Genomic DNA, 144,179 nt, shown 5'->3' with positions numbered 1-144,179 from the left:
CTTTCCCTGCAGCTGCCCGGGTACCATCCTTGGCTCCAGGAAATGTGGCCAAAAACCTGTCTCAATGCTTCCTGCTAGGCTTATGGTGTCCCTCATTGCTTTGGAAGACACGTATTTCATACCAGTCTGGATATCCTCCAAGGAAACGTTTAATAAAGGTAAGCTGAATCTTTTATTTTCAGAAATGTGTCCTACTTACAAATAACTGCAAGTGCTAAGAACTACTTGCAGCTCCGCTTTTCGCTTCCTAACTAGTTCAGCACATTAAACGAAACCCATGGTGACAAGATCTATCATCTTGCTGGGAAGGAAGGGGGTGGTGGATTTGTAAGAGGTTGTAATATCCTGCCCCTTTTAATAGATCTTCAAGTGTCAAAAAATTAATTGATCTGTGTTAGTGAACATGTGAACATTTTGTAGATAAATGACGCTCTGCTTTTCCCATCCTAGCAGCAAATTGAGTAGTGAATACATGCTGGAAAAGGTTGCTTTTAAGAATGCTGTGTGTCAAAAACCATAAATCTGATTACTTTTTATGAGATACTATACAAGCATCATTTATACAGGTCTGTTTAGTTTTAAACAACTGATGTGTACATTTAAAACCTATTGAACAAATCATCTCTCAATGCATTCTGAAGGACTCAATACAAATCCTTCTGTAGATTCAATTTACATACATCAAATGTGGTCTTTGGTGATCTGCTACTTAATACATTTGATCTTAACTCCTCCATGAGCTTATTAAAAATATAAATTTGTGATTTTAAGATAACTGTAATTGATCATGCATAATAACAGCTTACACAAATGCATTTAAAGACTGTCTCAAAATAAAAGAGATCAAGGAGAGGTAAAGACCCTGAAACATGGGCTCTAATGACCCTTTAGGATTGAACAGCTATAATAGTCAGTACTTGGTGAGCACTTGCTACAGTTATACTTAGACTTTAGTTCTATACATTACAGCACTGTTTCACAACTTTGTGAATCTTAAGACACTTAACATTACATTTTGTGTAGCACTTCAAACCCTCTTGCCTAAACACCTCTTTATAAAATTAAACTATACATTTAGTGAGAAACCTAGACTTGACCTGATGTACAAAACTGTAATTCTGGTAATACATTATTAATTTATTTGATATTTAATTTTTCTGATGCAAATCTTTTCCAAAATTCCATGGCACACACAAATTATAAAATTTGACAACGGTACATTTAAAATAGGGGCAGGTAACCAACTGTAATTCAGTGGTGTAGCATGCAAGGCCTCTTTGCTTTACACTTCAATGCAGGATCACAAGATTCTGAATATTATTGGGCTGGTTGCCTACTTAGTTGCTGTATCTGTATTAACTGAAGATTTGGATGTTTAATTTCACAAATTAAAGAAACCGGAAAATTTGAAATGAGAAAATTGGACTCAATTCAGAAAATTGTGTAGGTTTTTGGTTAATTAATTTCCATATGTATATGAATTAAATTTGTATGTTTAAGAAAAAAATCACATATATTAGAAAAATAGAACATTTGTAAATGATAAGTTTGATATATGCATAATCGTGAATGTAGGGATGGAATTTAGAAATGTAACTAATGATGTAATATAATTGTGTATTTCATTTCTCCATTCAATACTGGTATGAAGAATCACAGAGTTATGTCGGATTAAAATGTAGGTGCTTGGCTCATTTATTGATATCCCAGTATGAAGTGAAGATGCTGATAGTACTTGACTTGATTTTGAGGAACTACAAATGTTTGTTTGATTTTGTCAGTTATATGTTTATTTTTTTTTTCAAATATTTATTATTGTATGTTTCTTATATGGCACTGTTCATGCCTGATGGCATACCAATTTGCCACATAACACTGGTTGGGAAACACAGCCTTAACAGTCTCGCCACCATAAGCATACCTGGTTTGTGTCTTGCTATGCAATGTGTCTCTGTAAACCTCTATACTGAAGATTTCTAACTTCAAACAGCACACAAACGAAAACCTTCCCTCTGATGAAATAAAGAAAGAACAGTGATTCAGGTTTTCAGAGCCACCAGAACTGTGTTTTCCACCAGAGTAAGATTAAACCAGAAGAGAGCATAAGCGATCCCAACAAGACAACCCACCCTTTCAGTAAACAAATCTGACAGCTCTTCACATCAGGGAAGTGTACTACCTGCATGTTATACTGGGAAGCAAAATCCTGGACTCATGCTTGGATCTCTAGTGGTAACAAGCTGTTGAGAAGACCAGTGAACTGAAAACTCATCAGGTATAGGTTCAACCCCCCATAGAAAATACCATAGGGAATCACTCATTAGTTCAGCCTTTAGCAAGGAGGCACTGGAAAGAAAAAAAAAGACATGACTGACAAAGGAACATACTCAATTTACTGTTACTGTCACAAAACACAAGCCTGGGTCTACCTTTCTGTCAAGCCCATATCGTTGTGAGGCAATTACATGTCAAGAAAATTAAAAACAAGATGTGATGTATGTCCCAGACAAAGTATGTGGCATGGAGGACTGTCTCACACTCCCTCACATTGGGATAAACAACTAATTTTAAGATATTTTAAGAATGTCATTTGTCCTAAATATATAAAAACATCTACAGCAGTAAAAATGATAAAAACATACAATTCTAATTTGTAATATACCAGAACTGATATAGTGAATGATGGTGTTGCCATAGATGTGTGAAGTTACACAATTCATAGATATGAACAAAAGGAAAGAAACATTGTGACTGTTTGTTGTGATGTATATTTCATTTTTGGCTGTGATGACCAATTTACGGTGTAGATGAAATCAGCTGAAGACCTGGTTTTCACTTATTCAGTTGGATAGAGGAATTCTCCAAGAGATGCAGGTAATCTGAAATTGCATGCCAAACAAACCCTGCTTTTAATAGTTTATACTTGTTTCAACAAGTTATTGCTAATTAGCAGCTATACAATACATTTTATTTTCATTCTTTTTAAAATGTATTAACAGACATTGGGGTGACGTTTGTCACGAAATATACACATTTCAAGAAACAAGAAAAAAGAATGTATAGTTCTATCTGATGTTAAATTAACCCAGAGGAAGCATATTTTTAATTATTGCTTCTGCTTGCTTTATAATTAAAATAGAACAAACAATAAGTCTTGTTTATTGTTCTTCTTCTTATTATTATTATATTCCAAGTTATTGTAAAGGCTTAAGCAAATATCTGGAAATTGCAAACAACATCTACAGCTCAGCATGCTTCACTGGAAAAAATTACTTTGTTGATCACAACACATTTGAAGCTTGGGAGTTCAAGAGACCAAACTCTAAAACAATTAAATCCTTAGGGAGCTTAATTAAAAATAAAACAGCTGGTTTGAAACTATTTTAAATTACAGGTAATAACATGGTGCATTTAAATGTTCTTTAGCAATTTAGGTTTTAACAGATGATTTACCAACAGCTGTTGAGTTTTAAATGAACAACAGTTCTTAAATCAATACAGTAAGACCTACTTGTAGTTCACAACTAGGCCTCTGCAGTTTATTTTAAAACGTTTTTTTTTTATATATATTTGATTTAAATGCTGTTCATAATTCAGCATTAAAAACATTAATTTTAGTTTCTAGTAAACTGTATTTTAGCATAAAATAACACAAATTAATTTGTTATGTTAACAAATTCTGTATAATGCTTTTAATAGATTAAACTACATATACCTGTACAGTATAGATCTTGTTTCTTAAGGGAATTATTTATTTGAGTTAAAATGAGCTTGAAGTATATATATATATATATATATATATATATATATATATATATATATATATATATATACTTGCAGAAGAAAGTGAGATATTAGTGAGATATTAGTAAGTGACCTTTGAAAACTTTAAGATTAATTCACCTAGTCCTCATATTAAACCTCAGAGAACCAAAACTGGCATATTTCAACAGTTCAAGCCATGCAAAAATCCTCCAAAACTGCGGTTTTAATAAATCATATGTAAAAATATTTGTATTGAATTTCCCTATAGTTAATAATACCATAATGTTTTCATTGCCCAATATTCTGTCCATCGTTCTAAAGGTATTGAACATAAACCTAATTCGTTTTTTATACTTAGTTACTTCTTTTTATTGAAGACAGCACTGTTCTGTATTTGAAAATGCAATGTATTATTTTTCATTTTAACTGGTTCATTTTTAAGCTTTGGGATCATTTGAATGCTGAGAAGGTTCACTGAAGACTGGTTCAGTTCAGTGCCTCAACTCATGGTTCCCAGTGCATCGCATGGGAGCAGACCGGATCATTACCACACCCAAACATCCTATTTCCCTAAACACAGTACAGAAGGGTGGACATGTGTGATGGTCCACTAATCGCCTGAAGTAAAAAATGTCTATGTATCTATTGTTTCTTAATGTTTTCACCTTGAGATGTAGATCACGATAAAACAGTGAAGCCTGGCAGTGCTTCTGCTGCCCCAGTCTGCTGCAGATTGCTGTAGTGTTAGATTAACAGAAGCTGAAAATACGTGGTCGACTTCAATGTTTTTTCAGTGACTGTTTTCTTAAAGAAATTGAAAAAAATAAAAAAAGAGCAGGGAACAATCTAGGAAGAAGCAGCCTTGTGCTGGTTTGCTCTTTTTGAGGTTACACCTGCACTGACGCACATCGTATTGCATGATTTTCCCTTGATATGCAGGAAGAGGAGTGTGTGTGTGTGTGTGTGTGTGTGTGTGTATGTGTGCGCGTGTGCGTGCGTGTTTGTGAGTTGGGGGGGCATTGACTGATTTCCATTAATTCTTCTTGTCAGCTTCACTCCTGAGATCAGTGCCAAAGCAGAACAGATGAGAGGCACGACAGTTCCCTCAGTACCAAGCAAGCTGTCTGTCCGAATCTCTTTGCAGCTTTCATACTTTAATGCCCTTGACTGCTTTCGTAAAACAAATTTATACAATATTACCATCCTAAATAATAACTCTTTGGCTTCTACAAAACCTGTCAGACCTATTTTTGTTCCTTTTCTGCTGAAGGGACACTAATGTTTGCTTTGTCTAATCACATTCTAATGATTGTTCCCTATTCTCTGGGATCAGAAAAATTGCAAGACATTCCACAGGCAGGATCCAGAGGGAATATCAAATGAAAACAACATATAGGCTAGTTAAGCTAAGAAATGGTTTAAGATTCTACTCTTTACCTTTTCAATCTGTTGAAAAACACATAGTTGTTAATTCTTGCAAGATATGTTGAGATGTGGGATGCTGGCCCGTACATCAATAGAATGACAGCTGTTATCAAATACCATTCCAACCATAACAGCTACTTTCGTACCTAAATTGAACCCCCACTTTATAATTAAGAATTGAATTCAAACAATGACTAACACACGTTTCACTCTTTTTAGTAATACGTTGGTGTCTTGTCGTCATAAAGACAAACACACACTCCTGTTACTTACTGAATTATTTGTATTGGGAAAAACAAAGACATCTCGTCAAGCAAATCAAACAGACCCATAATAAGGTGAACGCAGCCTGAATGTTAAATAAGATTAATACATATGTAACTTTATTGATATATCTGTCTAATTTTCCAAAGTATTCATCAGGGATTTTTAGAGGCTATATATTATTTTGTTGGTGAGATTGATAGAATTAGGTACACAATTGTATTCCCTTTGCATTCCTGATTAACCCTTTCAAGGCTAGGTTATGAATTCTATGGTGGAATTCTGATCCGGATTTATTTTGAAAAGTTGAAATAAATTCTACACACCTGTTTAAGAGTTAAATGCTGCTTACATTTTATCAATTCACCATACATTATATATTATTTTTAATTATTTTTAAGATTATTAGATATAAAATTAAGATTATTATTTCATGGTTTTAAGTACAGTGGCTCTTGGGGCCACAACACAACATCATTAGTGAAGCAAACAAAAGCTGACAACACAACAACATTAACAGAAATGAAACATTTCTGAAAACACTGCATTTGTGAAGTGTGAATTTTGCTTAATGTGGTTCACTGTACTTAAAACAACCATTTTTAAGTAATGTATCCGATTATTTATCTTTTGTATCTTAAAGATACACATCTTATTAAATGTGTTACAGAAATATTGATAAATTAAGAAATGAGAACTTAAGATGAAGTTGGAGGACACTGTTGTGTTGTCACTTAATGTTGTGGTATTGCATGTATTTTTTAATTTTCTCAGCGTTTTCAAAAATGTTTCATTTCTGTTAATGTTGTTGTCAGCTTTTGTTTCCTTCAATAGTACTAGTATTGTTGTGTTGTGCCCCTGAGGGCCACTGTATTTAAGCATATCTGTACACAAAACAAAAATGTTTTTGGCAGCATTTAAAATAATGCAGTTTGAAGAAAACAGTGCTATGAAAAGGTGAGGCCTGAATATATCATATATATCAGCCCTGATGAAAAGATTCCTGAGCCTGGATATTTCGGTCTCGGCATTAAATGGGTTTTAAACATCATTACATTAATCAAACAAGAATTACTACCCAGTTACTGATTCTCATTGCACTTGATAGATATATTTATGTCAATATACAGATGGCTTACATAACACCCATTTTCACTTAGCAACAACAACATTTAATCAACATCTGTTAGCTGTCTATGTAAAGATTGTCAGGATTTCCGTCACATGTATATCAAGATCTGAACAAGTATGAAACTAAACAAGATGTCAATTAGGCCTAGCTCAATAAAAGAGCATCATCTAAAAACAACATTTAAATAATACATTAAAATTATATATATAATCATATTATTTGAAGAGATATATGCAAAACATAAACATTAATACACATGATCCCATTAACTAAATGACCTCACTAAACCCTGATCACCTTCTTCACCACAGAAACTTATTCCTAATATATACTAAACCATTACTGGAAGGATACTGTGATGTAGGCACCACTTCAACATTTTCATGTTTCAACCCTCAACCTGAATAAACTTTATATTTTTATTGTTATTTCATATTTTACGAAAATCTTTTTATTTTTAATAAGGCATCTGTCATCTTAATAATACTATTGATGCCAAAGATTGTAGATGTCAGCAAAGCATTTCCAATAGGAATGAAAATGAAAGGAAAATGAATGCCAGTCTGTTTCCTTCCTTCTAACAGCCAAACAACTGTTTATTAATACATTACACAAATTTATGATTGCTGCGAGCATTGAAGCACATTAAAAATTTAAAATTGCCATGGAAATAAATGATGCAATCAGTTTTGCGTACAAAATTATATCAATGTGAAGATGAACCATATCTCTGGGATGGTAAATTCATTGTATTATCTTACTGCTAATTGCAGATTCATAGCTTGTATTTGAAGTAAATTATCATCAAGAACAAACAAAAAAGCAAACAAATACACTCATACATAATAAATCAATCAATTCATCAATCAAAATATTTTTAAAAATAAGATCCAAATACAGCCTGTCCAGTGATACAAAATGCATAATGGACAGTAACAACAATAAAACAAATACAGCCAATACACCACAAATAAGCATTAGCGATCTATGTGTAAGTATAAATCAAGTTAACATAAGTGGAGAGACTTAATGAAGGCAGGTAACTGTTACTCTCTTACACTGAAGCAATACTTCACTTCATTGCGGTGACCTCCTTCAACCAGGAATCTCAGAAATACAATCAATAGATTTGTTATGCTTCACAAGACTTGCCGAACAAACACAACTCTAATTAACCTCAGTGGCTTGGCCCAGGCAGCATCCACCTTCAACTGTTAAGCTTTAATAACAGAAGAAACTTCTACTGGAATTAACTGTCACCACAATGTGGACCATTGTCCCAGCCATCTGATACTTCTGGAGAGCAAGGCAACATTACATATAGTGTATGATGTGATTAACACTTGCCTGACGTTATTCATACAGGTCTAAAAGAGTCAGTTTTCATAATCATTTAAGACCATTCAGTGTCAATAGGACGAACTGTCAAAGTGACAAAGTGTTGAGTTTCTCTCTCTCTCTGTATATATATATATATATATATATATATATATATATATATATATATATATATAAATATATGACAGGGGACTGTGTTTGCTCATTTTCTGCCATCCTTGGTAATGTCTAATATTGGGTCTATGACATTTTGGCTGCATTCTGGATAATACTTTCGATAGAAACCAAATGGAAACGGCAAAACCAATATTTCACATTTTGTAAAACTTAATCTGCTTGAAATATTACAAAATCAACTTCAAGGCTTGCGTTTCCATGCACCATGCACCCAGATAGACTCATGCTTTATTCAAATTGGTTTATTTTTAACATTCACAATGGTACTTTATTAGCATTAATCAATTTAGCAAAGTTTACATGCAATTACATTACATGAAATTAATTGAAGGAATAACAAGCTGTGTTTTTGACAGTAGATAATAAAGACTAATACATGCTCTATAGTTTCTGAAACACAACTAAGTTGTATGATCTTGTATATCTAAAATATACCTTATTTATCCTAATAGTTAAATGTACATGAATATGAATATTAATTTCAAAGGGAGTGAATAAAAAAATGATTAATCTGTAGCACGATGAATAATAAGCAGACCTTTATAACCCATTTGTCATACAATTTAGGTAATGAATAACCAAATTGTTGAAAGACATGTTTGCTTTGTTTCTTAAGATGCCATTTAAATCGTACTTGAAAGATCAATTGCACATGTCCAAGGAAACAATGCTACACAAAGTTTATGTGACACTGTAGTGAGCAGGTCAATCAATCAGGAAGTGTACATATTAACCACTGGCATTACTGGAAAAATCAGACACAGTGTTATCACTTTTTTCCAGGGATACAATTTAAAGCTGCTAACCTGGAGATCAAAGATTATTCTATAACCAAGAAAATGCTGAGCCGCATTTATTTAACTCAAGTTAATATGTTCTTGTGAACAGCAACTGAAGTTAATAAGGTACGCTCCACCAAATTAACTTGATTTGACCCACTATTGTGATATATGTAATAGACTGAAGTGGCATCCAAATCTCTGGGTGGGCATTTCTTTTTAATTTTGTTGCTTTTAAAGTTAACTCTTGCCATGTTACCTTGAAATTAAATTAACCTACTCAACACTTCTCACTTCAATCAAGAAAATATAATGCAGATCATGCAAAATAAATAGATAAACAAACATAGAATTATAGACTAATACTGTAAGATTTATATTTTCATATTTTTTTCTTATTTACTTATCAAAATAAGGGATACAATGAGAATCCATCTATGCAATGTCCTATGTAAACTGTATTTTTTGTATGAGAATAATAATAGAAGTATTACACTGAATACAAACTGAGTTTTTAAGGATTATTAATTCCGATATTCTCAGTCCCTCTGCTTCTATAATAAGAATGTTGTGCAATTCTGATTATCTTTCATGCCTGAAGCACTGCCCAAGGGGGAGGGGTTTCTGCACACTTCCGTAGGAACCCGATCGAAACGTCACTCTATCAAAGCTGCCATTGGCCCCTGTGCTCGTCACTCAGAACAGGTCCCTTCCCACTTCCTGTTCTATAAAACGTCACGTCTGCACAGGTTCGTCCTCTTTTGCCATTTTGCTGAACCCAAGAACATGAGCTTTCTGTGTCTGTGTGTTGCATTAGACCTTAAAAACTGCGTATTTCAGCTGGAGAGGTGCTCCTCCACCGGCTTGCGCACATAAGCGACAGGGAAGAGTGGTGGAGTGATGACCGAAGGACCCCCTTCCCCCTCTTCTGAGCCGTCGCTATCCCCCTCCCCGCCCTGCCATTGGTGACGGAGGTCCGGCTCCACGGACAGAGAGCAAGATGAGGCCATCCTTGCCCTGAATAGCAGGATGGACCACATCTGCGCTCTCCTGTCTGCACAGGCAGTGCAAACAGCAGCCCAGGCCCTACCCCCCCACATATTGAGTCTCCACCACTGGCCCATGTGCCACTGGACTCTGAGGGGAGCCTCTCTGCCCTGTCTATGGACAAGGGCAGCAGACAGTTAATCTGGGAGGAGGACCACCTATTACTCAGCCCGCACGCGGGATTGAAGTCGGAGGCAGAGCTCATGGAGGGAGAACTGGCCTCACAACCCCCCCCCCCCCCCCCCAACTCCATTGAGCAACAACGCTCCCCCTGCTCCTGTATGTCTGGACTGGGAGTTTTGGGCTGTGATCCAGAAAGCCGTGGACTGCTTGCAGATCCCCTGGCCCTTTGACCCCACCCCCCCACGCTCCAGGTTCAAGAGGGAGCACTGGCCACAGCAGCCCACAAGGGCCCTCCTGCTGCTGCCGGACCTCCTGGATGACCTGAGAGCCACCTGGGACCGTCCGGCAATTGCCCCCACCCAGGCTTGGGCAGGGGAGGCCTATGCCAGAACCCAGGGTGCGGCTGAAGCGGGCCTGGTAGACTTCCCCTGAGTGAACTCCACCATTGCGCAATCCCCAGGAGAGGGAACAGTCCCTGCAGCTCGCCAGGGTCTACTCTGTTATACTCACGGCCCAACCTCGCAGGCAGCCTTCAGGAGCTCAACGTCTCCCGACCTCAGCTCCCAGGCAGCAACCCAGGCAGCAGTCCTGCCCCCCTGCAAGCAGGCAGGCACCCCCTATGGTAGCCCAGCATCAGGCCTTATGCCCTGGCCCCCAGCATGGCATGTATCAGGAGGACAGCTGGTGGTCCTCCACCCCCTTCCCCTCCTGCGCTTTGGCCCTGTGACATTCCAGAGTCTCTGGCCCACCCATACACCTCCCAGCAACTCCAAACTGTAACAGTTGGCTACTCCCTATAGTTTCAGGCACATCCACCCCCCTGCTGAGGTGTGGTGTGGATGCGAGTGAGGGACCCGTTGCAATACGTGGCACTTCGTGTTGAAATCACCTCTCTCCTGGAGAAGCGAGGAATTTGCGAAGCGCCCCCACTGGGGCAGCACGGGGGATTCTAATCTCCACACTTCCTAGTGCCCAAGGAAAATGGTGGTTTCCGTCCCATCTTGGATTGGAGACACCTGAACCGCCACCTCAGGGTGTTATGCTTCAGCACGCTTAACCTGTGCACCATGTCCCAGGCCATCAAGCCCGATGACTGGTTCACCACGGTGGATCTGAAAGACGCTTACTTTCACATCCCTATTGTGCAGGTACACAGGAAGTTCCTCTGCTTCACCTACTAGGGCCAAGCATTCAAGTTTGATGTTCTCCCATTCGGCCTGTCGCTATCCCCACACACTTTTTCCAAGTGCATGGACGTCGTGTTCGCCCCCTTGCATTGCCAGTGGGTCCACATCTTCAATTATGTGTTGTCGCCTGAGAGAGTTGCCTCCATACACGCGTGTCTCTCCCTCTTCTGACTGAGAGCTCGAGTCAGGGTGTCCCCTTGCCAGAGGCTGCTGGGCCTCCCTTTCGGCCTCCTCCGATTGAGGACGCTGCAGATGCAGATGCATCCTCGCTGCCATCAAGCACAGTCACAGTCACTCCGGCGTGCTGGAAGGTACGACTCCTAGTAGGTTCGCCTCGGGGAAGGCTCTCTTACCAGCTCGCTGCCTCCTCCCTTGCAACGGTTTGGTTATACTGTAACCCCTCCCCCTTGGGCAGTGCTTCTAACTCGAAAGATAACAATAGGTTGCGTATGCAACAGTGGTTATCTGAGAAAATAAGCACAGCCCAAGGGTTGCAAGGTCGCGCAGGAGTTCTAGCTCCCAGCAAAAAGAGGAAGTCTTTGACGTCACCTTTTATACAAACAGGAAGTGGAAGGGTCCTGTTTGAGTGACAGGCACAAGGGCCAATGGCAGCTTTGATAGACAAAAGTCTTCAATGCGTTCCAGCAATGCGTGCTGAAAAACCCTCCCCCTTGGACAGTGCTTCTTTTCTCAGATAACCATGGTTGCATACGCAACCTATCGTTGCGAATGCAACCTCGGTTGTCTGAAAAAGGAAGCACTGCCCAAGGGTTGCAAGGTTGCTTGGGAGTCATAGCTCCCGGCAAAAGAGGACGAACCTGTGCTGACGTCACGTTTTATAGAACAGGAAGTGGGAAGGGACCTGTTCTGAGTGACGTGCACAGAGGCCAATTTCAGCTTTGATAGAGTGATGTTTCGAACGGGTTCCTACAGAAGTGTGCAGAAACCCCTCTCCATTGGGAAGTGCTTCCTTTTTCAGATAACCGGGGTCACAGCCTATCATTTTTGAACACATGTTGCTTTGAGCTAGTCATGTCATTTGAAGAGGGCGGTGGCTACACTATTTTTCTGGAAAGGGACAGGCGAAGACACACTTGGCTTTGCAATCAAGAACTTTCTCTTCAAACACTTGACTAAATGGCTGTATAAGAAAATACTTTATTTTTACAGTGTACATACGACCTGTTTTGAGGTAAAAGATGCATTTCAGAAAATAAAGAAATGTGACAAACAATTTTAATTTTAGCAACATAAAGACATGTTAATGTCTATCACTCATGTCATATCAATTCAAAGTAGCAATGGAAAATCTGCTTATTCTGACGACACTGTTTAAAGATTGAAAACAAACCAATCAAAATAATACAAATACACGATAAGCTGTGAGATGTATTGCCTGCTCGTGAACTGTGTTCTATTTCACTGTTGTTTTAGAACACTCTTTGTTGATCTCTGTCTGAGTGCCTGTTTGTGAGGAATTTCCAATTATTAGACTTAGATATAGAAGCTTGCAGTGGTTTTTGTTAGCAATTCAGTCTCTTTGGTGAACCAGAGACTGAAAGAACAAAGCATATTACAAAGCAAACCATCTGCACAAAGGCCTGCACTTCCACAAAATGCTGATGTAACTAATTTCAAAGAGTTGTCTTATTGTTGTTTGAAAAGGCATCCATTATTTTAGTGTGTGGTGCTGAGGAAAAAAATAGGTTTATTAAACTCAACTTTTTCTTCTATCTTTAAAAGCACTCAAATGGATGTTGACACTCTGTTTACAGAACTGGAGGAACAAGCATTCCTCCTGCTGGACTACCCTCATAAAAATCCCCCAAGAAGGTCCACTATACACATTGCAGGGTCTTATTTGAGTCCCCAAGAATCATTAGCACAGCTCCATTTTTCATGAAAGAAAGACTCCCTATTAAAATATAGATAAGGCACGTTGTTAAACTACTGCACTCAAAAATAGTCTGTCAGCACTATGTTTTGTAATGTGCATCATGTATCAGCAGTAAGTGCTGAGTAATTACGAGCTGAGGAGCTTTAGGGGGAATGGTCTGGGTGCACTTTCTTTCTCTGAAAATTCAGCAGAAAGGTGTAAAGAAAAAGAGAATGCAAAGCACTTCTGTGGTTCTGCAGAATTCCTGAGGCACTAACTCCGTTGCAACATAATCAGACACTATTTGTGAGACCACAGCATTTCAAGATATGCACACATTCAGCAATCCAAAAAGTGATCATACGCGGTAATAAATCATCAAGATGAAGACAGAGAAGGCACAAGAAACAGACTGGACAGTTATAAAAATAGTTCCCAAATAAACCAAAATTTTATTTCTCAAATAGGATTCTTTAAGAGACAGTTTTAGATTAGTACCCCTTTTGCCTTCTAGCCTTGACAGATATCATGGTGTTTGTGAGGTGTTTTTGCTTTCCATTACAAATGTGTAACCTTCAGGCAGTTTAGATCTTTTTAATGCATCACTTTGCATGCATAGCAAAATGTAGTGATTTTTACAATTGTACCTACACTTCTAAAATGGCCTAATTTGTTTGGCCAATATTTGACTATTTTTAATTTCCCAGTGTATCCTGCAATGCCTTGTAATGCCTTTATTATGTATGCAGTGCCTTGTTCTTGACTTCATCAACTTCTGTGTTTACCAAGATACAGATGGCAGAGATAACAGACACATTTGTATTGCTCAGCCCCTGATCATATGCCAGCTAGTTGAACAACACCATAAATCTTCCTTATCAGCACCTTAGTGGAGCTATATACAAAGTATTATATACTTTGTATCATACTTTTGTCATCTGTCTAGGTATATAATTTACCATAAGGTTGTAATGCATTGAATTTTGTTTCAACAGAACACAGAATACTTGAAAAACTTTCCCTTGTATGGTAAGACTTCAACATGAATAACTTTCGTAAGGACATTTTTTTTTCCATGCACTTCAACAAAGACTTTTACCATTTCCTCCACTTAGCCATTACAGCCGAGTCTTGACAATTCAGAGATCCATATTTTAATTATTTGATGAAAGCCTAATTAATTAATGGAAATCTCTTATCTGTGTTATGGCTTTCACTTATCTAACTAAAGCATGCCTTTACAATGCAATCCAGGGCATTATAATGTACATTCTTTACACTCAATACAGATACGAAAGTACCCAGACAAAACAATATGCATCATTATATTTGTGTGACTTTGAAAGAAAGTAACAATAACAAATGAAGAACCTAGCTTTGAAAACAATTATGTACATGCAATATATTCTGTCAGGGAGAAATGTTGCTGAATTTATCAATACCTCTTCTGATCACACTGAGAATTTAATCTAAAATGTTAAAATTTGATGAACAGTCAAGATCTGTGCAGGTGGGGGTTGAGAAGCACAAGGTATCTTACTGCAGTGTAGTACCAGTGTGCATACCAATAATACAGTAGCTTTTGAGTATGACGCTTACTGAATGAATGACAAACTTACACTGAATCTTTCTTCTTTCAGAAGAAAAGTTTTCATCTTATTAGAAACATACATGTTTTTTGTTTGTTTCAATGCCCACTTAAAAGTAATGGCATTTTCACAGCTACAACAATAGTACTGACAATACACCAGCATGCACAGAGTCCTGCAGACACAGGCAGTGGACAGTAATCTTCTCACTGAAGAAATCATATCCTACTCGTAACCTACTCTGTATAAACCTTCCACTCTAAGAGCAACCTACCAAGGAAGGATATTTTAGTTTAAAGTTTAACCAATGAAAAAACTGATGCCCATTGCCCTTCTTCTAAACCAAGTTATTAAAGGTAAATCATTAGTGTGCTATACAATTTCCATAATCATTGGTATTGGTAATGATTTAATGTAACTGCAGGCCTGGGCAAGCATATACTTGGGTTATGGTTGCGTGTGCTCTGTGCTATGGAAAATGTAGCCTATTTAGTATTCAAAAGAGAGGTTTGCTAACTCTCTCTATGGCATTAAAAAAATGGTAACAGCCTCAGAAAAGGCAATAAAGTGCATATTTTTCAGTCAATTAAACAGTAATTATTCAAAGTACACTTTATTGCTGGGCCTTGATTTATCGTCTAATAACAACCTGTTGCATTGCATTAAATATTTTTCCCTTTTATTTATTTTTGTTTCTAATCAAAAGGACTTGTAAGCTGTTAAACATTTTCTAGGTCAGTGCTATTGTGAGTTACGATGAAAGTTTTAATAATGATTCCCTTTATTAGTAGTAGTGTAGCTTGCCACTGCTTTATCCCTGAAATGGCTGAAGTACTGAAAGCAATAGAGCTGGAGGAGACCTTGTCAGCCCCGGAGAGGCCTTGTGAGGGCAGACTGTCCCCCTGCAAAACAGCTGGAGCAGCTTGGGGTTTTATGGGTGAAAATGCTACATGATAAAGGGCACTGTTCAGAGATCCCCAGGGAGCCTTGAGGCATTAATTTAGAGCATAAGCAACACAGCATTTGGTGGTATGTAGGGCAGGCTCTACAAGAACTGCAATCGGGTGTGAGTCAGTCAAACGGAGAAGAGGGAAAAAAAATATAAAAAATGTGACAAATTGCCTGACAATTAAAATTCATTAATAATAATTAATTATTTTGAGAAACGGTCAACCCACTGTCTGCTTTATTATTACTATTATTATTATTATTATTATTATTATTATTATTATTATTATTATTATTATTATTATTATTATTATTATTATTATCTTAAAATAATTTGTTTTCTACTTACCTTGTACACATTTTAAAAACACATTTTTTTTTCTTTGCTGTTAAACATTCTTACGTAACTTGTGTTTACAAATTCAATAATTGCTTTTGGAAATCATTGCCTTTCAAACCCAAATCCAATTGAAACGGAATTGCCAGCACTGACCAAACTAATAATTCCCTAGGTTCTCTATTCTTTAATAAAACATACAATCAAACAAACCATCTGCATTTTTCAGACAGTAGAAAAGGCAAACGACTTTATGTTTGAAAACCAAGGTGAAATGGAGTACATTTCTTTACTTTTTAAACAAATATTTGACGTATGACCAATGTAATGGGTAGTCCTTGCACCTTAAATAGAAGAGCTGATGTTATTAGATAGGATACATATTTTACCACTAATTTCAATAGCTAAGATATTTTGTGGAAACTGGTAAAATGTGTTAGATGTCTATCATTTAACAAGTAATTTTTTTTTCAGTGTTTATGCTTTGAGATGATGAAAGGTTTGTGATACCTCAGGCATCTAGCACTGCTCCAGCTTCAGTAACTCTGCAAGTTACAAAACTGAAATACAGAAAAGGACAACTTTAGACTTGTTAACCACAGACATGGGTTAAAAGTGCTTTTATAAATGGATGGTCATTGTGTTTGCATGAGGATATCAATGTTTGTGAGCCAGAAGACCACTATACAAATAAGAACACCAGTAACAATCCAGCATGTAAGACCAAAAACACATTTTGACAAAGAACTATAGCATTATCATATTGAACAGAAATAGCACATTACATATATAGGAAACAAAATTACCCTTTTAATCAGATCATGATTAAAATAATATTTAGAAAACCATGTCACTTTCCTTATCTTATTAAGCCAGACTCCATTTGCAAAGCTAACTGTATGCCTATCCTGCATTGTCATTTTAACTAGAATTTGTATTGGGGAGCTTTGCAATGTATACCTCATTACACAGATGATCATTTTTAGAATCCCTGTAAGGAGTTGAAATGCAGCATTAACATGTCACTGCTAATGCCAAAATTGACCTTAATAACACAATTATTAGTTCACTAAGAATGGTAAAATACTTTATTTATACTTTAGTTCAGTCCTAATTGCATTGTCATTATATTGAATGTGGAGACAAAAATATGTAACTTAGCACAGATGGGAAATATGGTCACTTATCTTGCCTGAAGAAAATAATAGCTTGGGAGTAAAGGAAAAAATAAGAAAGAAAAAATGTATTTATCTCCCTCTGGTTGTCAAAGGAATATTTTGAAGCAGTACTCAAAAAAATAGCTAACACTATTTTAATCGCTGTAATGAAATTTGAATCACATGTAATATACCCTTCACACACACACACACATATATATATATATATACACACACACACACAAACACACACACATATATATATATATATATATATATATATATATATATATATATATATATATATATATTATCTTGTTTATATTGGTTAATCTTCATATTTATAGTATAATTGTAAAATGGCACAGACACTTCTATATTACATTTGCCTACAGCTTCAATATTGTGAAAAAAGTGGCCTTATGAACTCATTTAATGTTAAATGACCCAAACATTATATCCCCTTGATTAGTACCGTCTTATAAATAGAAAAACACTGTCAGGAGCAATCATAACATATAATTGCAAGAGTAAAATATTGTGTTGAAGCAGTGGCTCCACATGCTGTTTAAGAGCCTAAGGGGTTACTAAAATATAATACTTCAGTAGGGGATGCATTATAATAGACAAAAGCTATTGTGCCACAATGGGATTTATTTTGCAAGATGCATAGAGGCCCCTTAAAGGTTATTTTTACTGAAACTGGTTCTCAACTTTATTATGTTTCTTAAGCACAATTTCAGACGTATTTGAGATTATCAGGCCAAGTTTAATATAGCTTTCAGTACTCCTGGAGATAATAGCTTGAGACCGAACACTTAATCCGGTAGTGCTTGGTATTCAGAGAGTGCAATGAAGGTTTTGAATTGTTGCTTCGCTATTCAGTGCCTTGGACATGTCCTGACAGGATCCCCCAGCTGAACTCAGTGTAATTGCTTCACAAACTAATTACTTGTGCAGAGTTGGGCCCTTTTATCACAGGAAGGAGAGAGGGCTGAACTGTCTCCTGCAGTACTGCAGCCATGACAAATGGAGTAAAGGAAAATTGGTGTACGAGGCCAGTGACCTAGTGTCACAAATGCTTAATAATAATTTATCTCCTTAAACATTTGCATAAGAAAATAAATCAGCTAGGTGCAAAGGTAAATATATACATAGATATGGCTGTATTCATATGATAATTTAAAGACACGCAATACATACAAATATTGTAATTACTGAGTTTTCTAACAATTTTTCTAACCAACTATTTGGAAAGGAAGGGTTAGTGTTATAAACTGAACATAAGCAACAACTGGATTATTACAAATAAAAATATAAAACTGCTTAGCTTCATCTTCCACGCTGAAGTGTACAATGTTAAACACACAGGGATGTTAACACATTATAACTGTAGATTTGGAGATTTAGGCTGGGATCAAATCAAAACTTTGACCCACCCGCTAATAGAAAACTACACTCAGTTGCGGCTACATTTTTAGTAAGATGCCACTTTCTTCTAATTAGAAATGTAACTGCTATGATGTACAGGTTTGTAGTTTGCTATCAACTTCTTTGCCTCCCAAACCATCTTCCTCACTGTGCGTGGGGGCAAGATGTACTTTCGTCATCTATTTACCTATGTTCCAATGGTTTTGAACCTCTTAATTATTTTAATAGATTATATTTATCAATTAACTAAATGCAAAGTGAGTGAACAGAAGAAAAATCTACATCAAATCCATATTTGGTGTGACCACCCTTTGCCTTCAAAACAGCATCAATTCTTCTAGGTACGCTTGCACAAAGTCAGGGATTTTGTAGGCATATAGTCAGGTGTATGATTAAACAATTATACCAAACAGGTGCTAATGATCATCAATTCAATATGTAGGTTGAAACACAATCATTAACTGAAACAGAAACAGTTGTGTAGGAGGAATAAAACTGGGTGACGAACAGCCAACCTCAGCTAACAAGGTGAGGTTGCTGAAGACAGTTTGCTGTCAAAAGTCAAACACCATGGCAAGACTGAGCACAGCAACAAGACACAAGGTAGTTATACTGCATCAGCAAGGTCTCTCCCAGGCTCTTTTGAAGAACCACAAACGGGCAACGTTGAGGATTGTAGACACAGTGGTTGGCCAAGGAAACTTACTGCAGCAGATGAAAGACACATCATGCTTACTTCCCTTCACAATCGGAAGATGTCCAGCAGTGCCATCAGCTAAGAATTGGCAGAAAACAGTGGGACCCTGATACACCCATCTACTGTCCGGAGAAGTCTGGTCAGAAGTGGCCTTCATGGAAGACCTGCGGCAAAAAAGACATACATCTGACGTGGAAACAAGGCCAAGCGACTCAACTATGCACAAAAACACAGGAACTGGGGTGTACAAAAATGGCAGCAGGTGCTCTGGACTGATGAGTCAAAATTTGAAATATTTGGCTTAACACGATTGAGTGTCTGCAGGCAACAGTGAAGCACAGTGGAGGTTCCTTGCAAGTTTGGAGCTGCATTGCTGCAAATGGGGTTGGGGATTTGGTCAGAATTAATGTTCTCCTCAATGCTGGGAAAGTACAGGCAGATACTTATCCATCATGCAATACCATCAGGGAGGCATCTACTTGGCCCCAAATTTATTCTGCAGCATGAAAATGACCCCAAACATACAGCAAAAGTCATTAAGAACTATCTTCAGCGTAAAGAAGAACAAGGAGTCCTGGAAGTGATTGTATGGCCCCCACAGAGCCCTGATCTCAACATCATTGAGTCTGTCTGGGATTACATGAAGAGAGAGAAGCAACTGTGGCTGCCTCAATCCACAGAAGAACTGTGGTTAGTTCTCCAAGATGTTTGGGCCAACCTACCTACTGAGGTCCTTCAAAAACTGTGTGCAAGTGTACCTAGAAGAATTGATGCTGTTTTGAAGGCAAAGGGTGGTCACACCAAATATGGATTTGATGTAGATTTTTCTTCTGTTCACTCATTTTGCATTTTTTTAATTGATAAATATAATCTATTAACATGTCTATTTTTGAAAGATTTTGAAAGAGGGGTCATTATTGGGGCACGAATGGCAGAAGCTTCAGTCACAAAGACACTCAACTGGCTAGTGGCTAGTGGGCGAGTGCATGTGTGGGACACCAAAAGAACGGTACAGGCCTGACTGCTTGACCCCTACAGTGAGGGGGTCCGGAGGCTCTGTTATGGTGTGGGGGGCATTTTCCTGGCATGGTTTGGGTCCACTTGTACTCTTAGAGGAAAGGGTCACTGCAAATCATTACAAAGTTATTCTGGGTGATCACCTTTATCCTATGGTAAAACATGTCTATCCTGATGGAGTGGTCTCTTCCAGAATGACAATGCCCCCATCCACAGGGTATGAGGGGTCACTGAATGGTTTGATGAGTATGAAAATGATGTGAATCATATGCTATGACCTTCGCAGTCACCAGATCTCAACCCAATTGAACACCTATGGGAGATTGTGGACCGACGTGTTAGAGAGTGCTCTCCACCACCATCATCAAAACACCAACTGAAGGAATATATTTCGGAAGAATGGTGTTCCATCCCTCCAGTAGAGTCCAGAGACTGAAGACAGAAGCTGTTCTGGTGACTCGTGGTGCCCAACACCTTATTGAGACACTTGATGATATTTTTCCTTTAATTTGTCACCTGTCTATATGTACTGTATGTATATATATTTTCTTTGTATATACAAATGTACTGTAAATTTTAAGGAGAGTTTACAATATAAAGAAATTAATTTTGTAGTCTGTATATTTGAGATATATATACACTCACCTAAAGGATTATTAGGAACACAATACTAATACTGTGTTTGACCCCCTTTCGCCTTCAGAACTGCCTTAATTCTACGTGGCATTGATTCAACAAGGTGCTGAAAGCATTCTTTAGAAATGTTGGCCCATATTGATAGGATAGCATCTTGCAGTTGATGGAGATTTGTGGGATGCACATCCAGGGCACGAAGCTCCCGTTCCACCACATCCCAAAGATGCTCTATTGGGTTGAGATCTGGTGACTGTGGGGGCCAGTTTAATACAGTGAACTCATTGTCATGTTCAAGAAACCAATTTGAAATGATTCGACCTTTGTGACATGGTGCATTATCCTGCTGGAAGTAGCCATCAGAGGATGGGTACATGGTGGTCATAAAGGGATGGACATGGTCAGAAACAATGCTCAGGTAGGCCGTGGCATTTAAACGATGCCCAATTGGCACTAAGGGGCCTAAAGTGTGCCAAGAAAACATCCCCCACACCATTACACCACCACCACCAGCCTGCACAGTGGTAACAAGGCATGATGGATCCATGTTCTCATTCTGTTTACGCCAAATTCTGACTCTACCATCTCAACAGAAATTGAGACTCATCAGACCAGGCAACATTTTTCCAGTCTTCAACTGTCCAATTTTGGTGAGCTTGTGCAAATTGTAGCCTCTTTTTCCTATTTGTAGCGGAGATGAGTGGTACCCGGTGGGGTCTTCTGCTGTTGTAGCCCATCCGCCTCAAGGTTGTACGTGTTGTGGCTTCACAAATGCTTTGCTGCATACCTCGGTTGTAACGAGTGGTTATTTCAGTCAAAGTTGCTCTTCTATCAGCTTGAATCAGTCGGCCCATTCTCCTCTGACCTCTAGCATCAACAAGGCATTTTCGCCCACAGGACTGCCGCATACTGGATGTTTTTCCCTTTTCACACCATTCTTTGTAAACCCTAGAAATGGTTGTGCGTGAAAATCCCAGTAACTGAGCAGATTGTGAAATACTCAGACCGGCCCGTCTGGCACCAACAACCATGCCACGCTCAAAATTGCTTAAATCACCTTTCTTTCCCATTCAGACATTCAGTTTGGAGTTCAGGAGATTGTCTTGACCAGGACCACACCCCTAAATGCATTGAAGCAACTGCCATGTGATTGGTTGGTTATGTTAATTGCATTAATGAGAAATTGAACAGGTGTTCCTAATAATCCTTTAGGCGAGTGTGTGTATATATATATATATATATATATATACACACACACACACACACACATACACACACACACACACACTTTTTTCTTGATGCACATGGGTGGGTTTACACACTCTACACTCTGCATTTTTAAGCAAGCAAATAATGGAAATGTTATGATGTTGATCTATTTATTAAGCACATGTCTGAGACATAGGTGAGCATAGGGTTGTCCCCAGGATCACATGAGTGTAATGAAATACTTCAATTTTAATCCACTTGGGGTCATCAATCTGTTGCTCAACTGGTTTTATAAAAGAGTCCAACAAACACTTGGCCATCACCACCAGTGGCCTAGACATTGTGATTAACAGTTAATCACAGTCTTGTTGGGCATCTTGACAGCAGCTCTTCCTCAGTGAGGCTTATCTGTTCATTTTGTAGAGCCACTACATTAATAGGGACCCTGTGTTTTATAAATGGTAGTTCATCCTTGTCCCGCACCACATTATTACACCCTCAGTTTCTGTGAGGGATAGATAATTCAAGTGACATAACTACCACAGTTATAGTTTTTGAATAGCAGGGGAATGCTAATAATAATGTATTACTGCTGTGGGATACAATAGTTCCCAGCGTAGTAAATTTGCCAGGTTGATTTCTGGTCCCATTTTTATAGTATATATTTTTTATTAATAAAAATGGCTGTGTAAATACAGCTTCTCATTAATTCCACCTGTTAAATTAAGGCAGTGCAAGTATGTGAATTATTCTAAATGTGCCTCTCTTTTCTGCCCATCACCACATATACATCATCCTAAGTTGACTTGTTGATGACATCACTGTTTTGCTCATGTTAATGTTACCTTAGTAACTTACCCACTTCATTAAATAAATTGTATAATCTTCTACAGATGTCGATCTTTAAACCCACCACCTACAACTGGAGAAGCAGTGCTAGGCAATAGGTAAGCATTATTAAAAGGCATTATTGACTGAGAAGTATTTATCTTCCAAACTGTGTCTATAATTAGAGGCTGATGAGACACCTTAGTCTCCCTGATATAGATTTCTCATCAGCACACATGTCCAGCACCACAATTAATTCACCAAAAAATCTTTGAATTGGCCTTGTTGACCCCTGAGGTTGACATCAATACCCCTAACCCAAATTAACATGATCATTTAGAGTATTACTGGATATGTAGTTTAATCTACAATTGTGTTATCTAAACAAATTTCAAATATACAGAATACAAAATGAATTTCTTTATATTGTAAACTCTCCTTAAAATGTACAGTATATGTGTATATACAAAAAATGTCACATGAAAAGACTGTAGGAGAAGTAATTACATGGAAAACTATAGAAGTGTTGAATACAGTTGGATTTTAGAATATTTTGCAAAAAAGGCTTTATGAATTGAACCTCAAAAAAGGGATTACCTTAGCAAACCTTTTTTTTTTGCTCAAGTAGTTAATGTGAAATATTATCTATAGAAAAAAAGACACAACAAAGCAGGGCTGATATAACAGTATACAACACTAAATAAATTACATAATAAGACCAGTAAAATCATTAACCATAACCATTCACACTTTTCTAATCTTTATGCATCACAGTGTAATAAAATGAATCTGTGTGCAGCAAACACTTTCTGAAGATAACACATATAATTTTTAACATGTTAACATACTTGATCATCACAAATATCTTTCAAATGCTTATGATTAATTTGTGTAGCATTAGATGATATTCAATTAATTACTTTCAAATTTCAGTGATGACCCGATAAATCCTTCACTGAGCACCTCATAATTGCAAAATAAAAAGGTCTGTTTACAAATGTCTACCCAGTGACTGGATGATTAGTGGATGCTATCAATATTTATGAGGTTGTTTAATCAGGAGTGTCACAGCACTGTGTTTGAATCAGGGTCATTACGATTGCTTTTGTGTACAATCCACAATCTACATCCACAAGGTTAAACATTCAAGTTTGGATCACTTGAATACTGCATCAAAATTGATAGCAATGTAACCTGTGATTTGAAATACTTTGTTCATGACTGAATAATAAATGTACTGTTATTTCCATACTTTGTTATAGAATTAGCTAATCCTAAACAAATATTAGGAATAATGATAAATTATTGATGAGATTTTTTTTTATTTTGCTTGGTTCAGTACAGGCTGTACCAACATAACATAACATAACATAACATAACATAACATAACATAACATAACATAACATAACATAACATAATAATGTTAACCTAAAAGTTTGATTTCACTGTGAGACACAGTAAGTTTCTAAACTCAAGACTGCAGGTTATGCTGTTAAAATACAATGCTATAAACCTTGCTTTTACATGAATTGCTCTCATTCTAAAGCATTCATTGACGCATGTCTCAGATATCTTGTAAGGGAATCAAATTGTATCGGTATGGGCATGATAAGTTCTGCTTGGGCTACAAATGCACTTTTGTTTAATCAGTATTTAACACCAGCTCCTTCTTGAGAAAGACTTAATGTAAAAGTGCTGACTCCTTGAATTTCTGCTTCAGAAGCCTTTGTTAATCTAATGCTGATAAAAATTAATCATAAAACAATATAATGTGAAATTAAAAAGCTGGTTAATTTATATATTATATACATACCCATCAAGCAAGATTAATAGTTGTACTCAATGCCTAATTAAATTTAACACATGGACAAAAGTATTTGACTAAGCAGTACCACAATTTATCACTGCTTTCTTTTAAAAAGCATTTTTCTTTGGTTACTATGGCATGACATTGTTAGAGAGTGGTCTCTGTGCCATCGTATGAGAATGCTTTAATTTCCAGTGATGGAATATATCACAGGGTTATACTTAGGTCAAGTAAAGCTCCCTCAGCCATAAGGCCTCTTGAAAATGTGGAGTTATAAGGTGGGAAATGTGATCATTTAGTGTTGGCAAAATGATCATTCAGAGTAACACTACACTTTCAGAGTGAATTCCATAGCAACCTAACTTACTCAAGGTTGAGAGAAGACAGTAATATCGTTACCTCTGACAATACAATGTTCCACAGTCAAGGAAGCTGTTTTGTTGGCTAAGAGACCGAGATGCTGAACGTATTGATGAAAGTTGATATTTTTCATCTCATGTATGAAATGTAAAGAATTCTACCACTCTTGCGCAGTGGATGAATCCAATTTTTTGGGGAAAATGTTTAAGTAAAATGTATGTATCACCCTCCAAAGAAAAACATATTCCAGCACACAGAACTATTATTAATGAGAAACTGGAATTCAATCTTAACAATGGCAACCTAAACTGATGTGCAATGTGATGTAAGCAATTGAGCTTAATTAAAGTACATTACTCTGTCACTTTATTGATTGTTTTACATCTAAATGATTACAAAAAAGAAAATTATAATAAATCTAAATAAATATTAGTATATGTTGAAAAACAAGTTGTAAATGCCCATGAAAGAATTAATAAATATATTCTGATATTCTGAGACTGGCAGTCTTGATTTACGATGACACAAATGAAAAAATGGCCCGTTGCCTTGTTTTTATTTCCAGACTTAGACAATGAGACAAATAGGTGTATTAAAAGATAAAAGAATCAGAACAAGAATTGAATACAAAGACAACCCGAGTCCCGATCCACAGATTTGAACTATAATTCTTTTTGATGCAAAAGCTGACCTGAAATACACTTTCCATTTTGGACTCTATAAGGCTTTATACTTCCCTATTTAATGGAACTTTACTTGACCACTTTTGTAAATGTATCCATTAAATAAACAGGCCATTTTTAAATCTGCTGACATTTTATATTTTTCTAAATTCCCTCTTCATTCGTTATCTTAAATACACTACATATACATACATAAATAAATACATAAATCTATAAATAAAGGCTCCTTCAAGACATCACGTTTAAAATGTAGCCTATCCATTTGCCCCTTGATGGGGTCAAATGAAAAGTGACAAATGCAGCGCTGTTACACACGGAGCTGAGAGAATTAGGCTAAAGCAAGTGAATTGTGACTTCTGTGGGCGCGGAGCCAGTGGGTTATAACATGGCGTGTGCGGCGCCTGGAAGCTGAGAGAGGGCTGTATTCGAAACCACATACTACCCTACTACATCCTGCATGGCAAATACTGATTTTCTGATTAGTAAGGGACGGACTTGCTTTACTGCCTATCAGCTGAATAAGCGGCAAAGCTAGAGAATAGATTCGTGCAGCCGGCATTGTTTAGGGTAAGTTTGGCGGTGTCAATGCATTCATCCATTCATTTTCAAAACTGCTTATCCTGGTGAGGGTCGTGGTGGCAGAAAACTAAGCAGGGCAGACCAAACGTCCCTTTCTTCAGCCCTGGATTCCAACTCCTCCAGGGGAATTCCCAGGCATTCCCAAGCTAGCCTGGAGATATAATCTCTCCAGCATTTCCTGGATCGGCCTTGAGATATCCGCTCAGTGGGCCATGCCCAGTAATTGGGACCAGTTTTATATGTAATCACATGTGCATTTAAGAAAAAAATGTAGTTACAAGCTGTTACACATTAAGTACATTGTAATAATGCATAATTACACTGTAGTTATGTGTAACTACAGATATAGTTACTGAGTACCTACTATGTAAATAAACTGTAACTAGGGAGACTTATGGTAAAGTGCTACTGACTTTGCTTCATTTGGTTTTAAACAACACAAAAATCTATCATGATTATTATATAATGGAGATGGAGAAGACATCAGTTCATGTAAATTTCTATGAACAGGTATTAAACTTCAAAAGTTAAACAATTGATACTGTCCAAATTATTTATTTATTTATATTTCAATATTAAAAAATGATTTAACGTGTGTTCATAAATCAAATTTAATTTCAGTAGGTTAGTTACCACAGTAATGCATGATTATAAGTAGTTGCATTTGTGTACTATTCACAATCAATTTTAAGTCCTCACAAGACTGCACATATTATATGTCCTCTAGTGACATCATGGAGCAGAAATCATTCATATGGTGAATGAGTAAAATCAAATAGAAAAATGTAGTCTATCAAAGACCCAGAGATATCTAGTACAAGTTCATTTGAATTATTCACTGGGAGCTTCACATTGTTTGCCCAAATAGGGTGCATAAAATTATGGAAGAACCCACTAAAATGAAGTCAGCAAGAGCATATGTGCACTGAAATATTAAGACTCTCCTATTCCCTGCTCTACTTAAAATCTGTGTCTCCTGATCATAGAAGCACAACATTTCCAGTCTGGTTTGTCAAGCTACTGTCAAATTACAATGTGCATTGTTGATAACCCCCAGGATGTATTAATGCCCCAAAGGGTGTTAAATTAATAAAGACCCATTTTAGGCAATTCAGACAAATTGCAGCCTTACTGCAACCATTTGTGAGAGTTTTTTACATTCTAAAATCTCCCAAATAACTTGTCATATCTCTGATATTGAAAATAAAGTTACACTGTAATTAAAGTTCTGTGATTTAATTATTAACCTATGTTAAAAAAATTAAAATATCATAATCTGTATTCCATCTGCCTAAAGCCAATATATTTATTAAATACCATTATTGCATTATTCTAAGAAGGAGGAAACTAATGGGAAGAACAAGAAAAAGGATAAGTACAAAAACAAAGAAAGAGTGGAAGAATGTTCACTTCAAAGACAAAAACGCATTAATTAAGATTCAACTGCATGGATATTTTGACCGAACTATGAAAATAAGTCTTGTTATTGAAGGGATACACTTGTAGGTAACCATTACATGCAGAATATAAATAAGCCTATAAACACTGCCATACTTCCAAGCTTTATTTTCTCATTTATGATCTCATTATTACTATCCCTAATTCTTGCTCTGGTCATAGGAGTATTTGGGGCTTAGCAAGCTATCCCACTAAAGCCTTGTTTTTGAGAAATTATTCAATGTACAAATGGATTTATCTGAAATAGAGGTTAATTAGATTTTCCACCACTGAATTTGTACATCCCACACAACAATTTATGAAGTATAGAAATGCATATGAGAATACTATACAGCACTCTAAATGGATATTATCTAGTTGTTTATAATATTTATGGGAAATTTACTCCAGCTTTGCCTCCAAACCAACCTCCTGTGTTATCTTTCAAAGCATCTAGTGTTTTTCCATTATTTGTAAATATTAGAAAAAAAAAAAAACAACAACAATATATATATATATATATATATATATATATATATATATATATATATATATATATATATACATACAGTACTGTGCAAAGGTTTTAGGCAGGTGTGAAGAAATGCTGTAAAGTAAGAATGCTTTAAAAATAGACATGTTAATAGATTATAGTTATCAATTACCTAAATGCAAAGTGAGTGAACAGTAGAAAAATCTACATCAAATCCATATTTGGTGTGACCACCCTTTGCCTTCAAAACAGCACACATACAAAGTCTACACCCCCTTTTTTTGCCTTATAGCCTGAAATTAAAATGCATTAAGATTATAATTTATTTATTATTCTGCCAAAACCCCTCATATTTACTGCCATCAGTAGCATAGCAAGTAAATTCCAAAATAAAAAAATGCTTTTGAGGAATATTTCAGATCTTTATTAGTGCTGTGAAGTTAAATTGCTCTAGCCCAGTCCTAACCAAAATGCACAATTCAACCTTTCACACATAGAAAACCTTATCAGCTGATCAGTTCTCAGTTGCACCCAGTAGAACTTTAATTTTAAATACACTGCTCAAAAAAATTAAGGGAATACTTAAATCACACATTGGATCTCGATGAACGTAATATATTAAAGATCAAAATCTTTACTGTACATTGTGTAATTCGTTGAGAACAAAATGATGTAACATCGGTCAATGGAAACCAAAATCACCAACCGATTGAGGGCTGGATTCAAACTCGCACCGTAAACAATTAAACAATTGAAATCACAGGCTGTTCCAACGTGCATGAATTTCATCACGGCAACTCATAATGTGACTCAGCAGTGTGTATGGCCCCCACATGCCTGTATGTACTCCCGACAATGTCTGGGCATGCTCCTGATGAGACGGCGGATGGTGTCGTGGAGGATCTCCTCCCAGACCTGGATCTGGGCATCAGTGAGCTCCTGGACAGTCTCTGGCGCTACTTGGCGGTGGCGAATGCACTGATACATTGCGTCCCAAAGGTTCTCAATTGGATTCAGGTCTGGGGAACGTGAGGGCAAGTCAATGGCATCAATGCCTTCGTCATCCAGGAACTGCCTACACACTCTGGCCACATGAGGCCGGGCATTGTCCTGCACCAGGAGGAACCCAGGGCCCACTGCACCAGCGTAAGGTCTGACGATGGGTCTGAGGATTTCATCCCGGTACCTAACTGCAGTCAGGGTACCGTTGGCTAGCACGTGGAGGTCTGTGCGACCTTCCAAGGATATGCCTCCCCAGACCATCACTGACCCACCACCAAACAAGTAATGCTGGATGATGTTGCAGGCAGCATAACGTTCACCACGGCGTCTCCAGACTCTTTCACGTCTGTCACATGTGCTCAGTGTGAACCTGCTCTCATCTGTGACGAGAACAGGGCGCCAATGGTGGACCTGCAATTCTGGTGTTGGTGAATGCCAATCGAGCTTAATGGTGCTGGGCTGTAAGCACAGGTCCCACTAGAGGATGTCGGGCCCTCATGCCAACCTCATGGACACAGTTTCTGACAGTTTGGTCAGAAACATGCACACCAGTAGCCCGCTGAAGGTCATTTTGTAGGGCTCTGGCAGTGCTCCTCCTGTTCCTCCTCGCACAAAGGAGCAAATACCGGTCCTGCTGCTGGGTTGATGCCCTTCTACGGCCCTGTCCAGCTCTCCTCGTGTAACGGCTCGTCTCTTGGTATCTCCTTCATGCTCTTGAGACTGTACTGGGAGACACAGCAAACCTTCTTGCGATGGCACGTATGGGTGTGCCATCCTGGAGGAGCTGGACTACCTGTGCAACCTGAATGGGCTGCAGGTACCGCCTCTTGCTACCAGTAGTGACAAGGACACTAGCAAAACGCAAAACTAGAGAAGAATCAGTCGGGAAGGATAAGTAGAGAGCAATTGTTTGTGGCCACCACCTGCAAAACCATTCCCTTTTTGGGGGTTGTCTTGCTGTTGCCTCTCCAGTGCACCTGTTGTCACTTTCATTTGCACCAAAACAGGTGACATAGATTCACAATCGCTTAAGCTTCCTAACTGGACAGATTGATATCCCTGCAGTTTAATTGACTTGGTGTTATACTGTGATGATTACGTGTTCCCTTCATTTTTTTGAGCAGTGTACATATATGCAAATTGTCTTGTGTATTGAGACAGCATTCCTTATGTAAACCAGACTATCCAAAAGTGATCACAACATCCTGTAGCCACCTAGGAACTATATGTTCAAAATAAAAAATGGGTTTATTATTTATTCAACCAGAGAGATATACAGCACTCTTGATTAATATAGACATCATTATCTGAGTTGGAATATACTTTCTTCCCCAAGGTTAATGTTTGGATGAACCGGGCCTGAAGATAAAGCTTGTCATCAGATCTCTGTCCTGCAACAGAACCATTTATGACAGAGGAAACAAATCTTGCTCTACAAGGGAAATGAACTCACATTTCTAATCATCAGTTCAAATATATCTTTATTCCCTTAGATCATTAAATTAATGGGCCACCTCACAATATGTTGCATTGCTGGCAATTAATTCAGTTCTGTTGCTCATTTGTTGAGTTTGGAGAATAGTGAACTGACAATCACATTTATGTTTTCTGACATTCCATCATTTATGGGAAGAAGGAAGCAATGAGTCTTTTTTCTCTGGTATTATAGCAAACAAAGAATTGTAATACACGTATAGTGTATTAAAGCTTAGTTATTAACTTAAACTAAAGTGTTTCCAATTATACTTGTGGTAGGTGCCATTATGCTAATGTTAATTGCCGTTAACCATCTGTAATGCTTTGGAGTGAGTGAATCAGTCAATTTGCTTAATATTACACAATTTGACTGTGACATAAGTACACATATACTATGCAAAAGAAGAACAGAATGAACACAAGCTTCCAAACCTCACTTTTATTTTTTTTCATTTATCCTTGAAACCTTGTAGGATCCTTAATTTGCTACTCAATCTGTATATTCCAAGCAATCCAATATCAAGGAGAAATCAAATATATATGTAAACATAGCATGCTCTCCTTAGCATATCATTCTGCAATTATCTTAAGGGGTTTATAGACTGAATAGGCAGATATCCACAACACAGATACAAGGTGCTGAGGTAGCACAAAAAACACACACTTTAGGTCAAAGTTCTTGCCTCTAATATGATGCTACATATTTATTACTCCCACCACAGAGGTATCTAATTCCTTTCTCGCTTTCATTAATATATACATTATGCTTGACGGACTGCATTTGCGGAACAAATGTACATTACATGGCTCCCATGATACAATTAAAGTTTTCTAGACCATGGATTGTGCCACAGTCAGCTATGTGACTACCAAGCAGAATAATAAATTTCTCAGTCACTTATGAATTGCTGTTAGAGTTATACAAGGCATAAGTGATAAGCTTATGTGCACACAATTCTTAATTCTGCTAGAGGCCTTACATCTGCAAGAATGGAAGGTGACGAGGACTGATGAAATTGTCACTGAAATCGATGTGCAGTGTCAAAATGGAGGCCGTGTGGTGAGAGTTCAGTGTGTGTACAGTCTCATTTTCATTAAATATTTTATCTTAGTGATACTCATTTATGCACCCTGAGATCAGAGACAGATGTCTTATCAGTGTGATGAAGACAGATCTAGAAGAAAAATACAAAATACAGAACTAATATGATCTGATATGCAAAGCTGTCAATGTACATTTCCCCTTTAAAGAGAGAAAGATGTATAACACTACTACTGAGCTGCATTGTTTTCCATTTACTCTACTCCTAGGTCAGGACATCCAAGCAAAAACAGTTGATTTGAATAAGAGCTTTTCCATTTTAAAGATACACATTTACAGATTCTTATGGTACTGAGTAATTTAAAAGGAATGACTTTTAAAAAGAACAAAACAAATATTTATAAACTATTAACAAAGTATTTGATCAAAATCAGGTTAGGCTGAAGAAAGTGCACAGTACAAAGATTTCCAGATCCTAGAGACTGTAGAGAACTGTTTACAGAGCCCAAAGTTGTACATATACATAAGAACATAAGAAGAACATAAGAAAGTTTACAAACGAGAGGAGGCCATTCGACCCATCGTGCTCGTTTGGTGTCCATTAATAACATTAGTAACATTAATAATAATATCATTAATAATGAAGAAGTGTCCCTGTTTTCTGTCTTGAATGCCTTGAAGCTCAATTTCCATTTGTGTCCCTGGGTCTGTGTGTCCCTGCTGATCTGGAAAAGCTCCTCTGGTTTGATGTGGTCGATGACTTTCATGATTTTGAAGACTTGAATCAAGTCCCCACGTAGTCTCCTCTGTTCCAGGGTGAAAAGGTTCAGTTCCCTCAGTCTCTCAGTAGGACATTCCCTTCAGACCTGGAATAAGTCTGGTTGCTCTCCTCTGAACTGCCTCTAGAGCAGCGATATCTTTCTTGAAGTGTGGAGCCCAGAACTGTCCACAGTATCCAGATGAGCTCTAACTAGTGCATTGTACAGTCTGAACATTACTGCCCTTGTTCCCAATGCTACACTTTTGACAATATACCCTAACACTCTGTTTGCCTTTTTTATTGCTTCCCCACATTGTTTGGATGGAGAAAGTGAGGAGTCCACATAGACTCCTAGGTCTTTCTCATGCGTTACTTCATCTAGTTCTATTCCTCTAATAGTGTAATTATAGTGGACATTTTTGTTACCTGCATGTAATACCTTGCACTTGTCCACATTGAATTTCATCTGCCAGGTGTCGGCCCACAACTGAATATGATCTAAGTCCCTTTGAATAGCCTGTGCACCAAGATTGTATCTGCTGAGCCACCTATTTTAGTATCATCTGCAAATTTGACAAGTTTGCTAACTATCCCAGAGTCCAGATCATTAATATATATTAGAAAAAGCAAAGGCCCTAGTACTGATCCCTGTGGAACTCCACTAACAACCTCACTCCAGTTAGAAGCAACTCCTCTAATCGACACCCTCTGTTTCCTATACATCAACCAGCTCATAATCCATCTACTTAGATTACCCTGAATGCCTACAGCTTCCAATTTGAGGATCAGTCTTTAGTGTGGAACCTTATCAAAAGCTTTTTGAAAATCTAAGTATATCATATCATATGCTTTCACCTGATCTACAGCTGCAGTTGCATGTTTAAAGAACTCTAATAAATTAGTAAGACATGATCTTCCTCGTCTAAACCCATGTTGACTATCTCCAAGAATATGGTTTCATTAAGATGCTCCTATATTTTCTGTCTAATCTTTTTTCCAACATGTTACAAGTAATGCAGGTGAGACTGATTGGTCTGTGATTTCCTGGCTCAGTTTTGTCCCCTTTCTTGTGGATTGGTGTGACATTTGCCGTCTTCCAGTCATTTGGCACATCCCCTGTTCTAAGTGTCATTTGGAATATTTGAGTTGGAAATATCCCATCTGGCCTAGGTCCCTTTAGTACCTCCTCCTCATTTATCCTGATCTCTCTTAGGGTTTGACTGGACTGGTTGTTAACCTGTGGCATATTATCTGTTTTTTTCTTTTGTAAAAACCTCTGTGAAATACTCATTCAGAACATTTGCCACATCTTGTTCGTTTTCCAAGATACTTCCATTTTTGCCCTTTATCTGTTTCACTTCCTCCATTATTGACCTCTTGCTTTTGTAGTATTGAAAAAAGCTCTTTGCATTAGTTTTAGCTCCAAGAACTATATTTCTTTCTATTTCCCTCTTTGCTTTCCTGATCCCCTTCTTAAGCTCTCTTTGCAGTTCAACATGTTCTTTGTATTTTGTTTTGTCTCCATTCCTTTTGTATGCGCTATACAACATTTTCTTTCTCTTTGTATTTTTTTGCATACTTCTATTAAACCACTGTGGCCAATGTTTTTTGGTCCTCAGTTGCTAAGTTTTGGTACAAATATATAGGATATATAGGATATTACACAGAATAAAGAAAAATGGGGGTACATTTTATACTCCCACAATGGTAACAGTGAGACGCAGTAAAACAACAAACAATAGTTGACAAAATTACAAACAACCCACAGTTGTATTTGTAGAGCCGGTCAAAAGTTTCAGGCAAGTAATAATGAGCAATGGGGACAGGACAAGGATGATACTAATAATTGTTGACACTCCTAGTCCATGTTTACTAATATCATCACATCCCTGAACAGATAACAGTCTCCTCTTTAAAAAATACTGATAGATTTTGTTTCATAAGCATAATAGCAGCTCATATTGTCCTACTTTTTCCTGGCAAGATGTTCAGCTGGGAAGGGAATGTGTATTGTCTAATAAATCATGTTAAGGTATGTGCAAATTAAATATTACAGATACATGTTTTGATTTTAACACTGAACCTCTGGAAATGAGGTTCCAAGGTGGTGTGACAGGTCAGTCCTGTTGAGGCAGCTGTTGGTGGGGCAGGATTGCTTCTCGTCAGCTGCGTCTCTTTCAGGTGCTCTGCACCAGGTATTTAGACGCAGCTGAGGCGCTGATGCAGATGGCAATCAGCGCTCTCACCACAGCTGCACCTCACCTTATTTAACCACCCTGTCATTGTCTTTCAGGAAAGAGATCCCATAGCACCATAGCCTCATTTCTGCCTTGGAGCATCACAGAGACATCCCCCGTGCCTGTTTTGTTCATTTGCCTTTCTTTTGTTTCTTTTCTATAATTTATTGATTTTGTTGTTGTCCACAGCGTAAAGGTGCTAAATAAAAATGCCTGAAGGCTAAACCTGAACCCTCCGTGTTCTCCACTGCCTGTTACAGGGGGATACTGTCAAAGGACATACAGTAAAATGAAAGCACAGACCAGAAAAGTGCCTAAATAAAATATTTACCTCAGTTCCACATAGGTGCATGAAAATTCATCCCTGCCCATTCCCTATGCAATAATTGGTTCTCGCATTAAATTGTCTGCAACACAACCTAAGACAGATTGCCCCCATGACAGTGATAATTGCTGCCCATGATAATTCCCTATGCAGACACATATAGACAAATCTGTAAACAAGATTATATGAACAGGAAAATTGAGGCATACTAATATTACCATGACACTATTTCAGAGTACAGAATAGATGAAAATAATGTTGGCATGGACTAAAAACTTTGTCATACTTTGGTTTTGCTGCTAGCATAAGACTGATTGACATGTTTTTATGATTTTCCTGTGTTAGTTATAGCTGTGCATGGAAGCACAAAGCATTACAGTACTTAAAGCAAGCCATCTGTTGTGTAACAAAAGTCTTCGGCTTATTGTTTTACATTAGCTCAGCTTTCTCTGTAGTTTATGTAGCGTGAGGGTCTGTCCAGGTCAATGCAATTAAAACAGAAATACTCTATATTCAACTCACAACTTCACATCCTTGGAAGGATCTAAACTAATGCCAATGGTATTCAAAACATTTTTACTGCCTGGAGCCAGTGTGCCAGCAATCAGTTTACCTTGCAAAGTGAAATTCTCCCTGAATCGATGCAGGTGTACTGATTTTGGGTTGTATAATTGCAGTATTCCCTACAAAGCGAGTCCATGGCTGTTAGCTACTAAATAATAAATGACTGAGTTTTAAGGCTTCAGTTAGCATGTATTCAGCAAGCTAGAGGTGCCCCATTTTGTAATTTCAGCAATGTTTTTATGTATGTATATATTTATTTATTTGTTTTTGCAGAGCGTGCATATTTTGACAATAATTGTGGGCAGATGACAACAAAAGCTTGCCTTGAATACATTGTGCTTGTCTATCATTTTGTTTAAATTAACCGACCCCCCCATCCCCTCCATGTAAACATTTTCACTAAGATGGAAATGTTTATGTAAGGTTAGAGACCTGCTTTGCTTTTTGATTGACTTTGTTTGATGCTAAAAATATAAAAATGATATGTTTCACACATGGAATATGTTATCTTTAAAGAAAATTGTACCTTCAATTCTGAATCAATTTGGAAAATAGTAGTATTTTAATAGTGCATGTGAATATGTATTACTTCCCATCTGTTTTTCACTCGAAAAGCATACAGACTGTTGAAATAAGTGATCTGTATTAAAATAATCTAGGACAAAAAATGCAAATTGCAAAGATTTAAAAAAAAAAAAAAGTTATATAATGAAACAGACATTATGTATTCATACCTTAGAAACAGGACAACACGGCTTGAAAATACTCAAGTGAAAAAGAGGAGAAAACACTTACACCATGTACAGTTCATTTGAGCTACTAATTTATTTAAATCGAAATGCATTGATTTGTATGATTTTAAAAGCTTACGGTTACATTTCCTTTAATTAATAGTCCTTAGTCCTTAAATTAATCTTGTATTTTTTATTTTAAAGCCTGATAAGGGGCAGGAGAAAAGCTGTTACTTTTTTTTTTTTGTGTGTACTTAACCGATTTTTTAAAACGATGCCAGAAAAGGCTTTAGAACTTTAAAGATTAATGTTTAATATTCTGCTCATGCAAATTTAAACTCTAGAGCCAAGTTAGTAATTATCATTATAGCGCATGAGATAAAAATACACAATCCCAATACTAGTACATGCTACGCTAGTTACTCAGTTATAAACCTTGGATTTTAACATTGCCACTATTCGGCACTATTGCAGTGGTAAACAACTCTAGTTCCAAAGAAAATAATAGAAGCAAGCTTGAGGTATTAAAGAAGAGAGAGATTTATATATATATATATATATATACACTCACCTAAAGGATTATTAGGAACACCTGTTAAATTTCTCTTTAATGCAATTATCTAACCAACCAATCGCATGGTAGTTGCTTCAATGCATTTAAGGGTGTGGTCCTGGTCAAGACAATCTCCTGAACTCCAAACTGAATGTCTGAATGGGAAAGAAAGGTGATTTAAGCAATTTTAAGCGTGGCATGGTTGTTGGTGCCAGACGGGCCAGTCTGAGTATTTCACAATCTGCTCAGTTACTGGGATTTTCACGCACAACCATTTCTAGGGTTTACAAAGAATGGTGTGAAAAGGGAAAAACATCCAGTATGCGGCAGTCCTGTGGGCGAAAATGCCTTGTTGATGCTAGAGGTCAGAGGAGAATGGGCCGACTGATTCAAGCTGATAGAAGAGCAACTTTGACTGAAATAACCACTCGTTACAACCAAGGTATGCAGCAAAGCATTTGTGAAGCCACAACACGTACAACCTTGAGGCGGATGGGCTACAGCAGAAGACCCCACCGGGTACCACTCATCTCCACTACAAATAGGAAAAAGAGGCTACAATTTGCACAAGCTCACCAAAATTGGACAGTTGAAGACTGGAAAAATGTTGCCTGGTCTGATGAGTCTCGATTTCTGTTGAGACATTCAGATGGTCGAGTCAGAATTTGGCGTAAACAGAATGAGAACATGGATCCATCATGCCTTGTTACCACTGTGCAGGCTGGTGGTGGTGGTGTAATGGTGTGGGGGATGTTTTCTTGGCACACTTTAGGCCCCTTAGTGCCAACTGGGCATCGTTTAAATGCCACGGCCTACCTGAGCATTGTTTCTGACCATGTCCATCCCTTTATGACCACCATGTACCCATCCTCTGATGGCTACTTCCAGCAGGATAATGCACCATGTCACAAAGGTCGAATCATTTCAAATTGGTTTCTTGAACATGACAATGAGTTCACTGTACTAAACTGGCCCCCACAGTCACCAGATCTCAACCCAATAGAGCATCTTTGGGATGTGGTGGAACGGGAGCTTCATGCCCTGGATGTGCATCCCACAAATCTCCATCAACTGCAAGATGCTATCCTATCAATATGGGCCAACATTTCTAAAGAATGCTTTCAGCACCTTGTTGAATCAATGCCACGTAGAATTAAGGCAGTTCTGAAGGCAAAAGGGGGTCAAACACAGTATTAGTATGGTGTTCCTAATAACCCTTTAGGTGAGTGTATATATATATATATATATATATATATATATATATATATATATATATATTTTTTTTTTTTCTTTCTTTACATGTAAAATTCATAATTGGAAAACTTATATTTTTATATATGGGAAATATACTATAAGTTCCCAGGAGGACCACAATCCTGACCAGAACATCTTTTTTTGAGACCCCTTTAACATGCTGATTCATTGTGTGGAGGCTCTGATATATAATGAACACCGCTGAGATATTAAAACCTTGTGAAAGCACGTGAAATAGGCTCAGGTTATCCTGCTAGAACAGCAAAAGAAACACAAAGGACATGTTCAGCTTCTGTAGAATCGACTGAAAAACAACAACAAAATAAAACTCTAAAATAGGAGATTAATGTATTTTTTATGATTGTTATGCTGTGTATCCAACCACATACTGTAACAGGAAAAAGTGTTCACTGGTGTCTGAATATGTCGCAGCCACACTTGGGTGTCCATGTGTACTTTATGTGGTCGTACCCCAGATTCCCAGGCACATCTCTGAGCTGCACAGCCTACGGACTCTCCACACAACACCAGCACCAGGCTTGTGCACACACTCATATGCACAATGCCCTCTTCTACACACATCACAGTAACCTCAGTTATAGGCAGGGCCGTAGAAGGGCATCAACCCAGCAGCAGGACCGGTATCTGCTCCTTTGTGCGAGGAAGAACAGGAGGAGCACTGCCAGAGCCCTTAAAAATTACCTCCAGTCAGCTACTGGTGTGCATGTTTCTGACCAAACTGTCAGACTCCATGAGGTTGGCATGAGGGCCCGACATCCTCTAGTGGGACCTGTGCTCACAGCCCAGCACCATGCAGCTCGATTGGCATTCACCAGGGAACACCAGAATTGCAGGTCCGCCATTGGCGCCCTGTTCTCGTCACAGATGAGAGCAGGTTCACACTGAGCACATGTGACAGACGTGAAAGAGTCTGGAGACGCCGTGGTGAACGTTATGCTGCCTGCAACATCATCCAGCATGACTGGTTTCGCGGTGGGTCAGTGATGGTCTGGGGTGGCATATCCTTGGAAGGTCGCACAGACCTCCACGTGCTAGCCAATGGTACCCTGACTGCAGTTAGGTACCGGGATGAAATCCTCAGACCCATCGTCAGACCTTACGCTGGTGCAGTGGGCCCTGGGTTCCTCCTGGTGCAGGACAATGCCCAAGCCTCATGTGGCCAGAGTGTGTAGGCAGTTCCTGGATGACAAAGGCATTGATGCCATTGACTTGCCCTCACATTCCCCAGACCTGAATCCAATTGAGAACCTTTAGGATGCAATGTATCGGTGCATCCGCCACCGCCAAGTAGCGCCAGAGACTGTCCAGGAGCTCACTGATGCCCAGATCCAGGTCTGGGAGGAGATCCCCCACGACACCATCCGCCGTCTCATCAGGAGCATGCCCAGACATTGTCGGGAGTATATACAGGCACGTGGGGGCCATACACACTGCTGAGTCACATTATGAGTTGCCGTAATGAAATTCATGCACGTTGGAACAGCCTGTGATTTCAATTGTTTAATTGTTTACGGTGCGAGTTTGAATCCAGCCCTCAATCGGTTGGTGATTTTGGTTTCCATTGACCAATGTTACGTCATTTTGTTATCAACGAATTACACAATGTACAGTAAAGATTTTGATCTTTAATATATTTTGTTCATCGAGATCCGATGTGTGATTTAAGTGTTCCCTTAATTTTTTTGAGCAGTGTATATACTTTATTTCGGGTTGTATTTCCTCAAGATTTCTCTCTGCTCTTTATTTTAATGATTTTATTTGCATTGTGTTATTTAAGTAGGGAGTTCCATCTTTATATTAGAATTGATCAGCTTCTTCTGCCTGACACACTGTGATAATTTGTACACCTGCTGTTGAGTATATCAAGGCTGAGTTATAATCCCCAAATACTTGTAATAATTTAAAAGATAGTGTAATTGAAGGTTCATATGATAGAGATTTATAAGGTGTATAATCTGCATGGTTGTTTCACTGAGCTAACTATTGGTGTTGAAATGACCAGGTAAAGTCCCCCAATACCAGGGAGATTCTGTAGCTGTGCACTGAAAGATGAAACACAAATACTTCATGATTGGAAGTCACATTTTTTCACAGGCTTGCTTTAGGTGATACTCACCATTTGAAACTACAGCGTGATCTGTGTCAATGTTAATAGTTAGCTTGTTGAAACTATGGTTCAGCAATACTATAATACTATATACTACAAAATCTCTTTCAGTAGCAGTTACAGTTAAAATCAAAACATACATCTGTAATAGACATAATACGGATATCAATAATGGTCATATCTGTGTTCTGATTTCTGAAGGTAATGAGCAACTAATTTTAAATATTGCTGTGATTTACCCCTCTTGTTCCTACAGCAACAGTAAGAATTATTTTGGACATCCCAGTAACTCAAGGAGGTATGAAATAAAAGGAAAAGGCACAGAAATTACAACTTAAAATGTTGTCCAGAGTTAAACTCACCAAGACAGAAAAATAGCTCAACTTCAGATCATTATAACACCAATAATGTCTAATTGTCACTACAGCTCATGAGAAAGCAAGATTTTGCTTCAACAGCTGAATTGTTCCCATAAATGAGCCGTAAAGGGCTCACCTCTGTGCTCACTTCCCAGCAGTTTACATCATTTAAAAACCTGGAAGACTCATTAGAAGGGCTGGGTATTTATTTCCTATTGCTGTTGTCTTTTGTCTCTGATGATGATTCAGTGTCTTTGGCTGGAGATTCAGTGCCTTAATCTCAGCGAACACCATCTTTAGGGAAAGTGGTCTTTTAATCCTCACTGTGACGTGCAAGCCCTGGCAGCTAACTGTACAAAGCCCTTGGAAATGAAGGACACCACTTTATGAATAATAATAATATAATCAAATAAAATTATCTTGCTGTAAATATGACATACTCTTTTAGAAAGTGGGGTGTTTTTATTCAATTTTATTTTATATGAATTTAGGATAGATTTCCTGGTGTGTACTCACACACAGTCAAACATCTGCTGCCTTGTTACAGCAAATGTGTTTGGTTAGTCCTGAGTTTTGCTGTCTCAGAATTTCATTTGTTTTAATAAATGTTTCTATAAATGTAAGTGATTATATGTAATATTGTATATCAATAAGACTGAATATGTGATATAAAGTTACTATGGGCTAGAACAAATCAAAACTTTGACATTCGAAAATGCAAAGTACAAATCTTTACCCTATTGCAGTTTAATTTATTGTTAGAAGCCAATTTCTACTATTTATATATCAACATGCAATACAGTATAAGTTTGTAATTTGCAATTTACAGGTGGGTGAAAGTTTTATTTTTTATATATATATACAGACTGGTGACAAATTATAGGAAAAAACAACATAAAGGTGTTGGGCCAACACGAGCCACCAGAAAAAGCTTCAATGCGCCTTGGCACAGATTCTAAACACCATTCTTCCAAGAGATATTCCCTCATTTGGTGTTTTGATGATGGTGGTGGAGACCACTCCCATCAGGATAGAAATGTTTCACCATAGGATAAAGGTGATCACTCAGAAAAACTTTGTAGTGATTTGCAGTGACCCTTCCCTCTAAGGGGACAAGTGACCCAAACCATGCCAGGAAAATGCCCCCCACAGCATAACAGAGCCCCCGGACCCCCTCAGTGTAGGGGTCAAGCAGTCAGGCCTGTACCGTTCTCTTGGCGTTGCCACACATGTACTCGCTCACTTGTCGAGAACACGAGCCAGTTGAGCCGCCTTTGTGACTGAAGCTCCTGCCATTTGTGCCCCAATAATAACCCCTCTTTGAAAGTCACTTAGATCCTTTCCTCTTGCCATCTTGATCCAAAATCAAGGTTAACTGGGCCTGCTCAACATTTTTATACGTGAAGAAAGAAAACAAAACATGGAAGAAGTTCACACAGAAATGAAAATAATACAATCAATAATGGTTTACGATCAGCTAGAATAACAGAGATGCCCTCCAAGATACACACAGTCTAAGAGATTGCTTGTGCCCTTCAACCCTGAACAATATGCAATACAGTCTGTGTTAGATGATGAAAGGCCACATATCATGCTGATAAGGAACCATCTTTCAGCATCCTGATGGCTGTGGGGGTGGCTCTCTTGTGGCAAGCTCAAGATTTGCCAGAAACAAATATACCCAACCTTTAATCACACACTTAGTGAATTTTGTACAACTGGATGCTAGCAACAGCTGTCCTGTGCCACAGTCAAGAGTCGTGTGAAATACCCAGATTATGAGATTCATCCTGAACTCTGGGCAGACTTTTTAGCAGATATGCCACTGGGGAACCAACTCTGGACAGTGGATTCTTAACCCAGATGAAATACACCATTTACAACATGATGCGTATGAGTTCAGCTCATAAACCATGAAGTCAGCTGGTGATTGAATGCACTTTAGCTTTCATTGTGCTATCTGAAATGCACTTCAGCCATCCCCTGAACTGTGATAATGGGACAAAAGAGATGCCTTCAGCAAACAGGCTACAAGATTTTCCATGTTTTACATTATCTGTACAATAGTGTCTAAACTGTTGCATTGTATGCACCGACTGGAAAAAAGAATCAAGAGCCAGACAGACTGAATAATGACATGCTAAAACAGCATGTAAACAGGACTTTCATCTCCTTCCTGTGTGCGCTCTTTGACACACATTGGACAAAGCAATGTGAAAACAGTTCTTTTTCTGCAGACCTCAACATGTTTAAGATTCTTTTCAGACCTCTATTTTGGACAGTGATGTATATTGAAAATCTGAAAATAATCAAACATTACATTGGGGGAAATACATAACTAATTACACCCTAAGATAACTGAATACTCATTACAGCCATTGTCATTATTGGCCATAAAATAATATCTGAATCCCTCTGTGCTGATTTACTAAACACTTGCAGACATGGAGCCATCAGAGATTAATCATTATTTCATTAAGGCAGTTTCCAGGTAATGTACATCCCTGTTTGATGTAGTGTGTACAATAATGCAATTACTTCATTGCTTTAAATCTACAAGGGATGCCATGGGAATTTAAAAATCGCCTCATTGGAAATATTTGTGTCTTCTGATTGAGCAGAAAAATAATAATTAAGTAATAATTCCTGAGAAATAGGTCAATTCCTGGTACTACATTTAATGACCACATTGTCAGCTAATGCCATGAGACAAAGTCAAGTGACATTTATGTCAGACTAAAAGGTCATTAACTGCCAGGACTGAATGCATTTTGAGGGGTTATTACTGCTATAAATCAAGGTCCCATAATAATAATATTGTGCTGGCATTATAATAAAGAAATAAAGATGCTATTTAGCATCTGAAAATGCTGGGGTTGAAGATTGCAATATCTGTGCTGAACAGCAACATGATGTAACATAATGTCACCCCTTAGAACAATTAATACTGCTCAGTGGAAAAAGGGCATGCTGAAGCACAAACAGGGATGAGGCGTGACAAATGAAATGTACTATTTGTAAATAGAAAAATTGCAGCATGAAATAAAAATTATAGATAAGTATCAGATGTTGGGAACAGAAATAGAGCTGTCTATTAAATAATGTATTGTACATACAGCTGAATTCAAATCAAGAGAGTTCAAGCATAAACTAAAGCATACACATTTTGGAACACCCGATATATATTTGCAGTCATTTAAATGGTAGCCCAGATTTTATGCCGTTTCACAGAGATAGAACTCCTCAGAAAGTAATTTTTAAAATACCAATACATCTTCAGAATAAACCAAGTAGTGCTCCCCCACTGTTTGATTAACCCCTTACACCGTAGAAGACGTTCTCTCTGTCTCAGTCTCGATGTAATGATAAATGTGTATATATCTATGTAACTAACTATCTATTAATGCTGATGGGTTCAAACGTGGCGTGTGCGGCACCTGGGAGCTGAGAGAAGTCAGGCTGAAACACGTGAATGCTGGCTTCTGGGGGCCAGGAAAGGGTAGGCTTAACCAGCGTTTGTATGCCATCTGGGAACGAGTTGTGGTAGTTGTTTCATACACTACAATGGGGAGCTGTATTGTTAAGGCTCAATGCGTATGCCTTGGCTTCTAGCAGCTACAGGTGCAGCATCCACTCACATCGATTGCATTCAATTTTCTTCTACTTAACTTCTTCGATGCATGTAAAACCGCAAGGATCGGGTGCTTGGATATAGTGGTCAGTTTTGATGAACATTTTGCAAAGAAATATGTTGCAGAACTGGAAAAAGTCCAAGCAATGACAATACAAATGTTAACAGGATTAAAAAACGATCTAATACATGGACCATTTATGAGAACAGAATCTTTTTTAACTTGGAACAAACAAAAATTAAGATGGCAAGATTAATTACAGGTGTTCGCAATTCTGCACAGTGACACATATATATATTTGCAGCAAATACACAAGTCTGTGGATACAAAAAGTTCAGTTTTGATTAATCTGACCATAAAGCATGGTCCCAATTGATTTCAGAGTAATCCATATGCTTTCTGACTAATTCAAGCCTTTTCTTTTTCTGTATGCAGTTTAATTGGCACAAAGAAGTGATACCCACAGTGACGCTTGGAGGAAGATCTGCTTTGGCTTGGGAATGTTTTGCATTTTGGTGCCCTTGGTAAAATTGAGGGTTGGATTTATTCCATAGTTTAACAAGATATTTTATTAAAAAATCTGAAACCCTCTGACAAGAAACTCAAGGTTGGTTACAAGTGGATCAGGAAGGCAAGAAATGCAAAGCGCTAGTGAATCTGCCTCCAATGGGGGTGTCACTTGACTTTTCTTCATGGCGGTAGTTGACAATGTGCTCATTAACTGATCTACTTTTCTGGAATTATTAATTTATTATTATTATTATGACTTCATAAGAAGACACAAATAGTGTCAATGAAGATATTTGGAATTACGTTCCGTGTACATTTAAAGACGAACAATGAGTGCTTGAGTTTTGGTGCTTGTTTTTAATTATTTAATAAATCCTTTAGCACGGTTTACAGCATTTAAAGTCTCCTGTGTTTTAAAAAGAATATGCAGTCTATTTTCTCAATACAGAAACTCTTTAAAGTACTGTGATTCAGGTTAAAAATGACATCCAACATTTATCTGCAGTGTGATATTCTTCACTGCTAAGCAGACCATCAAAACATGTTATGTGTTCTAGAAAAAAGCCACGTTAATTTTCTGCTGCATTTAGATATGCTACAAATGAAAGAAAGCTTAAATGTTTGTTTTGCACAATAGTTTAATATGTTAAGAACGGATACTTTTAGTCCAATCTATTGACAAGCTAAAGTAAGTTTACAACAATCTTGCAATTCCTAGACTTGTTTCCTTGACCTTCTTTTAATGAATTTCCACATCCAGATTTTATGGATCTGTTCTATTAAAATGCTACAATCACAATATGTGCACGATGCCCTGCAGTCTTTCTTTCAGCTATGGATCAGAAACTCTCTACAGAATTCAGTTGCCTGTGTATGTGCAGTCGACAGCCATCTGTAGCAGCAACAAGTAAACCATAATTCTTTTGGCAAGTTATATGAGGAGCCAGGTTCATTATGTATGATGGGTAAGATCTAGCTGTGGAAGCCAGGAGACTTAATTAATCAAGGTTCAAAACCAAAAAAGAAATGTTTCAGAATCTAGTACAGGGGTCCTTAAACTGGGATACATAGAGTAGGACAAGGGGGTCTATGGAGAGTTCATGGAACATTAACTATATATAAACATTAAACTATGTATAAGGTGGATCTCTAATAACTATTTATATTCACAAATTAAGACCATGCAAAGGTTCTGATGACCGGGAGCCCATGTGGAAGCATGGTAGAAGGCCATTTAGAAAACAGCTGAAAAAAATCAGATGACTTATTACTGAAGTGTAATCCTATTCAGAAAATCCATATATTGCTGTTATGGACACATGCTATGTCTATATGAGCTTCTAAATGACTTATAACTATCTTATGGATAAATATTACTTGTTCTGGTTTCAATGGGTCTCTTTGTATTCCATCTTACTTCTGAAAGCGTCATACTGGGGTTACAGTTTTTAAGGATTCAGAAATATAATAATGCGTCTTCCTTGAAAGGAAGATATTCATCATTGTTGTTGACACATCAGTAAAACACTAAGTGACACTTCTGCACTAGTTTGCATTGTGTGCATGACTGCTAGAGCAGAAGTGATGCTAAGAATTTTCTATACATCTCTCAGTAATGACACTAGTGATTGTAGTGCTCAAGATATACATTTACATATTAATAAGGCATTCCAAATATCTCCCTACTACACAGTATTTTTCAAAGGTGCATAATATATATACGTACATAAAAACAAAACAAAAAACAGGTTGCTTTACCTTGAAAGGTACTCTGTAAAGGTTAGCTGACATACCCCTGATTAGAAGGACGACGCTGGTCTTTAAAGTGTTAGTGCTGACTCAAACAGAGCCCTGTGTTGCTAACCAAGTCTCCGGGTACTTCACTCTGCCATTCCCTTTGGTCTCAGTGCCAGATGCCTGTCAGGGCTTTAGCCTCATTAACAGAATTACAGAGATCAAACACGGCGTGCAGAGAAACAGAAGAAAGAGAATCATATTTCAGGATGAGCAAAAAAACAAACAAAAACAATTTGTGGACTGAGAGTGAGGCTGGATAAAAGGAGGGAGGAATAATTGGTAGCCAAAAAGTTGTTGTAAATGTCCATCAGAGTTAGCGGAAATGGTTTGATTCTCCTTCTACAATAAATAAAAAGCAGGGTATAGTGTATGAAGACCTTCCAAATCCTAAAGCAAGTCTAGCTAAATCTGGTTTCCATTATGAAGTAACTGTTGGATCATGTAATCATACAGCACTACAATCTCAGCGATTAAGGTAATTATAAATAGTCAATTAATAAAGTGCATACTATAGTACAGAGATAAGTCAAATCAAATCTAATTTCATGAACCAACCACAGCTAAGATTTCTTCAATGGTGGTGGTCAACTGGCCAATAACTGATAAGTGGTTTTGGCAAATTCAAAATGGGCTTGGTTTCTTATACTACCCTGAAGAGCTATCAATAGGAGTTACAGGTTTCAATAATCCATTTAATGTTTTAGCTCTACTGATGGTACTGTAGCATTGCACTGGAGGAAAAAAGCAGGTGGTCTCGTTTGGAGGGTGAGTATATATTTTCTTTATCTCTGCCCTAGGGGTAAGAGGGTTCTAATTGTAAGTCAATGTGTTTTAATTGTGATTCTCAAATTGGAGGATATGAAGGGAAAATATTAGTAAATAAAAAAAAAATATATATATATATATATATATATATATATATATATATATATATATAGTGTAAGGTACACTTACGTGAATTTAAAGTATCACCTTATCAAGAATCCTGGAATCTTGTAGAACTCAATTTCCGTAATAAATGGACGCAGACACCAATTCCAAATATATAAATTGTCAAATTTGTTATAAACAAAGACTAAATGTAGCACTACACTAATCATACAAAAAGGGGAAAACTAATTAAAATTCACTCTAGATCAACAAATTAAAGACAAATCACTTTCGTGACCAAATCAAAGACCATGGGATCACATATGATAACACACAAATCGTTAAACAAAAAAGGTTATAAACACATTGACTACAATACCGGTTAGTAAGACGAAGGTGAGTCTCTCATTAGCATTGTTAGTCGGACATCAAATAACTACGCAGGTTATATATATGTATATGATTAAATGTAGTATTTTTAAAATATCTCTGAAGACAGTTATTGTGTCTTTAATCCTATATAAGAATGTCTATTAAATCTTACCTTACACATTTTTTTTTTATTGTTTCTATTGGAATTATGGAAAATCCCACAGAATTGCATTAAAGAGATTAAAGATAGCTGTCCTGGTATTTCCTATGCTATGCATGCCACTGTTTTCCATTACAGTACTCTACAAATGCAAACATGCCATATTTTCCACTGCTCTTATATATATATATATATATATATATATACACTCACCTAAAGGATTATTAGGAACACAATACTAATACTGTGTTTGACCCCCTTTCGCCTTCAGAACTGCCTTAATTCTACATGGCATTGATTCAACAAGGTGCTGAAAGCATTCTTTAGAAATGTTGGCCCATATTGATACGATAGCATCTTGCAGTTGATGGAGATTTGTGGGATGCACATCCAGGGCACGAAGCTCCCGTTCCACCACATCCCAAAGATGCTCTATTGGGTTGAGATCTGGTGACTGTGGGGGCCAGTTTAGTACAGTGAACTCATTGTCATGTTCAAGAAACCAATTTGAAATGATTCGACCTTTGTGACATGGTGCATTATCCTGCTGGAAGTAGCCATCAGAGGATGGGTACATGGTGGTCATAAAGGGATGGACATGGTCAGAAACAATGCTCAGGTAGGCCGTGGCATTTAAACAATGCCCAATTGGCACTAAGGGGCCTAAAGTGTGCCAAGAAAACATCCCCCACACCATTACACCACCACCACCAGCCTGCACAGTGGTAACAAGGCATGATGGATCCATGTTCTCATTCTGTTTACGCCAAATTCTGACTCTACCATCTGAATGTCTCAACAGAAATCGAGACTCATCAGACCAGGCAACATTTTTCCAGTCTTCAACTGTCCAATTTTGGTGAGCTTGTGCAAATTGTAGCCTCTTTTTCCTATTTGTAGTGGAGATGAGTGGTACCCGGTGGGGTCTTCTGCTGTTGTAGCCCATCCGCCTCAAGGTTGTACGTGTTGTGGCCTCACAAATGCTTTGCTGCATACCTCGGTTGTAACGAGTGGTTATTTCAGTCAAAGTTGCTCTTCTATCAGCTTGAATCAGTCGGCCCATTCTCCTCTGATCTGTAGCATCAACAAGGCATTTTCGCCCACAGGACTGCCGCATACTGGATGTTTTTCCCTTTTCACACCATTCTTTGTAAACCCTAGAAATGGTTGTGCGTGAAATCCCAGTAACTGAGCAGATTGTGAAATACTCAGAGCGGCCCGTCTGGCACCAACAACCATGCCACGCTCAAAATTGCTTAAATCACCTTTCTTTCCCATTCAGACATTCAGTTTGGAGTTCAGGAGATTGTCTTGACCAGGACCACACCCCTAAATGCATTGAAGCAACTGCCATGTGATTGGTTGGTTAGATAATTGCATTAATGAGAAATTGAACAGGTGTTCCTAATAATCCTTTAGGTGAGTGTATATATATATATATATAATAAACAGAAATAGATTGAATAATAGCTTGATGAAAAGAGACAAGGATTGAATTGCATTCTTTACATAGTAGACATACATCAAGACAAGCTGATGAGTTCAAATGAATGTACTGAGGCACATTAATGTATCCGTGTTATTTATATTTGATAAACTGCGTCTCCCAAGGAGCAACACAGCACTGAACTAATGAACAGACTTGGTTTAGAAGTAGCCTGTTGCAATGCTGGCACTGTAAACTAGAGAACTGAGACACCTGTCTCATCACTGACAGCCTTTACAATTAGGATGGCAGGTTTTTTTTCTTATTCTTAAGGAGAAAGTGTTCTTTTCTTGCCACATGTAAACAGTTGATGGCCACTCCATTGAATTCTATCGTAGTGGTAGTCAAATGTTTACATTTAAACTCAGTTTGATCAATGGAAACCTTTACTGTTATATCTAGACTGAGTCAGTGTAAAAAAAAAAACTGCATATGTAATTGATAAATAATAAGTATAGTTTAATGAAAAAATATGTATTCAACTAAATGCATTAATGAGTTATATTTTATTAACAGAAGAGTATACATCCACATACCCACCCAAAGCATTAAATCAACCAGAAACCAATGCATTGGAGCCAAGTTATGCAACATTTATGACATTTACCTTTTCAATTATGTGCCTAAATAGATTTTTTAAAAAAAGACCTCAATTTTCCTAAAGTTAGTCGTGCTTGCTGGAAAACATATAGGAACAGATGCAGTGATGTTTGGGGGAGGATAACAATGGACTTTGAAGGAATAGGAGCTAGAGTGAAATTAAATCACAAATGTGCTGACTCTGTGCATAGGCCCCAGGTGGATTACTAAACAATCTATGGGCTAATTACTTTAAAACATTTTTTTAAATCTTATTCTACACATTACAGGGATCAGAGACCCATGAGACATTGCAAAGAAGACAATCTTCAACAAGATTTCCAATGCACAGCCTGTGAATGTCTTCAGTGTTTTACAAACACAGTTTCTCTAACCAAATTTGTTTCAAATTATCCTATAATAGTGATTACAATATTATCTACAAAAATAATTTTCACTTAACAGGTAAATATATATATATATATATATATATATATATATTTTTTTTTTTCTTTCTCTTAACATTAACACAGACTGGACAGACTGGTAAATGTACGCATTGCAAAAGTGTGTAGGAAAAACGTTTGGAGGGAATGCACAATCATATTAATTCTCATTAACTGCATTTAGCCTTTTCTTACCACTGCAGGAATTCTTTTGGGTCATTTCATCTATTTTTTTAGGAAAGAATCCCAGTAGTGATTAAAACCATTAAAACTTGTAAACATTTAAGAGTTTGTAATGTAGTTAGGGACCTTGGGATTAAATTTGCAATATTTAAGTGGAATACGTCCTTAAATGTCAATGTAGCTTGAAAGGGAAAGGGAGGTGGGAGCAATTACAATGACTTGATTGTATTCAGGAGTATGTTTATGTCACCGCTAACAATACACATTAAACCCCTTGCAGACTGCAGAATTAGCCAGGCATATATTTGTGATCGTAACACACAGTGCAGACGAAGGACTATAATGAAGAAAAATATTATATTTATTGACTTCCGCCATACCCAGCATAAGTATCCATGAACACACACTTCCCAGCATTCATTGCTTTGCATCCCTCCTCCACCCCAAACACCTTTACAGCAGCTCCTTGGCTCATTCCACTCTATTATACTCCAGGGGTGTTTCTAGACTTCAAGTTTTAGGGGGACTTCAAAACGGTGTCCAGGATTGAGGGGGGGTGGTTGGTGGTGTTGGTGCTGATGGTGTTTTGCTGAGTTACTTCTTTATTCTTGAATTCTTTTGTTGTATTATTTTTAGGGGGGCTGAGAGAAAATACAAAGGGCAGCTGACAGTATTTTGGTAAAATTCACTGAAGAGTATAAGAATACAGAGCCACACATGAACTAAGCAAACATGTGAAAAGGGACAGAGCTATAACCCTGTAGTGGAATTCAAGCACATAAATGTCAAATGTAGCTCATGCAATCTTTAAAGGAAACATACAACATATTCATTTGGAATATATAAGCGATAAAACAGTAATTCTATCATGTATTAACCTTGCAAAATAAATATATAACTAAACATATAAGAAAGCAATGATTTTGCTGCAGGTCCCCAGCCACCCACCTTCATAATCAGATTCTACATTAATAGGGATTTTTCTGTTCCCCAGATCACTATAACACATTCTGTTGCGAGGAAATGCAAATGCTCAGAAAGCTCTGTTACCTGAGGCGTTTAAGACACTGCTATTTAAGTATTATCATCAAAATGGAAATGTGAAAAGAAAATCCCTAGCTGAAACTGCACAACAAAGTGACAAAGATCGGGCTAGCCAGAAAGGCAAATATTCTGTAAATGCTTGAATAAAAATACTGAATAAGTAGTGAGATGCAATGTTTAATCTAATTCATAATAAGACCCATGCAATGTATGACTTCTAGCTGTTTACAAAGGTCATGCGTAGGCTAAATCAGTAATTGGCTTTGAAACATTACCAACCTTTAAAATGGAGAAATTACTGCTGTAAAAATGGTCAGTGGAATTCTTCCGTTTATCATTTTTTCATTTTTTCCTTATTTAACAGTAGAGATCTATATTGCATATGTCAGTTCAATGATTAACTCACTACTACATGCAGATCACATTTCTGGGGATTCAAGTTCATACCTTCCCCCACTTCTGTTAAATCAGTAAAGTGGAAAGTGGAACATAGCAAAAGCTTTGAAAAATTATTAATTATGGAATGTGACTGCAGTTACTACTACTGTTAAACATTCTAATTGTTAAAAAAGTGAACGAATCCTGAAAGACGTGTTTGAATTGCATCTACCTATAAAATATATTACTATTACACAAATAATCATTCTAGGTCAGGTCTCAACAGCATATAGGCTAATCCAATGTCATATACAAATGTATTCCCTTCACTTAAATACCAGGATACTACACAGATAACTCAGCTTTCACTTCATCCTTTTGGTTGCTCTTATGTTGCCTTGATGTGCGTTGCAGTGGGGCATTTAAAAAAGCTTTTATCTCTGCAATCTTTTTTTGCCCACATTCACAGCTTATCATATTCCTGCAATTTTTATAACCACTTTTTTAAATATCATGTTACATCTGAATGTGACTGCATTTAAAACATCTCAGATTCATAATTTGATTTGAAATAAATGGATACTTTAACACTTCCATTCCCTTCTGCCCATCATCGGCAAAAATGTTGAAGCAGAAAACTCAATTTCAGCTACAAGTGTATCCAGCTGATCATGAAATTTAAGTTTTAAATTAATTGGACCAATTAATTCAGCTTCCTTCATTGATACCTTTATCTTTATCCTTATAGAGATCATATGTATTAAAGTGTATACAGTTTTATAGCAGGATTTATAATAATTAATATTGTATGCAGCACATGCAGTTGTAGCATACTTCAGATGCTGAAGCTTAGGAAATCTCTCAAAACTGAATTCAGTAGCCAAGGATATTTTAGTTTGGATTGTCATCAGCTTGGACATTAACAATTAATAGCAGACATGCAAGAGATTCTTACAAAATAAACAGAAGCTTCTAAAATTGATAAGGAAATTTATTATTCAGAGGTCTCTTAAAAATACAGTACATAACCAAAACATTTTGGAATTACACTAAATCTTTCATTCTGCTACAATACCATAGGAATACAACAGAATCCTTCACAATAATTTAAAGCCCTCATTTTCTTGAAAAATAAATACAAACAATTGCAATGGTATCTGAGTAACCCTAGGGTGCTGCTCGTGGAGGAGATTGTAAATCCTTAAAATCTTAAATATTCCAGGAAATGAAAATAAATATATAATCCACCTCTACTTGAAATGAACATTGATTAGAGAGAAGGAAAAAACAACTACAAAAAAACAAGAAACCTTTTTCCTCTTAGTCTATATATAGAGCTCAAATAACACTGGTATCTAAGATTTTTCCTTGAAACCTGCTCAGTCAGCAGTTTGCAATTTGCCAGCTCAGAAAAAAATCTTAAACGTTTCAAATGGTAGTACAGTTAGGTCCATAAATATTTGGACAGTTAATCTATTGTCATCATCTTGGCTCTGATGGATTTGAAAGGAAACAATCAAGATGTGCTTTAAGTAAAATCAAAGCATACCAATCAGAGAGACAGCAAAATCATTAGGTGTGGCCAAATCAACTATTTGGTACATTCTTAAAAAGAAAGAACAAACGGGTGAGCTCAGGAACACCAAAAGGCCTGGAAGACCACGGAAAGCAACTGTGGTGGATGACAGAAGAATTCTTTCCCTGCTGAAGAAAAACCCATTCACAACAGTTGGCCAGATCAAGAACACCCTCCAGGAGGTAGACGTATCTGTGTCAAAGTCAACAATCAAGAGAAGGCTTCACCAGTGTAAATACAGAGGGTTTACCACAAGATGTAAACCATTTGTAAGCCCCAAAACAGGAAGACCAGATGTCAAAAAACATCTAAACAACCCTGTACAGTTCTGGAAGAACATCCTATGGACAGATGAGACAAAGATCAATTTGTACCAGAATGATGGGAAGAGAAGAGTATGGAGGAGGGAAGGAACTGCTCATGATCCGAAACATACCACCTCATCTGTGAAGCATGTTATGGCATGGGCATGTATGTCTGCAATGGGAACTGGTTCCCTTGTATTTATTGATGATGTGACAGCTGACAAAAGCAGCAGGATGAATTCTGAAGTGTTTAGGGCTATATTATCTGATCAGATTCAGCCAAATGCTTCAAAAATCATAATGCAGTTGGACAATGACTCGAAGCATACTGCGAAAGCAACCCAAGATTTTTTTAAGGTGAAGAATTGGAATGTTCTGCAATGGCCAAGTCAATCACCTGAGCTGAATCCAATTGAGCAGCATTTCACTTGCTGAAGGCAAAACACCCCATGAACAAGCAGGAACTACAGACAGCTGCAGTGCAGGCCTGGCAGAGCATCACCAGGGAAGAAACCCAGCATCTGATGATGTCTATGGGTTCCAGACTTCAGGCAGTCATTGACTGCAAAGGATTTGCAACCAAGTATTTAAACTCACAGTTTAATTCATGATTATGCTAGTTTCTGCAAATACGTATGAGCCCCTAAAATTGGGGGGACCACATATAAAAACGGTTCTAATTCCTACACCGTTCACCCAATTTGATGTAACTACCCTAAATTAAAGATGAAAGTCTACACTTAAAGCACATCTTCATTGTTTCCATTGAGGTGGTGTACAGAGCCACAATGATGACAGTTGTGTCACTGTCCAAATATGTATGGACCAAACTGTAGATAGACATTTCGGCAGCTTATACTTGCTATAAGCAACTGGTTACCTCATGACACTTCATAATCATAGCTATGTTTCCTGTTTGAAAAGGTTTGAATGTTTCCAACACTGTTTTCCTCCAATGTGAACAAATTCAAAAACAAATATTTAATATGCAGTTTTAAGATTCAAAGTAGACTACCATACATTTACATTTCAGACTTGCAAATTGATTTAGACATTTCCCTTTATAAGGGGTTCATCTGTGGTCACCCACTTCTTTGGTTACATCGAACACCTCTTCTGATATTCTGTTTAAACATTTGGCAGGGTTTATAATACCCTGTCCCAATTCAATTTACAATTTTACAACCTTTACTTAACACGAGCTTTGATCATCTCATTATATAGGCAAAACACCATACTGTGCATGTAAGAGATTTGATAAGGTTCATTTTCATGTTTGGTTAACTGTTTCGATAAGGTGCTGTTACTTGATAATAATTTCCTCTTGAGCACTGGCAATCATAGCATTAGAATTACAATTTAAATTACTCAGATCTGAGCAAGCTAAGCAATGCTGAATGCTTTAATTTAATTCCAGCTTCACTTCCTCCCCAGAATGCCACGCCCCAAACCACCCTTAAGTTCTATATAGATGTTAGAAAACCTTATAGCAAGAAAAATAAATCCAAATGGTAATTGCTGGCATTTGTTATACTGCTTGTACCTATATTTCTTTTCTAGTAAATGCTGTTCAATTTGTTCTGTAACACGTTTAAGCACTTGATCCAAGAAGGAATTATCTGTGGGAAATTGTGGGGGCATTAGTATGAGAATGAGCAAAATTCACTTTCCAATCTCAGTAGAAAAGCTGATGAGTTTGAATTTAGATAGGCTGAAGAGACAAGGAAAAGCTCACTACAGGAAAAAGTAAGATACAATAATGGCCCCCACTTTTCCATTGACATGTATCACCCCTTCAACTCCTCCTCCTCCCTCTCCAGGACTTGTGAAAAGAATTATGCAGTCCCGACTCCCGATGGTCAACCAGTATCAAAACTGACAATTGCACTGATATTTATTATGAATTAGTGTTTTTCACACCAGTTTTGCATCAAGGTATATGTTATGCATTTAGGTGAAATGCTGTTAACCATCAATACTTGTTATTCTGTCTTCCTATATATGTGTGCATGTGTGCTTTTAATTTTCTTAATTTATGAATGTATTAATAATGATAATAATTTGTAAATTATCTTATGTTCTAATAATAATAATAATAATAATAATAATAATAATAATAATAATAATAGTAGCAGCAGTAATATATGAAAACAGGTGTAAAGAAGACACCTAACCAGCATGTCTGTGTAACTGATGTAAAGCTTTGGAAAACAGATTGACAGCCCCGCGATGACTGCTGCCCCTTGGCCACCCACAGAGCACACAGACTGAGGACAGCCATGGTGATGTATTGATTTGCAGTGTTTATAAAAGTTGAGGGATGACAGCAATCAGATTTCAAGTCCTTTGGCAATCCAAAGCCACAGGCAGCAGAGCTGCAGGTTGAGATGGATGGATTAAAGGTCTACCAAGGTATAACAAAATCAGTATTTTTAACAACTATTTGTTTAAAAACACGCCAAATTTAGATTAACAACATATATTTAAGAGACATCAAATTGTAAAAAAGAAATGTCTGTTGCCACAACCATTATCTTGTCTTCCATTACAATGAAAATAAAATGCATCAATGTTAATTTAATTAAACCCTTAAGCAAATGTTGATCTCCATCCTCATTCCTAAGTTTCCATAACTACTAGACAAAATACACTTTAAAGAACATATGAACAATACTATAAAAATTGGATAGTTACTGGCATATTGTTGAGCAGAGGTATCAATACCATGTATCAATATACAACAAGTGTTTAGTTTATTTTTGGGGGGGGGAGTGAATGGAAATCAGGTTCACCAACAGCACCTTTCTAGCAGTTGCTCTAAATGAACTGGAACAGGCATGTTCACCCGATCCTCGAGATTCTACATGCATCAAAGCGGCTAGTAGAAGAAAATTGTATGCAATCGAGGCGAGGGGGGGGGGGCACTCCTGTAGGACCCTTCCCCTTCCTGTTTGTATAAAAGGTGACATCTACACAAAGACGTTTTTGCGGGGTACTAGAACTCCCGTGCGACCTTGCAACCCTTGGGCAGTGCTTCTTTTCTCAGATAACCACGGTTGCATACACAACCTATCGTTAACTTTCGAGTTAGAAGCACTGCCCAAGGGGGAGGGGTTACAGTATAACCAAACCGTCGCAAGGGAGGAGGCAGCGAGCTGGTAAGAGAGCCTGCCCTGAGGCGAACCTACTAGGAGCCGTACCAGCTGGGCCACATCTGGGCTGCCTAGATGCGAAGACTGCAGTCATGCTGAACTGGGAAGAAATAAGCAACGGTGTATCCATGGGTAACAAGAACCTTGTCCCTACTGTGAAGCCTAGTAATAGCGGCCTCCTGCTTTACTAGCAGGGTTAGGAGCGGGGCCAATACCAAGACCACACCATATAAGCACAGGGCGCAGTCTCGCACCCCGTGCTCAACATACAGTGGGCTAACCAGACTAGAAAGCCACTGCTGGATTATTATTAATTATTAATAATGGAACTATATACACAGCGGAACAACAAGAACCAATTCAAGTGCCTTCTGTTGGACACAGCAGCAGTGGCCTCCAGCACATGTAGCATAGCTAGGGCGGGGCCACAGACTGCTGGCAAAATAACTATATACATAGCGAGGCACGCATGCCCTTGCTAACAACAGGAGCAGTTTGTCCATGCTCAACTTGAGAAGGAGCGGACAAGCTCAACTGTCTATTCCAAAGAACTATATTCACTGCGGGGTGCAGGAGCCAGCTCATGCACAACACGCAGGACCAGCAGCCAACGGCAACAGATGCTCTACTGATGTCAATAAATGAACTATATACACAGCGGGGCACAAGAGTAAACTCAAGGCCTACTGCTGAATACAGCAGCAGCGGCCCTCAGCACAGCTAGTATAGCTAGGGCAGGGCCACAGGCCTGCTGACGAAGGAACTTTGTACAATAGCGGGGTACAGGTGTAAAAAACACATGCACCCCCGCCTACAGAATGAACTATATACAAGTCACAGTCCGGTAGGAAGGGATAAAGTTTCTGCGTTGCTTTTCCCAAGCAAGCCAGGAGTCAGTGTCTGACAGGCTACTGATGCTCAACTGAAACCAACACCGGATTCCCAATAGAAGGAACCAGGCCCGTAACGTCCAGCATGTAGAATTGAACAAAGGTGTGTGGCGAGACCCAACTCACAGCCGCACAGATGTCTGCCACAACGTGGCTACACCTCGAGTCGAGTGGGCCACCAGGTGTTCAGGCACTGGGACTCCAGCTGACTTGTAAGCCGTGGTAATGGTGTCCACAATCCAGTACGAGAGGCGCTGCTTTGAAAGCGCCTGGCCCAGCGTCCGTGCTCCGTACACAAACAATTGGTCCGAGCGCCATATGTCCTTGCCATGCTGTCTTCAGTGACGCTAATCTTAGGTCAATTGACTGCAAGGGCCCAAACGGTGCCTTGGAAAGCCCTTCCAGCACTACATCAAGGCACCATGCAGGCAGAGATGGAGTGCGGGTAGGCCTCAGCCTGCGCGCACCTTTCAGAAACTGCGCCACCAAAAAATTTGAGCCCGGAGGCTTGCCATCAATCCTGACATGACATGAGGAGATGGCAGCCAAATAAACCTTGATCGTGGATGGGGACTTGCCCTGGTCCAGCAGCTCCTGCAGGAATTGCAGAATGACACCTATATGGCAATTAACTGAGTCATGGGACTTCTCCTGATACCAAGTTTGAAAAGTCCGCCAGCGGTAGGAGTATTGCAACCTCATAGAGGGTGCTCTCGCCGACTGAATAGTAGCTACTACCGCGTCTGACAGACCCCAAGCCATGAGGCGATCCCGCTCAGGGGCCATGCCCAGAGCTGGAGCAGGCCCGGGTTGGGATGCCACAGTGTGCCCTGCACCTGAGACAGCAAGTCCGCCCACAGGGGAAGCTGCCAAGACTCTCCGACCAAGGTCCGCAAACCACAGTCTGTGGGGACAGCGAGGCGCTACCAGCAGAACTGTCACTCGTTCCTGCCTGATCTTCTCCAGAACCACTGGGAGAAGAGGGAACGGTGGGAATGCATAGAGGAGACAGTACGGCCACGTGTGGGCTAGCATGTCAATCCCCAGGGTCCCTGACTGATCCCGAATGGAGAACCATAGGGGACAATGTGTGGACTCCGCCGAAGCAAAGAGATCCACCTCTGCCCTGCCGTAGCGGCTCCAAAGCTGCTGAATCACCAGCGGGTGGAGGTGCCATTCCAACACCGGGGGGCCTCCCTGAGAGAGGAGGTCCACCGCCGTGTTTGAGATGCCAGGAGGTGGGCTGCTCTGATGGAGCGTAGCTGAGGCTGCTGATATAGTGTGTGTGACTGGAGACCTCCCTGCCTGTTGATGTAGGCAACCACCACTGTGTTGTCTGTCCGCACTAAAACATGACTGCCCCAAAGGGCCAGCATGAAGTGATGGAGACTGAGGAGCACAGCTCGTAATTCCAGGGTGTTGATATGGCGAGCCCTGATGGGTGCCGTCCAACTGCCCTGGACTCCCTGTCCATTGCAGACAGCTCCCCAACCTTGCTTGGAGGCATCTGTTGTCAACACCACTCGGTGGCAGATTGGCCCCAAGGGCACACCGAGGGTTAAATTCGAAGGGCTCCGCCACTAGTGGAGCGCCTTCCAGCACACTTGAGTGTACTTTGACGTACTTTGTCGCAGTGAGGATGCATCCCATGGGACCCCAACCACCACTGCAGCACCATTCTCAATATATTGAGAATGGTACTGCAGTGGAGAATATCCATTCTAGAATATTCTCACTGATTGACGCATCAGGCATTGTTTCCATGACAACAGCAAGTTACTCGTCCCTGTGCGCAAGGACAGCGGCCCGTTTTTTGGTTCAGAACCATGTATGGGAGCTGTAGTTCGTGAACCAAATTCTGATACACAACATACAGAAATAAATACACAAAAGTATAAATAAAGGCTCCTTCAAGACATCACGTTTAACATGTAGTCTAGCCATTTGCCTCTCCATGGGATCAAATAAAAGGCGTCAAATGCAGCACTGTTACACGGAACTGAGAGAATAAAGCTGAAGCAAGTGAATAGCGGCTTCTGTGTGCGCGGAGCCGGTGGGCTAAAGCATGCCATGTGTGGCACCTGGAAACTGCGAAATGTAAGGCTGAAGCAAGTGAATGACAGCTTCTTGGGTGTTGGGAAAGCATAGGATAAAGCAGCGTTTTTATGCCACTAGCGGGGACCTGCGGTAGTTGTTCCATATACTACAATGGGGGGCTATATAGTGAAGGCTCAATGCATGTGCCTTTGTCTCCAGGAGCTACAGGGGTGGCCCCCCTTGCCTTGATTGCATAACATTTTCTTCTACAAGGCGCTTTGATGCATGTAGAATCTCGAGGATCGGGTGGCATTTTCACATTTAATTGACAATCAATTAAATACATTAAAACAAACATCCGCATATAGTACAAAATGTTTGGCAATTCAAGAAAGTTGCCCTGGTTTACTGTTTATCAAAAGGATGTAGCAGATTTTAATAACTGATGGATGATTTCCAAATTTCCCAGATTGGAGTGTTTCTATCCACTTTATGTGAACCACCTGCTGAGACATTCTGTATGGCAAGACACTGCAAACTTGTACAAAAGCTCTCATTAATCCCCTGTGTTAGAACAGATGCAACGATGAACTCAAAAGTCTCCATTACTTTGATTTGTGCTTGCATAGATCTCATTTGCCACTGGAAGTATAACAATTTAACCATATTTAAAGGCATGTACATTTTTTATTAGCATCTGCCACTGCTCTAGAAGATCAAAAATGGACCAAAACCTTAATTATTCGTTCACCTTCAATTGCTGTACTTCATTCACTTAGATAATATTCAGTTGTGGGCCGACACCTGGAAGATGAAATTCAATGTGGACAAGTGTAAGGTATTCCATGCAGGTAACAAAAATGTCCACTATAATTACACTATGGGAGGAATAGAACTAGATGAAGTAACGCATGAGAAAGACCTAGGAGTCTATGTGGACTCCTCACTTTCTCCATCCAAACAATGTGGGGAAGCAATAAAAAAGGCAAACAGAGTGTTAGGGTATATTGTCAAAAGTGTAGCATTGGGAACAAGGGCAGTAATATTCAGACTGTACAATGCACTAGTTACAGCTCATCTGGATACTGTGGACAGTTCTGGGCTCCACACTTCAAGAAAGATATCGCTGCTCTAGAGGCAGTTCAGAGGAGAGCAACCAGACTTATTCCAGGTCTGAAGGGAATGTCCTACTGAGAGACTGAGGAACTGAACCTTTTCACCCTGGAACAGAGGAGACTAGGTGGGGACTTGATTGAAGTCTTCAAAATCATGAAAGGCATCGACCACATCAAACCAAAGGAGCTTTTCCAGATCAGCAGGGACACACACACCCGATGACACAAATGGAAATTGGGCTTCAAGGCATTCAAGATGGAAAACAGGAGACACTTCTTCACACAGAGAGTTGTCACAATCTGGAACAAACTCCCAGCGATGTGGTTGAAGCTGAAAATTTGGGAACATTTAAAAATAGACTGGATAGGATCCTTGGATACTAATTATTTATTATTTACTTAATGGACACCAAACAAGCACGATGGGTCAAATGGCTTCCTCTTGTTTGTAAACTTTCTTATGTTCATTGTACTTAATAAAATTGACATCTGGATGCTGTTCATGGGAAAGCAAGTTTCACCGCAAGAAAGCGAGTTCTACTGTCAGGACACAGGGACAGAGAGATAGATCCAAATTAACAAAGAAAAATCAACCACTTTTTACAAACTCTCAGCTGTCTGTTTTGATTTGTCAGATTTGTGGCCCTTCAAACTTCAAAAGAGAGAAGTAGGGTCTATTGCACTTATTTAATAGAGCGCAGTGGGAAGCCTGGCCTCTTTACACACAGAAACCTGCATTTCACATGAAATTGTTGATGAGGTTGTGCTTTTCCTTAAACAGGATTCATCTTTTCAGTATCACCACATCAATGGTGGTGGAGCTCGAGCACATGTCAATCACCTGCCCTTTCTTACAGTGTAGTATATTCACAAGTTGAAAAGGGGGTGGCTAGTTTATTTCAGTTTAGCTTTGGAATTTGGTTTGCATTTAGGCAAGACTAACACCCTCTACACCTTTCACAGAAAGCAATACCTATAGGTCAATATTTTTGTAGTCTGCTGTATGGTGTGGGAGTCTGACATTTGTAACATATACTGTGTAGGTTCAATCTATTGATAGTTTTCTCAATGTTATTGGGAAGAAGGGATCACATTTTTTCTCTTTCACATATCAATGCAGAATTTACTTTCCATGGAAAAGATATCCATAAAATGAAGAACTAAAGAATAATATGATATTTTGCCATCTAAGATCATATATATGCTTTTGATCAAATGATTAAAATCATGATCAAAGCTTCATGTTATAAATATTAGCATCTTTACATATAAATTGATTTGAAAGATATACATTTCATGAGGAATATTTTACATATTCTTTAAGAATGTCTGATAGTAATTTTATAATTATATACAGATGGGTGACAAATTAAAGGAAAAACCTGAATAAATGAGTGGAGGAACATAATGAATGCAGATGCCTCCAAACAGGTGTACTGCATGATACAATTAAGCAATTAACATCCCATCATGCTCTGTGGCATGCATAAAAATGCTGAACAGGCCCTGCTGACCTCGATTTTGGATCAAGATGGCAAGAGGAAAGGATCTAAGTGACTTTGAAAGAGGGGTCATTATTGGAGCACGAATGGCAGGAGCTTCATTCACAAAGACGCTCAACTGGCTCATGTTCTCGACAAGTGGGTAAGTGCATGTGTGGCAACACCAAGAGAACAGTACAGGCCTGACTGCTTGACCCCTACAGTGAGGGGGTCCGGAGGCTCTGTTATGCTGTGGGGGACATTTTCCGGGATGGTTTGGGTCACTTGTCCCCGAAAGGGTCACTGCAAATCATTACATCATTAAGTTATTCTGAGTGATCACCTTTATCCCATGGTGACACATTTCTATCCTGATGGGAGTGGTCTCTTCCAGGATGACAATGCCCCCATCCACAGGGCATGAGGGGTCACTGAATGGTTTGATGAGTATGAAAATGATATGAATCATATTCTATGGTCTTCACAGTCACCAGATCTCAACCCAATTGAGCACCCATGGGAGATTTTGGACCGACGAGTTAGACAGCGCTTTCCACCACCATCATCAAAATGCCAAATGAGGGAATATCTTTTGGAAGAATGGTGTTCATCCCTCCAGTAGAGTCCATAGACTCGTGGAATCTGTGCCAAGAGCATTGAAGCTGTTCTGGCGGGTTGTGGTGACCCAACACCTTACTGAGAAACTTGTTGTTTTTTCCTTTAATTTGTCACCCGTCTGTATATATGACATGTTATGTGCAGATCTCAAAAGCTAAAAGATAAAGACTAGGATTTCTAAGAATAAGATTTATATTACATTTTCATTCTACATGCCACACAAGGAGTGTTCTAAGAACTAGGCCCATTGTTGGATAAGTGTCTTCAAGAAGTACATGATGTTATTTGTAAAACCAGTGGTTTGGATCAATGTTCAGCTATTCCATAACCATAAATAATATATGTTTCTAGAGCTATCACAAGTATTTGTGTGATTTGTTTGGACCATGCAAGATATAAGTTTTTGTAATTGCATACAATTATTAGATATTGTATATTGATCTTTATTGTAATCTTATTACTGTACTCTCTTTTTGATTGGACTTTTACAATGCTGTTTATTCCTTATTTTGCATATTTAAAGCAGGAGAGTAAATACCTTATACCATTTTTGACTCCATATTACAGCACAGTGATGTAAAATCTGGTTTCAATAAATATTCAAAAAAAAAAATTAAGCTGTAATTTAGAGTTTGTTTTTCATTTCTTTTTAATCATCTGTCTAACGTCAAACAAGTCAGAAGATATAAAACCGGAAACATTTCTGGTATGAAAAATTTAATGTCCCTGAAATATACATGAAATATGTTTGTGTGGTAAGTAGATTTTTTATGGGGCTGTTCCTTATTGAGGACCTATATTTGTCAAATACATTTTACACATGTGTCAGTTATATTTATATTTAGAGTATATATTAATCAAAGTTGGCCCAAGAAAATCTTGCCATATTTCTGTAACGTACACATGTAGATTTCTCTTTCAAGAATGTCAGCAGAAATAAAAAAAATGGTTGTGGCTGAAAACAAAATCCTGCTGCTTAATGCAGTGCTTTGATCTTTATTATGGATGATGTGCACTGATTAGGAAATGAGCTCTGGACTGAAGGTTTTGCTTTTTCAACCCTGTGGCTTTCAAATCGCACATGCCAATCAGGGAAGAAGAAATTCCTATGTCAATTTATGACCTAATTTAAAACACTTTCAAATTAAGTTAAACTAGCAAATAACAAAAAAGAAAATATACATAAATAACAAATAAATGAATAAACACAAATAGAAAAAGCAGAAACCCTGTATATAAACCACTAGTATTACAATCTGATGGATACAGGAAAAAGATTCAAAAGATTAAACTGTAGTTCACAATGTTGTAGTAAAAACTGCAGTTAAATTACAAGCCAAACAAATCGAAACGTATTTCAAATGTATGAATTGCTTCTCAAAAACAAGACTCTCAGCAAAAGCACATCCTTACAGAAGATACAGAGGTGCAACTGAATGCAGTTAATCTAGACATACAGCTATGATTAAGTATTAAAATGAGCGACCTTGAGAAAGATAACATGTGACAAATACAAAATGGAGTTAACACGGACAGCAAACACCAGTATCTGGTAGTTGTGGGATGTGCATCATGCAGAGTCAGATACAGAGATTGACACAGAAGGCTGATATCTACTCCACCATTGCAAATAGAGTATTGCGAGAATATGTTCACAGTGTGTTGGGGGGTGCTCATTTAATATATATGAGCTTACTATATCCTGGCATTTAAAGTGTTTCAATTTTGTCCTACTGAGACTAAACATTATCAGTTTTAATTTCATGTCTGCCCTTTGGATTGAGTTAAAAGATCTTTGAGGTAAAATTATTGGATTAGTAAATAATAATAATAATAATAATAATAATAATAATAATAATAATAATAATAGTAACGATGATAATAATGATACAAAATAATCATCATCTTAAAAACACTTGGAAAATATATTTTCTATGCCAAGAAGAGCCATATCGTTCTCATTAAAAGTTATTACAGCCATGTAAGCCAAGGAGGGCAAACAGGTCAGAATATTTAAGAAAATCTATGCGCTGCATGGCACATTTGTACATGCATTACTGTTCATCAGAAAAAGAAGAAAAAAACAGCTTTGGAAGATCTCCAAAGAAAAAAATGCTTTTATTAATTGTTTTTGATAATGCAGTACATGACTTGAATACCCATCTCTTGCTGTTCTAAAGTGGCTCACCTTGAGAAGAGTGCCATTTATTATAGCAAGACAGAGAGGAATAAGCTCTGCATTCAGAGCAGGTTGGGAACAGTGAACACATTCTCTTCAGGTGATACAACCTCCTCCACCCCGATGTCTTCTATCTTGTACAAATAAAATCCTGACACCTGCTTTCACCTGACCCAGCTCATACGCAGCTCTAAAAAGTAAATCGGATTAGACTTCACAAAGGGTGACTTAAAAATACCACAGCTTAATTCACTTATATCACACATCTCCTCGATGCATCTCCTCGATGCATCTCAGCTCCAACTCCTTACCTTTTTCAAAAAAGGAGACAGAATGTCCTACTCGAGACATCTTTCTTGGTATGCCAGAGCTCTAGGAATGGAGACACCAAACTGGATGGACATGTGTCATAACGCAAAGGTTGAACTAAAAGCAAAGTGTATACCCTCCATTATTTTCATAGTATGATATGACATCAACCATACTGTGTGAAAAAGGCACTATTTAAAGGTAATTTGCATTTAATGTACTCATCCTGGCCATATGCATTAACCATTTAATGGAAAAGATAGTTAACATTGTAAATGATAACATAAGTAGGAGAAATTACAATTTCTCAGTACTACATTATTAAAAGTGACTCTACAATAGGTTCACCAGGGAAAAAATGTGTCTGTGCAAATGATTTGTGAAATTTAAAAACTTGCCAATTATATGAAGGAAGAATTGTGCCGATTTTTAAAGTGAAACCAATTACTACAGATCAGCCAAATAAGAAGAGTGAGTCACATACCATTGATAGTCCAGGTAATAAATATACATTTTGCAGTGAAAGTCATCTTTTTTTATTTCATTAAATTCTCAACTAATACTAATTATGTGTTTCAATCTGCAAGATACTGCCCATCTTATAGACCATCTTATTTTACCTGAGGCTGAGAAGCTGATTCATTCATTTATCCATGTCTTATCTAGAATTGCTTACTTTAAGTCCCATTTTGCAGATCTACCCAACATAATTAGGTATATTAAAACAAATTTAATAAATGCAAGTTTGAATAAATCAGGCAATATTTGTAATCCATATTCTCATAATTTTCATAATTGTGTTTACCAAGTGATTTCAAAACATTTTACTTGCTTTTAAAGCATGGAATAGGTTGATGCCTAGTTGAATAATATAGACATTGAAACTGTTGAAGACTGCCAAGGTCAAGAAAAACAAACAATCTGTGGCTACTTTTACAGAGTCAAGTGATTTCAAGATTAAATTAAAGTAAGATTAAAGAAAGTTTTCTTGTTAGTTTGTTTTTTTAAGATTGTCAAGAAAGGCACATTGTTATGTTTAAACATTACAGCTTATGGCTATTGGTGCCAATATAGACATAAATGATATACATTAAGGTATAGTCTTGCTGCTTTTGATGATATACTGCTTATAAACACAATCACATCTCCTTTTTTGATATTTCAATTAATCTTGTCCTGGTTTGTTGAAATGTAGTTGTAGGTGTCATTTGACCTTTGTGCCCAGCATGATTTAAATACTCTGCAATATTTAAATTTGAATTAGCTGCACAACCTTTGCTTGTAATTGATTTGTGAAGGGGACTTAATTGATTTAAACTTTGCACTAGTTGTACATGAGCGCTGTGCTTAATTTAAGAACAGGTCAATATCAATAAATTCAGTCTTAGAAATTAACTAATTTAATTCTCCCCTTTCCCTATCTACAACAAAAGAAAAGGGGGGGGGGGGATCTGACTCACAGACACCTTAAGCTGAGTTAGGTTGGAAAGAAGATTAAAATTTCTACCTCTGCTGGTTGACCTTCTTGTCTGCTGTTTATTGCCACTGACCTTTTCAAGATGAGGTCAGATTTTCATATTACAGTAAAGCAACTCCTTTGGCACAACTGGTAGCAATATATTTAACACAGGAATAATGAAATGGCCAGTAAGGCAGAGAGAAAGAAGTATGGGGGATTAGACATGTGAACTATTTCAACGTGTAAAGCAGAGGACATGAGTGAAATGGCCTGGATAGCGCTATGAAGTGAAGAGAGATCAAGAGTAATATTAAGGTAATAGCAATACATATAATAGCTATGACATTTTGGGTCAGATCAAAATCCTTATACAGATGTCAAACAATGGTGAATTGAAACAAAGGAATATGCATTTCCCTTTCCCAATTGCAGTTTATACTATATAACTATATTATATATTATATAAAACAGTGCAATTTTAATAGAACTTTGTATTTCCATGTACATGACAAGATACTCCAGTTTCCTACACCAAACAGTACAGATGGTAACTGATACCATGAGGTCTACGGTTGTCAATAAGGAATGTCATCTTCTTTCGTATTACCTACAAAAAATGTAATTCAGCTCCTTGAATAAGTGAAGCTCATTCAAACTGGCTCAAGATTCCTGGTGGAGCTCTTAATGGAATCACTCTCTCAACTGGCTTGGATGGTCTAAAGATCCCATAGCTTTCAAAGTAATGTTCGATTGTTTCCTTTAGCACGTACGATGGAGCTCTGCTAGCTACCTCTCTGAAATAAAGAGCCACATTGCTTTTTCAATCAGACAATATATTTCAGTCCTGGCCTGTATCATAATGTCAGGGGTATAGTGGAGACACTATCCTCCTCTGAAGAATTAATTAATTCAGCTGTCAATATTTGGGCTTGGAATAGACTTAGAAAACAGGTTATCTAGCCATTGATCCATTATGACAACTGGACTTTTACTAGAATTATTCTTTGAGTAAGCTGAACAGCAATGTTTATTGTTAACAGTAGTTTCTGAAGCAAAATAAATGGATTCAGAAATCTTATGATAACTGTGGTAGGACAAGGACACTGCATGATAGAAATGTAGGCTAAGTGGGTAAGTATCCCTGGAGATAGGACAGGCTGGATAAAAGCATGAGACCTATTAGGAGAAAGTTAATAAAAGATCATAATGTGATTAGGTTGAAAATTGAAGCCACTGTAATATGACCAGACTTCATCTTAATGTAACCCTGCCAACATTCATACCTTAAAATGTATCTACTATTAAACCTAAGCTTATATATACATAAATGGTCAAATGTTATTTTGATGCAGGTTGGTTTAAAGTTAAAATCTTATTTTGAACACAGTGTCTGTGCCAGCAGCTGACATATGGAGTCAGACTTATACACAAATCAAATCCAGGTGGTTTTCAAAACAAATAACATAAAAATAATCAAATTAATTAACACTGAAGATCTTTGGTTTCACTCTTGAAAATGAAAATAAAAATGTAAGATATATTTTTGCACATAAAAAAAAGTACATTTTATTGCATTTAGTATATTAAATGACACTCAAAAACAAATTCATACTATGCAGAGCACAGGGCAATTATTTGAATTTCTGCTTTCATTCACATTTCATGCATACATGATCATTTGAACTGTTTATTCGACAGGAAACTCACAATGTAAATAAAATACATTTCCCATTTGATCACCATTAACAGCTGAACTTTAACAAAAATAAGCGATCACATATCATTTACTTAGTGTCAATAGGGCATTAGTAGATGTAGAGAAAAGAAGTGAAAAAGCTTTTGAAGGGTGAAATTGGTTCAATCCTAGTAAAATGATTATGGTATTACTGAATCACCCATTGATCTGACCACAGTACTGCTAATGAGATGCTTTCCTCAGCAAGCTTAACGTTGCCACCTAGGGATAGTCATACAGAGAACCCCAGTCACATTCAAAATATCTCAGATATTTAGCCTTCTACTGCATGCATAAACAGAATGTGAATTTAATAGCATTCTAGTCCTATTACTTTATGTAGATTAGATCAAACTCACTGGACTATCATCATCTTTATATATAAACTCATATCATACATGCTTAATTTTCTTTAGAACAACAAGTACATTTCGATGAACGAAAAGTTTAAGTCAGCTCAGATTGATTTCTCTAATTAGGTATGTACAATAAGCAAGACATATAGCTTGGAAAGCAAGACAATATGTACAGGGAAAATAATAAAATGATGGAGGTGTTGACTGGGGTTAACATCTCGGCAAGCGCTACTATGAGGCACTTCAGTGGATCAAGAAACATTTCATTCTTCAGGTTCTGTTACCATTAGTGTCTGGATTAAAGGCCCCTTCTTTCTATACTGCTCGCAATAGTTGAGATATCACACCCTAAGGTGAAGGGAATCATATTCCTCACATACAAAATGCCAGGCCAAGTAGGTGAAGTAGATGACAGTTCGCCAGAATCTAGTAATTGCGTACAGCACTCTGTCAGTGCAGATTGGATTCAACTCCTGACAATCTAAACAGACTGATCCAATCCACATGGGGATCACCGACTCAAGGCTTAATAACATTTCATGTCCGATTAGGTTAGGCCACACTGTTTATAGTCCCCCGAGACACACTGTCACACTGAACTGTAGGGAAAGGCTACGTTCAAATGTTTTACTTCTTTTATGTAGAGGAGTTTCATCGGAAATTTTCCTGTTATTCCAAATAGTATTAGGGAAAATAATATAATGTGCTTGTGCAGTGCCTTTTTTCTGTTTGTTTTTCTCGGAGGAAAAGAGAATGAAAAAATGTGGATAAATGAGCCATGTTTTACACCCCATGGCACAAAAGCATGTTAATGGAATAAGAATGAAGTTTCTTTGCAGCATTTTCAGTTCCACTGCAAAGTGCAGAGGACTAATATCCTAGCATGTGATGTTTGAAGAGAAACATGCCATCCTGCTCATATAATGTTCTTAATGTTTAATTTTCTAAATACATTGCTAATGCCTAATCTGCTTGCCTGCAGTTAATACCTAACTGCAGATAATCTTGTCTAATGTTGAAACAACCCTGACAGCAAAATATCTATCACTGGTGGAGTTTACATGTGTGTTCTAATCATACCCAAGTCATGTGAAAATAACCCTATCCCACTCGGGGATTACATGGGCACCTTCTTCTTTTTCCAATGGAGGAGCAGCCATTAACCTAACATCATACAAATTAAGGGTAAAGGATGGCATCCATATGCATGTGATACAAATTATTTCTATGCAAACCTTTAACATAGGAAGAAACTGCTCAAATTGATCTCCAACATTTGTTTTACCTGCCAATTATTTTCTGTGAGACATTAAAAAAATCCTGATAAGTGACATGACAGAAGCACATTGAACTGGATCAATGCTTATTTGAAGGCTTCACGGCTGCTCTTATTCTTTAAAAATAAAACATACTGTACTCTATTAGGGGAATGTTTATGGAAGTTTTCACAAAAAGGCTGGAAAATAACTTTAACAAGAACGGACGAGCGAGAAAAACTGCCATCAGCATCAATGCATATGACAAAAAGAAACTAGTCAAGGTTTAAGAACTTGTGATAAGATTTTAGTGACAAAATAAGCAAAATCAACAAAGTGCAGTGTGACAGATAATGTATTTTTCAAAACCCAAAAGGGGCATTAGAGATGCTTATCTAAACAGTCTAGGAATCCCTACTACATATTGGTTTCTAAATGAAATGAAACAGTCCCATCAGAACAAAACAAGGACTGCTTATACCTTCAAGTCATTTTAGTTATTTGTGAAAGTTTTCTCCCGAGATTTATTAGCAATATGCAATGCTGACTCAATAGTAGAGATATTCGCTGTATGATGTTTCAGCACACAAAAAACATCTCAGAATTATGACCTTTTATTTGAGCTTTTTTGGCCAGAATTGCTATTTCAAAGTCAGTTGTCTCATAAAAATGCAGACCATGCTTTCCAACAGAGTGAAGCACAGTGTCCTGCAAGAGAGGAATAATGCTTGGTGTTAGTAGTGTTTGAGCAACACTAAAGTATATCACATAAAAGATGGGAAGATGAAATAAACTTTGCAGGCATGAAAAGGAAGTTATAGATCGAAGCAACAGAAGTCTTGGGGAGGCCTTTATCTATATATTATTTCTTAGATTCTTATATTCACAAGGGACATATGGTATAGGAAGAAAAAAATACTGACATCCTAAAGGAGTCTCAACACGTATTGAATACGTCCATCATTGTGAACGTAATTGTATTTCAGTAATATGCTGGGAAATTGACTATGTAGTATGAATATTAATTATGGACACATTTACAAATCAGCCTTCTTAACTGGGTATGTTACTCCTCAAAGCATCATCTTAAACTCTACAACCGGCCTTTAGACATATCTTTAGCCTGCTATACCACACAGCTGAGAAAAATATATTTAAAAGTACTGTTATGAATACTATTATTTCTGTGCATTTTTCTTCTGAATTATCTATTTTGATTGTTCATAGACAAAGGGTTAACACAAATACAGCCCAAATTTAACTAAAAAAAGAAAGCTGAGAGGCATACTGTTTTTCTTCAGTATTCACAAATGAATAAACATATGTGATCTCGGGCAAACTCCTGCAGCTTATACCATCGTTATTTTTCATAGTGGTTCTGCCTACACAAAAAAAGTACTTATGCAAATGCCATTGGGAGTTCATGCTAAAGTGTATTTCTGGTTCGGTATTTATCATCAGAGTTTTTCCTTTTTTTTAAAGGCCTTTTATTGCCAAGACAACTAGCTGTATACCTTATCGCCATAACAACCTTGAGGTATGAAAAGAGAGTTTATGTAGCCTGTATTTGCTCTGCCCGATCATATAAAATTTAAACACTGCACGCTATGTATATTTAGACCAGCGCCATGATTTGAGAGGTTGAAACATATTATATCCTTGTTTTCTTCCGTCAGGGGTCCTTAAACCTTCCTTTCATCTAAAGAATCTTGCCACAGTGTTCCTCAACCTTAGACAATAATATACCCTCAGGCCAAACCCTCCACACAATGGAAAATTCCTCAGAGGCAGCATAGTGAAGGCAAGAGTAAGGTTAAGGATAGCTTTGGGTTCGAACCCCATTTGATCTTTTTCAGTTTGTGCTGGACTGCCTTAAACTGCTTTACACCAATGTGAGCCAATAAAGAAAATGTATATATATTTTAATTAACTTAAAACAAATAACACTTACATATCAGTTATTTGGGAAAGTTTAAGATTCTGCATACTATTAGTTTACTATACTATACTATACCAACTGGTTCCAACTGACTGGAAGACGGCAATTGTCATAACAATCCACAAAAAGGGGACAAAAGTGAACCAGGAAATTACAGACCAATCAGTCTCACCTGCATTACTTGTAAAATGTTGGAAAAAATTATTAGACAGAAAATATAGGAGCATCTTAATGAAAACCATATTCTTGAAGATAGTCAACATGGGTATAGACGAGGCAGATCATGTCTTATTAATTTATTAGAGTTCTTTAAACATGCAACTGCAGCTATAGATCAGGTGAAAGCATATGATGTACTTAGATTTTCAAAAAGCTTTTGATAAGGTTCCACACCAAAGACTGATCCTCAAATTGGAAGCTGTAGACATTCAGGGTAATGTAAGTAGATGGATTATGAACTGGTTGATGTCTAGGAAACAGAGGGTGTCGATTAGAGGAGTCGCTTCTAACTGGAGTGAGGATGTTAGTGGAGTTCCACAGGGATCAGTACTAGGGCCTTTGCCTTTTCTAATATATATTAATGATCTGGACTCTGGGATAGTACATATATGACTGTACATATACATTAATATACACATATTATATTACAATTATAACAGTTTTTAAATTATTGGTACTGTATTTGTTATTTGTGATGTATTAATAGCACTATATGTTTTTTTTTATGTAATTTGGTGGTGACCAATGTGATGCTGTTCAAGTTTATACCAAATGGAGGCAGCATCACATTGACAGAACATATCAGCTAATATTCAAAATCAAGGCAAGCCAATCCGAATAGTGAAACAATCTATTTTCATGACTGCTCAGTACTGCCCTTACATACGTATTTTGATCAAACTGTCAATTAAGTGTCTGCCACACCATTTGTGCATATACAGTATGTTAATGTTATTTTTAGTTTTTTAATTATATTAACTATATCACCCAGCAGTGGATCACCCAAAGATCTTTTCACTTGAAACATCTTTGGGTGATCCACTGCTGGGTGATATAGTTAATATAATATAGTTAACTCTATACACAGCTATAGTCTAGATTGAAGTAACTATAGTGGCTATAGCTATGTATAGAGTACATATAAATATAGGTATGCTATATAAATATGTACACACATATTTTGTTGCCTTTTTCTGAATTAATACATTAATTGGAAATTCCAATAATTCAATCATATCCAACTAATCAGGACACCTGTCTGCAGCGACTGTAGGCTCTTAAATCAAGTGTCAGATGAATCCTCATGTCTGTGATGCGGTGGTTATGAGCAGCGCTGTGAGTTCAGTGTTGCAGATTCAGTTCCCGATGTGTGGATGTTATTTCTTATGTACAGATTGTTTTAATTACATTTTTTGAATATATATCCCTGTGTGTAATGGTATCAGAGTAGAACAAATAATTATAATAATGAATAAAGCGTTGACACAGCTGGTCTGTATTGAATGGCGTGTCAGTATGATGACTCAGGGACTGGCCCTACTCCACAGAAATGAACACATTGATGCACTAGACTTCCCATCATCCATCTTTAATTCGCTGCGAGTGAGAGGTTGAGTCCGCCACCTTGGGTAATAATGACCCTTCTTCTGAAAACACCAACATCATAAAAGCATGGCCTATTAATAATAAACTACAGCATACAATAAAACATAGTGAGCAACGTATACACTAGCCTCAGAGTGTAAACTTTAATTTAGGCTTTGATTAATGCCTGCGCATGAATGTCCAGATCGATGTCTCCCTCATTGGGCTCTAATGCCTGTGACCCTGTGAAGGATCCTCTCATCTCTAACCAACTGGGCACACTGCGCATGTCCAACCCAACATCTCCACCATAGATAGTGAAATATTTTTTCTTGTATATGATATATCCACTTTGGTATATGATTTTGTTTTTCTGCTATATGATATATCCATTTTGGTATATGGTTTTGTTTTTCTGCTATATGATATATCCACTTTGGTATATGATTTATTTTTTCTGTTAATTTTGAATTGAACGGCCCCTCATAGCAGTAATGTTCAGACTGTACAATGCACTAATTAGAGCTCATCTGGATACTGTGTTCAGTTCTGGGCTCCACACTTCAAGAAAGATATCGCTGCTCTAGAGGCAGTTCAGAGGAGAGCAACCAGACTTATTCCAGGTCTGAAGGGATTGTCCTACTGAGAGACTGAGGGAACTGAATCTTTTCACCCTGGAACAGAGGAGACTAGGTGGGGACTTGATTCGAGTCTTCAAAATCATGAAAGGCATCGACCACATCAAACCAGAGGAGCTTTTCCAGATCAGCAGGGACACACGCACCCGGGGACTCAAATGGAAATTGGGCTTCAAGGCATTCAAGACAGAAAACAGGAAACACTTCTTCACACAGAGAGGAGTCACAATCTGAACAAACTCCCCAGTGATGTGGTTGAATCTGAAAATTTGGGAACATTTAAAAATAGACTGGATTATTTACTTATTATTATTTACTTATTAATGGACAGCAAACAAGCACGATGGGTCAAATGGCTTCCTCTTGTTTGTAAACTTTCTTATGTTCTTTGTACTGAATAAAATTGACATCTGAATGCTGTTAATGGGAAAGCAAGTTTCACCGCAAGAAAGCAAGTTCTACTGTCAGGACACAGGGACAGAGAGATAGAACATTTAAAAATAGACTAGTTATGAATGGACAGGATGGTCAAATGCCTCCTCTCATTTGTAAACTTTCTTATTATATTCTTCTTATTACATACTATAGTCTGAAGCCTTTTGGATGATTCATAAGTATACACCATAAGTCTATATACATAAGTCAAACAAAATTATTCAATCTTGCCAGCAGCACTAGATGGATCATGTTATTTGATGTGTCTCTAGTTATGGCTTATGAAAGGTGGCTTGCATTTACTCCAGTCTATAAAGCCATTGTTTTAAATTAAGTATTGTAAAGCCATTAAATCTGTGTGAACTATGCATAGTCCTAGAGTTCAACTTCATTACAACACTAACACCAATGACAAATCATACTCAAATTTATCTCTCAAATGTTCACCAATCAATCCTAACAACTGTTCAAATAGTCCACAACTCCAAACCTCTTCTCTGGCTCTATTTAACAACTTAAGACACTGGAAGAGAGTTAATTTGGTCCAGTTAAGCAAAAGTTAAAAGGCAATTACGAGGAACTTAGGTGGAATGAAAAGCAGTTCAATTTATCATCTTAAAAGACTTGAGTTAATAATCCAACAGGGGTTTTCTGCGCGTTTCCTCCTAGTGAAACCAAATCCACATGCTACTTACTACTTTTCTGTAAGGTTTTCTTTCAAGTGAGTATTTAGGTTTATATTCTCACTGAATGTTTGATACTTGGGTTATATATTCTGTTAAGTAATTTTTTTAACACGAACATGCTTTTTCAAATTAATTGTAGGAAAACATATACACGTCACGAATCACTTTACCCGCAGTTCGTATTTCAATGATGAACAATAAGCTCTATGTATTGTCACACAAACCAATTTAATATTTTTCTTTCAATTTGGTGCAGAATAAAAAAAAAAAGATTACACGATTTCTCATATGCTGGTATTGCAAGTCCAACGAAAAAGCAATGCAATTATACCTTATCAAAATAATGACTTCTCAGAGGCCTACATATGAATAAAATAATTTGGAGGAAAAAGAGCTGCAAAGAAATGTTTCTGTTTCTACTATAGTGTGCTAATCTACCCTCATTATTACAGATGATTTCTTTCTTTCATTCCTTTAATATTTCTTACACCGTGATGGCCTGAAGACTGGAGCTTCAAGTTTTACATACCAATGTTTTATTTATATCCCCTACTTGGTGTCAGGGTACCCAAAGGCACTTTTTAGAAAGTGTGTTTAATGCTCACTCTTTCCAACTCACATTCAAGTTTGATGACCAGGAAAGAGAGAATGATTGCCTGCTAGGAAAGAGAAAGAGGGGTTGCATTTCAGGGGAAGGGTTATTAGTATCTGAACAAACTGCACCAGCGTTTCTGCTGAATTCATAGTTACTGGGTAAACAAAACTAAATTAAAAAAAAAGATTAAAGCTAGATGATAGGACATAACTTCTAATTTCTGTATCTGTTTGCAAGCAGAATGCATTTTGCTGAATTAGAAATAAACCGATGATTCAGTTAAAATGAGACATGTATGACTTGTGAGGAAATTGATGCTTTTCTACGCAGACATTATTGATGATTGAGCTTAGTGAAAACACACAGATTTCTTACTGTCTAGTGGATGATGACCAACATTGACACATTGGGATTTCATTAATGAAAGTCCAATACCAAATTCATGGCCATGCCATTACAAAGGAAAAGTTAACAAACAAGATCAAATTATTATAAATTCTGATAATGGTAAACACATGTAGCATATATTTGTTTGTGTTCTATTCTATATGTCAGATTTAAGACTGTGTTCGGAGCATTTATTCATGACATAATACTGTATCCTTGAAATACTGTAATCTTGAAACTGAATTTGCAGGCCAGCACTGCTCACAATGATTTCTGTAGATAATTCTCCAAAAATTGTTTAATTTAAAGGGCTTTCCAGGACTTAATGTGCCTGAGTCTAGGTAATATTGCTTTGTTGAAGAGCTTTAGGGTTCTACGGCTTCTTTGTAGCTGGTCCAAGTTTCTGTGATCCAAGTTATGCATCTAGTCTTCAATGGAGCCTGGAGATACGCAGCAGCAGATACAATGGCAGGTTAACAGAAAAAGGAACTAAAATTCTAAGTTTAAAGAGATTTTTCTTTTTACTTTGTGCTTACTGCCTCCAATTAAGCACCTATGTTTTAATGTTCTAGATGGGAAGCTTGGAAACAAAATATTAGATGGTGTCACATTTCCCAGGTGACAATATCTTATGGGAATCAACAGAATTGTTCTGGGATCCAATTATAATGATCAGTGAAAACAGTTTTTCGCAATGCTATCTTGGAACTGTCATTTTATGTGCTTATTCATAGATTACTCATTTAGGTTGGTTAGAAAACTGTTACACAATGCAGAATTATTTAAAATAAAATGTTTGGGAAAGTATGACTAATGGTATGAATATTTCAGTTACTATTTTATTCATGCATAATCTGACATTTTGTTTTCTTTCTTGTGTTACTGATGTGATGTATAGCCGCTTGACAAATAATTTGTTTCCCTTTAATTAAACCAAGAATGTGCAGCATAAATTGAAGCACTGTCCAATATGTGGGAAAGTAAAGATAATACTTTCCCTGTTTTCAAACAGGAATGGAAAAACACAAGTTAACAAAAAAAAAAGAAATGTAAAAGTGTCACATTTGACTTTATCATTAGGTTAAAGCGGTTCTGGGGTCTGTGAAATGTCTCCAATTTGGTAGGACAGATGGAATAACATTGGGGTCCTACCTTTCAGATAGAACATTCTTGCGGTTGCCAACTGATCTTTAAAAGGGAAACACTTCAAATGTGAAAAGAGCACATTCTGACACAGTCACAAGTAACACTCACTGTCAGCTTGTTCACTGGCCCCTATAGGGATGAGTTGACAGTATCAAAACTCTCTGGTGGCTTCTGTAATGTAACAGATGACTCCATTTCTCTTAACTGCTTAATACCTGACCACTCTGACCTTGACACTGCCTTAATTCAGCATTCATAAAAACTCAAACACAAATAGTGTACCTTCGTGTCTCATTTAAAAAATATTTTACTATATATATATTTTTATTTTTATTTTTATTTTTTTTCCAAATTCTAATTGTGCCATTTTGTTGTATTAGGTTGTGAATGCCCTTGATGCAAGGATTTCCAAGATGCCTATACCTGAGGGCCAAAGTGTTTTCCTGTGCGTGACTGATGGATGGCCGTGAATCAACTCCTGCCCTTGTGAAGCAGGATTGACTGGGCGGCCTTCTTATCAGCCTGTGCAGCCCCAGAAACACGGCGATCTCCCTTCTGCTAGGATCAGCCATTACACTGGGGGGTACAAAGAACACTGAATGGGAAAGACAAGGCTTTAAAATGCCCTCCTGAAACAAAATCTTGTCTTTTCCTGTATTTAATTTAAATTTTTATGACCAGTGTTAATCTTTCATGTAGTTTGCCACCCAGCTAGCAGGTCAAACTGATAAAAGTGTGTTTTAATTTTATTTTACTTTAACATCAACCTAACCTGTTGTTTCTAATAAAGAGTCTGTTATCACGTAAAGGAAAGTGTACTTACATCTATGGTAATGCCCATGTTTTTCAGGAAACCTTTGTTTGCAGGATTTGATTTTTCAAAAAGGAAACTTGTGAACTCCACCAAATCAGAATCTTTCCAAAGTGAGGACCTTTTCTCTAAATAGGGTAGATTGTATAAAATACATAAAAAATATACTTTGCATAAATGGAAAAGGTTACAGATATTTAGGGTTACATGGATAATGGTGGCATCTCAATTATTTTAATTATATACAGTGAGGGAAAAAAGTATTTGATCCCCTGATGATTTTGTACGTTTGCCCACTGACAAAGAAATGATCAGTCTATAATTTTAATGGTAGGTGTATTTTAACAGTGAGAGACAGAATAACAACAAAAAATCCAGAAAAACGCATTTCAAAAAAGTTATAAATTGATTTGCATGTTAATGAGGGAAATAAGTATTTGATCCCCTATCAATCAGCAAGATTTCTGGCTCCCAGGTGTCTTTTATACAGGTAATGAGCTGAGATTAGGAGCACACTCTTAAAGGGAGTGCTCCTAATCTCAGCTCGTTACCTGTATAAAAGACACCTGTCCACAGAAGCAATCAATCAATCAGATTCCAAACTCTCCACCATGGCCAAGACCAAAGAGCTGTCCAAGGATGTCAGGGACAAGATTGTAGACCTACACAAGGCTGGAATGGGCTACAAGACCATCGCCAAGCAACTTGGTGAGAAGGTGACAACAGTTGGTGCGATTATTCACAAATGGAAAAAACACAAAATAACTTTCAGTCTCCCTCGGTCTGGGGCTCCATGCAAGATCTCACCTCGTGGAGTTTCAATGATCATGAGAACGGTGCGGAATCAGCCCAGAACTACACGGGAGGATCTTGTTAATGAACCCAAGGCAGCTGGGACCATAGTCACCAAGAAAACAATTGGTAACACAGTACGCCGTGAAGGACTGAAATCCTGCAGCGCCCGCAAGGTCCCCCTGCTCAAGAAAGCACATGTGCAGGCCCGTCTGAAGTTTGCCAATGAACATCTGAATGATTCAGAGGAGAACTGGGTGAAAGTGTTGTGGTCAGATGAGACCAAAATCGAGCTCTTTGGCATCAACTCAACTTGCCGTGTTTGGAGGAGGAGGAATGACCCCAAGAACACCATCCCCACCGTCAAACATGGAGGTGGAAACATTATGCTTTGGGGGTTAATGAGGGAAATAAGTATTTGACCCCTTTCACTTAGTACTTGGTGGCAAAACCCTTGTTGGCAATCACAGAGGTCAGACGTTTCTTGTAGTTGGCCACCAGGTTTACACACATCTCAGTAGGGATTTTGTCCCACTCCTCTTTGCAGATCCTCTCCAAGTTATTAAGGTTTCGAGGCTGACGTTTGGCAACTCGAACCTTCAGCTCCCTCCACAGATTTTCTATGGGATTAAGGTCTGGAGACTGGCTAGGCCACTCCAGGACCTTAATGTGCTTCTTCTTGAGCCACTCCTTTGTTGCCTTGGCTGTGTGTTTTGGGTCATTGTCATGCTGGAATACCCATCCACAACCCATTTTCAATGCCCTGGCTGAGGGAAGGAGGTTCTCACCCAAGATTTGACGGTACATGGCCCCGTCCATCGTCCCTTTGATGTGGTGCAGTTGTCCTGTCCCCTTAGCAGAAAAACACCCCCAAAGCATAATGCTTCCACCTCCATGTTTGACGGTGGGGATGATGTTCTTGGGGTCATTCCTCCTCCTCCAAACACGGTGAGTTGAGTTGATGCCAAAGAGCTCGATTTTGGTCTCATCTGACCACAACACTTTCACCCAGTTCTCCTCTGAATCATTCAGATGTTCACTGGCAAACTTCAGATGGGCCTGTACATGTGCTTTCTTGAGCAGGGGGGCCTTGCGGGTGCTGCAGGATTTCAGTCCTTCACGGCGTAGTGTGTTACCAATTGTTTTCTTGGTGACTATGGTCCCAGCTGCCTTGAGATCATTAACAAGATCCTCCCGTGTAGTTCTGGGCTGATTCCTCACCGTTCTCATGATCATTGAAACTCCACGAGGTGAGATCTTGCATGGAGCCCCAGACCGAGGGAGACTGACAGTTATTTTGTGTTTCTTCCATTTGCGAATAATCGCACCAACTGTTGTCACCTTCTCACCAAGCTGCTTGGCGATGGTCTTGTAGCCCATTCCAACCTTGTGTAGGTCTACAATCTTGTCCCTGACATCCTTGGACAGCTCTTTGGTCTTGGCCATGGTGGAGAGTTTGGCATCTGATTGATTGATTGCTGATTGATAGGGGATCAAATACTTATTTCCCTCATTAACATGCAAATCAATTTAAAAAAAATTTAAATGCATTTTTCTGGATTTTTTTGTTGTTATTCTGTCTCTCACTGTTAAAACACTACCATTAAAATTATAGACTGATCATTTCTTTGTCAGGTGGCAAACATACAAAATCAGCAGGGGATCAAATACTTTTTCCCTCACTGTACATATGTATTATGTACACACTGCCATATTTAAATTATCAGCCTCAACAGAAATAAAACTGACAGAACTCAAATTCTGGAGGTGCTCTTTATAATATGGAGGCACTCTATCTAAATACAGGTTTGAGAAGATGTTGCATAATTGTTTGGTTTTGTCCTTTAGTGCTTCTCAGGATAATTTCCCCTTGTCTCAACATAGCTATTCCCTTTCCAATTTAGAATAGGTTATTTGGATGGTTATTTTTTTTAATTATTTAATCCATAAAGGTTTTAAAACCATCATTAACATGTACCTTAATCAGCTTAGCACTCAAACACCTTAACAATGCACTCCACCCAGACATGTTAATATATAAATTACTAGCAGCTACAAATCTACTGTTAATCTGTTCAAACACCTGATGATGTCAGAGGATACAGTGCACTGGTTTATGGACTGACAGTGACCGGTGTCAGACTGACTGATTGACAGTGCACATTAGCATCCACAAAACCCTGTTTTCCTCATTACATTTCATTTTACACTACATTTGCAGAATCGAATACCTGTCACCAGTAACACAACGACACCTGAAATGTAATACAACCACAAGCAAATTATACAACACAGAGAGATGGGTACGTTTTTATTTGTTTTTTAATATAAAAGTCTTTCTCAACAAAGATATTTCTTAACATTTCAGACAATTTCAAGAGTTTTGGTAAGATGCTTCTTAAATTACTTAAATGAATCAGTAGGCCAACACTACATTTTCTAACTAATTTGTTTCACTTTTGTACATTGTTGAATGATACTCTTGCTTTTAGAGTCGGTATAATACCCCCATCATCTTTTTAGTTACCTGGGTGCCTTACCTTGTTCAAATGTAAGAAATATCCATAATCTAACTTTTACATTTTTTATTTGGTATTTGTAAGTGAGATTTCTGGGGCAGAGGTGGTATCCAGGATGCCTAGAGGAAGGGATGAACCACAGAAACCAAAATCAAGGCATGTATGCAGAAACTTTATATCTCGGCTATTATAGGCTGCAATTCACATAAAACATACCACATACCAGTGGATGTTACAACTGCTCCCAATATCTTCAAAACTATCCTGCATTCTACAGATCCCTACTAGTCAAAACATTAACATTAAAATAAACACTTACACTCTTGCTTCTCAGGTACAGAAACATGAAGGCACATGCATGAATGTCTCAGGCATCCACACTACAGAACTAGGCTGGTGCCTCTTTAAGATGTGACACCAGACCAGTGACTAAAACCTGGTAGGAGAATACATGCCTCAGAAAGAAGTGGCTGTTACCAGGATGACCTACATTGGTGGGACTTGCTCCGAATGCACAATGAAGCAGCCCGGTCTTGTTAGCACTCTGGTGGCATTGCGGGGTAATCAGGGATGCGCAGTCTGCTATCTCTAACCCTCTGCAATTCTATTATGCTTGTTTATTGCTCTTGGCAAATGCAGCCCAAATATACTTTAGAACCGAGGCAGGGCGCTGAGTAACAGTAGCTGATCAGCATCTGCAAGGAGGGGGCAAAGGCAAGGAGGAGAAGGGGAAGCAAGGGGTAATTCAATTATAAATAACTTGAGTGACGAATCCAGAATTAGTTGTTTCTCTGCTTTGAAAAACTTTGCAGCTAACAGGGTTACATTTAAACCTGCATTTTTTTCAAAGAGGGTGCAGATGTAGCAGAGGGAGAGAAGATGTTTTGTAATTTTAACTTCTCAGTAACCCCACAAAGTTTCCATAAATAAATAACTATTATTAGTTTCATACTGCAAACTTATTCGTCTGAGATGACCACGATGTCTCTTCTATCTTCCCAGAGACAGAACTGAGGACTTGGACATGAAACTCTCTTGGCTTTTAAAAAATATAAATGGAGTTAGTCACCATCTAAGGACCTTTCCCCTTGCATTTAGAGATTGCAAATTAAAAACAAAAAATACCATAAAAATCTGTCTTTTTCATTGGCTTGAAATAAATTATTCTATATTTGTACAATACCATTCATCACATAACATTATCTCAATATATGAGCAGTCCATTGATGTAATGATTTAGGCATTTAAGTGCTGTGTTCATGTTTGGAATTTAACCAACTGCATCCTGTACCATTGGCATCGTTTCAGATCATTTCTGAATGCTTCTGACTACAGTCAGCTCAATCCACAAGTAAACTAAATGTCTTTCCATTTTTAACTTACCTAAAAATATCGCAACAGACCTAGAGGGAGATATTTCCTAAATGGAGAGTTTGCTGTGATCCATCATGCACTGTAGGATATGCAAGCATTCAAGAAAAAAATAAAAAAATAAAAACAGCAGAGTGGAAAAAGGTCAGTAAGCCACTTTTACTTGTATTGTGCTGTCTAGCAAGTACCATACTTCAGGTTTATGTAACTTCCATTTTGTTTTGTTTTTTTGTTTTGTTTTTTGGTTTGGAAAACCATGTATGAATGTTAGCATTTACATTGAAATGAGCATGATGTTCTGCTTCTGAAATTAATATTCTGTACTCTCCTTCTCATTTCATCACTTGACAAACTGATGATCTGTACTGGTAGTTGTCAATTAAACAAAACTACCATACGTCTTGAATTAAAAAAACAAAAACATATTAAGTTATGGTTTAGTCGCTTTTGTAAAAATGCATTTAATCAGATACATATAGGGCTATTTTAATATCCAGATAATTAGTCTAGGTTGTGTCAAATTGAGTGTGGCTGGGTGCTTCCTTTACAGTGTTTACAATGCTTCATTGTATAATAATAGAAGTTCACTTTGTGATCATATTTTTCCTCTATAATTCTGAGAAGAAAGACATGGAGCATTATTTCTTCTGACATCAAGATCAATAAATCCATTTGTACCTGTTCCAAATACGGAATGTACAGTGAGGGAAAAAAGTATTTGATCCCCTGCTGATTTTGTACGTTTGCCCACTGACAAAGAAATGATCAGTCTATAATTTTAATGGTAGGTGTATTTTAACAGTGAGAGACAGAATAACAACAACAAAATCCAGAAAAACGCATTTCAAAAAAGTTATAAATTGATTTGCATGTTAATGAGGGAAATAAGTATTTGATCCCCTATCAATCAGCAAGATTTCTGGCTCCCAGGTGTCTTTTATACAGGTAACGAGCTGAGATTAGGAACACTCAGCTCGTTACCTGTATAAAAGACACCTGTCCACAGAAGCAATCAATCAATCAGATTCCAAACTCTCCACCATGGCCAAGACCAAAGAGCTGTCCAAGGATGTCAGGGACAAGATTGTAGACCTACACAAGGCTGAAATGGGCTACAAGACCATCGCCAAGCAGCTTGGTGAGAAGGTGGCAACAGTTGGTGCGATTATTCGCAAATGGAAGAAACACAAAATAACTGTCAGTCTCCCTCGGTCTGGGGCTCCATGCAAGATCTCACTTCGTGGAGTTTCAATGACCATGAGAACGGTGAGGAATCAGCCCAGAACTACACGGGAGGATCTTGTTAATGATCTCAAGGCAGCTGGGACCATAGTCACCAAGAAAACAATTGGTAACACACTACACCGTGAAGGACTGAAATCCTGCAGTGCCCGCAAGGTCCCCCTGCTCAAGAAAGCACATGTACAGGCCCGTCTGAAGTTTGCCAACATCTGAATGATTCAGAGGAGAACTGGGTGAAAGTGTTGTGGTCAGATGAGACCAAAATCAAGCTCTTTGGCATCAACTCAACTTGCCGTGTTTGGAGGAGGAGGAATGACCCCAAGAACACCATCCCCACCGTCAAACATGGAGGTGGAAACATTATGCTTTGGGGGTGTTTTTCTGCTAAGGGGACAGGACAACTGCACCGCATCAAAGGGACGATGGATGGGGCCATGTACTGTCAAATCTTGGGTGAGAACCTCCTTCCCCCAGCCAGGGCATTGAAAATGGGTTGTGGATGGGTATTCCAGCATGACAATGACCCAAAACACACAGCCAAGGCAACAAAGGAGTGGCTCAAGAAGAAGCACATTAAGGTCCTGGAGTGGCCTAGCCAGTCTCCAGACCTTAATCCCATAGAAAATCTGTGGAGGGAGCTGAAGGTTCGAGTTGCCAAACGTCAGCCTCGAAACCTTCATGACTTGGAGAGGATCTGCAAAGAGGAGTGGGACAAAATCCCTCCTGAGATGTGTGCAAACCTGGTGGCCAACTACAAGAAACATCTGACCTCTGTGATTGCCAACAAGGGTTTTGCCACCAAGTACTAAGTCGAAGGGGTCAAATACTTATTTCCCTCATTAACATGCAAATCAATTTATAACTTTTTTGAAATGCGTTTTTCTGGATTTTTTTGTTGTTATTCTGTCTCTCACTGTTAAAATACACCTACCATTAAAATTATAGACTGATCATATCTTTGTCAGTGGGCAAACGTACAAAATCAGCAGGGGATCAAATACTTTTTTCCCCCACTGTATATTCAGTGACACTTTATATTTTTATAAAGTTTCAAGAATAAACATTTTTTAGATGTATTGAATTATATTAAAAATGCAATAATCCACATTAATCGAATTTACAATTCACTCACCTAGACAATGTTTCTCATGTCCTTAATAATTTAAATATGGCCAATGCAGATTGATTACTGAAGTGATTACTTTGTGAGAATAAAACCTGGCAATTTAATGCATTAAAAGGATAATAGATCATGGAAATACAAATTTAGATTATAACTTCCCACAATATTATGTTTTTATATAAGACTGTAGATACTATAAAGTAGTGGTAACCAGCCTATTGATCAACTACTGGTCAAAGCCAGTAGAGTAGATCTATGAAACAAACCCCCCAAAAATGGTAAAAATAAATCATAACATGTATCCTTTGATCTGTGGAGTTAATATATAATGGGAAGCTTTGTGGAGAACTATGCAGATCTGTGAAGAACTGTGGAAATCTGTGCTACAAGAGGACAATCAAAGGTCTTTGAAAGCAGTGGTCACTTAAGGTGTCACAGTCATTATTCAAACAGTGAATGAGTCGTCACTGCGCTTCAAAGTCAAAAGTATTAAACACTAGTAAATTGTTCTGGTAATTTTTTGGCTTCAGTAATTCCCTGCAAAAAGAATAACCATGTTCAATCCATATCAACATTTACTTTCACTGTTCTTGTTTTTTATTCAATTATTTTAATAATAATGAACAATAACAACAAAAATATGTGAAGGGCCCCTCTACTTCAAAGAAGGCAGAAACTGATCGTTTTCACATAGAGTGGTAAGGAGGAGGAGGAGTTTTTTTTTTTTTCCATAGTGAATGACAAATGTGTTTGTTTAATTTGCAATGAATGCTTGGCTCTATGGCAAGCCAAATTATCATTTAGAGATATCTCTAAATGCATTTAAAGATATCTCTAAATGATTCAGAGATATCAAAATAAGGTGCTTTTTACAGATATTTCTAAATGATTTGTAGATATCTCTAAATGATTTGAAGATATCTCAAAATGATTTAAAGGTATCTGCAAATCATTTAGAGATATCTGCAGATCATTTAGAGATATCTGCAGATCATTTAGAGATATCTTCAAATAGCATCCAGTTCATTTAGAGATATCTGCAAATCATTTAGCGATATCTTCAAATGACTTCCTGTTCATTTAGAGATATCTGCAGATCATTTAGAGATATCTTCAAATGACTTCCTGTATTTTGTCTGAGCTTATCACTTCCTGTTTCCTTATTCAGATACACAGAAATGAATGAACAAGTTAACAGGAAGTGATAATCTTGGGCTACATACAGGATGTTATTTGAAGATATCTCTACATGATTTGCAGATATCTCTAAATGATTTGCAGATACCTTTAAATTATTTAGAGATATCTTCAAATAATTTAGAGATATCTGCAAATCATTTAGAGATATCTTTAAAAAGCACCTTATTTAGATATCTAAATCGTTTGCAGATATCTCTAATTGATTTGCAGATATCTTTAAATATTTGAAGATATCCTTAAATGATTTAGAGAGATCTCTAAATGTACTTTTAAATTAGATATCTTTAAATGATTTGCAGATATCTCTAATTGATTTGCAGATATCTTTAAATATTTGAAGATATCCTTAAATGATTTAGAGATATCTCTAAATGATAATTTTGCTTGCCATATGGCTCTGGCAACAAAGGGACACATGGAAAGACATTTTAAACGGTTTATAAAAACTTCAATTAAGATTTTCCAATTAAAACAAATATATATATATATATATACACTCACCTAAAGGATTATTAGGAACACCATACTAATACTGTGTTTGACCCCCTTTCGCCTTCAGAACTGCCTTAATTCTACGTGGCATTGATTCAACAAGGTGCTGAAAGCATTCTTTAGAAATGTTGGCCCATATTGATTGGATAGCATCTTGCAGTTGATGGAGATTTGTGGGATGCACATCCAGGGCACGAAGCTCCTGTTCCACCACATCCCAAAGATGCTCTATTGGGTTGAGATCTGGTGACTGTGGGGGCCAGTTTAGTACAGTGAACTCATTGTCATGTTCAAGAAACCAATTTGAAATGATTCGACCTTTGTGACATGGTGCATTATCCTGCTGGAAGTAGCCATCAGAGGATGGGTACATGGTGGTCATAAAGGGATGGACATGGTCAGAAACAATGCTCAGGTAGGCCGTGGCATTTAAACGATGCCCAATTGGCACTAAGGGGCCTAAAGTGTACCAAGAAAACATCCCCCACACCATTACACCACCACCACCAGCCTGCACAGTGGTAACAAGGCATGATGGATCCATGTTCTCATTCTGTTTACGCCAAATTCTGACTCTACCATCTGAATGTCTCAACAGAAATCGAGACTCATCAGACCAGGCAACATTTTTCCAGTCGTCAACTGTCCAATTTTGGCGAGCTTGTGCAAATTGTAGCCTCTTTTTCCTATTTGTAGTGGAGATGAGTGGTACCCGGTGGGGTCTTCTGCTGTTGTAGCCCATCCGCCTCAAGGTTGTACGTGTTGTGGCTTCACAAATGCTTTGCTGCATACCTCGGTTGTAACGAGTGGTTATTTCAGTCAAAGTTGCTCTTCTATCAGCTTGAATTAGTCGGCCCATTCTCCTCTGACCTCTAGCATCAACAATCATTTTCGCCCACAGGACTGCCGCATACTGGATGTTTTTCCCTTTTCACACCATTCTTTGTAAACCCTAGAAATGGTTGTGCGTGAAAATCCCAGTAACTGAGCAGATTGTGAAATACTCAGACCGGCCCGTCTGGCACCAACAACCATGCCACGCTCAAAATTGCTTAAATCACCTTTCTTTCCCATTCAGACATTCAGTTTGGAGTTCAGGAGATTGTCTTGACCAGGACCACACCCCTAAATGCATTGAAGCAACTGCCATGTGATTGGTTGGTTAGATAATTGCATTAATGAGAAATTGAACAGGTGTTCCTAATAATCCTTTAGGTGAGTGTATATATACACACACATACAGTGAAATTCTACACCCCCCTTTTTCACATTGTGTTGTGTCAGTGCCTCAGAGTTTCATGCATTTAAATTAGTTTTTTTTCCACTTATCTACACACCATACTCCACACTGGACTCAAGGACTTTTCTATGCTCTGCTCCTTTCATTTCCCCCTCTATCCTGACAAGTGCTCCAGTCCCTGTTGATGAGAAACATCCCCATAACATGATGCTGCCAACGCCATGCTTCACAGTATGGATGGTTTCTCTGGGTGATGGCTGTGTTGGGTTTGCACCAAACATAACTCTTTCATTTAGTCCAAAAAATTCAAGTTTAGTTTCATCCGTCCACACATGTTACCACATGCATGAAGAACCTCCTAAATGTTTGGGTGGCCTTTCTTGAGTAATGGCTTCGTTCCTGCCATCCTACCATACAGGCCAGATTTGTGGAGTGCTTGGGTTGGACACTTTGACCAGTTTTGGCCAAAATAGCCTGTAACTCTTGCAAAGTTGACATTGGCCTCTTGGCAGCCTCTCTGATCAGACTCCTCACCCATGTAGCATTATAGCTTACAGTCTGTTCATCAGTGTGTTAAAACTAAAGTTGATACTGCATCTGTCCTACTTGTGTGATAATTCAAGACTGCTTCATTACCAGGTCACTACTTCAGGCTGGTCTCCTTGAACTGAAATAACTACCTATCTCCACTGCACCACAGTGCCACTTTGTGGAAAACACAAGGAACAGTTTCGAAAATTGACACATGGCTTTCCTGAGAGTATAAGTCTATATAACACTTTACAATCATTTGATTGGTTGTTTTTGTTCTTATGTGTGTGATTCAGAAAGCATATACACATTAACGAGAGAGAGAGAGAATTACTATCAGATGACCCAAAGCCAATTCTTCCCATACCTCATCTTTAATGCTTGACAACTCATATGCACAGTTCAGCATTGATTTAAAGAAACTTGTTTTTATAATAATCTGAGCTTCACTGAGAACATCAATAGCTGTGGCTTTATTTCTCCTTGTCTCCTTGTCACTTCAATATTATATCAGGGTTGTTTTCAGATTGTGCAGCAATTAGGATGCCACATTGCACGTTTTTGTTTGGAATAATGGAGATATTCCTGCACCTTTAAATGGCTTTACTGCGGTGATTTTTTCACACGAATTATGCATCTCTTCACGTCACTGTTGCACTTGGCTGTGTGAACAATAGTTCATCAATGAGCTTGTTCAAACCAAATTTGTGTCGCCTGCACATTTCCTGACAATCATCTTTTGATTACTCTTTTCAGAAGTTACTTTTGTTGAAGATCTTGGTGATCATGGAAAATACAAGTCTAAGCACAAACAAAAGAAAATCATACCGGATACTTCAGAAACTAATAGTATATGACACACAGGACTTCTGGTAAGACTCTATATAATACCTAAAGACATCCGTTTGTGTATAGAGTGCAAAATCTAAGATGATGGACAAAGTAAGTGATTGAGCTCCACATGTAATGCATGTTGGCATTTTCATATTTTAGCAATTCATTGTGAAAGCTTTGGCAGTTGGGTTTTAAAGAAATGACTTTGACAGACTCCAACGAATTCAGTTGATTAGAATTCATCTTTCCAAAGGTAGCTTTTTTTATTTTTTCACAGTATCATACAATCAATTACCAGTATACCAGAAAAATGTTTTGTATTTTCATTGCTGTTTAAATAATATAATGTTTTTTTATACCAACACACTGTATTGTTGGGTTTGAAATTCATATTTGAAAAATAAATGATTTTGGTTTCTAAACTTTGAAAATGTTTCTTGAACAATCAGTAAGTCCCACTTGGTAAGGGCATCTGCTGATAAATAAATAATAATACTAACAGCCATTTGAGATATTCTTGTTGTTGTTACTATGATAACTGACATGTAGTATTCAAAAGGAAACAATGAGAAAATGACCCCCTTCTACATTAAATAGAAAATTAGAAAATAGAAAAACCATTTGTCCCGAGACACAATAAATCCCAAAGGATAGGGAGGTAAAGCAGAATAAACCAGTTGGAGATGTATTCTATTCCCTCTACTATGCCTCTAAATAAAACCTGCACATTTAAGATTAGATTAAGAGATTGTCTCAAATACACATGGCTAACCTAATTGAATAGTTTTTTGTTCCTTTCACATTTGCTGTTACATCTGCCCCCTCAACCTCACAACTGAGAGTCCCTTTATTGGAAGCAAACATACATAGCCTACAAATAGTGACACAATCTAATGTGTCAGGAACACCTAAAGCATTTCATCAGTTTCTGTCAGTCAACAAGTGTTTGATGTGGAAGATTCTTTTAAGAACGATATTTGGTCCTCCTACCAACACTGTGTTATGGACCTAATTTATTGTATTAATTTCAACAATAATAGTTTCCCTTGGACACAATAAGTAGTATTTCATTCTGCCTTTAGTCTTTCACAATCAATTAAGCAAACAGGAAAGAATCTTTGAAAATGGGAATAAAATACAAAAAATGCATATGTAATTTACAAATACCTGTTGTTCCACTTTTTTTATTTTATTAGTGAACAGCTTAATGCGAGAAACACATCACACAGTATGAGTTACTTTGGATGTGCCTTGTATGAGGGCTAGATTTAGAATATTTTCCTGATGCAGAATTAAAAATTTTCTTTACCCTTGAAATGTGATATTCTCTTGACTCAGTAACCATAAATTCCCTCCTTATTAAATTATTCTACTTTTGTATGTGAATGGCAATCATTGGTGCACCAGTGATGCCTTCAGCATTCTTTCCACAGATGTGGGCTTGTAAGTTCAGACTCATACTGAATCTGTGCCTACTCAATACTGTGGGTTATCAAACCTTATTATCTAGGGCCTACTACAAAGCATACTGCCAAAACATAACAGAAAGAGTTCAGCTATTAAATATTTGTGCTTTAAATTACTGAGCTGTGTGATCATAGCAACAGAAAACGATTCCTACTTTTCTGCACTTGTCAAGCAAAAATCTGAAGTAGTTTAACATAACTTGTACAACTAGTGGTTTAGAACATTAGAATATAAATCTAATTCTGAATTTGAATGTCAAAAAGTATAGCATCGGTACACGCATCTTTCTATAATAGCTCTCAGGCCCATATTGTCCGATTGTCAAACTGGACAAATGCCGTGCCGTCAGTCCGGCGTACTGTTTGGGCTTTAACGGCCCATAATAGGCCATTGGATCGGCAGAGAAGAACAATTTATAGAACCATTAATGATAATCACCGTGGAAAATCTCTGAAGTCCACTTTCACTTAGATTTGTTTCTAAAAAATATTTATTGTTATAATTTTTTAATGTACTCATGTGAATGAAGTCCAACCTACCAATGCTTTAGGTTAATCAGTAAACTGGTATGATCAGTATAAAAGAATTATTGCCTAACACACTGTAAATATATAACAGGGATTTCAGAGATTATTTGATTCAGTTTATTTCTCCCTGAAAGAACAATATCTTCACAAAATGTATGTAAAATCGGGAATTAGCACCATTAATCACATGGATTCATTTTCATAAGGGTACGAGAGGAAAACACTGATTTTAAGAGCAATTCATTACAGGTACGAAAATGTCTATGTGGTGTACTTTACAAGGGTTGCACAGAAGAGATGCAGTTTATATTACAGGGTCCTGTCCCTTTAAAGCAGCAAGCCCCTCCTCCTCAAGTAGCAGAGCAGCAAACCGAACTGAAGCCCCTTTAACTCGAGCAACAGCCTCTCTGTCTAGGCAGTCAGAAAGGATGCTCCAGGCTGCAAGGACAGGGGGGGAGACACAGCACATGACAAGCCTGCGAGGCAACTGACACTGCCTGCCTGGTGCAATCCCAGCCCCATTAATATCTAAGGTGTCACTGCATTGGCAATCCAAGCTCACCTTGCTGATGACAGCTAGGCAGAGCAAAAATTACAAAGGCACCTGCAGCAGGAAGGATATTTTTATATTTTTAATCACTATCAGTTCTCTCTGCATCTTAATTCCATAAGCTGCACTGAATGAATTCTATTTCTGACAGAAGCAGCTTTGTCTGGTAAGACAGCAAGAGAGAGAGGGAGGGAGGGAGGGAGCGAGAGAGAGAGAGTGAGAGAGAGCGAGAGAGAGAGTGTGTGTGTGAAGGATACAGAGATTGAGACTGCAACAGAACTACCAGGATGTCTATAGCTTTGCAGCTATCCATGCAGTTCGCCATACGGTTCACCGGCAGCAATATGTGGACCTGGGAGAAGGAAGCCTGGATACAGAGCTGTTGATCTAGAACAAGGTCTGTGGACAGTGGATAAAGTGTGGATGTGAATCATATTTTAACTGCAGCAAATTGTCGAGAATTCTTGAGCATGGTTGTAGGTGTTGCATTTGCAGCACAGGAAAAGGAGAAGGAGCAAAGCTTTGCCTGATCTCTAAGTGCCATGCAGGAAGCATTACATTTTTCTTTGGCATCACCATGGAATCAATGTTTTTCTCTCGTCTCTTCCACACAGCTTTGTTTTTCTTCCTTTAACAAAACAGTTCTGGGATTTACCCTCTTGGGCTCGGCCAGGATCTTTTTTTAATGCCATCAGTACTTGTCTTGCTGAAGAAACATGATGCATCCCAGACTGGATTCCCTTAGCAACTAAGGCAGGTTTCTGGCACGATTATTTTATTTTCAGTTCATTCAATTTTTTTCTGTCATTGGCATCCAAGGAAAATTGAAGGGCTATGAGCAAACATGAAGATGCGCACAGCAGGCAAAAAAAGGACAGTAAAGTCTCTCTGATGTCAGTCTATGTATTCATTTTTCTTTGCAGCAAATCTTGATTATGAATGATGCTGGCATGTTTTCATCTCTCACTTATTTATATCTGTTCATTTCACTCATACATCTAGCATGGAATACAGAAATGCTGAAGAAAAGATTGCAGATCTGCGCTCCACTGCGTGGAAACCAACAACACATTTCTGATGTCCCAAAAGAAATCATTATTTGAAACAGCTTTTGATGTTCTTTCAAAAATAATTATTTTTTTAATTCAAAATTGAAGGAAAAGAGTGTACACAGGACCCAGGGAGTATCTCTTGTGTTAACAGTTGTTTTTTACCACGAAAAATAATAAGGGGATACATGTGAGAAGGAGAGAAAGCTAATCTCCTTTTCCAACAATGTAGCAAAAAAAAAAAAAAAAGCAGGAACTGCTTGGCTATTAATTTGAGCAACAGACTGGGATATTGCAAGGCTACAAAGGAGGTCAAAATGAGCACCTTATTCAAGTTACTAATTGCAAATGTTCTTACTTTTGCAAGATAATCTCTGTAAAGAAAGTTATCACATTAAATATGATCTGATAGCAATGTAAACAAAATGGCAACACCAATAAGCCGACTGTGGTGATTTACAGACACGCACATCTGTGTAGGAGACCAAGCGGATTTCTGTGGGTTTTTTATTTTATTAATAATTTTACTATATCTTTTTTTAACATGGTGGTGATCTGGACTAGTGTGAAGAGTCTAGATTTTGTTGAGGCCATGGATTTGTAAGCTTTGCTGCAAGAGCTTTAAGATGTTGAGATCTCCCTGCGCCGCCGGGGCTCCTGTTTGGATCAGAGCGGCTCACGGCGAGAGAAATGGACCCCTCGGCTCCCCCCCACGCCTCTGCCGCCTTTTGAAGGATGTCCCTCAGCAGAGTGCAGGCCCGGGACAGCACTGAGACCCCCAGCCAGAGAGAGCGAATTCGCGGTCGCATGAAGATGGTGATTGACCAGCTAGAGGGGATTCTCAAAGAGCTGAAGGAGGTGGCAAGGGAACTCCGAGAGGTAGGGGGGAGAAGGGGAAAGGGGGAGGTCTATTTCTGCATTTGCTCTACCTTGATGCAGGTTTGTCATTTATATGTACCTGATGATTGAGAACATTCATACACAAATATATTGAATCTCTCTGCATAGCTGTGTATGTCTGTATGTTCATAGGAAATAAAATATGAAATTTGTAGAGCTTAGCACATATTTAGTTGTATAGTTGAAAAAAGATGCAGTCCACTGTGATAGGTAAGCATTAAATGGAGTTAGAAATTGAAAGGCATATTAATGTACAACTATAAAATTGAGGTTGACACCATATTAATTATGGAAATAACATGTTAACATGGATTAGATAAACAGCTTAAAAATATGGAGAGATTTTAACAGAGAAATAAGTGTAACAGATAAATAATTATATATATATATATATATATATATATATATATATATATATATATATATATATATATATATATATTCAATTAAAGCCTAATAAACCTAACCAATTGTGGCTTAATTTGGAAGGGTAAAAGGGTAAAATGAAACATTTGACCACATTTTACACTCAAATCAAGAAGTAATGAATTATTGTACATGTTCCTCCAGTTTATCCATGGCTGTATATAATGTGTACAGCTGTGAACTTCAGTTTGTCGCTCCAAGTGTCTGTCTCAATAAACATCAGGCTGTGTGTCTCGTTCTCCATCAGTGTGTCTGTGCTGTAGAGGTTAGAGTGTGTGTGCGGAGAGAGCTTGAGCTTGTCAGAGATTTGTTAGCAGATTATGTCCACACCTCACGGGCATTAGTAGTCTTTAACTGGCTTCCCTTTAGGTTCAAAATGCACGGTTTGGTCTACCTCATGAAAAGTTTGCCAAAGCAAAAGAGGTGCTCGGCTTGGTCTATAACGTACACTTAGGAACTAATTGTGTACTTGTTTGTTTTCAAAATGCCAAATATACTGTATTTCTCTTGTGTACATAGCAAGGATTTAAGGTCATATCATACCCTGCAGACTCCTGTCCTTCCCTGAAAGTTGTATAAATCCTCAAAAGGCTCTCTAATTAAACTGGAATGTCCAGAAGATCTCCTTACTGCTTTGCGTGAGCTTCTGCTTTGCCCTAGTGACACCTTCCCCCATCTTTCACTCACCTCCAAGCAGAATTGTGCTGTTGGCCAGTTATTAACTGAGTTATCCATTTGATCATGGTGTCAGAGTCTGTCAAAGGTGCCTTAAACATTAACTCTTGACAGGCTTTAGGAGTGATGAGGTTATGTTGGGAAAATGGTAACTGAGTTGAGGTGAAGACCAGCATATTTGCGATAATTTTTACTGTTGTTTTTGAGTTTGAGCATTGTTGAAATCCTTTCTGGCTTTGGCAGTCACCAAATTCTGACCTCTTTACTGTTGCTTTTCAGTTGCTGTAAATGAAAACATATTCAGCAATGCTGTATTTAATGATGAAGGAAGCTTACTTATGTTTGTTGGTAGCTTTTGCTAAATAATTTGTTACCTAGGGAAAATAACACTAGATTTTTTGGGTTACATTTGCTGTAAATGTAGAACTACAGATGCCTGTTCCTAAAAACATAAATCGTAAACCTGCTTTTAATAATTTCAAGTATTTTACAGTGGATGATTATCTGTTAGTGATACCAAGGGATTATCATTTAGAGACACCACAGGAAATCCTAATGGTGTAAATTCTGTAACACCCGCATCAACCCTAAAGTGCAAATGGCCGTTGGCATTTTATCTCTAGCAGCTCAACATATATGTTACTGGATTTTGGATTCTGAATTAAAATACTATTAGTTTAAAATACATTTGGGAGGTAAGACATTTTAATGTAACTGTGATACATAAATTGAACTGGGTTTGCAAGATTCTATCATTGAAAAAGTCTTTAGGTAACAGCAGGAGCCTATGTATTTTATCTGTACTTAAGAGACACAGGTTTGTAGAGGACTTACCTCTATGAATAAGAAAAACTATACTCGTGTTTCAGTCAGAGATTGTTTTTTCACAGTTGTTTGTCCCCTGTGAGGAGGATCTTTTTGGTCAGGGATCAATAGCTTTGCTATGTACATACAATGCACTTGCACTACAATCTTTGATGTTGCAGCAATCTGCATACAATGCTTGCCGAATATATAATGAAAAACAAATTAATACAATATCACTGTTGGAAATGTAAGAACATTTGGCCATAGTTCCAAGGATGTGATACTACAAGACATATGATGCATATCAGAGTTAAAAAATTACTCGTGACACATTCACACATGGCAGTGCTAAAGCAATAGGGAGCAGACAAAGACCACTGGGAGACCTAAAAATGTAATCAAATGTTGCCACCTCTGTGTTTCTGTAAGCACAATCCTACAGACTTACAGGCCTAATCTTCAATTTCATTGCTAGCCATAGAAAGTAGATCACGGTTGAATGATTAAGATAAGGTCAACATCACACTGGTTATATTGCTATTTATTCTTAAGAGTATAATATCAACTTTTTGATATGTATATATATGATTCCACAGTAATTCAGTAGGCAGTGGTCTGCTACACTGGCTCTCAAAAGTATTCACCCCCCTTGGACTTTTCCACATTTCATTGTGTTACAAAATGAAATCAGAATGGATTTAATCAGGAGTTTTTGCCACTTCAATATCTCATATCTGATATCTGATATATTTCAATATCAGTACTCATGTGAATGTCTTTCCATTTATTTTCTTGAGACAAGGTCCATAGTGTATTATCAATACCATGTATGAGTGGGGGAGACTGATCTCAACACCGCAGATCAAATGACCTTAGAAAGGAGAGGGGTGAGGGCTTCTCCCAAACTTACCACATTGGTAGCATATCAACCTCTACAAATTCAGCCTTCCAATATCAGAGTATCACAAATAATACATGGTAACACTTTAGATTAAAGTGCACAAAATGCCTGTTTAAATTCTTTGATCTCCCAAAAATATATTAACAGAATATTGACACTGCGTAACTGGAGTTTAATGATGATTAAGTGTATGCTATTATCACCAGGGCAGTTGTCCTATATAAACAAGTGGTAAGCTAATGATGAAGTGTTAATAGCTTGGTTATTATAGAACTCTCACTGGTGTACTTTAAACCCAAGGGGGTAACACTTTAGATCAGCAGCTGTGAAATACATCTTTAAACGCCTTAAACTCTGAATAATGCTGCATGGTATTAACAGAATGTAGGGCCTATGTTGTTCCCAATTGATCAGACTTTTAAAATGTATCACTGTGCTTATAAAGTAGTGTATACATGTTTTATAATATGTACTTAGCAATGACCATGTTATGCTTTAAGTGTGATAATTAATGTATCCTAGAAGTTATCAGTTCTTGGCATTTTACACGTTCTTTTTTTTCAGGTTTGAAGCAGTCAGTAACTCACCAATTACAAAATCTGTTTTTTCCATTATGATTTTTTTTAGTGTTCTTTTGCATGAATACACTGCTGAGTCAGGTTTCTTTTCTCACTGTTGTACATCCTAGCAGTCCAGGGTTGTGTTAAGGACACAGCAGTATGAGTATGGCTTTATGATGCACATAACACAATCCAATATAACAAAATCCATTTTTTGGATTCTGGGTATTCCTCCATGACTGAGAATATAATACATTATACTTCCACCTCATAAACTTCAGAAATAAGCAGGTCTCAATTTATTATAAATCCTCTCTTTAAACATTTGTGTTCAATTAACCACCAATGCTTAACTCATGTTTATCAAAAGATCAACAAATTGCAATTTAACAACACTCCTCTGCCATTCAAGAAAATGCCATTAAGTACTGTAACTGTATTTAATAATTAGTGAGGGTATGTTAAAGCTTATGCGGTCCAGTCCTTGAAAATAGTATTATAATACTTCCTAAAAGAAGTATGACATGGCAACAATGAATAATAGTAAAATTAAAGCTCAGTATTTACAGTATGACAATCTTATTATATTAAAGTAATACCCTGGAATGTAAATTACATTGTACTGCAGTGCCTTCAACTAAATATGGCACATTATATGGCATACATTTAATGACACTTATAATGGTCTTGAATAGCTCTATAAATGTCAGCCAAGAACAAAAAATACACATCTTAAATTGCACATCATTACAAATGTAATTTTGGGCAAATTAATATCAATAATGTTAAAACTATGCACACATTATTTTCTTCACCACATTGGAGGAACTGGACAGTTAATGAGCTTTATATTTTTAATGTATATACAATAGTTGATTGTTTCAGCTTTCGTTTTAATACATGACCTTCCCATGCCTAACGAACCCAAGAAGAAATAACTGTCATTGTACTGTGGCTCATTCCAGAGGCAAATCATTTCAATGTGGCAAGAAAAAAAAAGAATAAAGGAGGAGGCTAAAGTATTAAAATCAGCCTTTTTTACATATGTTTGTTGGTAGAATCCAGTTAATAACTTCTAATATGTTTTGATCATTAAGTGAAGGGTGTCTCCTATTGTATAAGAGATGTAATTCTGCATGGTTTGCACAACACTCAGCTTCATTTTGTGGGTTAAACTGCACAACATGATATCACATATATGATAAAGACACCCTTCACATGACATATTAACTCATGAAGTTAACACCACCATGCAGGGCATCAGTAAATGCTTTGGCTCTGATCTCTTTTTACTGTATTCAGTGAGGTCCCCTAGTCACCAGTAGAAACAGTCAATTTACTGGAGATTAGGAAAGGATTTTATAAAGCTGGAGGCCTCCACACATGCTTATGATTGCACAGCAGGCAGAACACCTCTGAGGCTTATGCTGAGGGCAAAATGACATAACCAAGAACTCATCAAACAAAACAAATAAAAAAACAGAGAACCAGCTGAACTGCACTTGAAGGCCACTTATCATTTATTACTACTGTGCGTTTCCGAGGTTATAGTAATGACAATTTTGCTAAATCAATCTGTTACTTGTGTGTGTGTATTATATAAATATTCAATTTTCAAATTCATTTTCCATATTTCATAAGGCATCTGCTGACAGTTAAAAGACAACTCCTTTTTAGATTAATATAAATTAGTAAGCTATATACACAATACAATTGGATTCTGTAATAAAGTGAAACCACATTAAAAACTGATAGGTAGGTAAATAGATCAGTTTCAAACTGCCAATTTTGACAAAATGATATGCACTTTAATTCAAGTCATTGTAAGATTACATTTTTACCTTTTATAACAATTTTTATGAAGACTACTAGACATTGTGTTAGCCTCTAAAATCTGAATAGTAAATTATTAAATTATCCTTATAAAATTATTTCTCTCTGCACAAATAGGAGAATTGTTCCCATTTGCCCCCCTTGAAGTGCACCATTATAGCACAACTTCCCTCTAAACTGGCAGTATTTCAGGACTCCATGAGCCATCAGAGAGTTGATCTGCAGATGTCAGGCATGAGACATCACAATGAGAAATCAGGGGCATGATCTGCAGATGTTACGGAGGACTCATTGGATTTTCTGTACAACAGCAGGCCCATAGGAGTTTGATATCTCTGCAAATTAGCTCATCATTGCTTTCTTCTAGAATAATAAATACATGAATAAACAAACAAATAAACAAACAACTTTTAACCTTCTAAATTGTACACCGGGAGGTAAATAATGACAAGCATGTAATCCCCTTGTGCCTTTTGATAAAAGGCTAGAAAATAACAACTCCATTAAGTGAGCAAAATATGCAATGTCCTATTGACTTCTTCATCCCATTGGATTAGCAGGACTTCTGCTTGTCTACATAACTCTGTATACAACTGCTGCTTTATGTTCATGATTTTATTTTACACACATTAGTAAAGCATTGAAAAATGCAATCAGTTCCTTTCCCCCATTTATATAATTGTACTTTCTGGTCCCCCATTTTCTCTTAGTCCAGTGCCCTGTCTATTGCTATTTGGCAACCATAACAGTTAAAGACTAATCATCCCTTATCCGTAATTTAACAAAACCATCTAATTAAATTTTATTGTAGCCTGTAGAATAAATGTGATGAGTTCGTTTTAACAACCATAGGACAACCAAGTGTTCTGTTTGATTGTTTAGTCTTCATTTAACAATCTTCTGCTTTAAAAATCATAGTAGAAAAGCAATGTTACTAAAGCTTTTTGGGGGGTTTCATTATAGGAATATAATGTATAATAATGTAAATGTGGATTTGTTAAATAATATATTTAAAAACAGAAAAATAAATGTCTAGGGGGCCACAATATTGAAAATTATTTTTCATGTGTGGGGATTATCAGTGGTAGCGTCAGGCTGGAGGGGTATCATGGCACCTTGGTTAGAAAACAAAAAGTTTCATTTCTAAAGTTCAAATTAAAAAGCAATGGTTTTACACAGCATTGTAGTTTCAGGAGACTTGGGCTAGGATTAAATCAAAACTTTAATCCACCCACTAATAGCAAACCACAGTACTGTACTCAGTGGCAGCTTCCTTTTCTGTAAGATGGTACTTTTTTTTCTACTCATAAATGTTGTACAGGTTTGTAGTTTGTTATTGGTGGGTGGGTCAATGTTTTAAGTTGCCTTCAAAACAGCATCAATTCTTTAATGCACAACATCCCCCTTCAAGTAATTGAGAATCACTTTGAATATAATCAAGTTATTTGTATATGTATAGTGGGGTTCTATTACAGAAGTCAGATCCTAGATACATATAGTAACATGCAGTTCAGTAAAAACTATTTGGGTACACACACACACACACACACACAATAATATGATTAGGTGTGTAAGACCAGGGGTAATATTAAAGACTTCTCTCTCACATGTAGCCCAGGACTATTAATATCTTTCCATTTTTCATTTTCACTAAAACTAACAAATTTGTTTCCATATGCCATTATTTTTCTTCCTGATATCTTGATCCAAAATATTATATCTTCAGAAATTTTAAGACTCACACACAAATAGCGCATGACAACATATACACAGATGGTTCCTTTTTTATCATATGCCTTGTCTTTTCAATTGCAAGTTGAATTATGTTTTTGCAGCACAGACTTGTAAAATCTGCCCTAGACGCTTTCCACAATTTAATTGTATTAGTTATATAAATATCATTATATAAATATATATAAGAGTCGCTGTATATCAAAACAATTGGAAGTATCATGAGAAGGCCTTCCTTCAGCAGTGGATCGATAAAGGCTGCTGCTGTCGATGATGATGTCGATGACATATATTCACATATACACACAGAAAGATATTGTATGATGCTGAAAGACAGCTCAACACCACAGGTCAGTTGTCAGGACGCAGTGCATTGTAGTGTATCAAGTGATGACCTATACACATAAACCTCAAAGGACAGGACAAGTAGAAGTGAATTCATTCTAGGTTTCAGTTTGGGATTTGATTCGTCTTTTCATTTAAATTGTCGAAGAAGGAAAAAAAGGACGTCAAAAAACAAACCAAAAAAGATGCAAAGATGCACTTCCTTCACTTATAGAGATAATGTTAATATTCTTCAGGAATATTATAGCAGTGAGGAGAACTTTTGAGGAGGTGTCAAGTGAGTCATGTGCAGAGATGTCTGCGTGGGGGTTTCCTACCACTCAACCCCAAATCCCCCTCATGCGAGGAGTAACAAATGACTCGTTGTTAACAAAAGGTGAGCGACAATGGGACTGGATATGAACAGACACAGAGCTGACAACTGCCTCGAGCTACACTGAGAGCTTTATTTAACAACTGTATAGGCTTACCTTAGTCCTAAATCTATCAAGATGCACTTCAGGCTGGGATTCATTTATTATATAGACCAATTTCAACTGAGGACTATATTTTTCAGGTTGAGTTTAAATCTAGGCCAATAGAGGAAATAAGGATCATTAAGCTGGCCAGTTCAATTTATATATTACAAAAATGTAATTATAGTGGGATATAATAGAAATTCTGATAATATTCAGATATTCTGAAAAAACATGCCACCATTTATTATAATCCTTACATTATTATTGTGCCATAAGGCTGTTTGACTATGCTCTTATATAACTATTAATCAAGAGAAGAGATCAACCGCAACACAAAACATAGGAAAACAAACAAGGCTCATAAACATATGTGTTCATATTCTGCATTCAATGGACTCATATTACTACCACAGGAACAAAACATGATGTGTATGGAGTTGAATGAGGACAAAGATGAGCAGAGATTAAAAGAAAACACATAAAAACAAGCTCTTTCTTTATATGATAGGACACTATCTGAAAAAAGGTCGCCGAGTGACAATTTGCTTCTGCTTACATCAGCTGATGTATTCAAGCCATTCAAAAACATATTTTTGTCATATCAGAAAATATGTTCATACAGAGTCCCTGAACAAATAATACAAGGGAAAAGGAAACCAGATAAAACATATCAGTGAATAAAAAGGAAGTCAGCCATGAATCACTGCATCCCTGGATTCAAGTCTTGTTCAGTTCTACATACTTATATCTCTTCCCATTAAGATCTGCATCACAAGTCAAGGAACCCACAAGCTTCACTGCATTATTAATGCAGTGTGATTTTGTTACTGCCAAAAGGCAAATTATGACTAATTGGCACAGTTTCACTGCATGTCCTCCTTTGGCTAAAACATGCAATAGATGTGGTGAAGGCTGAGGCAGTGACCTCCACAGTCACAGCCAAGGTCATGGAATTACACACAAAATCAGATTCTTTCCTGGCACGGCTTTAAAACAGAATTTAATCGTCTGCCCACGTTTGGGGTGTTAAGACTGGAGAAAGGCAAACAGCATGAGAGGAAATGAAAAGTTGATGCAAAGCTGTGGGAAACAGTCTGTTTTGATTTCTGCTAAAAACCCTTTCTCTGTAATATAGGGTCTTATCTAGCCCATAGTCAGTGGTTATTCTAGAGACACCTAGTGGAAGACAGAAAAAATACTTATAAACAAGACCTCTGCTCTGCACACATTTTCATCTTCTTCTTCTACTACTACTAATAATTATTATTAGTTATTAATAATAATTAGTATTAGTAGTAGTATTTTAAAATATACTATACATATTCATTAGTATAATGTTTGTATATATAAATTATAGTTTATATGATCATTATTATTATTATTATTATTATTAGTAGTAGTAGTAGTAGTAGTAGTAGTAGTAGTAGTAGTAGTAGTAGTAGTAGTAGCAGCAGCAGCAGCAGTAATTTTCAACAAAAATCATCATACACCACTAATGCAACCTATTGTCTTTTCCTTATGGAAAAATACTTTTGCAGTTGCAATGAAATAAATGTAGCAAAAATTACCTACCTATTTATTCCTTTTCACAGCTAATCTTGTCGTCTTGATTAATGATTTATACGCTGCCAGTCTGGTAACAGGCAAATCATGTCTTTTGGTATTTAAAATAACACCTTTCTGTATGTTTGCACCTTCCTTTTATACAACTAGCTTTTCATGTTGCATGATAAAAATGTTGTCATACATACAAAATAAATTCATAATATAAGTATTCATAATGAGAATATTATAATATTGGCTGCATGATAATTCATGTCTGCTGTTACATCTGTAAATGTATGTATTTCTCAGATTGTTTTTCAGTGTTTTGCTTTGATCACAGACCCACTCGTGTACTGAAGAGTTTTAAATCAAAGCAGCACAGCAAATGCAGGGACAGGAAATGTCCAGAAGTTCAAATGTGCATCTATATGTATGAATATGCATCTTGGCATCTTTAAACTTGAAACCCAAGTTTTAGTTTCTTAGGGAACTATGACGACCAAAATGTGTTTTTTTTTTGTTTTTTTTTAAAGTAAGCACAGTCAGATTTGTCACCAAGCTGAGAATAACAACAGCAATATAACATATAGCACCAGTCTCTTTTGGTTCCACATAACTCCCCAATAAAGTAAATAATAAATACATTTCAGAATATAAGAGATTTTTGTTTTTATTATGAATGATAATTGTTCCCAGATGAGTGGATAATTGAATAGGCCTGGCTAGGGCCTAAGGTGAAAAATATCCCAAATACTATTGAATCGCTAATGCTTTACATTTGTGTAGAGTTTATATTAAAAAGGGACATTATTATTTATTTACTGAGTTCAGGTGTTCACTCAATCAATAATTATTGATGTCTAAACTCACATTGATGCCTTGACTCCTAAAGCTGACGTGTGCAAGTTGTTGCTCCTAGTTAATGATTGTGTATTCAATGATGTACTTGCATTCTCCGAATTAATTAAATGCTCCTTAACAAGCCTTGATGTGTACAGCAATATTATCTTTCCCTAATTGCTAAATATGGAAATTATGGCTTCATCTTCCTGCTTGTATTGCCAAGGAATAACTGAAAGATGTGTATATCATATCCATTATATTTTACCAATCACATTATTTGGAATCACCAGGACAAAATGCTAGGATATTTTATGAAAAGAAATGCAATTGTATTCCTTTATTTATTAATAAATAAAAAACACAAAGTGTGTTCTTAAGACAAAAATAACCTTAAATAATCTGTCACAGAGTCATGTTTTTCAAGGGCTTTCCAAATCCACAATTTTGTTTGTTTTAAATGTTTAACTCTTTTAATTGTTTTGTTATTTTCTTGAGGTAAATGGTAACCCTGAGTGAGCAAAACAGCTATGGTGCTGTCAATCGCTCTACTGCAGCACTAATTACAGTAATCCCCATGGCAAAATATTCCAGGTGGCTTTTGGCACTGTACTGAGTTTTTGCAGGCGGTTTACCACTCGTAGAGATGTAGTCACTTGAAGGAGAGGAGGTAGTATACAGTGAATGAAGTGTGAAGGCTAGCCAACTTACATATTCAAAAATGGGCTTACAATCAAATTGTATGCACTGTGAAAAGATTTACAAAACAAAACACTTTTGCGGTAAAATGAAACATACAATATATATATATATATATATATATATATATATATATATATATATATATGCCAAATTCACATTCTGCTTGTCAGATTCTCTCTTATTGTGATGGATAGGCAAAAAGGAGGGGGTTATAGATATGGTAATACAAAGAAAAGATGTGGCATACTTAAATCAGTCCCATATTAAAATGTATCTAGTTTCCTCAAGCTAGAACTGCTTGCTCTAAGGCAAATCGATCACCCTTATATTAAATGTAGTCCTAGGCAATTGGTTTTTATTTCTGATTTGAGCAAATATTTATAATGCTAGAAAGACAGGATGGATTTGCAATGCAGTTTGTACCCCATCTTTCTTTTACATAAGGCCATGAAGAAAATAAAAGAAAATGAATATTCTGTTGTCAGTAAGGAATCATTTAGAAGATCAAGGGCCATGTTCATGAATCAGTCATGCAACTACTAAGTCATAGTTTGAGAAAAACAAAGTAGAGAAAAGCAAAATAGCTAAACCCAAAACATCTTGTAAATCATTTAATGGGTTCCTTTCAGTCCTGCTACTTTTTTCTTTTTAGGTCATAATCCCCTCCCCCCGCCAACCCACTAAACATCATAAAACTTTATCTACAAGTTGCAATAGGGTTTAGCTTGTTATATTTTGTTTTTAATAATGGCACATATGTTATTAAAGGAGCTCAGCCTTAATTATGCCTTAATAATACAGACCCACAATTTTGCTGGGATGGGCAACACCAATCCTCAAGAGATGGACTCCTGCATGTTTTCAAAGTATCTTTCTTTTTTAATGGATTAATACCCGGAAATGACAAGTGATTTAATTTATTATCAAAATAATTAGTACAAATAAGTAATTATAAGTAATTAGGACCCAGGGTGGAAATTCCAGAGGACACTTTTGCCCTTAAGACCTGGAGTTGTCTGCTTTGGCCCTTTGATGTTTCTATTACATAACTCTCATCAGCCAAAATGTAAAGATACTGTAAAGATACTTGTTTTCCTTAAATCAGTCTGAGACTGACTTAGTAATATGAGCAAAAAGGAAGGAGAAAAAAAATCTCAGTTTAAAAATTGAAAAAGGTAGCTAAATCAATATGTTCCATTTTAGAATTCACGAAGATTTTTATCTCTAGAGAGAGGAGATGCATTATCGATCTTCATATCCTGGAGATCTTGCACTCGATAACCAGTAGGATAAAGCGACACTCTTTGTTAAATAAATGGTTCCACTGCTTTTATAAATGCCACTTCTTCACATAGAACTACATTTATAACAATTATCATAGGACCTATACAATTAAGAATAAAGGGTGTAACTTAGTGTAAGCATTTCTTTATAATTGCATCAAAGCCAATACACTTCTTTTGTAGAATCTCTTGCCATTAATTTACCCTGCATTTTGAGGAATCAAGTTTCATTAAGTATTGGGGTATTGTGTAATTTTGGGGAATTTAAATAAACATTTAAAAACAACTTACCTGGCTTTTTGTTCCCATATCACAAAAAAATAAACTAATGCCTTTAGGTTCATGTAGCAAAACAGTGCTGTTAAAATATAATGGCTCAAGCTCTCCAATTGTCCATGAGTCTTTCCTGATGAGAAATATTCAGGTGTAAAAAAGTAGAAAATATTACAATGTCACCATAATATGAGTGGCCAAAGACTTTCAAGCTTACCATGAAGCACAATTATATGCCTTAATGTGATTAATGTATACATAAGGCTATGGAGTCTAAATGTGCATTACTTCTGAATATATAGCTGTATATTTCATAGCAGACATCCTTATCTAGGGCAACTTAAAATTGTTGCAATATATCACATTATTTTTTAAATACATACAGCTGGGTTTTAACTGGAGCAATCTAGATAAAGCACCTTGCTCAAGGGTACAGCAGCAGTCTATTCCAACTGGGATTGAACCCATGACCTTCAGCTCTGTAGTCTAGTGCCCTAAACACTACTCCACACTGCTGCCCCTAAATTAATGCAAATATTATTTTTCAAACCTACTATCTCCATTTGGAGCTTGTAAGTTCAACATGTTCAATATTGGAAACTTTAGGGCAGTATTTCCAATATGGTAATTTTAAAACTTGGAAATTGGCAGCTCCAAATGCAGCATTGCTTGGAGAATTATCATCTGACTGCCAGAAAATTCAATGAGTTTGACCGAAACAGTTCCGTTCCCAAGACCTTTTTTTAAAGAAATGAACCCACCGCATCAGTAAAAAGAAAAGACACAAGTTCAAGTGATGGCAGCTAAGTTATTTCTCTCAAAATGTAATGCTAATTGTAAATCATCATATTGGATCTATTGTTCTGTTTTTAGTCTTGGTTGAAGAAAGTGGAAATGATCAATGATCACATGTGGGTGACTAAAATCACAGTCTATATTTGAGAAACATGTATTGTAAGTTACATAATAATTCAATGTTTTATGCTTTGTTGTTATGTTTATAGAGTATACATAATTTATCTGCATAAGGTGTTATACTGCATGGGACCAAATATAATAATAGCATATTGTGATTTGTTGGGGGCTTGCAATAAGGGAGAACACATTTGTACAACTCATGCAAATGCATTATTACGTAACAGAAGACGCTTCTAGAATGATTTAGGACAGCTTGCAGATTGTAAATACATTTCAAAGAAAAGTTTACACTACCTGCATTTGTCATGTATTTATTTATTTATTTATTTATTTATGTATTTATTTATTCATAACATATTCCTTTAGATGTATTTTATTAGTGGCTCCAATTTATGATGTTTGTTATTTTATTACCATGCTGGTGACTGGCTAAGTGATGCACTAACTAGATGCACTTATGTATAGAATGTGAAAGCACGCAAGTTCACATAATACTTGCTAGTTTCAAACTTTTATATTTATAGTATATAGAGCAACATTTTCAATTTCATGTAAGCTTTGATAATCTTCCAACTAATATCTCAAAGCATCTGTTCAGCCTTTAATGGGACATTAGCATAACCTCTTTACATTCAGCTTAAACTTCCCTTCTCTTAGCAATTCACATATTACGAGTATTAAGGTTTTGTGCTAACATTATAGGATATATTTACCAATCCAATCATAACTTACTATGGACATGTATAACCTAACTCTAACCTTTGATGTTATTTTTGGAAATCATTTCAAAAGCAATGCTAAACAAGTACATCAGCACCAATGGACTAATCAAACCAAATCACAGCAGATCCACAACCAACCATTAATTCTGTGTGGTAAAAACTGGATCTATAAAAAAAGGAATTCCCAATAGTTCATTTGAAGCAAGGCTGCTGGTTCACGGCCAAATTTTGACTTTTTTTCCCATTACCCATAGCTGAAATGGAGTGCAAGGAGGAGGTGGTTTAATGTTTTTATTTTCTATATTTAGACCTGTCTGCTCCTACAGATACTGAATACTAATCAGGACTGCAGCACAGAATGAGAGTTGGACAAATTCTGAACCTAAAGCCTGTCATATTCAGATATTTTTGTTTTGTTTTGTTTTGTTTTTGTAATATATAAAAAGTTCTGGTTTAACCCTAGCAGTATTACTTCACATAACAGAGGTAACGTGATTTGTACTCATTAGCTACAGATGTAACACATTCCTAGCAAAAGGCATGTCTTTATTTATTATGATTAAATTAAGAAACACACCCTTCATATGTATGCAACATCTATCAATATTTTCTTCATTACTCCTATTTCTTGCCTAATATCAGTCTTGAGAGTTATCAAAAGGCTCTGGGAAGCACCTCCTTTTTTAACATAGCCAAAGATGGATTAACAAAATATTGACATAGCTGAAATATATGTCACTAGTTTTGACAGGTGCGCTATTGCTGCATACAACATTGACAACACAATCACAGTTTACTTTTACTTTTCTCTGAATATATAGATGTTTATGTGCGTATGTATATATTTTACAGTGATGAAAAAAGCCCTTTTTGGGGGGAAGCAAGCGCCCTTTGCTCCACAGTACATGTTCTTTGTGTTCTGATGATAGATAATGTGTCTTAGCACGCTGTCTTTTCAGTGGTTCAGATCCCTACAGTGATTTATAAATTCCACAGAAGTTATTAAAATGCATTCCAGTCTAAAGGCCCCTGTTTCTGTCCTTGAATCCCAAATCCTCATTTCATAAATACACTCTACCTGAGGGTTAGGGACCTTTACAGGTGACAGAGCCCATTTTTATTCTTTAACTTTCTTTGATGGGAGAGTGCATTGCATACTTAATCATTCTTGCAAGGCGTGTTTGTGACAGACACCTATTGGAAGGCCCGAAACTTTTTGTGGTATCTGCAACCTGTAAACCACGTTGAATACACACATTTTCACGTTAGCCTGGCAAAGGTGGCTTGTGGTCTTTTCCACATAAGGATTGTACCTTTCAGACAAGTTTTAAATTGAAGCTACAGCAAAGATTCAGCTCACCCATGGAATAATTTAAAAGTGTTTATCTGAAGCAAAAGCAAACCTTGGCACTGATGCAAAAGAAGCCCTCTACATATTCAACAAACAATTGTACCTGTTGAAAGGTAATAAAGGTTATATTTGATGTTTCTTCTTTCATGGTCTCAACTCTACAGATAAACAGATAATTATAGTTTGAAGTACTGATAGAAATAATGAATTGCACATAGGGATTTCCCACCCTAGAAAAACATTACTGATCAAAAACAATATATTTGTGACCAGACAAACTGAAGGGAGAGCTTAATATTTCTTTCAGTTCACTGTGGTAATTCAGAAACTTTACATATACTGTTTTTATGGGCTCCATTCTCAGCAAGCAGTCATACGCTACCATAAGGACCTTAACGGTCTTGTGTCATTTTCTCCACATGCTTCCCACATTTGTTACTGTTTCTTCCTTAAGGTCAAATTGGACTGGAGCAAGAGCTTTTTTGCTGTTGTGCCCCATGTCTGTGGAATTAACTTTCCAAAAACATCAAATAGTAGCACTTTGGAAGTGGGGAACAACTTTCAACAGGAAACAACTGTTTGACTTTAAAATACTTAGTAATATACATACCACAGGGGTTTATGGGAGGTCTTCTCAACCCTCAGGGACACAATTATTCTTAACGATGATGCCATTCTTGCTGTTTCTTAATCTGGCTGGTTCCATTACTTGTTCGTGAAAGCAGCTGTGTGTAGATGTATGATTGTGGAATGCTACACAGGGAGACATCACCAAGAGGCAAGAAATATGTGAGAACAGTAAGGTTTATTCCTTGCAAGTGCCTGTCATACCTGATAGGGTCTAAATGAAAAGTCAGTGCTTGGTTGGATTGCTGAAGTGTATTTAAAGCAATATATCAGCCCATACTTTTTCCCAGTGTCAGATCTGGACATGGCATTGAAGGCTATGTTGACGATCGCTAGACATTACATTTTTAATGTATCCCTCATTTTCCTGGTGGCACTGCTATTGTTCCTGATATAGTCACTGTTCTGGTCTTTTTAAATTAGTTTTGCACATTAAAGTCTTTCAAAGGTTACTATACTTTCATCTGTTGGTTTACTTTTTCTTTATGCACTGCAGGCATTGATGTCAGTATATAGTATATATAGTACGAGTTTTTTTTTGTTACTGGTGCAATTGGAATCTTATTTCTGTAGGTTAATTGCTTGAATTGAGTCTTGAAAATTGTACCCGAATTACCTTGAAAATTGAGTAAACCAGTGTTTTGGAAATTATTAAACAAAAGCAGTTTAAATTGTCCAAGTCATCTATATGAATAAATTAACTGTCACCATTTTAGTATTCTGGCTTAAAAGAAGTTAGAGTAACAAGATACAGTGGATTGCCCTATATTTATATTTAGTATCCTTCATTAGGTTAGCACACAATTAATGTGTGCGTATAATACATATTACGTGTGTACTATTTATACCATAATGCTATACTGTTATAAACACAAATATTGATTGCATATATGCAAACTGTGAACAGCTGGCAATTGAACTAGATGGTATCTGTTTTGGAAGAATGAACTTTACACCTAAGTGAAGATTCAGTTTGATTAATGTAAAAAGAACTTTGTATTGCACTATTTATATAAAATATACGCTACCAAGAATCTGTTGTGCATAGGAGTTTGTAGTAGCATGCTGACTTACATGAAACAATCATGGAGTTGTAATGCTTATAACAGCAGGCGGACTGGGTTCAAATATTTGGCGAAAAATACATAACTTGATTATAACAGGCAACCGGAGACAACCCCGATCCCAAGTATTAAAAGTTAATAGTTATGGCGTTAATGGCGTATGGGGCTGCGTAGCCGCAGACCAGTCAGGGTGCCCATGCTGACCCCTGTCCACTGCCGAAAGCGCCTACAATGGGCACGTGAGCATCAGAACTGGACCACAGAGCAATGGAAGAAGGTGTCCTGGTCTGATGAATCACGAGTTCAAGGTGTTGACTTGGCCTCCAAATTCCCCAGATCTCAATCCAATCGAGCATCTGTGGGATGTGCTGGCCCCGCCTCGCAACTTACAGGACTTAAAGGATCTGCTGCTAACGTCTTGGTGCCAGATACCACAGCACACCTTCAGAGGTCTAGTGGAGTCCATGCCTCGATGGGTCAGGGCTGTTTTAGGACCTACACAATATTAGGCAGGTGGTCATAATGTTATGGCTGATCGGTGTATATATATAATATATATGTATGTGTGTTTATACATACACTATATATATATATATATATATATATATATATATATATATATATATATATATATAAATTCAATATATAAATGTGGCAGTGAAATGGAACTGACAACAGCCTCAGGGACAAGCTGGCACACAGTAACTACTAAACAGGAAATAAAAAAATAAGAATGTGTCAACTAGTGGGAGAACAGCACGGGGGTGAGGCTGCCAGGGCTGCACTGCTGTCTCCAGATATTATTAATGGCTATTTAAAGAGAGATGTAACGCTCAATATGTTGATCATATGAGTATTCTCTGTGACTTCGCTCAGACAGATTCAGTGATATTATCCTAGGTCACAATTCACTTTAATTGAAGAGCAGCAGCTTAAATTACGTTCAATCGCTGCTGGCAGTGGGAAATTAAGAACAACTGTGCATGCACCCACAGTAGTACACATATCACAGAACGGTGCTGCTTGGTGATGTTTTGAAAGTTAATTACAGTGCTTTGCGAAAAAGAAAAAAAATGGTCATAAAGTGAAGACATTTGCAGTTTACCAAATAACCGCACAAGCCAGTTGCCTGATAAATCTCACTGTGTATATGTCACTTATCTCTTGTTATTAATTGAAATATCAGCAAGTTAGTTTGCGTCTGTGCAAATGTGCATATTGTTGCATACTCTCGGTTCACATACGAACAGCCGACTACAGTGGATTGATTAGATATTCAACTGTCAGCATGGTGCTTACTGCAGGCCATCTCACCATTAAGTGACTTGGCTCACTTCTGCTGTGGTTTATATTGCCTGTGGTCATGTGAAAAATGTGGAATTGAGCACCCCATGTCAGTGTCTGAAACTGCTGCTATTCAATTACCCATGATATTCCCCCAAGTAGAGGCAAATTTGTTTGGTTCACTCACCCACACCGAGTTTGACACGCTACAGCTTAACATTCTCCCTCTTCCTGCTATTATTCTATCAGAATTACTGAAGACAGAGTTTAGAGCAAATCGTATAGCGATGACAAGGAGCAAAATCCATCCATCCAGTTCAGTTAACCAATCTACTTGTGAATTCTTGACTTTGCTTAGATAATTGGAAATATTTATTTATTATGTGTTATCTGTGAATATTGACAGCTTAATAAAATATGGCAATGTGCTGGCTTTTAAAACGCATAACTGATAGGATTATTAAGCATTAGCCTAGCCTTAAATAAACATTAGACCATCACATTAACTTCACCCCCGCTCAAAAAAAAATGGGAACATACAGCTGCACAGTTAAGTGCCCTTGTTGTCTAGAGAAGAGAGGCCAGGATCGATAACCACACAGACAAATTTAACTGAACCCAAAGTCAGTGGTTCCTCCAGGGAGGATAGAGGAATATTGGCAAGGCAGTGTGTTGAATCTTACATTATAGATGTACCTACTAATTGGATATATGGATAGCTTCAATTTAACAGTGCTACCTGTCCATCACCTTTTCCTGTGATCTATCAACATGCAACAAAACACAAAAAGGCATAAATGAAAATAATATGCCTCTGCTGTGAGGTACTTAAGTGAGAGTACCAGTTTCAAATTAAGTTATGTCCCTTAGTGCAATAAGGGAATTGTGTATTTCAAAGTGATAGGACATTTACCTCTTCTGTGATGCTTGCAGGTAAATCATCTTTTGCAATAATGGCTCTGCTAATTTCATCAGGGAAAGGGATTTGTTGCATCAGGGGTTGCATCAGAGAGAGTGCTTCTCTGATAGAGCGAAACATAACATCTAGCTAACCCTGGCATGTGAAGCCAGTGCATGCTTTTCAAATATTCATATTTCTTTTAAACAGTTCTTTTTTGTTTGTAAATTTCAATCGGCAATGTTTCTCTTGTATACCATCCCAAAATGGAATTGACAATTGTCAAGCAACTCAGCTCATACTTGCACTGACTGGATAAAGACAATATGCATATATCATCCTTCATGACACTTTCAGGTCATGAGCTTCTTATCATACAGCAGAGCTATGGCGTTCTAAGGAGGACTAAGGACTAAGGCAGTTTTCACTGATAGCACTGCTACTCTTGTAGTTAAAGACGACAAAACTCAGGCCAATTTTGTGATCAACCAACCTCAGCAGCATACAACCCAGTTGTGCACCACTACCCAAGGAATCACAGTCAACGTAGGCATTGACATTTGCCAAGATTCAAGCCAACCATGCCCAGAATTTTGAATTATTTTGTTGGTTATTTTTCATTTTTGTATTATTCATCAGTTATGTTCCTCGTTTTCCATTCCATTTTTACGTGTGACCTTCATTCTAAATTGTGCAATCCATACAAAAGGAATGTTGGTAGAAACATTAACAGTGTCTTCTATACACGTAGCCTCCATCCCTTTTTACCACATACTCAGAATCAATCGAATTAGTCAGAATAGCAAAAGATAAGAGAATTAATCCCAGCAAGTTCTTGCTTGATCTTCTACGGTGTGTACATTTGTTTAGTTTGTTTGTGTTTGATGTGTTTGAGTGTTTTGCAGGGAACATGTTAAAAAATGTAAATATTTAGAGAGCTAGGGAAAGTACTCTGTCAAGTGTTTGATCCAAGTTGTTTGAGAATGGATATCAGGCTATTGTTCTCTGCATTATTTTTGAGGTGGTTACTCAATTATTAACCTGTCAAAATATTGTGCTCTTTTTCCAATGTTTAAAAATCACATGCTGATATAAAAAGAAACAATAATGAAGACATTTAAACTGATTCTGGATGCGTACTAATACTACATTTATAATTTTTTACACACAGACACAGATAAACACACCATGTTTAAAAGCATTTTGCCTAGGAAAATCCAATAGTACAAAATACCATGTGTAAGAGGTACAAGTTTTAGATTTCAGATTTTAATATTAAAACCAAATGTTTGTCATAGCTGATTTTAGCTTAGCTTTAGCTTAGTTTGTTTGTAATTACAGTTTGTGTGTTCAATACATAAATAGGCAGGTTGCTTATTTTGAATTTAATTAAATAAAAAATATATGTGGGGCATAATATTGAAGAATATGAAAATATTATGTCAGGTGTGCTCCACTGCAATCTATTCCAACAACATAATCCCCAACAGTTTACTGGCAGTTTCTGGATAATTAGTAGAACTTTGTCATCACCTAAATTGCAGCTTCAATCTCTGCAATCTGTATTAGATGACCTTTAAAAGCATTCACCCAAAATGTATGTTGGCTTGTACTACAGGAAGTCATTGCTGATGAATACTGATGTCCTCATATTTTAAAGAGAAAAGTGGAGTAAATTGTATTTTAGTTACTTAAGTACTTAAGAATTGCCGTGAATTAAAGCATGAAAGATATAGTTTCATTTATAACTAATTACATATATCATAATTACTTTAATGCTGTTAGAGGACTTTAATTTAGTGATATATTTGATAAAGATCCAAACTGTCCATGCATTTGTGAACATGCTGCTTTGGATATAAGTTGAGTAAAAAATATATAGATAGATAGAGAGATATATAGAGAGATAGATAGATGTGCCATTGTATTCTTTGCTGTATTTTTCTTTATGAATGTCATTTTGAACGTCATTCTGTTACATATTCCTTCTTTTCGATTTGCATAACTAAATCATATTTAAAAGGCTCTCTCTGTTAAATTGATTCAATTTAATGTAAAGCACTGACACTGAAGTGTGGCTATAGCTTAGTGTGAGCTCGACAGAAGAAAATATTGCTGGCTGCACTTATCAACTGGAGAAGGATCCCTTGATGGCTCGAGGCTGTGTGGAAAGAAGAGGTGATTGTGGCTCTTTAGCACTGCTACAGTCAGTCAGTGAAGGTGCTTTGGTTCACAGGTCTGACATTGATACTCCATTCCATTTCAGTAGCATCGAGATACAGGCAAGGGCACAGCTTCTACTAGGACCGTGTAGATGTATTACAGCACATAGACCTAATACCCACACTGAGGCATAGCCTGTGTTAGGAAGTCAATTAAATGGATAGAAAATCTCCATGTGGTTAAACAAATAACCTTGATAGTCACTGAAGACAAATGACTGTCTACAGTTATACATAGAGTGTACCCCCACACACTTTAATGCAGTAGCACAATAATATCTGAAAGACATATGAAATTCTATGCACATTGTACATTTTGAATGTGAATATCAGTTTCTTTACACCTGATACACTCAAACCTAATCCTTAGCCAGACTCATCCCTCACATCAAGGACAGACAGTTCTTAGAAATGAAAATCCTAACAATAGTAAGGGATGAATAAGTCATGTCCACCAGTTTACCAAAGGCATTGTTCTAGATCCACACAATATCAGTACAGATATGGAAAGAGTTGACAGGAGTCAGGTGGGACTTCTCAAATTCCTTAAAATAGATGCATGTGTTACATTAATTTGCCCCTGCCACGATTATATTTGAGCACTCCAGAAATTCATTCACTTAAACAGAAATATATCACAATTTAAAAAACCTGACAGATGCTTTCATTGTATGTGGAACAAATGTAAATTGCTTTTCATTTTATAAATGAAGAATTACAACCTGCTATTAACGCAACAACGAGAAACAGATTAGCAAGTTGCAACAGCACTCCATTGAAATATGACAATTATATTCCTGTCTATTTAAACTAAACATGTATTGTGGAAAATTGTTTTGGAAACCTAAACTTTGTAATTTGATCAAAGAAAAATACACAAATTGAATGTGTCTTTTAGGGGTCAAAAAACAAAAAGCAAACAAAAAAATAATAATAGTGTATTTTCTGATTATAGCTTTACATTGCACTGATATGTTAACTCAGGGAAGATGGTACTCCATTCAGACAACATTGTATCTTTGTATTAATGCATTCACAATCATAAATACACAGATTCAATCAACTGCTATAAGGATATAATCAACTTGATACATCTCCTAACATGTCTGAGTCTTTTCTAACAGAGCTGATTTCCATACAGGACTGATTACTGCTTAGTCATTTCTAACTTTTAGTGTTTAATGGGTCCCTGAAGAACTGTGATTCAGATGCAACACACACATCCTATGGTGTTGCTACAGATTGTAAAGTACAGAATTACACAGGGATCAGATTCCATGTCAATGTCATAGAAGCCCTTTCCTCCTTCCAATAATGCATGTTCAGATGGTTCATGGTCTCATTCAGTAGACAAATGGCATCTTCTGAAAAAGATGATGTTATCTACCACATTGTTGGCCTGTCCATTCATCCATTCAGAGTATCTGGTACTGATAAGGCTTGCACTATGATGTATGGATGAAACTTACTGTAATGAAGACTCCACCATGTAGGTAACAAATACATGCGACTTTCACCATTTTTCATGACGACTGTCTCAGACAGACAACCATGGTTGCTACCATGACAGCTGTGATTTTATCAGAGTGGTCCAACAGGCATAGTTCTCTTCTCTTGAAACCTGCCTGTTCAGATTATGTATGCAAATTACATGTAGAGCCAATCAACAACCAGTGATTTGTAAACACGGAAGTGTTGTGGTTGCATATCTTGTCAAATGAAACTGCAAAGCCATATAATTACAAAAAGAAAAGCTCAGACAGACAGATGGACAGACAGATAGGCTGCAGTGCATTAAAAGTTATATATATATATTATAACTATACATTTTGTTAATCAGATATCCATATTTCCAGTGAAATAAGGTACAGCATATTATACTAGTTTCACTACTACAAAATAGAACTCCTATTAAAATAAGACTACAGGCAAAAAGCTTACGTAACCTAAAGGTACCAGCAGCATACTGATCACAAATCTCATGCTGGGGAGCTAGGTTTATGCTGCAGGTTCACTGCTTTTCAGCAATATAAAAAGCTCTGCTCTCCCACCCACAGAGTGTGGTGGGGTAATGATAGATTTGAGCACAAGCAACATGTCAAACATACAGTCCTTTGGTTAAAGTGAGTAACCTTCTGAGACACAAGTTACCCTAATGAAATCCTTCAGAATCCACCATAATGTATTCTGTACTGATTGAATTCTGTTTCCAAGAATTAGGGGTTGAGGCTAGGTGGAAGATTAATTGCTTTCAGTTCCCCCGAGATCTATACATACCTCAGTTCTGCTTGCCTGTGGTGCTGCTGAGAGACTGTTGATCCCCTTCTTGGATCAACAAAAGTTATCTTGTCTAGATCCTCGAAAATGTAGAGCTGAAAGTCTTGAAAAACTCTGGGAAATAATAAAAATAATAAAATAAGTTGTCTGTTTGTATACTTCTTTCCTAAACTGCAAATGTGACACAAACATTACCAATATGGTTAATTCAATTGATATACTGAACATGAGAGATATACATATATACAGTATATAACAGATGTATATAAATAATGTTGACATGGACCTTGCAAGTGAAGGACTATTTGTAGAATCATCCGAAGATGTGATTCTCTTATGTGATTACAAATTAAGACAATTTCATAACCTCAATAGATTCACACTATATAGTAAACCTCAACCCCAGCTCTGTTTTCACAAAATGTTCTAGCTTTCATGGATTACTAGAATTTCCCTATTGTTAGCGCATGATATTTGTGTGGTGTGTGTTTTCAAATTAACAAGGGTATGGTAAGGATAAGGGTAATTGTGACTCTAGCTGAAGGCGTTTCTACAGAAGAACTCATGGAAATCAGTGATTAGCATTCAGGTTTTTATAGTATTGCACCAAAAACATTAATATATATATATATATAAACAAAATAAAAGAGCTATTGTATTTATTCAGTTATTATTAGTTCCAGTTGTTTTATGTATTTGATGTAAAAGCACACACATATGCTTTTTCTCCAGTCTTCCTGTCTTTTGTTTGTTATTTCTAGTACTATAATTTTATTTCACTGCCATTAGTTGAAACACACAATTTAATTTTTCCTTTTTTTTCAATTTGGCATGGAAAAGGGATGTTCTAGTATACATTAATAGCTGTAGTTACCTTCAGAAATGTAATATTGAAATGTGTATAGTTCTGCATTGTCACGTGCTATTGGAAAGCATGCTAAATAACTAATTTATTAGGTCAATTTTAGAAAGAAAAAAGAAAGAACCATGCAATGTCAACCTTGCTGAGCTAATAACCCTTTGGTCTTTACCTACTACATAATTGATCTTGCCTTTGGCTTGTTGTGCTAGTTTACCAGTGTTTTTAAATTGTGTTGCAAGTCATTTGCACTGCAGTGCTTGTTGCTGCCTGATTAAGTCCCTCTCCCTGTGCCACAGAGCTTTTTCTAAACAAAATGGACACATTGGGATCGCATAATTTACACTAGCATGACAAGCATATGGTTCAGCAAAGGAACAAAAAGCAGTGATTTCTTATTTATGAAAGGGTCTTGGAAGCTAAGTAAACAAAGCCCTCAAAACACATAATTAGCAATCTAAGGAATCAATGGCATCATTCAAAGTACTTCAACCAATGGCCCTGTCTGGAGATAGGGAGCATTACTCCATGAACATGAGATCATAAAGGAATACTCCAGATGTAATTTTCCATAGGGCAAGGCTGACTTAAGGGTTTAATCATTTATACATTTGACTGTAGACACAGGAGTGCTGTTTTATTTCCAGAAACTAAGGTAAATGTGACCAATATTCTTAGGCAGCATAAATGTTTGTTCACTCTGTGCATCCAAAAGATTTGAGACATTTTTGGTTGTGGGAGGTATAGTTGGTTCAACAGTGTAGTCCTTCAAAATAGACAGACAGACAAAACTTGGTAAAATGAAACACAATAAAATATCCTTAAAAGGTTGAACTGCCATAGTATATATACTGATTTGAAAGTGGAACTGAACACATTATCTTGCTACAAGAACATGAATAATTACCAGTAAATGGTATACTGTACAAGATTAAAATTATGAATCTGTCGCAAAAGGATTTAACAACAGCATTTGAATGACACACACGTACTACTCCCAGCATAGACTCCCAAAGAGAAATACATTGAAAACAAGTGCAGGACTTGAAGGAAAAATATGCAGTAACTAAATACATTAAAATACATTTTTCAAACATTTTGCTTTAGAATTGGTAGGACATTATATTAATGTGTATATAGTAAGAAAATTAAATGGTTAAAGTTGACTGCTTTAATGATTTCAGTCTAAACAACATGTCAACATGCTGTTCTAAAGTAACATATTGTCTAATTACCCCAGGGCTCTTATAATACATTTTTGAGCCATTTAGAAAGAAAAGTCATGCAATTCCATGGCTGAAGTATGGTAGTAAATTCGTTTATAGAAACTGTACACATTTGTATGTTGTTTAAACAGCTAAAAGTACCTAAATAAAATATATATTATTTCCATTATATGGAACATGCAATAACATGCAATATTAAACAATTCTTCTTAAAAATGTTTTTTTTTTTTTTAACCCCATTGGCTGGTCTCTTAGTTTGAGAACCACTGGCCCATTTCACAGCTGTTTAAGCATCAGTATAGCAATTCAGACCTACTGTAAACACTGTGCTTCTGTCAACATGTACTCTGATCATTATTTACAGATGTGTGTAAAGTGACCCAAATAGAAAAACACAAGATTAGACTTTCAAAAGTCACTTTGCAATTCACAAATTCAGACGTGCTAAGTGAACATCCACTGAAGATATTTCACAGGTCAGTGCACATCTCAAAACTATACCCCCTGCCGGGTTAGATTTCGAAATCTTGGGAAAGCTAAGGGGGCAAACTGCTGAAGTGGATACACAACGTAATGCTTCACCATCACTAATACAGTGTTCACATGGCTTAAATAGAATATCGATTGCAACTCCAGGCGACATTCACGACTGCTTTTCTTTACACTTATAATTGTGCACAGAGAGTTCAATTCACTCCCAAATTAACAAATCCAATCCCCAGATGCAGTTCTGTTACCACACTAATCACATCAGAAGAAGCCAGCATGAACACAAGCATGCCGTATTAAATGTACTGCAAAACAGCTATAACATTATTATTTTTTTCTTTCTTTCCTGCATAATTTTGTAGCTTCTGGTTTCTTTCCCCGTGTTAACTGACTGTCACGGCTGAATGATGTGACAGGACATCTCCACTGGGACTTTGCAAGGCTGAAGACTTTGAGGGATACTTTGTAAGAGGAAAATGTGTAGTTTGATGTGGACAGTTCCACAGGGAATAAATAAACAGTACATTGTTATCGTCAGGGTTGTCAAGAAGACACCACGAAATCTGACATCTTACGATATAAGTATGTTCCCTGTAACTGTTCTATTTTACGAATGAAAATGACTTAAAAAATGTATTCAGTATCATTCAGATGTGGTGAGAAGTCATTAACTAAAATGTGTGTAGAATTATACCTTCTTTCTATGATATACTGAATGTATTTTACACATTGTTTGTAAACGTACATCTGAACACTATAATAAGAGGTTTGTAATGAATTAGAAATATAGTTTTATTGTAACGGTTTTCCCCATATAGATGTATAAGAAGACTTTTCATACTTCTCGGGGGGGGGAAACTACTTTACAAATGTAATTTTAAAGCTAGACATATTCCTATGTATGTTTATGTTGATGTAGAGAATACTGTAGATCACTGCATTACATTTAGCCTACTAACTTCACCTTCACCCACTAAAATCACCTTTCATTTATGGGTATTGATAAGCTGCTAATTGAAAGGTACCTCTAAAACCTGTAGTAATTTGGCCTGAGGAAGTTACACATCCATGTTCTAGAGAGCTTCCCTTCCAAGGTGCTCATTGATCATGTAATGCTCTCCATTATGGCAAAGTTGTGTGATTTGAATATGGTTTTCTTCATTGTGTGGTTGAATACATGTATGTTTTACAGGCTGGCCCATAAAACAAGCAAAAATATGTAGAAATTAAACCAAATCAGAATTTTCTTTCCAGCTGCAATCTCTGCTATTATGTGCTCTGTAACAAAACAACAAAAGGATGTGATTTTATATGGCCTGTAATTATTGTGTAAGTCACCATTATGCTCTTCACATTCTAAACACAACATATTACTTGGTTGTCATTGCTTCGTGTGTGTGTGTGTGTGTGTGTGTGTGGGTGTGCGTGTGGGTGTGTGCGTGAAATAATTTGCTTTTCTAAATCGTTCCGTTTCCCTCGCCCTCTAAAAAATAAAATTGTTAAACAAAAAGAAAATACTTAGTCTATGCATTAGTCTTTCTGTGACCTAGAATCAATTAACACAGCGTATATGCTTGCAGACAATTTTCTTGTCAATTACTGTATATGGCAGTACTAATTGCTGTCACAGAGAAATATATCCATCTGAAATAGCATGAAAAAAGACATATGTTTATTAGTATAGAAAGCATCTAAAAATGTTATTCATAAGTCAGCTTCAATGCAATGAGTTTTTGTTACTGCCCTGCGCTATTCATATAAGATGGCTTATAGTTTGGAGTACCTGGTATCAGGTGTGTAGTAGCAGACTGTCACTGAGCCCAGTGGATTTGTATTATAGATATTATTTTTAAATATATATATCATTGATTTGATCTCTGTCATATAGGCATAGTTTTGTAATCCACAAACACAACACTGTGAAAAAAGTGTCTACTGAACAAATGTTATGCACTGAGTTACCAATAGGAGTGAGATGCTACACTCAAATTAAGATACAATTTGCTTCAAGTGTTTCCATTAATACATGTTTTAAATGTGTGCATCTGAGTCCCATGAAACGTAACACAAATTATTGTTCATATTAATAATGGCTTTATAGGCTTATCGATCACTTAAAAGACAGTAACGTTCATTAATCAACCATTATTATTACTAAGGTAATATTTGCTCATTACTTTATTTTTTCATTTATTGTTGTCATTACACAGCTCGGTTAGAGAAGGCGTTTCTGTAAATAGTTGCATGTGATGTCATAATTAAATCAAGTGCAGAGATACAAGAACGCAACCAGTATATATTAATATATTCACACATATATGAATTATACAAATATTGCCATGCACAATACACGAATGCTGTATTGTATCGTAGTGAGATGTATCGGGATTCATCAACACACAAATTCTCTCTCCTAGTGACTATTAAGTTTCGTGAAGAATGTATTCAATTAGAATATATATATATATATATATATATATATATATATATAATGTTATGTATTAAGATTCATTATTTTATAACGAGGTTATATGAAAAAGCAGTTTATAAACAGTGTATATTTGTATTATATTTGTAACAACTCATGCAAGCATTATAAGCACTATATTAATGTAGTTATTGACTGTTATTCATGTAAGTTTATTATGATTTATTAGTTATGCTATGTAAATACTGTGTGTTTGGAAGGATACATTATGAAAATGTGAGTGTCAAAACCTAAATTTTGCCGTCAAAACAATAATATTGGGTCTCTTACTGTAATAGAATAAATATATTTTTAAATATGTCTTAAGTGCTTTCACTTTTGTTTTCCTAAAGAGTCTGGACAATGCCTCCATTTACAAATGTTATGTTGACATTTATAATGTTTTTATATGTTTGTTTTCATGATCAATAATAGTATATAGTGTTTATTAATTGCTATTCATGTAAAAATATAATATAGTTATTACTCTTGGGCCTTACTGGAATCCTGGCCACGATGTTATTATTGCACAGCCAAAACCTGCTGCTGTGCTATAAATCCACAACAGCATTTTCAGTCTGTAAATATATCCTCTATGTTTTTAAGATCGCTAATGTATGTGAACTTGTAATAGTGATGACACTCCCCCAGATTTGGTGGAGCATTTAAAACCCCTGCATCAGGGGACAGGTCTTTTGAAGGGTTTGTTGCTCATTTAACGCAGTGTGGATCCGGCACTGGGATGTGTGACTGAAACAGCAGTTCACACTTGAGCAGGGTCTGACTGCACACGTTTCACTAACAAAAATACTGCTTTGAGAATTTTATGTAGTTTTTCACCTTGTGTACTCTACTGTATATTCCATCTGGTGCTGGAGATTTGTTAAGTTTGAAAGCTCTGTGTCTTCTTAATAAATTGGTTTATTTTATATTAAACCCCTCACGCTGTGCATGAGATTATCAAGCAGTCTGACAAGTAGTATTTATGTCTCTGCTAGAACGCACCTGCATTATCATTCAGAGCACCTGCTGTTGTTATTTTATTTTATTTTTATCTTCCCTGTAGTCTCTGGGATTTCTTGGATTCTTAAAGAATTGTTATTTTACTGCTGATGTACTGGAAGAATGATTCTGGATTTAATGCCTGATACTTAATTTGCATGTTCTCATGGGAAACAACAATTGAAAGCGCAAACACATACTGCCAGTTTTTTTCAGGGGGAAGTACACCAAAATGCCATAGTATTCTGAAGACAAAATGATTCATTGTGCGGTTAAAATTAGCCATTGCTAGCAGTTTGACTTGTTTAAAGCAGTGGTAATGCAATGTTAGAGGGGACAGACAGTCTGGACTGGGAAGTGAAACTCAATCTTTAAAATTATACTTAATTAAGTTTGTACTTTAAAAGCATGCTGTAATGCAAATTGTGATGTTAGCCCACCCAAAAGCCCCTTTCTTAATTAATCTCTTATTGAGAAACCCCTCCATCTATCTATTTTCAATAACCACTTCATCTAGTACACGGTCCTGGAGAGATGGAGCCAAACCCATCAAACAGAGATCAAACCAGGGAACACCCGGTACAGCATGTCAGTTTTTTGCAGGGCAGTCTCACAGAGAAATGTATTTTATTCAAGAATTAAGTATAGTAGACTATAAAGCAAGCAACCGCAACAGCACACTGAAGCCTCCATTAAAATATGACTTGATAACCATTCATTTGGCATATAAAATTATGTTTCAATAATCCCTTCAATGTCCTTTGTTTCTCATTGTAAATCTCGAGTCTGTTACCTAAGTCTCAGTGATTTCTATTATTCTCTCCCTTAGGTGGTGGGGCAGATTGACAAACTGACATCGGATTTTGATTTCGACCTCGAGCCTGATGACTGGACAGTAGCAACAGTGAGCAGCACATCCAGCAGCGAGAGAGGGCTTGGAGATGCTTTCGGACGCCTGGACTTCCTAAATCCAGATGTGCTCTCTGACAGCTGGGAGTTCTGCAACTTCTTGGAGACCCCTTCCCCGACTGCCACCGAGAAGCCAACGGAGGGGCTGGGGAGTTCAGAGCAGGCAGCCTATGCTCAAATGAACGGAGGCATCATCCCCAATGGGCCCATGGTCGTTACACCAGATTCCTCAAGCGAAGAGGCGGTCAGCTCCACACACAGTCACAAAAACTCCCGGTCATCTGGGACAAGGGAGCGAGTACGTTTCAGTGACAAAATCCTCTACCACGCTCTTTGCTGCGATGATGATGAGGAGGAAGAGGAGGCTGAAAGTGGCCCGACGCCAGAGACAGACAGTGAGCCCAGTCCACCTGCTGCCTCTCCAACACCCCCCTCCTCTGGACAGACTCTCCATAACTGTCTTGCCCCTTCCTCGCCTGGAGGAGGAGGGACAACAGCAGGAGCAACGACAACTGAGAAAAAAGCTGTTAACCCAGGCTGCCGGAAAAAACTGCTACGAAACAGCAGCACACAAACTGTCTCAGACAAAAGCACCCAAACAGTACTGCCCTATGTCCCTGCCAAACAGAAAACAAAGGACCAGAACTGAAAAGAAGAATGTCCAAATGAACAGACAAACAAAGAGGACTGTACTATTTAAAAAGAAATACATAGATAAATAGATTAATACACAAATTTCAAATTAATAAATAAATAATATATGGGAAATTGCTTGACTACCTAACATCATTCTGAGGCTCAGGGAAATAAAGATTACTATTACAATGTTTTACTGAAAGAAAAGAGCAGTTCTTAAACTCTAGGTGGACGAAAGCGAGAGAGAAAGCTCATTTCATGTAGGCAAACTTATATTTGCCATATAGGCCAAAACACAATTGGCTCTTTTTTCTTTCCTTCCAGCACTGTGTAAGTCATATGATAATCACTGTGTAAGTCATATGACTATCTGCTTATAATTTAATAAGCAGATAAACATTTTAATTTGCCTTCAACACATCAATAAATTAGAAAACAATTTCATAATTTAAACGTCACATTTCAAATGAACCAGTGGATCTGACCAATAACGTAATTTGTAGAGTTCTCCTTCAGTCTTACTCAAGAATTATAATTTCATATGAATACCAAATCACCATATATATCATTTCTGCTGTACTTGGAAGGTGATATTTTGACTTACTCTTCATTATTTAGCCGTATCAGTAATGGATTCTCTCTTATCCTGCTTACATGGGGGGATTGTTTATATTTATTTCATACATTCTCTGCATGTGCAAGTTATGTGCATTTTTCTCATCACTGCTTCTTGGTTCCAGATCTGCAAGAGCAAGGTCATTAGGGGTGATGCAAACTCAGCTGGAGTGCACGCAAACTTAACACGAGGTTTCCTTCTTCCCGTTTTTGCTCATACAGATTTTGACTTAATTGAATTATACACTTCACTGTGATAATACTACACTGATCAATTTAGGTGGTGAAAAGCTTCAAGGGGTCTCTCCGTGTATGCACAGCACACTCATCCTAAAGCCCATTAATACAACCGCTCAGTCAGAGCTCTCTATATTTAGACCATGGAAAAACAATACATTAATGGAAATGGAGTGCCCGGTGAAGGGCAAACACAGAGAGAAGGACCACCTAGAGACAGATTGTTCTTAATTAATGCTGCATCCACGCGGATATATCATTGTAATAACCCCCTTAGTCCATTGCTGACTAATGGCAAAGCTCCACTCACAGGGGAAAGTTCTGTGCTTAATGCCCTCAAGCAAGCTGGTCAAGATACATTGCCGAGAAGATGGGTTGTGTCCCTATGACAGGGTGTTGGCATTTATTTCAAGCAACAGCACATTAAATACACCAACATATAAAATGGTTAACAAAAGGTCAATAAATAAATTAAGAAAAATAAAAAAGTGCCAAGACGAATTCTTGTGGTATAAAGGGATGAGCAAACGACTTGTGTTGGATAATTCAAAAAACGGAAAACTCGTAAAATTCAAAAACAGTTCCTGAAAAAAAAAAAAAAATGTATATATATATATATATATATTTTTTTTTTTTTCAGGAACCGTTTTTGAATTTTGCATGAAAGCTAGAAGGGCATATGTTCAGCTATTACAGCTGAAATGACAAGCAGGTAACTATTTTGAGCTGTATTATTTGAAACTTAAAAGTAGTCTTAAATGTATGGTTACCTTTCCCTGCAAATGTCTGATCTTGTGTGGAATACACACATTCACATTTCATTAGATGTAATAGCAGCAAATCTTCACTATACCCCTAAAAAGCCTTTAGTTGTAAGCCCCCAAAAAGAGGGTGAAGACATTATCTTCCCAAGTTCTTCCCTTTATTTAACCATTCTGGGAGATTTTTACATTTTGGAATCATTCTGTGAAACACAGATTTTGATTTTAAGGGATTGCTAAATAGACTAGACAACTAAGGGTTAATTTGTTTATATCTTTGACATTTATTTTTCCACAGTGACCTCAACAAACGTCTAAACTAAAAACTAGACAACAATGAGTGGCTAAATACATTGTTATTGTCTAATGTTTAACTATTTATCCTCTAGGATGCCAATTAACGATGAGCATCAAATGTCCATGTTGTGTCCCAAGAGACTGATGGAAAAATTGACTGGATTTGATAAATGGTATGGTATAATGCTTTCCCAATCAGAGCAAGTGCTAGACAAGGCCAGGCAGACCATCATTCAGGATAGTATTGGTCTTTCACAAAGTCATGGGTGAGAAACATCTACAAATCAGGTTGACTGGTTAAATGTGGATGTGGAGAATCTTATAAGGTTAAAATAACAAACTCATAGATATACATTAACCAGTTTGTTATGTTTCCACATCTTTAAAAAATATTGATTTGTTTTTAACAGTATATGAAAAACAATTGTGTGGGAATACTAAAATCACTTCACTTCACATCCCAAATTAGCACAATTACTACAAAACTGTAACTTTTGAAACATCAATCATAAATAGCCTAAGGCTATACAGAAATAGGTTATCAGACTGAGTTCATGGTTAATGAAGAAGTGAAGTTTAAAATCCTGTGAAAGCCTTCAATTGGTAAATTCTGTCGCAGTCTCCTTCCTCTTCAAATTCAGATTCGAAAAAGCAATTTTTTCCTGTCGATGGCCAAGTGACCTTTCAAATCCCAGCCCTCCAGTGCAATCACATTGCACCCACCCCTGACCATTCTATTATAGAAAGAATCCATTATGTGGGTTCCAATGAAGGAACAATAAGGAAAGCAAACAAAAAAAAAAGTTGTGTCTTGTTTATCCTAGAGAAGCAACTGTTGGCTGTGTCTGATCAACTCCAGATTCAACTGTGAAATGTCACTGCCTGTTTATTGCATCTATTAATATGCTGTCCAAAGCTAATATTATTCTTGAGGTTGGAAATGAATTTGCAATGCAGTAGGAGCATCTGCATACTTCCAGTGCAATGAATCACCAAATTCACATTAGTCAATAAGATGTAATCTGGTTTAACTATGACATTTAGCAAAGGCAAAAGGCACAACAAACATGTCAACAGGGATCGACAGCTATGCCACCCCAAGTAATGCGCTATGCCTCTGATAAGCCAACTGTCTTTGAAAAGCAAAGAAGTGGCAGCATGAAGATTCACAAGCAGTTCTCAAGCAAATTTAAGAGATTATCTGAAAGGTATTGATGCAAAAATCCCAAGATCCTGCATTTCAAATTTTATAGCCTTGCACAGATCTATCATAGGTTAGAATATTAGTCTAAGGTAAAGTGTTTGGAGTGGCAGGTACACATGAATAATTTTTAAAGCATTCTTGTGATATGCAAGTTTTACTCTGACAAGTAATCTATTGTGCACGGTGTAATTTACACTTAAAAAGGGGGATGAAAAAAGTAACATACAATACTGAGGTCAGGGATGGAATTTTTTAAGTTCGGGGAAATGTTCTTGATATAAATTTGAAATAAAAAAGAAAAAAAAAGAATAAAAATAAATAATAAAAACAGGGTCTTGGAAAAAATGTATCAAGCTCCATTACATGCTAATATGTGGTAGTCCAGATGCATACTACTCTGCAGTCAAAAATACATTAAGTGGATAATATGAAAAGCAACCAACTAAAATATTGTGATTATTGTGGATTAGTTATTATGTTCAGTTCTATCTCACATGCAAAGACATACCATTGCACATCAAAAGAAGCAGACATTGCATAAATGTATTAGGAACAACATAAAATCACCTGCCAAAAATGCACTGTTTAATTATAAGACATCAAACTGCAACGGCAGCTCATGTAGGTTTTAATGAAAAACAAAGCAAATCAACAAACTGTGTGTCTTGCTTTATAAAAGTTTATATAAAAAACAAAATACATATTAAAACAAATTTACAAGTCTGTTGATTTTCAGGAATAAACAACAACGTATAACAATCAATTTAAATTTCAGAGATAACTCAATTGCAAATCAGATGAGCCACACTGCCATGGACGTAATCTATAGAAATGACACAGATAGTTACAGAAGCAATTCACCTTTGGTCTACAAAATATAAATTTTCCAAGGCATGCAATTTATGAAGATAGTTGAACTATATTAGCACTTAATGTGATTTTTATTAATAAAAAATATCACTCTGCCCATTCTTCAATGAAAGAGTCCAGTATATAAATGCCATTGCACTTTCTACACCTACTTCATGTATAAACCTTTTTAAAAACAATTACATTTTGCATTAAGTGAATATCAAGGCATTTTCTTTGAAAATGCTAATCCAAGGCTATTCCAAAACCTGGTCGCTTATTTTAATAAACACTATATTTAAGAGGATAACAAGAAAACCTTACTTTTACAGATAGATAAAGGACAAAAAAAAAAAAAAAAGCTACAACAAAATAGAACTGGAATCCATATCATACAACTTCAATACATTTAAATATAGTGCCTTTAATAAACCACCTTTGAAATTTGTATAGTCTCTAAATATATTTTAACATCCATCAAATGACTAAGTTGCATATAGAAAATCTATTACAGGTATATCAATATAGGTAGTAAGAGGATAAGAATTGTGCTTCACAATATCATATTAGCATAAGTAATTAGTTTAAAATTGGGTCCTTAAGGGGCTGTAGGGTCTTCAGGTTTTAGTCTTATTTAATTGAACAAATTACTTGCTTAATTGAATTAATGTAATATTGTGAATGCTCACATGCCAGCCAGGTTCATAAACCAGTTCCTAATCCACATTTATACCTCAAATGTATACCTTCCTACATCTTTCAGTTTGAGAATTAATCATGCATTTGGAAATCGATCAAAAGCCTTCTGGAAGTGTAATTAAGTGGAATTAAATCCCTTACAGGAACAACGAGATGTACCACAATGTACTTTAGTAGTGTAAAGTGTACTGCTCTCGTGAGTGAAACCTTTCAGGATGCCATTTCAGAGTAATACGTTTCAAGCTTTGTGAAGCATCATGAAACAAAAAACATGAATTTGATATTATTTGATTATTTTAATCTATAATAACTAATACAGCATGTTATTGCTTAGAGAAATGGGAAGTGTGTGAACTGAGCATCTGGAGAGGTGGTATGATCATCTTGAACATGAGTGGACAGGAACTGAAAAAGTAAAAGAACAATATTCAACTAGGTTTGGATCTTAAGGAGAAAGAAAATCACATGATTTTGAGCTCTATAAAGAATATATGGTAGAGGGTGAGATTTTCACAAGTGGGGAACCTATGTAACTCTTTGGATATTGTTCAGAATACTTGGCCTTTTATGTTTTGTATGTAATGATAATAGAATGCTTTGTGGTTTATGATGGAGACAAGTTAGGAAGTTGCGATTTAAATTCATTTCTTGCCTTATGTCTTGCAATATGGTAATGTGCTCCAGACATTGTGCTGCCACTTGTGAACAAGTGACAAAATATAGCACATTTCAGTTACATAAGTAGACTCAAAGGATCCTGGTAAAAACAATGTAACCGCAAACAAATGTAATCCTGAAAAAGGATACATTTTAAAATGTTAGGCATTTCTATACCACAGCTGCAAAATTTGTTTAATAAGGAAGAGCAAGTAATCACAAAATAATAATTGTGACAAAATAATAATAATCCGCGTTCCTTTGATTAGGCAAGATGATTAGAGTATTATTAAGATGCAGATGATTTATGATAATCTATCCAGAGGGGTTGATGAGAAGTGAATAACCACAAGGTCTCCTGGATGTGTACACCAATGGTAAACATACTTAAAAGGATACTAGACTATTTTTGACTAGTCTGGTTTTAACGCATCTAAGTCATGGTTCTTTTGGCCACTCTTCAGTTTTGTGATTTAGAGATGTGGCCAATCAATGTAACCCAATATGGGTTTCTACAGCAAAGAATCTGTACTTTGTCTACAAAATACAATTTATTAAGATCTATTTCATAGTGTAAATGTGTTATGTGGCTTAGTGGTCCTGTCCATTAAAAATAAAAAATATTGAGCAGGCTGAGTTGCATGTCAGGTGTAAATCCTTGAGGAGACCAGCTGAAGCTAAATGCCATGAGACAGATTTACCTCAAGCAGAAATTAAATGAAAGTTCTTAGACGATGATACAAAACTGAAGCCGAAGGAAATGCATTTTTGCTAATGGAACAATTGTAACTCTGTTTGTTACAGACTATCAAGAATCTAAATGTAATCTAGAGGTATATATGATCTGACAAGTTAGACCATTTTGCCATCAAGGGGTAAAGCAAACAGTAAAGGAAAGTTCATTTTTGTGTTGTATTTGGCTTTGTTTGAAGCTTTGTTTAAGTCGGTAGAATTGCAAGCTTTTGGATGTGAACATGAGCTGAAATCCAAGTTTCAGGATACCATCAAAGAGCATTTTTAAAGTATAGGATGTAGATAGAACTTGGCAGAGTATATGAATATATTTCTGCCTAATTAATCCCATTTCCTACTTTAGGTATTAAAAGGTAATGGTCTGTTTAATAACTTTCTAAGACACTTAATGGACAATTAGTCATGGCCTAATCATTATATATATATATATATATATATATATATATATATATATATACACACACACACAGCAAGGAGAATGGATCATCACTGAAGAGCTGAATCAGAAAATCATGGATTATGAGGGGGGAAAACAACAAGAAAATATCAAAAGGAAATGAAGAGGTTTGCAGGACCACACTGAAAGACGTGTGGAATAACTGTGAGGAGATTTTCATCCAACAAAGCTTGATAAAGCCTGAAGATAATAACTATCTACAGTGAGGGAAAAAAGTATTTGATCCCCTGCTGATTTTGTACGTTTGCCCACTGACAAAGAAATGATCAGTCTATAATTTTAATGGTAGGTGTATTTTAACAGTGAGAGACAGAATAACAAAAAAATCCAGAAAAACGCATTTCAAAAAAGTTATAAATTGATTTGCATTTTAATGAGGGAAATAAGTATTTGACCCCTTCGACTTAGTACTTGGTGGCAAAACCCTTGTTGGCAATCACAGAGGTCAGACATTTCTTGTAGTTGTCTACCAGGTTTGCACACATCTCAGGAGGGATTTTGTCCCACTCCTCCTTGCAGATCCTCTCCAAGTCATTAAGGTTTTGAGGCTGACGTTTGGCAACTCGAACCTTCAGCTCCCTCCACAGATTTTCTATGGGATTAAGGTCTGGAGACTGGCTAGGCCACTCCAGGACCTTAATGTGCTTCTTCTTGAGCCACTCCTTTGTTGCCTTGGCTGTGTGTTTTGGGTCATTGTCATGCTGGAATACCCATCCACGACCCATTTTCAATGCCCTGGCTGAGGGAAGGAGGTTCTCACCCAAGATTTGACGGTACATGGCCCCATCCATCGTCCCTTTGATGCGGTGCAGTTGTCCTGTCCCCTTAGCAGAAAAACACCCCCAAAGCATAATGTTTCCACCTCCATGTTTGACGGTGGGGATGGTGTTCTTGGGGTCATTCCTCCTCCTCCAAACACGGCGAGTTGAGTTGATGCCAAAGAGCTCGAGTTTGGTCTCATCTGACCACAACACTTTCACCCAGTTCTCCTCTGAATCATTCAGATGTTCATTGGCAAACTTCAGATGGGCCTGTACATGTGCTTTCTTGAGCAGGGGGACCTTGCGGGCGCTGCAGGATTTCAGTCCTTCACGGCGTAGTGTGTTACCAATTGTTTTCTTGGTGACTATGGTCCCAGCTGCCTTATCATTAACAAGATCCTCCCATGTAGTTCTGGGCTGATTCCTCACCGTTCTCATGATCATTGAAACTCCACGAGGTGAGATCTTGCATGGAGCCCCAGACCGAGGGAGACTGACAGTTATTTTGTGTTTCTTCCATTTGCGAATAATCGCACCAACTGTTGTCACCTTCTCACCAAGCTGCTTGGCGATGGTCTTGTAGCCCATTCCAGCCTTGTGTAGGTCTACAATCTTGTCCCTGACATCCTTGGACAGCTCTTTGGTCTTGGCCATGGTGGAGAGTTTGGAATCTGATTGATTGATTGCTTCTGTGGACAGGTGTCTTTTATACAGGTAACGAGCTGAGATTAGGAGCACTCCCTTTAAGAGAGTGCTCCTAATCTCAGCTCGTTACCTGTATAAAAGACACCTGGGAGCCAGAAATCTTGCTGATTGATAGGCTGATTGATCAAATACTTATTTCCCTCATTAACATGCAAATAAATTCATAACTTTTTTGAAATGCGTTTTTCTGGATTTTTTGTTGTTATTCTGTCTCTCACTGTTAAAATACACCTACCATTAAAATTATAGACTGATAATTTCTTTGTCAGTGGGCAAACGTACAAAATCAGCAGGGGATCAAATACTTTTTTCCCTCACTGTATATAACTATATCTATATATTTAAATATATATCTGTGTATATCAGCATAAAACAACTTGGGTTAAACATCCAATATCTGTGCTTATATAGTGTATAACATGGCTTGCATGCAAATGAGCCACTTCACACCACAACATTTAATCACAAACTGCCATTTATTAGTATCAAGCCACTGTCACAGACTACAGCCTACTGCCATCAATAGCTTATGCTCTGCCATCTGCTTTTAAGATACCACTTTCTGTGAAGAATTTTAACATGTATGCAAATGTGCAGTTAAAGTGAAACATCACTTAAAAAAAAAAAAAAAAGTACCTTAGAGACCATATTGAACTCTGGATGCATAGACTAGAAAAAAAAAAAAAAAAAGTTTTGTGTTGGATTATTTAACAATTAATTTTATAAACATTAATTCACTTAATTCCTACTAACACTCATAATACCATTGTATGTCTGTGTCGGTGGCTGTGCAATCATTCACTATCTGGTTAAATATCTTAATTCTGCCCAACATATAATGCATATATTACATAAGTTATAGAAAGTCATGATGTTCCAAAATGCAGTGAGAAATGGTTATATCATGTCTGGTTCCACATTCACTTGTTATTTTGGTGTTTTGTACAGTGGGCACCTCATTTTTATACCATTCATCCTTTGTAGACTGCCTCTAGATGGACACATCAGCGTAAGGGTTTTCCCAACAACACAAATCAAATATCAAATATCAAAAACACAAATAATCAAATATACATGTGTACTTTTATTTGCATTCATAGTCCACAAAAGGGGCTTATCCTTCTGCTTTCTGAAAGATGAACTTCACATTCACATAACACCCATTTTTCCTAATGAGAAAAATATCCACAGATGTGGAGAAGTGGTTCATAACATTTTAAGTGGGCTAATTTATGTTTAAATGCTTTTTTATTTCATACTGATAGGTGTTTGTTTTATCTTTTAAAGAAGGGATGATACATTTAGCATGATAAAGTTTGTTTAAGCCAAGCATAGAAAAGTCACAGTGTTGAGAAATATAAACCAACATACAAGAATGTTGTGCTGTTGCAAGAAACTGGAAATCACCACTAAGGAAATCAAGTTGTGGTGACTGTGTTTATTTGTTACAGGGTCACAGTGGGCACAGGGCGCAAGGCAGGGTAGACCCTGTACAGGATGCCAGTCCATCACAGGGCAGCACACACACAGCACTCACACAACTACAGGGCAATTTAGAGTAACCTGTCAGTGTTAGCAACCTGTCTGTGGGATGTAGGATGTGGGAGGAAACCCAGAGAACACCCACCCAGACAAGGAGAGAACATGCAAACTCCACACAGGTGGACACCCATGGCCAGAACTGAACCAGGTTTCCAGGAGCTGTGAGGCAGCAGTGCTAACATCTGTGCCACCGTGCCATCCCAATAAATGATTTTCTAAAGAAAGAAAAGGTTATGCATCGTATCCTTGAGTGATTTTTTAATATAATGAGGGTACATTTGACAGATTTATAAAACTGATGCTGATATAAGGGAAATGAAAACAAGTAATTATGGAATTATAAGCCATGACTCTCACCAGTTAATAGCTTGATTAAATTATTACATTTTTAAAACAGTATGACTAAGGTTATTTGTTTCAAATACAATCATCAAAAAGTGTTTAAGTGAGACAAGAAGACTGGTAGAATATGAGCCTAAAATAAAAGTAGCTTAAAAATAATACTGCAATATGAAAATCTGCTAAGTACCCATGTAAAAAAAAAAAAGTTACAATGAAGCATCTTTTGTTTTTTCCATGAAACCCTGATTATTTTACTTCTTCACATCACATCACACTTCACATCTTACTGATGTCCAGCCTCCACCAAAAGTACAATGTCTGTGGGTGTTATATACCAGAGTCTTCTTTTCCCCACCCTAAAGCACAACTGGTTAATTTATGAAGGGTCAGCACACACTGTTTACTATGCTAAATCTTAATGAGCATTCCACCATCACTCCAATTGCCTGGAATAATCTAAACAAGCTAGTTAAATAGGTAATTGATGCAGAATCAATTTACAACCAATCAATCAAATATCAATAAGGGAAACCACTTTCTCAGTCCAAACAACAGCTTCTGTGAATCCCTGACTGGCTTCAAATACTAAAACCATCACTTATAGAAATGTGGTAAATTAAACATGTACTTACATGTACCAGAAGAACACATGTATTTACTTAGCTCCTTAGATGTTTGACGAGGGCTGGGTAAAAATAGAGATTTTCTGATTTATCTTGATTCTTAAAATCCCAAGATCGATTTTATAAATCTATGCATTTTCTCAGTGAATGAAAAAATTGTGCAGCCTGGCCAAACATATGCGTGAAGGAAAGAAAAATAGAAAACAACAACAAAAAGAAACTTTAAAGCCCAAGCACACATGCTCCATCTCTTTCACCACGACTAAAGCCAACCCGCATGCACCCCTGACATTACAGGATTGCCCCCCCCAGCTCTTCAGCCCTGCCACACGAACTAAACTTAACCTTGCACTACTTTGAAAGTTGAGTTATGCTTACTTAAAAATGTTGCTTTTGAGTGAGAATACACCAGGTAGCTAAATGTAAAGTGTGTGTGTGTGGTTAATACATGTGGTGACATTGATTATTTTAAAATTATTATTAAAGTGCACTTTTTGTAATGATGTGCAATATTTTGAAAGACACATAACTCAGAGTCTTGGTTAATTTGACATTATTTAATGGTAGTTTATAAATTAGGTACTTTTCAATTTGTATTAATATTATTTTTTGTAAAAACAAAAGCAATTCAATGTAATATTTTGGGCCTGGTCCTCAATGTTTAACATTAATCTTTAGTAAACTACCATGTTATATAAGTTAGAGGGTTCCTTGTGCAGTTCATAGTATTAATGCTCAGACCTCAGAGAAAGCAATATTGGTATTGTAATTATCACTATTCCCAAATTAAATTGAAATTGAATAGAAATCAAATTGAATTAAATCAAAATAGAATCCTGATACCCAGCCCTATGTTTGACATTTTAAAAGGTGGCACATGGATTAACACTACCTAATTTTGATACAAGTTAATTTCTGTTATCAGTATCTATATCTCAGGTCAACAATTAAATTAAACTATAGTCATTAAGCAAAACCAACCATGCAATTAAACACAAACTGGTCTGCTTTGAAGACATTGCTGAGTTAAGATTCCACCGATAGACATGAACACTAAACTACGCTGTAATCAAATGTCTACTAAATAATGATGATCACAATCAAGATGAGAGGTGGGCTTACACTCAGAATTTTACCTTCTCATTTTAAACTGTAAATGTTTTCAAAAGCACTGATAACTGAATGAATTAATTTCACCTATGCGCTGTACAAGCATTGGGAGGTTTAATACTAAGCATGGTTTACCAAGTGAAGCCTACACACAATGGAAGCATGGTAACTGACAGATGATTGAAAAAGCTAATATTCAGCTGACTTGGAAAAGACATGTGCACACTGCAGGGATTGGGTAAATGTCACAAGAGGTTTCCGAAGTTAAGTACATGGGCAAGATTAAGCTGACCCTCAAATTAAAAGAAAGCAAGGGCATTGAGGAAGAAAGCATAAAATTAGATGGTCTGTTTTCCTATTGACAACACGATGATAGATCATCTGAAGAAAGCAGCAGTAAAGCCCCCAGTGCAACATATGCTTAATTATTTGTATTGAATGTCTAGAATATTGTGGAATCAGATTGACATTGCTGTGTATAAAGAATACTATATTATTGTCTGTGTAACTGTCTTCCCAATTTATACTTCCATGTAGCTCTTTGATGATGTACAAATTATTTGGTGTGTAACTCCAAACATTTGGCAAGGCCTACATCATCCATTGTTCCAAAGTTCTTCCTCACCTTGAAGCCACTTTAGTAACCGAATAGCATCAATCATCGCTCCACTACAGGTTGCATAACAATAGCAGAAGTAAGATGAATTCAGTTGTCAATGTTGTAATGATGACTCGCCTAATATTATAACATTAGAAGGCCATGCATGGGAAGCTCATATGCAAACACAGATTTGAACATCTGGTTGCCTGTGAATAATGTGTGTTTACAAGGTATTTATGGTTTATTTATCATTGATATGACATGAACCATGTTAATGTTTTCCTCTTTGCTAGTCACCACTTGCCATAATTTTACAATCATGATGCAGAATGGACCGTTTGTGGAATAATACATATCCAAACCAGTCCTCTAAACACCCACCCAATGTACCAGATCAATACTTAAAACAGTGAATCACCCGATCTTTCTTGTAGCCATTGTTTTGTAATGTAATGTAGGATTTAAAAATGTACTATTTTGAGCAAGAACGATGAACATAAAAACCCAAGTTAATAAAATGAAAATGGCGACTAAAGCACTCTGTATTTAAGAATACTGATTTTAAACTTTGCTTACTTAGTTATACATTTTTAAATATCAAAATGTTTTGTCCAGGGATATGTAAGATGATGATGAGAAATGAAAACCGAATAATTGCTGTTGATGTGTTTGATACTCTATCTATGTGACTGCTTGTTTATTGCACTACACGGATTTTGGTGTTAATCCTCTTGCCTTTAATTAATGTAACACATTTCTAAATGGTTGCTTCTTATCTTTATTATCTCTTCTTAAATCCCTTTAGCCGGTGAAAATCATGTATAATTGAAGGGAAACGGGCAGTGAATATGAATGTCATCTTCATCCAACTGCTACTAAGTTAAGAAAATTCAGCAAAACCCCGCCTCCATTTGTAATGTTGACATCAGTTTTCTTGTTTTATATTTGATGAAGCATGGTGTTTTCCTTTATTTCTGTCATATTTTGCTGATGTCAGCTTGATTAAGACTGCTCTCATTGCTCTGGCCAAGACTTTTTCAAAGCAAAAGTAGTGTCAGCTAGGCAGTTAAATTTAAATTGTGATAATTGTGTTTTCGTTATATCAATACTCTTCAAATACATGGATTTGAAATAATGAAATATAGGCTACTTAAATGTTACTGTGCCATAACTGAAATCAAATTCGGCTATACCACAGATTTCTTGACTAAGGTGAGATTTAAGGGTTCATCAAATTCAAAGTAGTATAGGATCTATAGAAAGTCGGCAGGCTGGCACTTGCTGTGCACAGGTCCCCAGTACAGATTAGCTTCCCTCATAGCTGAACTTCTATTGTCTGTTTTTGGTCAATCTCCCTGTGGCATTACAGGAGGACACAGCTTCCTTTCTGTGTCTGAGTGTCAGGCTGAGATGTAAAGCAGTAATAAAGAGGAATTCAGTTTCTTCTCGGTCTCAACACAACTAGCATTTCTGAAATGGCAAGTACTATGGCTACGTGATCATTGGCTGCTATCTATAAATGGATCAGGTATAAATTTTGCTGTAAGGCTAGGGAACTATCCTGAAGCACTGAGGATTCTTTTTTAGCACTTTCTAGAAATCAGTCAGGACAGTCTTCAAGACGGCATGTATTGGAAGTATCAATGCAGGGCTAAGATGGAAGTTGATATGTAATAGCATACATTAGTATATATTTTCGCCCCCTTTTATTTTATTTATTTATTTTCAATTTTCCTTTCAAGTGCTTGTATGCCTTGGTGCAGCTGAACCACCTGCTGTTGGGGTTTCCCATTCCTTTCACTTCCCCAATTGTAGAAAGGACTCTTTGTTTACACACCCATTCCTCATTTATTCCTCTGCATTACTCGTGTTTAGTCAGATCCCCCCCCCTCCGCTGTCAACAACAATGGGAATTAAAAATCACTTCAGTACCTTGAATTTCATTGCCAACCCCATGGGGAGAAAATGGCTGACAGTAACAATAGCAACTGATATCTATAACTGTCAAAACAAAAATCATGTTATTAAACACAGAAAGATTTCTATGCCAGGGGTGATTTATTGAGAGACAGCCAGTGAGGAAATCACCCTTAGTTAAGGAGACTACAGCAAGCACACTTCAACACGCACAACAGTGTACACTGAAAATCACAGCTGACTATGTCAATGTTGCACTGCTATGGAGTCATTAATTTGTTTTATTTATTTATTTGTGCAATTTATTTAGAAAAATAGTTGTAGGCAATCAGGGTCCTGCAAAAGCTTTTAATTTGTTCACCTTCTGTCACGGTGAGCATACAATTATACCATAACTCAAAAAGTTATGCAAACATGTCAGGTTGTACACTGTGCATGCTAATTTGCTGCCAGCTATTTTCTAGGATTCTGCAGTTCTCCCACATGTCATGTGTGTTGGTATAAACTGATGTCATGTTCTGATGAGTTGTGAAAGTTGATGGGTCAAGGGTATGCCACTTATTTCTGGAAGAGAACATATTGTCAGCCTTTTATTAAAAAATAAAATGCACGCTTCCACATTCACACACAAATGTTACAATAGTGCAAAGTTGTTGAACAGCAGTACTGAAAATACAATCAAATACACCATACTTCAAAACCCATAAAAATACTGTTTTAATACGAAGCATAACTGCTTTGGAAGCAATACATGGCGTTTGCCTCCAATGTTCATGGACTGACTCTTTAACATTTATGAAAATAAATACACACACATATGTATGACATCACTACAACTACACACCTGCCTTATTTATCACGTTGTGTGAGCGTAATATGATTTCATTTTCTGTAATTGTGTGGGAATATAATCATAATCAGCTTCATTTTTAAAATCAGAGTGCACTTGGAATGCACACAGTCAGGAGCGCTGCCTGATATTAAATTGAAAGCAATGAAGCATTCATAATTGATTAAATGCTGCCTCACTGTTTTGTTCTTTAGTGCATACTAATGGAATTCATTTACAAAGAAGGTACTTCACAATAGGGCCAGTATGTGCTAAGCTGTCCCTGAAACAAAGAAACCAATTACCGAGGGGCTTGATTTACAATGATTATCTTTTATTTTTTTAAGACTCATAAAATCCATAAATAAGATCTGACAAGATTGCCATTGTGTATATTCCTAGCTACACTCCTATTGGCTATCGTCAATGACAGCTCCTATTCCATCCCCTTATTATTAAATTCTCTTGCTCCCTCCTCCCTAGAATTAGATATAATGAGATACTATTTCAAGTCCTGAAAATGGCATCAGTGAATGGATAGATTAGACGTGAACATTGGCAAAAGTTTGATTTGTGAAACAAACTGATAATTTCAAAACCTATTGCCAATTGTTTTCACATTAAATTAATTGGTACCAGTATTATGTCACCAATACCTTGTGCCAATTAACCCTGCCCCATCTACACACACATTCACATTCACACACATTGATGTACATTTTGTATTTCTTCAAGTCCTCATTTTGGAGTTAAAATTCATATGGATAAAAGGCTCACACGGCAGGCACTTCTAATAGAGCATATTGATTATGTCATACAAGATGAGATATGGCCATCTTTATGTTTTATTTATTACCAAATGCAAGACTACTATAAGCACTTTGTTTTAATTGACTATCTTTGGCATTCAACATTTCATTTGATTAGATATTATTATTTACAATAATATTTTAAGAAATAAGCCAGCAGAACTGGATCTGAATTAAGGTTTATCCCTTGATTTTTTAGTATTTATTTTATAACACTGCATTATAACATTAAATTCACTAAGTGATATTAGCTTGCTTTTAACTAAAACAGATTGATCAATGTTCTGTAAAAGCTGCTTAATCGCAAATCAATACAAAATATTGGAAAATATGTTTAAAATGATTGAGTGAACACTCAAAGTAGTAATAAGAGAAAAGAACATTACATATATCACAGATCCAGACTGGAGTTAATCATTCAGTAAATATACATGCACATTAATAATCCGTTAAATAATAATGGAAACAGTCATATAAACACGTTATTCTGAGTATGATCAGCAGTAGGCTATTCCAAATAAAACGGGTGCATTATTCAGGTGTAATACTACTGGAATGTTAGGACATTAAGAAAACATCTTATTTAATCAAGTTTGCCTTCTTATGCGCAAGCTTACAACTTTCTAAAATAATCTGAGATGCAAAGAAATCATGGCAACTAAGGACAATACACAGCAGACACGTGAGCGAATAAGAAATAACTAAAGCTGTTAACTTAAATTGAATATTGCACTCCACAATCTCAAACAATGGACCAGCTCATCACTGTAAACCTGTCAATGTCACAAACACACAAAAAGATATTGTACATATAAGTATTATGTGTGATCCCGATGCAGATGGATAGAAATAAAAAGAAGAATCCATTTGGTAAGAAATAGAAGAAATTGGAATTTATATGCCCGTCTCTGTTTTATGTTAATTGTAATCATTATCTTTTGCTTCACCTCCAATTTGCTCGCTAACCTTTTCCTTGTATGATGTGCATCGTCCTAAAGAAGAATGAGAAAAAATACTTCTGGTGAAATGAGGAGACTCATTTCTTTTAAAATTCCTGAGAGAACATGACATTATGTAGCAAGCTGACGGGAGAAACCGTGCAATGGTCAATTTTTTAAGTAGGAGGCCGAATGCAAAGTAGTACTACTTACTGCTGTCAGATCATTTCCTTTGTGCGAATACAGCAGTTTTCAGAATAAGCCTGTTTGCATGTAAACCGTGAATAATACAGGATTATTAGATTGAACTTGCATGTAAACAGATTTGGAAAACTGTTTAGAATTATATTCTGAATTCATATTCTGAATTTTTCAATACTTGCATGTTTACATAGGACTAGACTAAATTAAAAAAACTTTGACCACACGCAAATTGCAAATTTTGAAGTTGTACCCCATTTAGATTTATAAATAGTACAAAGTGACTTCTAACAATAAATTAACTCACTTTCCAGTACAGAGTTATACTTTGCGATTCCATAGTTCAAAGTCTTGACTCAGTCTAGCCCATAGTGACAGAGGTTAAAGCATGTCCCTGCAAAAACCCAGGAAGTCAAATGACCAACCAGGCAACATGAAATACATAGGCTACATAAAGATAATCTGCAATTACTATTACTATTATTATTGAGAATGGCTACTTGTTTATTTAATCTTAAATTGTCATGTTTGTAGTGATTTTGATTTTTACCTTCAGGACCATGAGTACAATTGAAATTACCTGTTAAATAGAATTTTGTGAATCATAAAGCCCTCACATTTATCTTCACACTTGTACTTTAGCCTCCTGTCTGGTGTTGGTAATCTCTCTGAAAGTTGAAAGCATTTCTGAAAATCACCCATTTATCACCATGAACCCCATAGACTTGTGAATTGTATAACATCTGTATTTTGGAGACATAACTTTGTCCTGGGGAAGTGGGATTCATAGGAATACACCCTTCTTTTCATTTAGATTTTGAATTTTAATACCACGTCTAATACTGTAAAGATTTTTCCACAGAACCAAAAACTATATGTGATTTCTCTGACAATTCTTACCAAAAAGAATAGACAAACCCTGCTGAGATGTATGATACTGCTGTCAGAAACCACTTAAACATAATGACGGCCCGACAAATATATCGGAGCACCGATATTATCGGCCGATATTGGCCTTTTACATAAATATCTGTATTGGCATATATTCCACCGATAATGCACTGATATACACCGATCAGCCATAACATTATGACAACTGACAGGTGAAGTGAATAACACTGATAATCTCATTATCGTGGCACCTGTCAGTGGGTGGGATATATTAGGCAGCAAGTGAACATTCTGTCCTCAAAGTTGATGTGTTAGAAG

General features: G+C 37.0%; 1 protein-coding gene across 2 annotated transcripts; it reads left to right on the top strand.

The window, feature by feature from the left end:
• Nucleotides 1-93,000: 93,000 nt before the first annotated feature.
• On the top strand, nucleotides 93,001-127,367 carry insyn1 (inhibitory synaptic factor 1). Of its 2 annotated transcripts, XM_066701668.1 has the most exons (3): nucleotides 93,001-93,181; nucleotides 94,398-94,712; nucleotides 125,348-127,367. In XM_066701668.1, the coding sequence occupies exons 2-3, from the start codon at nucleotides 94,569-94,571 to the stop codon at nucleotides 126,074-126,076; spliced, it is 873 nt and encodes a 290-aa protein (XP_066557765.1). In that variant the 5' UTR covers nucleotides 93,001-93,181; nucleotides 94,398-94,568; the 3' UTR covers nucleotides 126,077-127,367. The 2 variants fall into 2 exon arrangements, with proteins under 2 accessions (XP_066557765.1, XP_066557764.1); XM_066701667.1 differs by having other exon boundaries at nucleotides 93,001-94,712.
• The last annotated feature ends 16,812 nt before the right edge of the window (nucleotides 127,368-144,179 follow it).

The sequence above is a fragment of the Amia ocellicauda genome, chromosome 4 (genome assembly GCF_036373705.1).
Source record: "Amia ocellicauda isolate fAmiCal2 chromosome 4, fAmiCal2.hap1, whole genome shotgun sequence".
Classification (NCBI taxonomy): Eukaryota; Metazoa; Chordata; class Actinopteri; order Amiiformes; family Amiidae; genus Amia; species Amia ocellicauda.
Note: the sequence above shows the minus strand (reverse complement) of the source record. Positions and strands in the feature narration are given on the sequence as shown.

Bases quoted from the DNA above. Each gene is read 5' to 3' on its own strand.
- insyn1 (XM_066701668.1), top strand. From the start codon at position 94,569: ATGTCCCTCAGCAGAGTGCAGGCCCGGGACAGCACTGAGACCCCCAGC. The intron at 94,713-125,347 runs GTAGGGGGGAGA...TCTCTCCCTTAG, and splicing joins TGGCAAGGGAACTCCGAGAG to GTGGTGGGGCAGATTGACAA.